Source organism: Larus michahellis, chromosome 1 (genome assembly GCF_964199755.1).
Source record: "Larus michahellis chromosome 1, bLarMic1.1, whole genome shotgun sequence".
In the NCBI taxonomy this organism is placed as follows: domain Eukaryota; kingdom Metazoa; phylum Chordata; class Aves; order Charadriiformes; family Laridae; genus Larus; species Larus michahellis.
Window position 1 is genome coordinate 189,885,475 of NC_133896.1, and position 144,179 is coordinate 190,029,653.

General features: G+C 41.5%; 1 protein-coding gene across 10 annotated transcripts; it reads right to left on the bottom strand.

Annotated features, from left to right (window-relative positions):
- Nucleotides 1-8,534: 8,534 nt before the first annotated feature.
- Nucleotides 8,535-104,854, bottom strand: TSC22D1 (TSC22 domain family member 1). 10 transcript variants are annotated; one of them, XR_012584425.1, is made up of 7 exons: nucleotides 104,317-104,853; nucleotides 100,798-103,658; nucleotides 71,853-71,959; nucleotides 68,995-69,056; nucleotides 66,088-68,669; nucleotides 64,838-65,029; nucleotides 61,411-63,848 (listed from the first exon to the last, which is right to left on the bottom strand). XR_012584425.1 is itself a non-coding variant. In XM_074565100.1 (4 exons), exons 2-4 carry the CDS (start codon nucleotides 103,623-103,625, stop codon nucleotides 9,699-9,701), a joined length of 3,138 nt encoding a protein of 1,045 aa, XP_074421201.1. In that variant the 5' UTR covers nucleotides 103,626-103,658; nucleotides 104,317-104,829; the 3' UTR covers nucleotides 8,535-9,698. The 10 variants fall into 10 exon arrangements, 5 of the variants coding, with proteins under 5 accessions (XP_074421201.1, XP_074421192.1, XP_074421241.1 ...); XR_012584426.1 differs by lacking the exon at nucleotides 68,995-69,056; XR_012584427.1 differs by lacking the exon at nucleotides 68,995-69,056 and having other exon boundaries at nucleotides 61,416-63,848; nucleotides 68,238-68,669.
- Between the last annotated feature and the right edge of the window lie 39,325 nt (nucleotides 104,855-144,179).

Sequence of the window (144,179 nt, forward strand, 5' to 3'; positions counted from 1 at the left end):
GAGCACTGTATGCAGTTCTGGAGTCCTCAGCACAAGAAGGACATGGACCTGTTGGAACGGGTCCAGAGAAGGGCCACAGAGACGGTCAGAGGGCTGGAGCACCTCTCCTGTGAGGACACACTGAGAGAGTTGGGGTTGTTCAGCCTGGAGAGGAGAAGGCTCCCGGGAAACCTTATTGCAGCCTTCCAGTACTTAAAGGGGGCTTATAAGAAAGATGGCAACAGACTTTTTAGTAGGGCCTGTAGCAATAGGACATGGGACAATGATTTTAAACTAAAAGAGGGTCGATTCAGGTTAAATGAAAGGAAAAAAATTTTACGCTGAGGGTGGTGAAGCACTGGCACAGGTTGCCCAGAGAGGTAGTAGAGGCCCCATCCCTGGAGACATTCAAGGTCAGGTTGGACGGGGCTGTGAGCAACTTCATCTAGTTGAAGATGTCCCTGATCATTGCAGGGGGGTTGGACTAGATGACCTTTAAAGGTCCCTTCCAACCCAACACATTCTATGATTCTACTTACACTGGATGGATTAAGAGTAATAGCCACTGCTAAAATACAACCGTGCTCACACTAGGAGGACCTGTGATCCAAGCAAGGGGCTTGCTGTCTAACAGAAACCCCACATTTAAGAACATAACTGAATTTTTTTGGGCAGTACTTTGGCAACGGCTTTTAAGGAACAAGCTGGTAGGCAGGGTTCCAGTATCAGGGTGCAGTAGTTTTCCACTCATGCCCTGGGTGCTGCAGCACACACTTGGGTGGGAGCTGGAATGACGACGAGCTGCCCAGCTGTGCTGGACTGGGGTTCAGAATTTCATGAGCAGAGCCACCAAAAATCACCACGTGCAGAATTGCCCTCACCTTTTGCAGAGTGTTTTTTGTTTATTTTCATTTGAATTGAGTTTGTGTTTGGTTTTTTGGTTTGGTTTTTTTTTTTTTTTTTGCATTGCTCATTCTTCTTAATTAATTCAAATGCTTACCTTAAATTTATCTTGAGAAAGGCAAAGGATGTAACCCTCCCATAAACACCAGACTGTGGACATGAGAGCTCCTCTAATGTCCTCTCCTCTCTAAATCACTAATAACCAATACCTGTATTTTCACACCCCCAAAAGGAAACTTTTTTAAAGAAAGGGGAGTTTGCCGCTGAAGCAGCTGGCTGACGATGCAGAGAGAGTTGTGGTGCGGGTTGATATTACCTCCGGGCTGACTGCGAGCATCCACACTGAGATGAAATAAAGACTGCCTTGGCCCAACCAGAGTGTTTTCCCCTGGACTATGAGCTGAAAGCCCTCATCCAATGTTGCCTGGTCTTATGGGCCCTCCACCTCCTGAAACAACAGGCTCAGCATGGATGGCCCAGAGGACCTGGGCACATAAATCTGCTTTTCCAAAACTCAGAGGTGCCAGGAGTGAGCTTAAGGACTGCAGGCGTTGAGGATGCTCCAGTAGAATATCCCCAAACCTCCTCCACTGGCAACCTTTTGAAACAGATAATGCCCCACCCTAGACTTCCCTTCTCCTGTAAGATTTCACTTCGTTTATTACAAACATATTAAGAACTTGAATATTTGGAAGGGGTGGGGGTGGGAAAAAGGGTGCTCTCTTCAAACTTTTTCAGATTTACCCTGCTCTGCATGTTGTTCATCACCAAAACAGCCCAGGGCTGGACTAAAATCACTGCCCAGCCCTGATACTTCCAATACTAATACTGGCATCCAACGGGTCACATCTGAATACGTCCTCTCCCACCGCCTCCCTCTATCCTAGATCTACCAGAGCATCCCCAGCCCCGACTTATTTCTGCCCTGTCGTTTGTTGAAGCTGCTTCAGTTTTCTCCACATGCCCTGGCATTACAGCTACTGCTGCTCCTTAGAGAGCCCGAGTGCATTTATGGCACTTAAGTAGTAAATTGGAGTAATTGCCTTCCGAGCAAACAGGCTGTCCTGGCTCAGGTTCCCTACACAAACCCATTAAATGGGGAGCTGCTGTTCGTTAAGAGCACGACTGAATTTGCTCCACCACCATTGCTCACTGGGTTTAAAGTTAAAGCTGACGGAGATGGGGAGAAGGGCTAGGGGACTTCTTCCTGCACCGCCTACAAGTTCTTACACTTCCATCCTCTTATCACCTCCCCCCGACAGACCTGAAGTGCTTTTACTGTCACTGTTGGGGTGGGCCCCTTGTGAACGGCAGGTGGAGAAAGCCCATGGCTGCAGGGCGCTTACCAAGGCTGTGCTGAATTCTACACTCAGGAGGTTCGGACAGGTAAAGCACCCCGACCCTTTGGGGCTATACTCGGCCCCCCGAAGGCAGGAAAGCTTACAGTGAGCGGCAAACCACATCCACTCCCCACGCTCACCTTCGCTCTTCACTTCTCTTGGGGCTTGAGGTTTTTGTCAACTGCATCTTTCCTACAAAGAAGCCCACACAAACCTCCCTTCTGGCTGCTTTCACTTGTGATTTCACAAGCCTTTATAATTGGTTCTTCGAAATGCTTTAAGCAAGATCACTAAAGCAGTTCGTAACATCCTCCTGGAGCGTTTTTAAACAAGGTTGTAGTACGTGTCAGGGACCAGCCTGACATCACTTGGAGGTCACCTTTACCTCTAAGGTCATGGAATTATTTCCAAAGAGCTGTTTCTCACAGAGGCTCGGTCATCTGGCCTGCCCAGAAGATGTTTTGACTTTGCCTTGGTCGCCTCATAGAATTGCCTAGGTTGGAAGGGACTTTTCAGATCATTGAGTCCAACCATCAACTTAACACTGACAAAAACCATCACTAAACCATGTCACTAAGCACCATGTCTATCCGTCTTTTAAATACCTCCAGGGACGGTGATTCCACCACTTGCCTGGGCAGCCTGTTCTAATGTTTGATAACGCTTTCAGTGTAGAAATTTTTCCTAATACCCTAATAACCTAAACCTCCCCTGGTGCAACTTGAGGCCATTTCACTGCAAGCAAGAATGGTGGCCCTGGAAGTGGCGGGCACCAGGGGATATGCATTTACAGCCCTGGAGACTGCAAAGTCTGTGATAATAAAGAAGTTAGACTTCTTTTAGTATGGACATTGCCATCGATTCATCATGCTTTCATGCCTATGCAAAAGATGCAATAATTTACCTCCGGAGCACCTTTGGAGCTTCTTCATCCTACCTCCCAAGGCAGAAAGATGCTACTCTTAAGCGTGGCCAGCAGGTCGAGAGAGGTGATTCTGCCCCTCTACTCCATCCTGGTGAGACCCCACCTGGAGTACTGCGTCCAGCTCTGGAGTCCCCAACATAAGAAGGACACGGACCTGTTGGAAAAGGTCCACAGGAGGGCCATGAAAATGAGCAGAGGGCTGGAGCACCTCTCCTGTGAAGACAGGCTGAGGGAGTTGGGGTTGTTCAGCCTGGAGAAGAGAAGGCTCCAGGGAGACCTTATTGTGGCCTTCCAGTACCTAAATGGGGCCTGCAGAGAGAGGTGGGGAGGGACTTTTTATCAGAGAGTGTAGTGATAGGATGAGGAGTAAGGATTTTAAACTGGAAGAGGGGAGATTTAGATTAGCTATTAGGAAGAAATTCTTTACTGTGAGGGTGGTGAGACACTGGAACAGGTTGCCCAGAGAAGTGGATGCCCCATCCCTGGAAGTGTTCAAGGCCAGGCTGGATGGGGCTTTGAGCAACCTAGTCCAATGGGAGGTGTCCCTGCCCATGGCACGGGGGTTGGAACTAGATGATGATCTTTAAGGTCCCTTCCAATCCAAACCATCCTATGATTCTACGACACTCTGCAGCAACTGCTTTCTGCATGTTATAAAGAAGGTGCTGTGGTTGCGGAAGCAGTGCTGAGTTTCTACCTTCTCTCCTGCTTTGTAAGGAAGAAATAAGCTCCTACCAGCCTCCTATGTATTTCGAGCATCTGTAAGCTGTCGCGGAGCCACTGCAGGGGGCAGGAGGGGGACGAGTGGTGGCAGGAGGCAGAAGTTCTGGAGCAGAGAGAGCCCCACAGCCCTGGCCAGCCCACGGCGCAGAGGACACTCTGTTCTGGCAGCGGCTGGTTTCTCAGAGATCATGAGTTTAAGCACATATCTAATTGAATTGCAGATGTCTTTTCTGATGGCTATCTGGTAGCAAAGCTTTGATTAAAGCAGCAGCGGAGAGGCAGAACAGGCTGGTTCTCAGTAATAAAACTGATGGAAGGAAGAATGACCATTTACTGCAGCCTCCACAGGGAGCATAATGCAGACAGATACTTTAAACAAGATTTTGGGGGGAGATCTGAGAGTTCAGCACAGATACCCAGCTTCCTAGAGATCCTGAATGTATGTTGGACTGGAAAGCAGCTGACAGTAATTTAAATAATCCACAAATAAGCTCATCTCCCTGCCTTCCCATGCTCCCTGATGAACAACAGATCTGCTTTCCTTTCAGAAGGCCACAGAGGTTTGTTCTGCTTGACTTTGTTTTTTAAAGGCTGACAAACTTTATTCACTGCCCTATTTTCACTTCCAGGACTTAGGTGGATTTGCCCTGAACTTGCACTTGACCAGATCTCAGCCCCTTGCCATTTTACAGTGCCTTTTGAGCTCTAAAGAGGGAGAACTTCAACGGTTCTCAGTCCACCCAAACTAGAAGACTGTAAATTGGAGTGTTATGACCTTTTCTTCTTTTTTTTTTTTTGGCTAGTAGCCACTTTCTCATGACGACTTGAACCGTATCCAATATGTATTACCACATACACATCACTGAGAAGCCACCCCCACCCAACGCAGCTGAAGAATCAAAGTTAAGCTTCAAGATGACCTAAGAACCTGGCTTAGCTCAGGAACAAGGGTTTTGAGAACTGTTTTCCCTTTCTTCAGCTGGCCGTTACACTGCACCCACATTCCCGTTGTGCTACATTTTGGGGGCTTCCTGGCCATGTCCCACCCAAGCTCTTTTGCCTCTTGGCCCAGCACAACTCTCCTGGGGGCACCTCAATGAACCACCACTACCTGGGACTTAGTTTCAAGGAAAGCCATCACAGTTTTGCCCATTTTCCCTTTTGAACTGCTGCCCTTTTCCGATGTATTTACAATGTAAGGAAGTTAGTTTATTCCTGGGTTTGGCTTTTCACTTCGTTGTTGAGCTTGGCTTTGCTCCTTGTTGGAAATTGGACCCCGATGCAGGAGGGCAGTTGCCAGTGTCTGCTGGAAACTCCTTGCCACGGGATTCTCAAACGCGCCGTTTGTTGGCCTCGCTCAGCACATACCACATGCAGTCGGAAGAGTCTGCTTACTCATCGCAGGAAAAGGATAGGGCCAGTGGCAGGTGGTTGTTTGGTTTTTTTTTTCCAGAGTATCCTCAAACAAGCATTTCAAACGCCTCAGCTCCTTCCCAGGAGTTCCCTCTAGCAGCCACCCTCCGTTTCGTTTCCACACATCTGAAGTTACACTCACCAGCAACGGTTGGAATTGGGCTAATTTCCAGCTTCGGCACCGCCTTGGATTTACAGCTTGTTTCAGGTTCACCCCAGCAGAAAACTCTCCCAGAAAGTTAAAATGCATAATCCCAAAGAGAGAGGAGAAAAGCAAGAAACAATGCAACGGCTGGAAGATGTGAACTGTTACTAAAGTACTGAAGACACTTAACGAGAGGTTTTGCAAATGGCATATATTAAGCTAAACAAGTATGCCTTCAGCCAGTGCGCTCGAGTACTGCTATTTCACTCTGCGAGGAATAAATAATAATTAAAATTCTTTGTATTGAGATTAATACATTCACTGCAGCTACAGAATTCCAGGGTGGTAATTCCCAAATAGCCTCGCTGGGTTCTTTCTCCAGTTGAAAGACGGGAAGCTGCCTCCCAGGCACTGATTTGTTCCATAAGAATTAGGGAGAGGCATCTCTAAGGCACTGCATTTACTCCGCTGCTGCTGGGAGGTTTTGTCTGGGTGCTCTCCGGACAGTTTTCAGGCATGTAGTGGAAGGATATTTCTCTTCCCCAAGTATTTATGGAGCCCTCCAGAATTTGGACAATCTGGACTTGCCTTAGAATTATTTGCCAAAAATTACTGTTTTTTAAAAAAAAAAAAAAGTGCTACAGGAAGGAAAAAATAGCAACTTGGTCTCTATGATAATTTGCTTAGATCAGTTTATCATATCGCTGTTAAAAATAAAGCAAGTGTGCAGCTAAATGTCAACAAGAAGTTAAACGACAAACAGCTTGAATACAGCCTGAAGAGTTACTGAATTGGAGATATGCAGAGAAAAAAAAAAAGCCTGACATATAAGAGACAGATTGCATTTAATTTGATTCTTCAGTGTGGATGAAAACCTGAGTATTTCAGAGTTTGTACAAAGGAAAATTCTGGTGGAAAAAGACAACACTCTTGACTATTGATAACGTTTGATTTAAAGCGCTCTGAAAAATTATTTCCAAAAATCAAAACAATTCATTCCAGAAGTATTACAACACAACCGACTGAAACATCTACTCTTTGTTTGGGTCTCCAGTGCAATTTTAGTCAATTTGAATCCGTTTCATGGAGGGAGGCTGCAGTTTTGACAGAGCTATTGCTAAAATCATCTCAGCAACAAAACGTTGCTCTGCCTAACTTTAGCAATTAATAAACGGTTCCAAAACCCAGCCCCAGTTTTAAAACTATTTGGTACCTAAATGATCAGATTTGCCAACATTGAAGCACAGCGTACTAAAATTATCAACCTCTTATTCAACCAAAAACCTTCAGACTTCCAGATACTGTATTAAAGAACGGTTTAAAAAAAAAAAAGCTTGGATTTAGAATACACTCAGGGTGTTCTTCAAAGTAAAAGAAATAAACCCAGAGGTCAGTTTCTTTTTTGAACAAAAAAAAATAAATTCTTTGCAAATTTTGGTCAGTGAAGCGGGTGAAAAAGCCCATCTGCATGTTAAGATTGACTTTTTTATATACTCAATGTTATGGCCTGGAAGTGCTAAAGAGACATTCAGAATATAAAGGCAACTGTAGACAATTAAGCCATTTAAAAAGCACCAAAATTAGCATTCCTTTTGTCGGATCCAAGTAATTCAAGTGCTGTTCTGCCACAAAGGCTATCATCAATTTCTAATTTTAGCTTAATCCATGAGAAAAAAAAAACAACCAAAAAAAGCATCTCGCATTTCTCTCTGGTGTTTCCTCATTAAGAACACTCTTAAATTATATACTGAAATCTCAAGAACACAAACTACGAATTAAAGTTCAGACTCCCACAGAGACACACTCATGCGTGCACTTTGATATACTAATTCCAATAAAGGTAATTCAACTGCTTGTGCTGTGATACAGCTAAGCAGTGCCTGGGCTGCTGCATGAGGACTACCCAAAAGCAAGAATTTAGCTATACATCACACAAAAAGGTGATCTGTCCTGCCTTTGAACCCTCAGCCTTCTCGTTTCCCCTCCTACACCTGACTACTCTCCGTAACATGAAGTTTCCACAGGAATGGTATCTCCCAATTTTCATTACATGGAGGTAAACTGTCATAGAAGACCCTACAAAAAAAAAAACCTTTGTAATTAACCCTTACATTTTAAGTCAAATTAATTCCTTGTATTCACGTTTTAGGACACGGCTTTCAGGGTCAAAGTACTGTCCCACTATTTAAAACACTGACCATTATCTCTCATTAATTGTGAATACTCTAAGTATCCAAGATTCACATCCTCAACAGCAGCAAACACAATCCACTCCAAAACCGCAAATTCCTTCGCTCCCCTGGTTGCGGGCGATCCATCACACCCTATCTAGTCACTCACCTCGAAATGTGTAGATTTGGATTCAGTCAGATTTTAATCATTGTTACTAAAGAGGAATGAAATTTTTCAAACTGAAGGGAAACTTTCATCTTTGTACAGAACTGCAAATCCTTCTCAGCCATTTCAGAAGGCAGAACTGATACCACACGCCAAGCTCACGCGATTTCAACTTGCAAAATAAGCATGAAATAATTGAGATGTGAGCTGCGGGGGTGAAAGTGAGAAATTCTTGGGAGATGGAGATTTCAGCCTGGTCTCAGCGCTGGATGTTTTTGAGAGATGGTGGTGCTACAGCTGACCCGCTGGGGAAGCTGTGATGCTCCCTGCCTTTGTCACCCTCTTAAGGGTGTCGAAGCTGCTGCCAGCAAGGGACAACCCCTGCCCAGGGAAGGGTGCAGTTTGCCACTAGGGAACAACTGTTGCACGAGATTTATACATTCACGGCTGATCATACAGATATTGTGCTCCTTATCTACTACTCAACGTACAGAAGGCACCCAACAGTCCTGACTGTGCAGGGTTGGGCTAAATAAAACAAGGAGCTTTGCTTAGTCAGGCCCCCTATTCCCCCCCCTCCTTCAGCCGACTTCCCGCTCACTGTGTTTTTAAGAAACCGTGGAAAACTGGAGCTGCATTTTTAGCTGAAACTAAAGCTCTGACACCAACAGCCAGGATCTCTGCACTGCCTGACCTCAATGCTCATGTAAAACTGCATTGCAACATGCTGGAAGTGACTGGAGTTAACATTAGTACAATATACCAACAGTGATTTATCAACATTGTATGCTTTATTGAAAGTTGACAAGTGCAACAGTTAAATACATTGACGTGTTACAACTGTTTAGAGAACATGCACAAAAACATATGCATACTACTATACAGATCATATGCAAAAAATCCATACTGGGAAATCCAATTTTTTTTTTTTTTTTTTAAATTCTTTGCTAGCAGGGTTTGATAATTTTTGGAGTGGTTTTTCCTGTCTTGAACTGAACTATAATGAACAAAGATTTACTTCAAGATAATCAGCAGCCAGGGAACTTCAGAAGTTACACAAACAGCATAAATCTGCCAAATTCTGAACAGTTGCGTAGGTGCATTCTTATTTATGTAGCTTTAAAAAAAAAAAAAAAGACTTTCCAAACTTCTTCAGATCAGCCAATGAAACAACTAAACTTCAATCTGTACAACCTAAATAGTTACAGTTTTCTATTTTACAAAGTAATTACACTAAATACACAAATATACAGTAGGCAAATAACCTTCATTGTAATTATCCTATGACCCAACTGTACGTCACCTACCTGCTTTCTATATATAATACAGCTTTATGCACCTGTCCACTGCTTCAGAAAACGGTGCAAGTATTTGCACTTAAGGTTTCAGGTGACAATTAAGTGTTAAACACTGAATTTACCTTTCTCCCTCTTCCTCTTAAGATCCTATGCACCAGTCCTCATTTTGGAACCCCAGTGCACTATGGGGGATTGAGCCATCGCTTTCTACTCCAGTCTATTTCTTCACATTTCCAAGCTTGAAAAGCACTTGTATCAGTTATATCACTGGATGAGTGGAAGATTTAAAAACAAACCAAAAAAAAATATTCAGGCATGCAGCTTCGTTTCTCAGCCATTTGCAGAAGCTGCTCAAGTCCCCAGTGTACTTGTGCTAATTCTCTGGAAGAAGTTTATTTTATTCAATCAACCTAAGAACAAAGACTCCTTCAAGCCAAAGGGGGATAGGAGGGAAGAGAGAGACAGATGAGTGCGGGGGGAGAAGCCTCTCCTGACGTGTGCAGGGCATGGAGTCCTCACTCTGGCTTGCAGCGTGCACTGAAATGGATGAAGGGTGGCTGTGGCGGATTCCCGCTAGTCCTTCATGCTCTGGGCAGTCCAGAGGCCAGCGATCATGACAGCGATGACATCTTGAGCTATGCTGAAGGCCCTGACCCCTGTGACGCCGGCTGAGCAGGCTGCTGTGTTGTCCCTTGTGACTGGGAAGAGGAAGGGGGGGAACCAGTCTGCAGCTGTGCTTGGAACTGGGCAAGCTGCTCCGGGCTGGCCAGTGTTTTTAGCAGGGTGTTTTCTTGCTCCAGCTGCGAATTCTTCTCTATCAGCTCTTTGATTTGCTCTTTGAGGACCTCCACTTCCTCCCTTACCGCGTACATCAAGTGACTCTTTACCAGATCCTAAAGCACAGGGCGGGGGGGGGGGGGGAAGGAGTATATGGGTTAAGAAAGCAGCCCACCACCGAGCCCAGCATTCCCACCCAGCTCCGCCAGAGAACTCCGTGCACCCCCAGCTCTCCTCGGGCATCACAGCCAAGGGTGGCCACCTGGCTGACGGCCCAGCGACCAGCAATTCTCCCGTCGCGGTGGCCAAGGCTGCAGGCGGCATTACACGTGCGGCCGTGGGGGGCGGGGCCGAGCGGCGCGGGAGGCGGGGCCAGGAGATGAGGGCGGGGCCAATCCCGCCCCCTAGCCTGGCCCCGCCCCCCGCGCCGCTCGGCCCCGCCCCCCGCGCACCGGCTGCAGCCAGTTCTCAGCGCAGGTTGCCGCATTTCCCGCCCCTCCCGCCGGCCGCGGGTGACGTCAGAGCGCGGCGCGGCCAATGAGCGGCCGAGTTATTTATAGCCGGGAGTTAAAGGCTCGGAGTTTGCCTAGCAACAGTCGGCAGAGGCTCCCGTGAGAAACGGCTCTCTCCAGGCACCGCTCCAGTAACAAAGGGGGCGGACGGGCCCCAGGCAGGGTGGCCCGGAGCGGGATGCGCTGAGGGTGGTGGTGGTTGGAGGGTGTTAAAAAAAAAAAAAATTAAGTGAAAATAACCCAAAAATAGCCCCAGTTTTGGTGCCCCCTCCCTCCCCCCCCGCCGCACGGAGCCGGCATCAATCGTTCGGGCAGGCGAAAGCGATGCCGTCATTCCCTGCCCGGCGTCGATAGGGAAACGTGCGCATCCCTCCCCGCAGGATGCTTTTTTGGATCAATAAAAACCACCACCACCACCACAAAAAAAAAGAAAAGAAAAAAAAGCTCCCCCTCCCCCCAAAATAAAATCAAATCCTCCCATCCTCGGACCCGCTATAAAAAAAAAAAACCGCGTCCGCGCACGGGTTAACCATCGCCCGCCGCATCCCCGGTATTGTTTACCGCTTTTAAACATAAACAAGGTTTTATGCCCCGATCGGTACGTACCATCGCTTGCTCGATTTTGTTGTCGATCGCTACTACGCTTGCACCAGAGGAGCTGCGAGAGAGAGAGAAAGAAAGAAAGAAAGAAAAAAAAGACATACAACATTAGCGGCGTCTGAATTATTTAAGAGACAAGAGGCGCGGGCATTGGTAGCCAGTTGGCTGAGAAAGTCATCCTCACGCTGCCCTGCCGCCGCCGCCGCCTCACCGGGATGCTCCAATGCAGCAAAGCAACCTGTGAAGCCGCCCCGAACCCCCCGCCTGCAGCCGGGATCAGATATCCCGGCATTTCCCCCCCCCCCCCCTTCCCCGAACCACCACCACCGCCAGCCCCCCCTTCTCCCCAGCAGACCATAAAGATGGAGCTCGATGGCAGGCTCTGCGGCAGCAGGGCTCCGCGCCGGGGAGGGCAGCCCCTCCGGGGGAAGGCGAGGCGAGGCGCAGCGGGCGCCCGGTGCCGCCGCTGCGGTTCCCCCGGACAAAGGAGCCATCCCGGCGTTCACCTGCCCCCGCTGCCGCCGCAGCCCCCTCGGACACAACACTTATTTACCTACTGTCGAGCCTCAGGGACGAGTTGTCGGTACCCAGCAAGGACGATAAGAAAGAAATTGAGAAGTGTCTTAGTTGATAAACTCCTAGATCCATTGCCACCCGTCTACAACATTGGGCATTCATGCAACCGCGGCCAGAAACGCTCCCCGGAGAAATCAGCTCTCCCTCCTCCTCCTCGTCCTTCCCTCTTCTCTGGGCTCTGCGTGCGGGGCGGCGAGGCAGCTCCGCCGGGCGGCGGCGGGGGCGGCAGGACGCTGCGGGGCGCGGGGCTGCGCTCGGCCAGCTCCGAGGTCAGCGCTCCGCCGCGCCGCACAAAACCTGGCCATCCCGGCCCCCCCCATAATTTATGCGCCGGCGCCGCCGCTCATTGGCTACCACGCTAACCGGGCCCCGCCTCCATCGCATCTCATTAGGAGCGCCCCCCACCCCCCCCGCTCCCCGGGGCCGGCAGCGCCCACGCGGGACGGGGGAGACTCTGCTCCCTCTACCCCCCCCCTCCCACCCGTGACACCACGACACGCGGCTCACCGTGCCGGTTTCCACCCGTAAGAGTGGAGGAGGAATTAAAAATAATAAAAACAACAAATTAAAGGCGCTGGGGAGCGGCGGGGAAGCCCAGCGCGGCCCGGCCACCCCCCCACACACACACCCCCCCTCCGGCGGCGGGAGCGCGGCCGCCCGTTGCCGCGCCGACAGCGCCACCTGTCGGCGCACGGTAGCGCCGCCCCGGTCCGGTCCGGTCCCCGCCGCAGCCGCGGGTCGGTCCCGCCAAGCCAGGCCGGTCTCCGCCGGGTTAACGGCTGCTCCCGGGCCGTGCCACCGCCTAGGCACGGAGATCCGCGCTCCGCCCCCGGCCCGGTAAATTTTAGTCCCCGGAGAAGGCAACCGATACCCGGCAGCTCTGCCCGCTTCGCCCGGCAGTAAAAATACACACACGGAGTGATGCACACTGCAGGTAAAACCGTCCCAGACTCCTACAGATCTGCTCAAGCAGCAGCCGTCCCTCTCCATCCCTAAAAGTCCGTAAAACCATTTATTTTTAAAAAAAAAAAAAAAAAATATTCAGCCATCAGGTCATCCACAAAAAGCACGCACAGCACAAACCTGCAGGTTTTTAGCAAGCCAGTTGATAATTTTCTACAATAACCTTCTACAATTAGAGGGAAAATGCCTATTCGCTCATTTTTTAGATTGCACCACGCAGTACTTAGCGGTCTTAAAAGTTGCAGCACGTGTATTTAATAATGTAGGAAAAATTCTTCCCCCACCTAACCGTGGTGTATTTCTCAACACATGTTACGCTCTCGTGTGTCACAGAACACGGTCACTGCAGTCACAGCCACTCCAAGTGACCCTCTCTACCAGTAACAGTTCGGAAGGAGATACAAGGCGGAATCAGACTATCACAAAATGCTGCCACAAGAAACAGACGACCTGGAAAACCACTGTTTTCTACACCTGCACTTTCATCAGGCGCTATGTGACTTAAAGGCACAAAAATAAAGCCAAAAGCCTCTTCAATTCTCCGCAGCAAACTTCTCCAAGTCACATATATGTCACAGGTGCTGATGCCAGAGAAGCAGGAAAGCCAGGAGGCACGGAATAATCATCTTAAAGCTAAATTTAGCATTTGCGTAGCTGCATCATCCTTCTTAGTTTATTTATGTTGCCCTAGTCTACTATTCTTTCATTCAATAATGCCAGCAGAGTAGTACACACTAATCCTATTCATGAGAGAGGTCACATTAAAGAATAAGAGCTCCTCAGCACCGCTTTCCCGGTACCACATACGCTGCACATCCCGCAAGGGCACAGCTCCCATTGCGCCCTTCACGCACCTGGGGAAAGTTGGACAGAATAGCACCTAACAGGCTGAAAGTTAAAGGAATTAAAAAAAAAAACACCCAACCACAAGCAACCCAAAAAAAAAAACCCAACAAACAAAAAACCCCTACCTTACCTGTATTGACTTGTAAATTTAATAGCGAGTAAATGAGAAGCAACTCATTAAAACATAAGCATCAGGCTCCAGCTTCCCACCTTCTGATGGACAAACACCAGCAGCCATACAGTGTATGTACGCTTCAATTAACCACTATTTTTTGCAGAGGTCACTTACTACACATGATGGTACTCACCATGTTCAGTGATCAAGCGAGCTATTTAATAAACAGTTAAACACAGCCCCAAAAGCACACAGTCTGTACCGGAATCTGCATCAACTCCTGTCCTAGACTTCATCTAAATTAATGTTTTATGAAGGGTTGGACTTGAAAAAAAACCAAAGAACCAGTAATGTCTCAAATGACTCCTCATCATGGCAGTTACTAGGGACACTACAATTAACGGAATTGCAGTTGGACGCAAGCTCAGGGGCAATCTCTGTCCCCTGGAGCTCCTAATCAGAAAAGGGCAGATTAGGTGTAAAAAGGGAGGAGTCCTAGCCCTGCTAATTAGGTCCTCATAAAATAACTCATTTAAGATAGCGAACTCACATGCCAGAACAGGCATACTCTTGAAATGCCTGCTTTGCTGTTGCAGGACTGACAGCAGACATTTGTATGTATTTTCATTTGTACACGTTAAAATTAAGTCATGTATGCATTCCAGGATGACTGTTGTTGCTGCCGTAACGATTGAAAGTTATTAAAAACCATAATTCCACTCATGACAGAAAAATTATATCATTCTCAGACTAAATTAACTATAAATAACAGTCCCCTCTTTAATATATATTAATGTGTCTTCATGAAGAAGAGATGCAGATATGGCCCGTTAACCACCTTCCATTAACTTCAGTGGGCTTTTAGCAAATTCCTTCATTTATTTTTAGATGCCTACAAGTGGAGTTGTGATTCAACAGAAAGCTGTCAGCTGCGCAAGTAGGACTGCATATTGATATGCATATTCTGCTTTGCCCACCCTATTAAAAAAAAAAAGCAAAGCAAATTGTAAGTGTCCCTTTACAGCTGAGAAAGCTCAGAGCTCTCAGATCATCTAGGAAATAAAAAACACGATGTACTACTTTCATCCCTAAATTAGGGGAGGTTCTCACACCAACACCCCGTCATCTGCCTGGCAAGGACAGAGACTGAATTCCATATTTAAAGGTTGGAGTTTTGCTATTGCTTTTTTTTTTTTAAATACATGCATCATCTATGAAATAAAACAATCTACGGAAGTTCTAAGGAAAAGAATGCTCCAAACCTTCTTTTCCCTTGTTTGCTCATTGCTTTGTCTCCTCCAACATGACATTCAACACACACTTCACTCAGATTGTGTTGTTTTGATTCACTCACCCTCCCTTACAGCACTAGAAGGGAGGCAAAATGACCACTGTGTTACTCAAAACCTTCTAACCATCTCTCTTAACACCTCTTTAACAGATACTTCAGGATATTAGCCTCCTGCAAAAACTTACAATTTTACATGCCTGGGAACAGGAGGGGGAAAAGGCTGCAGAATTCCTCATTTATGTAAAGCCACTCTGGTTTCTGCACTGTGGCAGATCAGTTGGCGTCCCTTTCAGCCCCAGATAGGCGACAAGGGACACTTGTTATGAGTTCCCCTCGCAGGGGGGATCACACACTTTGGAAGCCTGCATGTCTATGGAGCACCCCAGGTGTTCACAAACTGCTTAAAGTAATAGAAAAAGACTCAAAACGGGCTACTGAGAAACGAGCAGGGCAGAACACAATATGCTGCTAAACAAGTAGCTCACCAGCATCTTTGATCCTCAAATAAATTAACTGCTTAAGCTGAAATACATACGGTAGTGAAAGACTTTTTAGCACGCTTCACCTTTTGTAGTGTTTCAGTTCTTAAACACTGTTTCTCCCACTAAATAATTTCCTCTTGTCTCCATTTAATCATGCTAAGCACTTGAAAAAAGTGCTTTTCAAAAAAGTGCTTTTCATCTTAAGCACATAATGAGGTAAACTGCACCACGGAATCGTTTTGTCTCTATGCAAGTCTGGTTTGGCATATTTCTGTGTGCGGATTAAAAAATTCTTTCACTTAAAAAAAAATTTCTCTTTCAAGGACCTTGTCAATGTAGGCTCCCTTTAGATGCCAACATTAAAAGTGGGAGACGCGCATCTCCTGAAATTGAAATAAATCTCGTCTCTTGACTATGTTGCAAGGAGACCACACCAGAAACGGTATTAGAAAACAGCAATTTCTATCACAGCACACTTTCATCTTACACTACAGGCAGCCTCAGATCCTGTGGACTTCAACTAGCATTTTCAACTACAGAATGAAAGGACTGAAGAGGTTAAAAAAAAATAAAATATCTGTTAATTACTCAAGAAAAGACTACAGTAATTAGATTCTACATGACATCTGACTTTACATTTCACTTGGCATCTACAAATGGACAATGAATGGCAAGGTACTGTTCTGCCTTTAAAATTAATGAATTCAAAACTGCGTATTGACAGCAGCCCACCTCCCCCCCGCCCCGTATCAAAATTAAGCAGAATTGCTCCAAGCTAATAACCTAAAGAAGAAACTCTGGCTGAAGTTGACATCAAGGACTGAAGAATTATTTATTTCAACAGACCATGATTTTTTTCATCATCTCAGTAAAGGTACAAGATAGGCTGGAGAGGCTGCCCAATTAATTTTTTCCCCCACAGTAAGTCATAATTATTTTTTTAACAGACTAAGGACACCCCTCATCCCCCAGAAAAAGAAAACTCACATTCAGATAGTCTAAGATCACAGAATCTCAGCCAACTTCCTTTTCCAGACACAAACTTGTAGCTAGGATCTTGACTTAAAGAAACCAAGCCACTGAGAACTTACTGCTCACCTCCAAAGGCTGAAGTGTATTTTATTTCTAGGTTGAATTCTGCAGATTTCGATTTACATACCTCTCCTAAATTGAAGAACCTCTTCATACCAGATATTACTCTATCAGTTTTCCTAAACGTGTGCTTTTCCTCCCCCTCAGTAAAGTTATTTGCATCTATAACTTGGTTTGTTAGAAATTGGGTTTTAGTTCCATGAAAAACAGATAAAAGGGAAAGCTATGCAAGATGCTAGTGAAATGAAGTACTATATTTGTAAATTTTTTATTTTTTTTCCCAGATGTGCAAGCATAACTAAATAAATATTCAGCGGAAAGAATACATACACCCTACTGGGGTTCTGGAAATAACCTGACAGTATCTCTAATCGCAATGCATACACAGAAGCATCACGCTGTGCGCTCTGCTCAGGAGACAGAAGGCTGCATTTAAAAGCAAGAAGATAACCATGTAAGATCAAAAGACAAACATGGAGCGGTTCTCACTGGCTCCTCTGAGGATATCCTCCTCCTCTTTTCCAGGCAACTAATTGCTAAGTCAACCCCAGTTGTTTTTAATGAGAATTATAATGATTCTACCCATTTTAATGCTGACAAAATAAAACATAAGGTCTGTGTCAAGTACCCAGATGTAGACAAACACAGAGATAATCCACTCTTTACTGGTCAGAGATAATTCTGCAAGGAAACATGAGCCATCTTAAAGCAATTTTAATGCTTGGAGAGGGATGGCATCCCCTTTCCTGAGGTTATCCATACATGACCATCTAGCAACGCGGTTGGGATGAAGGACCCTGAAGCACATTCCATTGAGTTTCAAAGTCTCCTCACAGAGTTAAGTGACATCTATCATAACTGAAAACCTGAACCTGCATCCAGATGCTATGCCACTTAAATTTAAGAATTACACATTTGCAGTAACATCAAGCTTAGGAATAACAGGCTTTCTTAATTTCATATCCAAGCTTCAAATGAGTAAGTACAAAATATTAAAAGTTGAAAGCCCTCCTCAGTATCCCATAAACTGCCCTTGACCAAGGGCTGCAAGCGGGAAAAGATCCACCAACCGTGTTAGCATCCTCAAAGTTTTAAGTGAGACATCTGAGCCAGGAATTGATTTTCTTTCCTCCAGAAAGTTGCACATAGCGTCACTCTGCATGCTGTCACTGTCCCCGGGATGGAAGGGGGGAAAAAAAACACATTTAGTGCCATAAAACAGCATATGTAGAAAAGTGATAAAATGTTACAATCTTTTAAGTTTCACTACCTGAAGCACAGAGATGAAATTCATTTTTCCTTTATGTGAAATTTGGTTTAAATAATTTTAGATTTAACACATAAAAAGAGCGTTCAATTCCCTGGTCTTATGCATAGCTTTCATGTGCAATGCTTTTCGCAAAGCCAAGAAGAACACCTCGAAGTAAAACCCACTCACACTAGTATTTAATCCCACTTGTTCTAGATGTACAGCAACAGATTTTTTCAACCATGTACTCCAAAATTACATGAAGAGGGGAGGAAAGAGTCACTAGAGCATTTCAAGTTACACCTAACATAACAAATGAAACACAGCAAGTATAGGAAGCGGTTTGGCACAGTGACACGACAAGCATTTGGAAAGCTGAAATTCTCTATATTAAACAGCATCTCTGACCCAGGGGGCCAACAAGCCCAGGAGGGACACCGGGACAGTGGCTGACACCCACCCACCCCACCCTGCCTTGATAGCACACAATGGGATTTAGTCATCAAATTAAAAAGCATCCAATTTAACCCTTCACTAAAAAATAATAAAAGATGACCTTTCTCAAAGTCTTAATACCTTCTATTTCCTTAAGGCTGTGGACAAGTCATACCGAGTCACACGAAATGGGAATACTATGTCTTAAAGACTAGTGCTAATTGTGGAAGGAGGGGATGGAGCACCTTGCCCCCAGCCCCCTGTAAAGCCTACACCCTTTGCACCTTTTTTTTTTTTTAAAACCGTTTAATCCCTTTCTTCCTCTTTTCCTACCTCCTCCTTTTTCTAATTGTTCCCCTTGAAACTATATTGAAAATCTTGGATCAGCTAATAATTCAGTCACACTTGTTAAGAAATTATTTATATGGCATAACAGCTGGCCTACACTTCTCATTGAATATCATCTTCCCTTTGATGGCCGCTTTTTGATTCAACACTTGAAATTAAGCCTGTATTTCCCACAAAAGAATATCACACTAGAAGCCAACTCAAAGTTGCTAGGAACAAAGCCAAATCCCTTACAATTAGCCAGCGTCATCTTGTGGTCTTCAGGAAGTTTGCAATGAAGTTCCCTACTCCACCTTCTACGGAAATTATTAAAAACAGTCAATGATGATTGACTGACTACTTAAAGGGGGCCTACAGGAAAGCTGGGGAGGGACTCTTTATCAGGGAGTGGAGGATAGGAGGAGGGGTGATGATTTTAAACTGAAAGAGGGGAGATTTAGATTAGATAACAGGAAGAAATTTTTTAGTGTGAAGCGGTGAGGCACTGGAACAGGTTGCCCAGGGAAGTTGTGGATGCTCCGTCCCTGGAAGTGTTCAAGGCCAGGCTGGATGGGGCTTTGAGCGGCCTGGTCTAGTGGGAGGTGTCCCTGCCCATGGCAGGGGGGTTGGAACTAGATGATCTTTAAGGTCCCTTCCAAACCAAGGCGTGATATGATTCTGTGATCAAAGGAGAGAAGTACGGAAACAGAACATAAGGGAAGATGCAGTGTGGGAATGGAACATCCAGGAGGAGGAATTCAATCTGCCGTGAATGAGGGTGAATGTCCGACAACTGCTCGGCTTTTGACATGGCAGATCACTCATTATCACCCTGTTGTGCAGAACCATTTTTAAGGCCATTCTGTTAAATAATAATAAACCCCCAACACTGCAACTGGGTTAAACATGTAGTAGAATAAAGACAATAAGGTGAGAGTTCAATGCCACTTTTCTTCCTGTAAGAAGACAGACCTCTATCCAGTTGTACATTTACACTCCTACAATTTCAGTCTCTTTGCAATCACCGGCAAATTCCTTCAAAGGTATTGTCAGTATCAATGAACAAGTAGGTGAGTGACTTTCAGATTTACTCCCCTGGCTCTAATGCGTGTATATTACACAAATCTCTAATAACCCATTTCCTAATTTCTGAGGGGTCAAAACACTCCAGTTGTGCTTCAGCCCACAGTTTATTTTTTGATGACTTCCTGAAAAAATTAAATTCAAGACCTGCTGTTCCACCCAAGCAGAAGTGCACTTTAAAGCTTGAATTCACTCTGATTTATTTAAAGGTGTTTTTATACCGGAATGGAAACTTTCATTTATAGAAATCAAACCCCATGTACCTCCACCCAATTCAGAAAGCGCTGGGGGGAACTCCCAGAAACACGTACGAGCATGATCTGATTTACCAGATGTATTGCACAGTGCAGTTTATCCCAAAGCCTCGCTCCTCTTTATCAACCACCAAGTCGGGCATTTGCTGGATGATTTCCTGCCCAGACTGTGCTCCCCCTCTCTCCCTTTCCTGTGGAAATGAGGATATGAGAGGAATCTGATGTACGCCCATGCTTCAGCTCAGTATGCTGCTGAGAAGCGGGTACAGCTAGACCCTGGAGCAGGAAAGTACTCCCAGGCCTCTTAATCCAGGCACAGCTTCAGTGATTTAAGAGACACAAATCCTGCTGACTCACAATCACAGAAATCCCAACAGAATCTCTCCATGTAAAAAAAATGTAAAAAAAAAAAACACCCAAACATTTATGCTCTCCTCACTGAAGGAAGAAATTGTAAAGCAATACTGATTTGAAACAGAACGCAAGATACATGGGAAAATACATAAGACTAGGAAATGAGGCGTGCTTAAAAATGACTTAAAAATTACCTAAAGACAGATAAATAAATATTTTAATCTGACCGGACCATGCCTTATGGCTTTAGAGATGTATTACCCACTTCAGCACAACACTTCATTTCTGTAATCCTGCCACACTGCAAACCAAAGATAACAGTCAAAACAGATGTGCCGACTCAGCATACTTTGAACATGTCCCTGGAGCACCTTCTAGGCCAGAGACTGCAAACAGCCAGCATAGGTCCACATCATCTACAGAAGGCCTGTATATCCTGAAGTCCTGGTTTCCTCTAAGTGGAATTCAGCATTCCTCAGTACCCTACTCCTCCTCTAAAGGAATCTCAGGCAGTAGAAAGCCCCAATTTTCCACAGGACTGCATCTTCTAGCTTACGAACAGTAAATACCTTGAGACTGTCAGATCCACGGTGGCCACGTGGAGAGGACACCACTGACATTTAGCCACCCTTGAGCCAGACATTCTGCAAACAGCACAAGATATACTCTTAATCTTTTAATACACAACTTGCGAAGGAAAGATTACAGCATATTATTTCATCCCCATTCAATATCTGGGTAATCACATTTATGCGGAGTTAGCTAAATTTATGAGTGGTATCCTGCGTATGAAGCAGTCCTGTCCACTCTCTAATACTGCTGATGCCTGTCTTCTGGTGGATATCCACCCAAAATATGTTTCATTAGCTGTTCCAAGAGTCTTTTGTACAAAACAAGGTTTGAGCTCATGTACATACTGTGTCAGGCACCCAACGCTTCTTGAAAACAATTACCTCATCCTCCAGAAACCGCTGTCATTAAGATGACACCTTGAACCTTTGTGGCTTAGAAAAAAAGCTCAAAACAAAACAAAACCCCTACAAAAACAAAACCCAACCAACTCCAGTATCAGAAGTCTGAGATGAGTAACCCACTTAGTAATGCATGGGAGTCCAAAACAGCTCCCAGGTGCAGTTCCTCATTCTCACACAGGGTGTTAGCCCAGATGCCCAGTGGCCACTCTTCTACAGCATCAGTGCGGTGAGCTGCCACACTGCTCTCAAGCTGTAGTAAAGAGAGAAAAGCCCTGCTGCGAGACAGGATTTAAAGCCCCCCTCCCGCCGCCTTCCAGCTTCACCAGTGAAGCCAGGAAACCACTGCTACAGTGTCCCACCAAGCACAGAGGACAAGTCACCTCCTACAGAAACAACCCCTGGCAGCCTCCCATCTGGGAAGGCACTGCCTGCTCCCACAAAAGGTACAGAACAGGGGAATTCCTCTCTGACTCTTCCTGGCCACTACTAATTGCTAGAGGCCCTGGGCAGGTAGACAGTAACATCAATCAGCAGTTCAAGTACAAGCAATCATGACAGCTATAAACAAAAACATTTGTAAGCGAACAAACGTTGAACGAACGTTTGAGTCACAGGGTAACATTGGTGCAACTGAGATAGGCTCCTGCCTTGAATTCGTTTGCCCAAACCTGTTTTTCAGCCCCATTTCTGAAGAACTCAGCATTTTAAAACAAGCTGTTGATAAACTGGTAGAAAAGAACCATTGAACTTATTCAGAGATTGGGGGAATTTACTTATGCTGATAGACTGAAAGATATCAAGATACTTGAAAGGATCCTTGAAAGGACTGAGATGTGATCTGAGGGAAAAAATAGCTTTAAATAGAGAAAATAGGCTTCAGGGGCTGTCAGATTTTTGTTTTAATTTTTCATATTAGAATGCATCTATTTAACATTTGTCTAATGATGAATTAAAGTCTGCCTTTTAGAAAAAGTAAGAAGGACTAGCTCATAGATTAGTGGGTTTTCTATCCCTTGATATCATCAGGTAGAGACTGTGTGCCTTTCACTAAAGCATCCTTTAGACAAACTGAAGTTACTGAAGTTCAGACAGGGATGACCTAAATGTAATAGCACAAGAGTTTTAGACAGAAGATTTTTTTTAGATGAGAGTTTTAGACAGAAGACAGAAGTTTTTGTCCCTGCCTTCAGTATCGTTCATGTATTTTAACCAACTACAGCCCACCTTAACCATCCCAAGGGTTGGCAGGTGCACCCAGCACTCCCTTCTTCCAGCTGATGCCATAAACAGAGGTTGAAGTATCTTCTGACTTTTTTTATTCCTGCGCTCTGCCCCCCCACCCCATGCTCCCATCTTCTACATTTCCAACCAAGTTTCAAAAAGAAATATGGAGGATGCCACAACACTGTTCATTCAGTACAAATATTTATATTCCATTTCCATGCTGCCTAGTTCTAAACAGCTCCCCAGTAGCACACTGACATCAGGGTTCACTTTTCCAAAGTACTTTGGCGGAGCTCCAGAGCCTAAACTCTAGATCTTGGACTTCATTCTGGCAGCCAAACTTAAAATGAAAAAGTACGAGGTATTTAATTTTATTAAGAGTAAAAGCCCTTCTCAGCATGCTGTACACTGTCCTTGACCAAGGACTGCAAGTGGGAAAAAGATCCTCCAACTGTGTCAGTATCCTGAAAGTTCTAAATGAGATGCCTGATCAGGGAATCTCTCTTTCCTCCAGAGATACTTAACTTGGAGAAAGCCAAATGCTTCTTTCGATTTGGCCCATGCATTCAGTGGGGTCAATTTTGAAAAGAAAACATACCCGTATGCAACATAAGCCAAGAGCAGCTGCAATAGAGGTTAAAGGTTCTTCTTCATTTGCAATTTATGGTGACGTGACAGTCAACCAGCCTTAATTGACAGAAAAACAACTAGAGCAAAACCAGCACCTCTGCAAGAGAAACCAGAGGAAACAAAAGCAAATGAGAAGTAAACAGGAGGTAGCTTGCTGAATAAAAATACAGGAGAAATCATCCAAATTTTCTGTATAACGTTAACAGATGCAGATTTTGGTTTGTGACTGGAGGCGCTACATCATGCTGCTACGTGTGTCAGTAAAAATCAGTTACAGCAAAACCTCTTAATAATGCAGAAAGGTTAAAGAAAATCACACATCTACTCCATCACACTTTTTTCATTATACATTTTGCAGAATAGATTGGTTTGTGGCAGGAAACAATCTTCTCAATACTACCTTTCTTGTTCAGCAATATATAATGCCACAGGTCATTGCTGTATACACACACTGCTCATGCATAACATACCCGCTATCATCATATTTCAATTGCTATTATAAAAGATTTCCATTACACTGGTTCCTTAGGCGTTCAGATGAATTAATTTAGTATAATTTTTAACATTCATTTGAAAGTTCATGCGTGTTTTCAGAAACTGTCAATCGCTGAAGAAATAAAAAAAAGGTTTAAAAAAAGTTTCCCGTGGTATAAATTTATATTCTTTAAAGAGACACCACTCACAGAGAAAAGCTATTCTCCACAGGCAGTACAGTACCACAAACATAACATGACAGGAATATCAAGTGAAATGCATTAATTGGTATTTGTCGAAATGTACATAAGAGCACGGTTTTTGGATTTTAACGGTGCGCCATAACAAAAGCACCAGTTCAGAGCTCAGAAGTTATGAAAAACACTTTCTGTGCTCCCTCCCACAGAAGGGTATTTGCCTTCTGTACACAGAACAACAACTCTGCAACATGAAGAGTCAGGGCATTTTTTACCCCCCACTGTCATATATTTTTAACTTGGTAACATAATTCTTCCCATTCACCGAGTTACTTAGTATTTCTTTTAAACACTAGAACGGAAAGAGATCAAAAACATGCATTGCATATTTCACTGTTTATATGGAAAAGGAAGTTAATAAATGTAACTTGCAGATGACTAAGCTGAATTTCAATGCCTCTCCAAACATTTAACAAGACCGATTAACTAAACTTTTCTTTAAAATGTGACAAGACAGAAGATATTATGTATGAAAAATATTTGAATGAATATGAACTTGTTTGGTAATAAGTTTCAAATCATGTTAAAATTTTCATTTTTGATTTAGCATTACGTCATTTAATATTTGGAATAATTGGATAACTTTTTCTGAAAAGAGGAAAGAGAAGTACGGTAATGGTGAACATTTTATAATATGGATTATCTTAAATATTACTGTAAAGATATTTCAAGATACATAGGTTTTCCATGAATAAGGAAACGTCTCTGTGCGACACAGTACTCTCAACCAGTGTGACACTTCTAGCTTGAAAGAATGTGAAATAGTTTTAACGACTACCAAGCACCTTGGTTTAGGAAAAGTATTGTTTAAGTACTTGCTCAAACAAAATAGTTTAAGAAAACATTAAAAAAAAAAGCAGAAGTAACTCAAGCATCTAAAAATTAAAAACTTCATAAATACCTCTTGAGATGCTGTTCCAGTTCCAAGAATAACACTTTCATGGTTATTTGGTCAGAGCCTTGTTTCTGGAGAAGTGTCACTTTCATTGATGTATCTATTTAGTACCTGCCGATTAGCTTCCCCCAGATGGAGGGTCGGAAGAAATACCTCTCGGTCCTTGGCAGCCTTAAGATTAGCATTAGCATTCCACTATTAACCACGGGTCTTGAACTCCACAGCACTTTCAAGAATCACAATGCCTTGCCCGTTAAAGATTATCCACTCGCTTCTATTCAAAGTTTGCAGAGTTTAATAGTGGTTGGTCACGATCAACAAAAACAAGAAGGGTGAATGGTGATGACACTACAGATCCTGAGATCACATGGTGTTCTGTTACATAAAGCATCAAGAGAGATTAAAATCTTCACGATTAGGTTTTCAAGTGCATCTTCTTTCAGCAGTGCCAAATTCACCAATTCTCAAGCTGATTCAGCCTGCTCCCACTTTTTGTAAAGCACATGTTAATCGCTACAGGTAGCTAATTCTGCTTAGAGAAAGGCAGTTGAATTGCACCGTTTCGCAAATCAAAGCTGTAGTGCTTAATGGCAACTGTAATTAGACACAGAACTGACAGTACCCGGCTTGCTAAAAAATATTTTACACAGGCAAATCCTATCCCTGACAGCTATTATAACAAGAACCTGTGACAAAAGTTACAGGTATGCATCTGGTTAGAGTCCTCTGCAGACCAAATAAAGATAAAAAACTCATTATATATCAATCTATAATTCAACCAAAGATTGTATATTCTTCCTCATAAGAAATACAGATCACTATACGGAATTTTGGGTACATTGCAGTACATCTACACCACGTAACTACGAGCCTACTTGCACAGGTACCATTATCCCACATTGCTCCAATGTAAACACATTCCTTCCTCTATCACGGTGAATGCTTTTCAGTGCAAACAAAAGTCGACTGCTCACAGTACGTTGTAGAGAACTGAACAAGATTCACCTTCCTCGTCTACACACGAGCTGGAGAGCCGGAGATAACCCCTCATCACGGAAATAGCTGTCTACTTGCAGCTCAAGTGAGGGAACCCCCATCACACAAGAGAGCAGGGGCAGCGATATGACACTTTGCTATGTAAGTCAGACCAAGACCACAAAAATGCGGAGACAAAACCAGAAATCAAACCTAGCAAATGTTACTTAGGCTTACCGCTGACTGCTAAAGTGATGTCAGATGTATTTCCTCACGCAGATTTGCATTGTAGGATTATATAGGAAAGAAATGAAATGAAAGGGCCAAACAAGTTGGCTCAGAGCATGGCCATCTACTATTTAGCTGCATCTCTGCTGTACCTTGCCAAGGCACTGAAGAGGTGACTGATGGCAAGAGAAGCAGGCATTACATGATAAAAAGAAAATCTAGTTTGGAGGAGGGAAGGGTAAAACCAATCCTACTTATTAGAACCAACAAGCTTACCATCATGGAAGGGGAGTATTTTGGTTAGGAGGTAGAAATGTAGCAAACAAATAGAAATAAAACAATATTATTATTTTTTTCCTGGGGTGAGGGGTACAGTTGCTTCAGTTCCCCATTCCCAAAGCCAAGAGGGAATTCAGATAATTTAAACTGGGCTTCAAAGCTACTAACAGTGAAGCAGTGCAGAATATTTCTAAAAGGTCTTCCCAGAGCCTGGGACGCCTGGCTTGGAAGGACAGAGCATCATGTTCCTTCTAAAGCACACCAGGGAGATTGAAGCTGACAAGTTACGCTTTACAATAAATGCTTCTCTCGTTACATTAAGTCCATCTCCCTCAGTGCAGCATGGAAACGAGGAAGAGTCATGGCTCATTTGAGTTTTCTCTCACTCCCACCAAAAAGCCATGGCGGTGGGACCACTTGGATGTCCAAGCAGTCTTACTCCAGGATCCTGGTCCTTGGAGAAGCAGCAGACAGGTATAACGGCCCTATGAGAGGGACACTTACTCTGAAAGCTACTCTTGAAAGCTTCAAGTGGAAACTAACATGGTACAACTGCATACAAAAAGAAAAGGGGGGGATGATTTGTAGAAGGAAGTGGACTTTCAGCAGGTATTCAAGGAACAATCAGCTAGGAACAAAGGGAACAATTATAGCAATCAACAACTATTAAGATGAGAAAGTTTGACCTAGTATTATTGAATAACTTCAATACTCAAGATGAAATATTACTTAGAACAAGGAGCCTTATTTTAAAGAGTCAAAGCATCAAGCTGACTAGAGAAATGCTCAAAACCAATTCCAAAAAGCTGAACCAAGACAGAAATTATAATTTGAGTGGCATCCTTGCATATCCTTTCATAGTCAGGGACGCAGTACAATAATAATCCCCAATGAATCCTACTGGTTACATTATCTTTATATATATCACATATCCTACAGCCTCCCTTGGCCACTCTATAAAGTACACAGCCAACCCGTGGAGTCAGGCTCAGCGGAGCCTGTATCCCACAGAACTGCGCCAACAGAGCTGCTGGCTTTGGATTTTAAATTGCCCTTTTCTTATAACCCTCTTCAACATCCTTCTTGCTGTCTCTGTTGCCTGTATTCCCCTCTGTAAAGCTGCATGGTTGACATCAACTAGGAAGACAATCTTTCTCCATAACTGTTGTGCATACAGTACATGCACTGGTCACAGGGGTTTTCCAGGATGCCTAAAATAACGAATCACAGAATCACACAGAATCCACACTAAAGTATGCCGGAGTGGGAAAGGGACAAAAGCAATGACCTTAGCCTTTCTCATGTAGTCTTTACTTTCTGCTTTCCTATTCCAAGATGCCCTCCTAACAGGAGCTCTATCACGCAAGAGGCTACGTCAAGACAGTTAAAAACAAGATCCTGCAAGTTGTGCATATCTAACCAATACATTGCTCAGCTCCAACGCTACTCGCACTCAAATCTGGGTTACCTTTACAGCCGGAAGGATCACTAAATGTTAGATTACATGGGGCGGGGGGGAGATATATCAGTTTCTTAAGAGATACAAATCCAAGCACTGAACAGAATTTATGAAAGATAAATAACTGTACTATCAACTCATGCCCACACACAAGTAAAAAGATACAGTAAAAACAGGTATCTCCAGCATCCTCCTCATGAGCTTATGCTAAAATCCTTGCAGTTTGTTCTGCTTATTAAAAGAAGTCATGTTGGAGTCAGTTTAAAAGTGAAAGGCAAATATATATATATAAAATATATAAATATATATATACGGATGTATGATGCAGGACTACTGAATATATTCATATATATATTTTATATAAATATATGTTCACATATATTTTATATAATATATATTCTCGTATATTATATATATATATATATATATATATATATATATATATATATATATATATGAGATGATGGACTACTGAATATATTCAGCTGCTTCACTCTGCAGAGCAGCAAGCATGCTGCTGGGCCCACAAAGAAAAAGTCAAAGGTAGCTCCATCTCTGGTAACACCAATCGCCTTTCCTCATGCTTCAGCCCCAATTCTGGTGATGACTTTACAGTACAGCAACACTCACAGGTTTCATTTGATGCTAATTCTCCAGTTATGCCAAGTAAAATGGTTTCTACACCACTGATCAAAAAGCACGTAATTCCAACTCATCACCTTTTTATTTGGGTTTTTTTTTGCCCCAAAGGAATCTCATTGGTTTCATTTATCACCTTCATGAAAAACAGCACAGGATTTGCTTTGTCAGTTACCAGACTGAAATCAAGTTGAAACATAAGCACTGCAGAGGCAGGTATTCCAACAACCACATGATTTTTCTCATAAGCATTCCCATAAATTTGCCAGTTCTGGTTACAATGCAGTCAAGTAATTAGAAGTACCACTCAGTTATGTGTAGGTCAACAACTTACAGGTAACAGAAACCACAAAAAAATTGTAAGTCAACTGGATTAACTAAGCAATGGAACGTTTTTACTGCTTTGAAAAATAGCCTCTAGCTGCAACCGAAAAATGCCTGAAGTACAAGGATCTTCTTTCTTCTCCTGTCACATTCAAGAATTCAGCACCAAGCTATGCTTTCTTTCCTTTGTCCTGAACCATTCTGGCTGTTATATAAAGTGACAGATTGCGCACAGATGAATTATCACTGTGGGTACAGTAGGATGTCAGATACGGGTAAGTTTTAGCATTTAATGAAACAAAAAACAACAAGATCTCATGCATGATAGCATCAGGGTACCTAGATCCGCCCCCCCAACGCCACCCATAGCTCTTATGCCCAAAGGGAAGGAGGAAGCATATTTCAAGATATTTAACTTGTGGTACTCCTTGACAGTTTTGCTTTTTTTTTAAAAAAAAAATAATAAATACATCAGCCCATGTTTAGATTTAACCTGGTAAGTGAACAAATCTGGCATTCGGCCAACAGAATTTACTGTTTATGTCAGTCTGAATGAAGTGCAGCACTTGAGCACGAATTCCTGAGTGCGTCACACATCACTGAGCTGCCATACCTTCATGGGGTAAACATTCAGCAGGTTCATTTTCCATGTACTATAGAAGACTTCAGAAACAGCTTCAATAATCCAGATTTTACCATTGCAAAAACCAGAAAATAAAGTGCAAGCCAACCTTTAGACTACAGACATAAAAAGCCCTATGGTAACAATGTCAATTTTGATGTGATGCAACAAGCTAAGAATGAATTTAAAATTCTGATGTGCATACCAGTACTTGACAAAGCAGAAAATATACTAGACAAACGCTCAGGCTCTTATGGAAGCCTTAAAGTTAAAAGCATGCAATCCTTGAAATATTTAAGGGTTAAAAAATTACTAAAATAGTGATCCGAGATTAAGCCACTCAGGATCTCCAAAGATGGTTTTGTAATTACAGCAGTGTCCAAGACTACTACTTTAGGGGTTCAAAAAGAACAAACAAACATTTATATAAAGTTTCAGTGCTTACTGTTATGGGAGATACCCCAGTACCATTTGCATCATAACTTATGGTTTTTTTGAATGCTTTGCTTGCCCCTCCACCCCCATCTTAAATCCATCTTTATAGAGTACTTTGGCACAAAGTGTTTGGCGAGGCTGCTAGTCATCAGCCGCAGCACACAAAACCCAAATCTGACTTCAGAAAATATTCATTAGAACTCATCAGTGAAGAAAGGAATGCTGGATTATCAAAGGAAATAAAACTGACAATGAGAAAAAACAAAAAGCACAAAAAGCTGTACAAAACATCTGCACCATAATGAAAACCAAAGCACTGAAACCCATGAATGCCAAGTTGGGAAGTATCTCATTCCCAAATGCTAGCGGCAGAAATCACTGCTGTACCTTTGCTAATCCTCATATTTTGAGCAGATGTAACAACGTGCAGTTAGAGAAGATGGCTTTATTTCACTCCGTCATTAAGCAATTAAAAAAAAAGTCTCTTTAGCTATTAACATCCCAATTAAGCGTCTGAGGAATATTCTTATACATTCTTTATAGTCATCAGCAAGTGATACAAAGGTAAGGCTTTCGGTTACACAAAGATAAGCATTACAATCGCACAGAATTAGCCTGTTGTTTTACATTTAATTTTTATTTTCATCTTGGTACCACTACACATACTGCCAAACAGCAAATCCTCCCTGTGTGAAAGATCAAGAAACACGTACAGGAAAAGCTGTACTGGGTCTGAAGCACCCATCTTAGCCTGGGAGCCACCTCTAGGCACGGCCAGAGGCAGAAGTCTGGCGGAGAACCCAAAAAGGCAGGCAGATAAATGCAGCTTTTCTACAGCATCCTCCTACCTGTCAGCAACCAGCAGCTTGAGAAGTTCCTGCACAAGGAGGAATAACTCAGTGTTTAATAACTCAAGAGAATTTTCTTACAAGAACTGGTCCGGTTGTTTTCCTTCAAAGAAATTACTCACATCACATAGTTCTGAGACTTTGTAAAACTCTGGTTGGTTAATTCTGAGTTAATTACTTCAGGAAGAAACAGTTTTCAAACTACAAAATATGAAGCATCAACCACTCTGGCTGCTGAAGAGATAGGAATTCCAATCTTTAGAGCAGACCTGATTTAGGAACACGTTAGCAACACTTGGAAGCCACCATAAGCACGAAGGCACAGCTACAGGGAGAGGCTTCTCCAAGAACCACAGTGAGCCATCTACAAGAGAATGTTTTACATTCCACTAACTGGAAGTCACTGAACTTTTAGCATTTAATCATACAGAAGAACAAATGTCCTCAAAGCACATTCAAGCTGGGGAACTATGTTAGTATCAGGACAAAGAAACACGTTAAAAAAAAACTGAGTAAAATAACCTGGGGGGGGAAACAGTAATTAAAACTACTGGTACTGAATATGTATTGCCAATTAGAATATTTATTGATTACTGCTTTTTATATCATGGAGTTCAGCAAAATCAGCTGAAGCCTACAGGAGACAAGCCTTGTATCTCTTCTACTTCTACAGGTAAGGTGTCTCTTTAACCCTGGTTATGCTGCATTATCCTAGTCTAAAGTGAGCGCTCCTTTCCTTCACTGTAGCACCTGTGAAATCCAAGCCAGCAGAATTTCTGATTAACAAGAAGCCTGATTAACATGGACTGACATAGCACAATAACAGCAGCTCAGCATTTTTTGCTGCAAGGGATTGTCCATTTATTTTGCATGTTACATCAGTTGAATACAAAATTAGTAATGAAGGATTTATGGACATTCATCTAGACTGGAGGGAAGGAACCCTTCCCCCAAAAAAGGTGTGTTTGGTTGTATTGTTGTTTTTTTTTTTTAACATATGAATGCAAGAGAAATCTTGAGAGTACTATGAAGTTGCCAGTCATATAATTCATGCAATGGAGCCTCACAATTAAGGGTAAATTAATTTCAACAGACAACTACAGCACAAAGAGGGACTCGCAAACCTTCTTATTGAAAAGGGCCATTCAAAACCTTCACAGAACAATTCCAAAACAAATCTGCATCCTGCCCAAGCCTCCAAACTGAGACTCATCATTAGGTTTGGGCTAACAGTTACCAGTTACAGCTATTCCTGGATACCAGAAACTCCACAGTAATACAGTAAGTTTATGAGACTAAATTACAGCTGACATTCCTTGGGCATTTGGTGACATCCATATTAAATAAGCAAGTTAAAGATTTACAACAATATAGTTCTAACCATTATCAAGATAGGAAGAATTTTTAACTCTACAGCTCTCCTCCCCCAAATGTTTTCTTTCTTTCTTTCTTTCAGATTCCGGAGAGCAGCCTGTATTCCAGCAAAAGTTCAGGCCCAAAAAGCTCTGGGCTCTGTGAGACTAACCTCTTATTTTTAAGAAGCCAAAGAAGGCTTCTTAAGAAGTCTCTTTCAAAAAGGAGGCAAGTAGAAGAACGATGCAGCATCACCTCTGAGACACTACACAAGCACCAATCCATATAGGAGTAACCAACCCCTTTTGGTATCACAAGCGCAGCAGTTGTAACATGCCTTTCAATGCTCTAAAGCAAGCTGTGGAGACCAGAGAGACCGGGTTTCTCTGCCTTGCCCAACATTTTCCTATGGAGGGAGCAACGCTTTGCCATCCTGATTCTCTTCTTCAATTAGGCCAGACACACTGTGAGGCGAGATCTAGCTAAAACGTGATTCTCTGGTGTTTAAAGCAGAATAAAGCCCTCCAGGAACCCATTGCTACCAATGGGAAGGCCCCTCCACCAGGCCCAAGCATTCGTTCAGCTCCTGGACCACCAGGAGAGGAGATGCCGCAGCAGGAATTTTCACCAGCGGCACAACACAGGCACTGCACGTGCAGAAGGAACAAGGGTGTAACTCGCTGCTGAAACTGAAACTTCAGGGTCCGACAAGTTTTCTGTGCATAATCTGTTCTCATACAAATAACTTCCACAGTGCTGTGAAACCTACTCAAATACACTGATTTCTACACAGTACATACAAGTACTTAAAGGAAAAGAGCAGCAACAAAATAGCACCGCAAGTAGCAAGCTAAATACTTTGCCATTTTGAGCCACTGATATTACAAGGTTTTTTTCCTGTAATGAATCCCAAGAGCAGCCCACCACGAATGATTAAGCCACGTTAGTTCAAGTGTCAACAATACCCTAATATTAAGCGTCAGTTCCTTTAGCAGGCACTGGAAGACAGCACTAATCCTATACTTGATTATTTTTACTGTGAACATTTAACTCTTGCACAGCTCTTACCCTGTATCTATTTTGGTATTCTAAATTGAATGTGTTTGGCAATGTTTATTTCTGAAAAGACTGAAAGTCACAACCTTCAATTTTCTTATCTGGGTGTGTAACAACAGCAAGCAATTCTGAAATTAGCTGCTTCTGACAAAGCATTTTCTTCAGAGACCTTCTGACCATATTTTCATTTCTTCCCTTATCAGTAAGGAGCACAGAATATGACAACATTGCAGATGTGCTGAAATGCCCCTCTTTCAAATCAGAAATTGGGACTTCAGTTCCTTAACCAGTAATTATCAGTGATTGTCTTCTTGAAATTAATTGCTCTCATCAGGTAAGTAAAAGCTATGGAGGTTATTTGGGGGACCAAAATAAAGGTGTGAAAGAGTATTACTGTGTCTCACAGAGGAAGAGAAATTATTTTTATATACGCTATTATTGATGAGACTGAGAAATGTATTTAACGTGGAATTAAATATTAAACAACAGAATCATAGGAAAATCATCTAGCTACAGATTTGGAAACTAGAAAAACACATCACTGAACTAAAAGATACAATAATGAGAAGAAAAAAATAGAACTAAAAAGGCAAGCAGGGAAGGAACAGAGAGAAAAATAGAGAAAACAGCAAGGAGAGCATGGCATTAGAGGGAGAAGGGTCAGGAACCACATGAGGGAGTGAAGAGGATAAAGGAATTATGGGCTAAAAATACCCAAAAGAAAGGTAATAGCAGATGTTATTTTTTTGGTACATTTAATACAACATCTGAATAACAGAGAGAGCATTTCTGGAAATGCCAGATTTCTCTGGAAAAAGAGAAATATAGGAAGGGAAGGATTAAGAAATTAAATCTACGGCGAGCAGCTGCCAAAGCCCTGCAATTACCCTTGGCAGACCAGCACTTCGATTCATAACCCAATGCCATGACATCACTGTCTCATGATGACAGCTTTCGGAAAAGAGAGGAATAAAGGGAGAAGATAAATGAGACGTTTCAGGCTCTCAATCTCCCTTCTGTGCGTACGTGAGCAAAAACATCCAGCCTATGACGACTCTCTCCTTAGTTCATGCTCCAAATACAGTGTACTAGAGAAATACTTTAACCTAAGGTTCCAGAACTAAAACAGTTACGTTAGCCAAGATCTTTACATGGCTCAGCTTACCCCACTGGAAAGGGCCAATGCTAGGGTAGCTCATTGCAAAACCACCCATACAGTCCTAAATTGTGCCGTCCTGCATTTTATAGCCATGCACAAAAGCCTCTCCACCACGCAAATTCTCCTGCCAGGAGCACTGCGGTTCAGTATAGCACCAGCAGCCCTTGGTTTAACCACTATGGCAGCTGCCTTTCAGCAGAGGTGGGTTAAACAGTGCAGCAATTAAAAGCTAAAAGTCAGCCTACACCCCTCTTTCCACAATCACAACTGATTTGGTCACTGCAAGCATGAGGATTTTTTAAGAGAGCAGCACTGTGTGAGCTCCGAACAATACAGTGCTATTTTCACTCCAGAGCACAGGGAGGAAGAGAGAGAGAGAGAGCAGGCATTTGAGTGGGGAGGACAGATGGATGATGGACACAAAGCTAGTTTATTGATCTATCTGCATTTCAGCTGTAGTTAATAATGGCTAACACTTTGTATTATTCACCAAAAAATGCACGAGAAGCAGTAAGGATGATAGGTTCTAAGTATATTCCAAAAATTTTCTGTACTTCTTGCTTCTGATTATCAATTTATCAAGTTATAAGAACTGAGAGTTCTTGTTTCCAAGGTGTCTGAAAAAAAAAATCAAAGTTTATTACTTTCTCCTTCAGCGAACAGTTCAATATCCCATTAAACACTTGCAGTGATCCCTATTGGTACATACATACTGATCTAAGTCCAAAGATGTAAGTAATCTGCTCAGGCATTCACGGCAACAGGCTTTCCATTGACAAAGGCTGAACTTTCCATGTTTTAATAAAAGGCACGAACACAGCTAACAAGACAAGTTAAATAACATTCTTTTCCTCTCACTCCATTACACATATTCCACTATTGTATTTCACAATGGGCTCCAACTAATGGCTATGAAAGGTTCTCCTGCTTCATCCAGCCCACATGTTCTTGCCTTCTCCTTTCCGCTGGATCTGAGAGAGAACCGAAAATTATTACCTCCCATACCATGTCAACAATATAGAAGTGAGGGCACAAGTGAGTGACTGGCAGAGGAGGGAGGAGAGTGTTTTCCCCTGTTTTCCCCTTCCTTACACAGGCACAAACACCAACTCCACTATCAGCATACGGGCTTCCAGGAAACACCAGGCAGGAAGCGGTACCACCAAAAAGCAAACATGATTTTTTTTTTTTGTTGCTATTGTCTATCTGGATGTTTTGTTGTGGTTGTTTTTAAAGTGGGGGAAGGAATAAAAAAAGCAGATAAAGAAAAAATATTACGGCCATTTTCCTGGCTAATCATCTTTCCTAGTGACACCCATCATGTCAGTAGGATTTCCCTTTCCCAGTTTAGAGCTACGTGTGTGGCACATCTGACTCAAGAGTCATTGCACACTGCCAAGTAGAGGGCACACTCAGTAAATACATATACAAACAGACTGGTATTTACCTGTGTCAGAAGTTTATCAGAATAGTTGAAGAACCACATTCCAAAGAAGATAAGCAGGCAGGCAGAAAGGACAGCAGAAAAGAGAAACAAAACTAAATTATAATTAAAGCTATCATGTTAAGAGACATACAACAGCAAGTACAATTAACATTAAGCCTGTTACACCAAGGTTACTTGAAAAGCGACTGAATCATTTGTGCCTAGGAGCGAAGAGCTATTGACACAGATACAGCATTATCCAGTTAGTTTATTCAAAAAAATATGGTTAAGCCATGGATTTGTCACCTGTGACATTGTTTGGTCCGTTCAAAGGAACCCTTCAAGATAAACACATGGTTAAAACTAAAAAAGTCTGCTTGCAAGCCTACTGAAAGTAATTCACACATTGGATATCAAGAGGTATCTCACTTTAGCATAGGCAAGGTTAGATGTCTAGAAGATAGTATCCAGCCTAAGGCCCACTGTCCCTGCCTTTCTCTCCACTAATCACAGAAGCAGCCCAAAACAATGAATCTCCTGCAATAAGCCTTTATAAATCTCTTCCCCTCTTATAAAGCAGTTTTTCCAGTGGCCAGCATAAGCCAAACTCTGAAAGGAAAGCTCATAAAACAAACACACACAAAAGAAACCCAACCAAAAAAAAAAATATAAAAATCAATTCAGTGGACTAAGAGAATTCTGGTAGCTAAAAGCCATTCAGCACCCTGACACGCTTCACAAGGTTACTCAAGCTAAGGCCCTTGCAGTGAAGGAGCTTAGTAGCACCTTTTCTCTTCTTGTGTTTCATTCTCTTGGCTTCTAAGCCCTTCCACTTCTCTTTCCCCACCTCCCCCATATTCTTTTCTCTGTTCTTTCTGGTACTTTTCCCTTTGGTTTAATACACTGGCACACAGTAAACCTTACAGGTGTTTCCCTCCCCCAGAAGACACAGTTGGCAACCAAGTTCCAAGTATGAGGGTAGTATAAGGAGACGGACAGAGGGTGAGGGCAATGGATATCAAGCATGCATAATTCAGCTGAGCTACAGCTGTCTCTGAAAGAATGGAGAAAAACCGTTTCTTTTACAATACCACACTAAGGAAAGCTGAGATCCACAGCGCACACACACACAAAAAAAAAAAAATCAGTCTGGCACCTTTAACAAAGCCAAAGATAACAGGGGGGAAAAAAACCCACAGTAAAAAATCATCATATATTATCCTAAACTGCACAGAGTAAGCCCTAAAACCATTTTAGGTTCTGATATTTTTACATTTAGCTCAACAGCTCCAAAGTAGTGCTCAAAATCTAGCAACTCCCATTGCCCTCAAGAAGAGTAGCTGGATTATGATTTTTAAAGATCTGAACCTTTGTTCAATTGCACGGCAAAAAGTATCTGAAGAAACTGGAACATTATCGTCTTAATTCTGTTTTATCATTTGTCTCAATTACTTTCTTGCCAAGATGAATTAAGAAAAAATTAGACGGTTTTCAGTCTCAAATTGCTGCTCGTGCATAAAAAAGTTTTCACTAGAATTAAAGAGGTATTCCAGATAGCACATTTTGGTTTTTAAAGAAAGTGGTTATTCATGCTGGCTTGAGACTCCCTTCATTCACCAGTTAGGTGGCTGCTTTTTTCTTCAAAGCCCCTATTGTACAACAGCTCACCTGCCTATAACACACTAATGTGTCTCCATACAACAAACATGAAAGACAAATTATCTGGTTTTGCTACAAACACACCTCTAAATGCACAAACCCCACTTTTTCTGTTTTTATTTACTTCTGCACCAGTTTAATTTTATAGCAAGATGAAAGCACCACTGTTATCAGCAGTAGAAATAGGCACCTAAAATAGCAACGCAGCTTATAAAAAAAAAAAAAAAAAAAAGAACACCACCAAAAAACCCCTACCCTTTGACCATGTACATAATGTTTGAGGAAAACCAAAGAGGTTGTTCATATTTTTAAATTTCCCATACAGCACACTGCACACAAAAATAGGAATCAGAAGTGCACAATACTTGTATAATCTTAAAGTCCCCAGTGTCACTGCAGGAAGGCTAAACATTATCCACACCAGCCCCGCCCCCAGAGAGCTCCTTATATGTGGAATTAACTTTTACAGTCACACTAAGATGGAAAAGCCTCCCTGTTGACAACTGGGAACTTGAACAAGAAAGATATAAAGTGTAAGTACAGGTATAGACCACTCATTATTCTTCTCCGAAGCATCATGGGATTATATGATTAATGATTCTATAATCATACAATTTGGGAGTTATTCACCCCCTACAATAATTAAGGATGCGTTGAGAGAACTCTGCTCCAATACACTCACACCACAGCCTCAGATGAACGTAACACAGCCCTGGCAGCTTTGAAGCTTTTTCTGCTTTTTTCCTTCCTTTGATGCTTCCCTCCTGTTGGGGTCTGGGGGCTTGGAGAGGCAGCCACTCCTCTAGTCAGAGATACACAGCTGCCTAGCAGAGGGCAGGCAAGCCCCTAATGATGACTTCTTCCCAGAAGATGTTTAGAGCTAGACTTCTAAGTTAAAAGCTGAACAGAAATGAAATTTAAATAGGAAACCCCAAACCAGGACTCTGCAGAATCAGTCTATAAGACGGTGCAATAATCACCATTGTACAAAAGTGCAAACTAGCCAGATTTGGTGTTGGAAAAAACAACCTTAATGCTATTAGCTACTTCCATCAACCCCCACAAAAGCACATATATAAGGTCAGGATAACGCCCCCCCCCCCCCCCCCAACTTACTGTCAGTAACATTTAATGAATGTCATAAGCCAGCACAGTCCACAACCTTGTAAATGACAGTGGAGCATCATTGCTTCTTTCCTCGACCCACTCCCCACTGAAATTAACTGCTCTTGGTTTGGTCAGATGTGGATAGAGCTGTGTTTGACTACTAGCACCTGCAGACACAAGTTATTTTTGACCACAGCCGTTCTGGTTTTTACTGGCTATCAAGTGGTCTTCAGACTGAATTCTGCTTCTAGTGAAACAAGCTACTTAATGTTCTGAACTCACTGATTTGGGTTTTACTCTTAACATCTTGTGGGACAGATCAAGACCTGAAGTCATGCGAATTCCTCATATTCTGCTCATTTTGTTTATTCTGTTTTCAGGGAAATGAGGACTTGACCTTCTTCCCTTTTGCAAGACCTTTCCACTGGGACTGCATTCGGTGTAGCTGCACTCCTGAGAGCAAAATTCCACTGAGGAAAAAACTCAAGTCACCGACAGCTTCTCGCGATTCCCCGGGACGCTGCTTCCGCACCAGCGCCGCTCCTGTTCAACGGGGTTATTTACCCTGTTCGCATTAACTCGACCAAATTTAAGAGAAACGAAGTCCCAAGGCCAAAACGCGCCTTCGCTGCTAAAACCGTTTATTGAATGGCAGCAAGGAGCGGGGAGGGAGGCAGCGGCGACTCAACCCCGACACCTGCTGGCGGCTGCCGGGGGAAGCCGCGCTCCCCGCCGCCGGTGGGACCGGGAGGCCACTGCCACCCGCGCCTCCTCCCTCCCCCATACTGTCCTGGGGGGGGGGTGGGGGGTGTGTCTCCTCCTACCCATTACGGATTTTGGGGTGGGAGGGGTGTGTGGGGGGAAGTAACCCTCCCGGAGGCGCCGAGCTGCCGGGAGAGCCCGCCCCGCCGCGGCCGCCAGGGGGCGCTGTGGGCCCGGCCGCCGCGCAGGGCGCCGCATGGCGGCGAAGCCGGACGCCGCCTCCCACGGGCCCCGGGGACCGCCGCAGTCCCCGTCGCACACCCAGGCCCCGGTACACCCCCGCAGTGCCCCCCTCCCCGGGACCAGGCAGCCCACACCGCCTACCGTGAGCCCCTCCGCAGGGATCTCTGGGCTGGGAACCGCTCTTACTGCCACTGTAAAACTTGCTATGAAGATAAAAATAATAACAAATCACGAGATACCCAAATAAAATGTGATGCGGCAGTTCAAGCTCTCCTCCGTTCCTTCAGCAAACTGTTTTATCTCCTGAGAACAGTCTGAAAACAGACACAACAGACCATTTTTGCCAGCATTTACACAGATATCAGCTAAAAGGGCACGGAAGTATCTCTTTTTTATACAGAGGCCAGGTGTATAAATAAGGGCATCCGAGCCCCAGCAACAGCGCTCGGAGGTGCTGCAGACAAAACCCGACCCACAGCGAGAAGTGGGTTGTCGGATGCTGTGGGAGCACACCCTAGAGATGGGGAACTGGGATCTGCCGGGCACATCCATCCCCAGCTGCTGTACATCCCCCCAGACCTGGGCCACGCACCTCCAACCGCTTTTTACACCCTCCCCTAGTTATTTTCTGTACAACACAGAATGTGCTGAGGGGAAACTCCCAGGGACAGAGACCTAGAGAAAACCCGAGCAAGTAAGTAAATCTTTGCCCTGGGCCAATTTCCCATCAGCATCTCCAAGGAAGGGGACGTAGGACCAACCCCACCAGTCGGCCCCTTCCCCAGGGCACCCATCCCAGCCACTCACTACCCTTTCAGGTCTAACAAGAGCTCAGGGCCAAAACCTGCGTTGGTTTTTTCCCCTCCTCTGAGTAAATATTTAAGGCCGTGTGCATGCAGGAGAAGCCCAGATAAGTCTTCCCTGCACAGGAAGCCAGCGCAGCTTTGATTGCAGGAGCCTGCTTGTGAATGGGGGCAGAAAGAGACAAGTGATCTGAACCAGACATGGAACACACTGTGTTTTTCTTGGGTGGATTAACCTCCAAAACGCCACAGCAGATAGGCTAGAGTACACCGCACTTGCCAAGTCAAGTCAAGCTAAAATAAGGCCCTCCCTTCCCTCAGTCCTCTGACCAGCAACAAAGCCACAGACATGGGTAGCAAGTTACTGGTGTCACACCAGAACATCCAACACTTGATGAAAAATAAAATTTAAAAAAGACATTTCACATTATGCCTCCATAAATTGAGACTTTTTTTCCCCTCCCTTTCAAAACACTGAAGCAACACTATGTTTAAAAATCCGTCTCCTTTGCCAACTGTCCCAACTGCCACTTCTCAGATTAAGGTAATCCTTACATTAATTGGATTACTAGATTCCCTCCAGCATCTTCCTGAAAGCTCCCCTAAATTTACTACTTTCCATTGCCAGGAGGTCATTAGCTTACCCACAGCAAACACATGCCCACCACATTGCGGCTTTATTGAGAAATGAACCTTATCCCTCGCGCCAGCCTCAGTCTACCCTGTCATCCCCTGGTATGACAGGAAACAGAAAAATCCAAAAAAGTTGTTTTAAATCGAAGATACCAAAGGGTCATTGCACTCTCCCCCCCAGCCCAATCCAACTTTGCTTGCTGCCAGTGACCTTTGAGCAAACATTAAAGCAGCAAGATGCTATGCACTTGAATCCTGCCACTATTCCCAGGGAAACTACGAGGAAAAAACCAAGTCCTTGCTAAACCCAGCTTAACAGAATACACACAAGTACATGTGAACTGGTGTGTCAGAACACACAGATTTTAGACAGACTTAATTTCCAAGACTTTTTACTGCTAGAATATACTTTTTAAAATCAGATTTTATGGGGTTTTTTGAAAATGTTTCTTTACAAAATACGGGAAGCTTAAAAAAATATATATACACAGTACTCCACCATGCAACCATATTCAGTGCTGCTGAATATGTAATTCAGTGTTTTTCCTTTTTATGAACACCCAAACACTTGAAGGTATTGTTTTTTGTGTTTTACTTCTTCCTTGTTTTTGCTGTTTGTTTGTTTTAACAGAGCATCAGCCAACATGGCAAAGACTCATTCTTCAACTGCCAAAAGCATCACTAGTATAAAAGTGATGTCAGCACGGTTTTGTTAGTAAAGTTGGCCTTCTCTCTGAAGAGGCAGAACGTACACATTGCCAGGTCAAGCATTAATGGAAACTATTGTTAGTTTACTTAGGCCAGCAGCGTGAAAGCTCGTAAGACAAGACAACGTCAAAAAAGACCTGGGATCACCTCAAACCCTCACTCCAACTCACTTCTTCTGAAGATCTATACACTCAGAAATCCAAGCGATGAAGACACAGCAGACGTAATCACAAAAAAAGGATTAAGCCTTGGCTTTTTTGCCCTCCTCCACCTCACCTTCCCCCTCGCTGAGTTACCTACACATGCACTGGAACACCATATTCTGCAGAAAAAGATGTGCCTGCAAGATTGTGAACTCAATGAAAAACAGGCATTTTGCACAGTCTACCCTTCCAAATTTAGTCATGAATCAACTGTCATAACAGAATTTGACACAAGAATCTGAATCTTTTGTTACTGTGCCAAGCCAGAGTTTTGTCTACTACTGTAGTTTCAATACTGCACGTAGACTCCACGAGTTATCTGATCAAACCCGTATTTATACTTTTAATTATCAAAGCAATATTTTATCCAATTATCTCAGTGAATTGGTTTAGTTTTCCTGCTTACTTTCTCAAGTAGCTGCATTCTTCCTACTGTCTACTTCATTTGAAATCATGAGAAAACTCTCTGAAAATGGATCTTGACCAGGGTACACAGAAAGAACAATACTGAAGGGCAAGTATCCTTAGTTGATCAAATGTCTTTTGTTATAGGTTCTACAAGTTACAGAAGTGAAGTTTATACCTTCAAAGTATGGGAGCAAGTAATGACACGGTAGGTCCAATTAAAAAAAAAAAAAGCAATCAAGAAGAGTAGCTAAAATGAAAGCCTTGGAAACCACTTAGTGGGTGCTACCAGCCACTGAATAATAGAAAAATTTAGATTGGAAGGGTTCTTTGGAGTTCACCTAGACCAACCACCTGCTCAAATAAGGGCTAACTTCAAAATTACCTCAGGTTGCCTTCTGAAGCAATTGAACAAGAATAGACAGAGCTCAAAATTCACGAGCACTACTACCCTGACTACAACCACAAGTTGGAAGGTGCCACCTGAAAGGCTCAGCCTTAGGAAAGCTGAAGAGCAGTGAACAAAAATGGTGCAGACTTCATATAGACCTCACAAATCAGATCAAAGGCCACGTGTTTCTGATCCCCCACCCCCAACTAGAACAGCACGAGTTATTTTCTAGAACAGCAGATAGGAGAAGAACAGAGCATCAGAAGAACTAGCAATCGCTTCCCAAAATATTACAGCTCTAAGATATGAGAGAACCAGGAGGAATTGTATGGCCCATCAAGAGCACAGTTACAAAAGTACAGCAGGCAATTCTTCAGAACATACCTTATATTACGCTGTATTTTAAAAATTACTTTGGCTCCAATAGCAGTAGCCTTTAGTATGTTGTACACTTTTTCTTGCAAGAGTTTAAGCTAAGAAGATCAGACTAGCCTGAAAAATAAAAAGTATAACTAATTCTTCTCCCTCCTGGATGGTTTTAACAAAGTCACATTCCCTCAAGTTTTCCACTGCCGAGGGTAAACAAGGCAGCAGCTGAAGAGAACAAGAAACTCAGTACATGAAACCTTTTCAGAGGTGCCCAAATTAAATTTGAACTGCGGGACGGAGGATCAGAGTGAAAAGTGACCGTAAAAAGCGGACCAAATGCATCAGTCACACGGAAGGCAGCTGGTTCTATATTACTGTCCCAGATGACACCCGGCTTGCTTGCCTTGCAAATGTAAATACGACTAAGTTCTAGCTCCAAACCACCCAGAAACTTCAAGAACTCAAGACAGTGTAGCTGTACCACCAGCTCATGCTAATGAGACCAAATTAGGTTTTTAAAAACAATGGTCACAAACAATTATATTTGTATGATGGTATTAGGTATGGTTGTATAAGGTATTACGTGTGATATCATGATCCGGGGTGCAGACAGCATTGAAAGAAGGCTATATCCAAACTGCCAAGAGAGATCCTATCTAAAAAAAAAACAACCCCAAGAGACTGATCCAAAACATTAATGCTCTCAGAACTGCAGACTTATGACTAAGTAGAATCCATTTAAAAAAAATGCCAAGTCTGTTTAACAGGCAGCTACAGGTAATATTAAGAAAAGGCAGGCAAAAATTAGAATACTTTGGTCTTAACTTGATGTTAAAAACCTGCCTGTGAATCTGCATCAGTTTTATATGCTCTGGTGCTGTTCTGTAACACTCAAATTACCACTTTTACGAAGTCCAACACCTGCATATCTTGGGACTATTTCCTTCGTAACTATCACTTGATAAACCACTGTTTCAGTCCAAATGTTTAGTTGAAGGCTGCCTGAATTAAACCACCAGTAATAAAGTGCAGAGATATATATTTGATGAATAACTCAGTGGGCACTGGTCTCTACAGTCACTTCCAGAACTCAAAAGCAAAATAAAGCAGAAAAGGTGAACAGAAACATTGAGATTAAGAGATGTAGAAATAAATTTAAGAGATGCATAAATGAACATTGCCAATGTCTATAGTTCAGAAAAAGTCATAGAAGAAAGTGTTAAGACTATATAATGAATTGGAGACATCTCTTAACCTTGTATCATCCCATTCAACATTATTCTCAAAACATCTGTGTTACACAACTACAATTTTAAGTATTTTTCAGTCTATTAAGAGCCAGTTACTTTTTGAATCCCAAGTACTCTTGCCTGCACTGACTGCCAATAGTAACCACACGCTTAACCGAATGTCTTTCTATAGCTTCTGTGAGTTAAACATTGACATTTCTACTGTTTCAATAACTTGATGGTCACAAAGTTATGAAGAAATTTTCCTTTTTTTTTTTTTTTTCAAATGCTAGTTGTTGTTAGAGCTCAGTCTGGAGTACAACACGGTTAGAGACATGCTAGAAATGTTTGCAATACATGTTTGCTGAGGTTAAGAATAGCCCAAAGATAAGCAGTTGCCTAAACTTGGCAGTTATGAACTGGGACTCTACACGGGCACAAAACATTCTTCTGATGCTCAGACTCATTTGTTCTCAAACACTGACTGTCCCGGCTCCAAAGCCATACAAAAGTTTAATGAAGTGACAATCCCCTGCTGTCACAAAGTTTTGAGAGATTCAGGTCACAGAAAAAAAAAAAAAAAACAAACAACAAAAAAACAACAAAAACACACCACATGGGTAATTTGACACAACAGGAACTCACTGAAGAGAATTAGATAACAGGTGCTGGGAGTTGGGTTTTTCCTATCATCAAGATAAAAAAAAAATCCTATTTTTTCCCAACATTAAAAGAGAAGGCTCACACTTGGTATCAGCAAATATATGTATATTTGATCCTTGAATCTTGGGAAGGATTTAAAGAAAACGTCTCAAACTCATTGTTTTCAGGGGAGTCACCATTCACAATCATTTCTTCCCCAAAGCCCTCAGAAGCTTGAAACATCTTAAGACAGTCTTACCTTTATATGCATCCATATTAAACCTAAACTTGGAGGGGTAGGTTAGCAGGGAAAGGAGGGGAGTAGCAACACATACAACGTTGTCCATGGTGATTGAGTAACTCTGCCTTTCATCAGCAAGGGTGGCATATTGAATCTATCTTCTATTAACAATGCAGAATTTCCCATTGCATTTGTGGGAAATAGCAGTTTTGCAAATTTAGCATTATTTGATCTCACATGCCATCTATACCATTTCTCCTGAAGCTACCATAATCTTGTAGGTACTGGAAAAACAACTTAAAGTCATTGCAGCAATAAAAGAATTCCCTCAGCTCATAAAACACACCCCTTTTGTTTACAATAAAACACATTTTTTTATTTTACATTTCACTTTCAAAAATAAAGTATACTTAAGGCCTTGTATGTATCAGGAGAGCTCAGACTCACTCTGTTTAAAACTTGATGTAAGAACGTTCATAAACACCACTAACAGTAATTTAAGTAAGAGTAATTGTACCTGTCTGCTCTGCTTTAATTTTATTTATCACCAGTTAGCATAACATGTAAAGGTCCATTAAGTTCAAATGCTTCCATATTAGAAGGCTGTACTGAATCATTTTTCAACTAATTGTAATTAAACAGGACTTTTCCCTAGAATTGGTGATAAATTTCTGAAAGCAGATCATGCAGAAGGGGACAGATTCTCACAGTTAGTCAGTCATTAAAATTCTTTCATCTTCTTCCCTTTTTTCCATAGATTCTTACTGGGAAGTACCTATGCGCCCATTCATTTTAAAAGCAAAACCAGAAACGATTGCCTTTTGGTCTCTGAAAATGTAAGAGGGTTCTATTTTCAGTAAAGTAGCACTGCTTCACAACAGTACGCAAGACCATTACACTGTCATTACACTTCACAATCATTAAGAAAATGGAACTTCCAGATTAACAAAGGGCAGACAACGATCTGGATATTTCCTCATCACATGTAATGGACAAAAATTAAATGATCACAATTTTAGACTCAAGCTTTACCTCAGTAAGTGTCTCCCTGTCTGCACACAGAAGATATCGAAGACTTTTCATTCGTCTCTAAAATAGCTGCATCTCAGAATTAACTTTCAATGGAAAGTTACTCTGGCTAATGATGGATACTACCACTATAAATAGTTACTGGAAATAAAGTGTTGAATAAATCGTTAAGCTAAAGGGAAGACTTGTTTTCTTTCTCAAATTGACTCTCAAACACACTAGCCATAATTAACAGCGTGATGCACAAATATTAGCTAATAAAAATGCGAAGAGCAAACAACAGAATTAAGAAAAAACTTAGGAGTTGGAAAGGCAGAGCTGTAACTATTCAACGTATACCAAAATACAGGAAAGAATCATCAACACAAACCAGTAAAAGTTATATATACAGTATAAAGAACCTCACAGATTTTTATTCACTTCTTACCCTAAAGAGCATAGCAAAGAGTGAGAATCTCACACAGCTTCTCTGCCCCCATATCATGGGATACAAGTTCCATGTTTTCATCTAGGTAATTACTACTTTTGTCTGTTGTGAATTACAGTGTTGCCCATTTCCAACTGAAACCAACGCATTTATTAACTTAAGCAAGAAGTATTTGGGCTTCAAGTCATTAAGTATTTCAGAAATATAGGTTAGCCTATCTATAATTAGCATTCTTGATGATTTAAACATGGTTTGATGATTACTAAATTCATCATCTTTAAATAAACACTTATGACTCAGCATCAGCAGAATAGAGACATTTTCATCAACTAATTTAGCTTAAGACTTTTTGGCAAGCACGAATAGGAAAGAACTGATAGCTTTTATAAGATCAGTGAAGGCAGGAATAGGCATGCAAGCATGTTAACAAGTAAAAGGGAAAATATTATCATGAAACTGAACCCAGAATCATTGCAGACAATCGTTCCCATACTCCAGTGTTTTGCATTTTAAAGTGAGTAATCAGTAAGCAGACACTACATAGACAAAAAAAAGTCCTTATCTAAGTATCCAGGTAAGGGACCTACCCTTTTCTTATTACGATTAAAAACTAACATGCTTTAGAAGTCGAGTTGTATCTTGTAGAAGCTAACAGAATATAAAATGCAAAACATTTATTTCAGTACTTAGTGGTCAAAGAGGATGAAGCTAAGGACTTCTGAATCAAAGCTTTAATCCTACAATGGAGCCACAGTGCTCAATGGCCAGTGATGAGCAGGAGTCATCTCAGCAAGTCACCTGCTAAGCAAGCCAGGAAACAATGCAAAAATAAAATGCGCTGTGTATCCACAGTGGAAGAACATACAAAGACTGAAAGGACGCATGCCTGCCAAGATCCTCAGTGAACAAATAAAACCCAAAATCAGGTACTGGAATTATTTCATCAGCTCATTGTTGTCCAGAATTGAGACTTTCCCACAGCTCTCAAAAATCTGACCCGTATTTAAAGGCCAGATCCAGAACTTTACAGGTCATCTGAACTACAAAGTTCTGTTTCCAATACACTGGTGTCACACTAGGCTGACTGTCAGTCTTTCTAAACACTCAAAATTATTTTTTCCAAAGATTCATATAATCCTGTACATTAGTTTATTGATAATGCATACACACCCCAATAATTGCACTAGAACACAAGTCATTTTGCATATCAAGTCTTAAAGTCTGTTTTGTCTACAGACTCCTTGGAAACTTGGTTTGCATAACACATTCTTTCCAAAAGACTCCTCTGCTGAAATTAAGATATGGGGTTTTTTTCTTTTATTAAAGATGAGGCAGTTCTCTTCTAGTTTCAAAAACTCAATCTAATTTTTTTTTATCTTAAGTTCAGAGAGGACCCTTTCCTCCATCTTCATGAGGCAAACACACCTTTCCACCCTACAGATCTTAACTGAAATCAGTTCTTTCCAGATTTAGTAACCCCCTCACAGCTTTTATATATTGCATTGACTTATTTATTCCACATTGCACATTAAGATATCAGAGACCTTTAACGCTCTTTTCTAGTGTGTTACATCAGTCTTCAGCTGAATATTGCATACCGTTCCTCAAATAGCACAAGCCATTCCCCATTTTCCCCCTACATCAGTTGCTGTAAAATAGATGAGACCTTAGAATGATGCCGAGTGTCCAATGTGAGCTTCTCCAGAGGCCTGACCATATTTCAAAAATAAAAATAATAAAAAAAGGTGACAAGTGTATCTGTACTGGGTACAAGAAGATGGCTGAATACAATAGCATCCTATTTATACAATGCCTGTGACATTTTGAAACAGCCTTGCAGCAAAATATCTGAGGCTCCATAGAGCACAACAGCATCAAACATTTACTCACATGCTTGCTGCAAGTAGCTTTCCACTCTTCCTGGATTTTTTTTTTTTTTTTTGCTTTGGGGGTTTTTTTTGGTGATTATTTCCTCCACTCAAATAGGTGACTGAGGGAATTCATCAAAGCAAAATATTTTTTAAAAGCTGTCAACTTACATAAGATTAAACAATATTACTAAACAACAGTTTAAGTATCTAGAAGGTTTTATGAATGATGGCTTTTGTTCAGATTAAGTTTTTTACGTCATTAAGGAGAAACTTATTATAGGTTTAATATGATTTGCAACCTCCACTAAATCAAAATAGAGGACTATCCCAGGAACTGGAGACACTTAATTACATGCTGCTTGTCTGGATTTTTCTTTAGAGGATGCATTCAGGGAGAAGGCTTCAAGGTCAGATTTAGCACCCTGAATTTTGCTTAAGTATTCTAAAAATGAAGTGTAACAATAGTAAATAAAAGACAATATGCTATCCAAGAGATTTCATTAACAGTCTGAAAATCGACTTACTAGAAGTCTAGCAGGGGAACAATGCTGTCAAACACAGTATGCCCACTTAAAGTTGTATTTTAAACCAAATTTTATCTTCCAAATTATATATATTGAATGTTAGTATAATCTCAGACCTCAGACTTTCTGCAAGCTACAGCATCTGTAAACCTTTACAGATTTCTCCATTATTCCATTCTACTACTAAGTTTCTTATGCTTTTCATCAGCACAATACATTTGAAAACCAGAGTCAGTACGTCCTGAAGTAAATGATCTCAGATGTTCACTTTGAGCTTTAATAAGGAGAGATTTTTCAAAGAGCCTCAGCAGCTCTTCTCAGAGGAGACAACCCTTTGTTAGTAGCTGCTGAATCCATCAGCCCAAGAGGGGTGACACAGCCCCAGCTCCCCACCCCAGGGTCCAGCCCAGTATCGAGACTGAGCACAGGTCGCGCATAGGGGCACACACGAAAACACTAGCACAGCACACACGTACACGGCTGGTCACACGGGCCAACGCAAACTGAGCACGTCGGTAAACACAAGCAGCACCAACAGCCGCCTCCTGCTCCTCTCTGATCAGGGTGAAAGTCCATTAGGAGAACATATACATACGTGCACACACAGAGAATATGGATACCGCTGTAACTGGCCTTGGGCTTGCTCTCAGGCTCCCTAGCAGCTGTCCCCAGACCTTTGGTCTCCCTAGCTGCCAGCACGTGGCACGCAAGCCCCCTCGCAAACACACCGACACATTCCCTACAGATCCTTCTAGGATCTGGCCTTGGACTCTCTGTCTAGCCAGCAGCTGGCCCCCAGAGCCTCCTGCCTCTGGTTACTTCACGCACAGACAAACAGGGGTCTCACCAGAGCCCCACTCTCCCCAACGGTTGGCCTGGACACCCAGGTCCTCCAGACACACACATTTTGCCCGGACTTCACAGCCACTCAAGTCTCTTCTCCTACTCCCTGGCCAGTCCTGTATCATAGTCCCTGGCCATCACACACCGACATGTGCACCGTCACTCACCCCAGCCATGGGGCCCATCAGCCATGGTCTGACTCCAGCTGCTGGCACCTAGTTCCCCATAGGCGCACACAGTAGGGCAGCCCCTTACCCAGAGTTTAATGAGGAGACAGGACAGACTGCATTGATCAGGGCAGGGCATGGCCAGACAAATATGTTGTCCAGCCACCCGCTTATAACCAACCAGGTCATTTTATCCCTTTGTCCCTTTATTTTCCCTGTGGTTGTTCCTTCCCCCAACCTTGGTCCCTTCTCCTAAGCATCCCATGATGAGTTGTGTACAATCCCAAAAGGTTCTTCCCTATGTCCCACAGTAAATCCTACCATGACGCTATCCCCTCTTTCCCAATCTGCCAGCTGACCCCACAGAGCCTCGCCATTTACTCATGAAGTGTCTGTCACCCAGGTCCTCAGGGCTGACGATCTCCAGCCCTGCCACAAGCCAGCTCAGCAGGCTCATTTCTCTGATAAGGTTACGGGGGTTCCCCTGCCTGCCATTGTGCCTCAGGGCTTCTCTGTGTGCACAGAGACAAGCCTTTTAATCACACAACCTATCGCCTGTAATATTTCCAGACGGAACATCCAAAGCCATTCCAAGAGTATTTATCAGAGCCATGAAAATAACATTTCAAAGTTCAAAGCTAATGTGTTTGGAAAATCATCATGTTCACCACTTGTTTTAAGTTGTGGGGTTTTAGATTAAAAAACACAAGCACATCATTTATCAGGTTTAACTTACTCAAGCTGTTGCTCTTAAGTGTCAGGTGCTTGCTCATGTGTAATCCTAATAAACGTTTTCCAACAGTTATCAGGACACTTAAGTAATACAAAAAGCACCACATACCTTGTTGACCGTATCATATTATATTTGCTTTATAAACACTCATGACTGTTAATGTTATTGCTAAGCAACTGGACTATCCACCATACAGTATTTGCATAGCACTGTCTATTGGCAAACAAATGATTTTGAACTCTTTTAGTTCACAGTTCAGAATTACTCACATAAGTAACACTGAATAGATTATTTTTTTTAAAACTTTTGATATATTATCCAAATCATCAGATGACAAAAACCTCATTCACCACTAGCATTTAAAAGATCGGAACTGTAAAGAGATTAAAAAGTATGGGAGGTTTGGTTGTATGGGACTTGACAGGAAAGCTGAAGTTTTAATCATACAGCAGCTCCGCAAGCTAGAGGAAGCAAAACTAAAGACATTATCTGGAATTTGTCAAGTACCATTTTATGCCTAGAAAGTGAGGGAACTCATCTCTCCTTACTAGCTGTTACAGCAGCTGTAAAGATGCAAATCTGTTCATGCACAGAAGAAAAAGGAAGAGGAACAGACAAAGAGGAACCAGGGCTGTTTCTTATGTTCCAACTGAAAAGCTGCTCTCTTCCATCGCCTCCCACATATTGGCTTTGCCAGTAACCCTAATTCTGCCCCTTCTCTACCAATACGTGGTGCGATAGCTCTTTCCGATCCCTCATCATTTCCATTTTCTCTGAAAAGCAGAGGCTTATTTTTATTTGAATTAAAACCTCAGCATTTCCAAATTTTTTGATCCCAATGACATAATTTACAATATGGCAAAACAGCTACTATCACTGAATTACACTGTAATGCCCCCTCCCTGAGTTTCACTGATGTTAAATGACGCATTCACTTGTGCGAGAAATCATACAACAATTCATATTCCGAGAGCAATGAGCTTGGGTCAGGCTGGGCAACCCCACTAAGGGCAAGCAAACCAGGTTCTTGCAGGGTTTATACAGGGAGCGACATTTTAACAGCTGTATTTCAGTGAGGGGCTCGGAGCATCTCACGTGACAAACAAGTCGTGCTCTCATCACCGCAACGATGAGTTGAAACCCTGTCAGTCACAGGTACAGAAAGGTCAAATATACGGTAAGAGTCAGCGTAGCATTTTAAATGCCCCATTCTTCCATGCAGAAGCATCATCTCTGCTGAGCGGTGTAAGCAGCCCGTACACTGGCAGAACAGCAGCAGGAGGAGCTCACATATTCCTGTTACTGTCAGGTCAAAACAGTGGGTTATTTTAGAACTACTCCACAAGAGACACGTTTAAAATAGACAGGTGAATGATGTGAATTTGGAGTGGTGGGTGAGACTGCAAAAATTCTGATTACCAAGTGTCTGGAATTGAATGCTCCACTAGCTAGAGATTAACCCAAATATTAGTTAGGCAGGTTTTCTACGCACAGAGCTTCAGAAAGTCTACGGCCGCCCACACAACCATATGTTTAGGTTATACCAGACATTGCCAACATAAATCACCTTATTTTTTGGTCTGATCCTTCCCTCATCATTATTGATTTCTTACCTGTACTATTATCAGGGAAGCTATGGAATCAGTGTTAACTGCCTACAGCTCAGCATGGACATAAGTGCAAAGAATCACACAGAAGAGGATATACAAAGATCACACAAGAGAATCTACAACAGATTTAAGTCGCCTTTGCACAAACACTGACCTGTTAGCACTGTTTGTGAAGTTCTAGGACAGAGAATATCTTTTCTGTCTTGAACATGAGAGAGTTTGCTTATAGAAGTCCACATTACAACAGCTGGGGTAGAGGGAGCAAGAAGTGGCAAGAAGGATGTCATACCCACCAAGTGGAAGTGGGTAGCCAAAACGGAAGAATATTGCTACCCTTTTATAAAGGAAAAAAAAACAAACCTTCCAAGGTGACACTGTCAAAATTTTAAAGCATACAGCTAACAGCAAGAAATAGAAGTAGACAGAATAAGGCTGAGGACAAAAGACACAACTCCCTACCTCTCCAGCCTTACAATGTCTAATTAACATGCACTGCATTAGTAAAAACAAGTTCCTAGTACAAGAATTAATTTAAATAATCACTTCCTCAGGTTAGATAGTTTTATGAAACAATACATATTTAATATTTCTGCAATGACAATACCTGGCATCATACAGGCCTGAAGTCTCTGTGGATAATGCACTAGACATCAACTCTGTTTTCATGTTAAAACGTAAAGTATTCTGGAGACTACATCTCAATTTTTTGAGGGAGAGTCGGGGAATACAGGAGGAAGTGGTACAAGACAGATCCTTTAAAACACATTACATATGCTTACTCAGATCAACAGCCACAGGTTTTTAAGTTCTATCATAAAACCACATTACTTTTCAATATAACAATAAAAGAACAGAAACAAAAAGCATGCATCATCAGTGTCGATGGGGAACTACTCACATCCTGATATACTGGGATAATTTTAGGATTAGAATGCAATAGTGTCAAATTTGTACTCATTTAATTCCATTACCAAAAATAACAAGTTAGACCAAATTTAACACTATGTCCTGGCACATCCAGATTACGCTAGAACTTGGGATATCACAGTGGTAACATGAAGGCATGAAAAGGACCGTTTCAAGAAGGCATCTTTAGATACACATAACAGTCACACATGGCCTAAAATTCTCAGAAGGAAATATTACAGAAAGAATTAAGAGAATTTCATCAATTTCAATGTTGTGGATCAGAGAACCACGAATTTAAAGATCCCTAGTCCAACTGGTATGGTTTCACCACTCAGGTTACAGAGGAAATGACTAACATTACATCAACAAGCATCTGTTATACTTACATCAACATTATTTTAACTATTCTTTGTGCTGATTCTCCTTCCATGTAAAATGACAAGCGCAGTACTTAGTTCAAAGTATACATATGAGGGAACGAAAACAAAATTTTTATGGCTCAGCAAAGACCATTTCCTATTCTCACTTACACTTTCAGTCCTATTTTAAAAGGCAGTCAAAAAGACTTCAATAAATTACTTCACTAAATTGTGGTTCCTTTATTTTAACAACTAATCTGCTAAGAAGAACTTTTATTTGGTCTACATAACATCAAAATAAGCTCTAAAAAAGGACTGGTAGAAAACAAGAACTCCCGCCGCAGATTTGTGTTAGCACAATTAAAGAGTTATGACCAAGCTGTACAAGATGTTAAGTCATGTATCTGTACAAGCAGAAAACACGTATTTCTGCATGTGAAGCACCATCTGCAAGCAATAAGCTTCTCTATCTTATTCTGGCCTCCAAAACATGAATAATGGCCTTTCACACAAAAGAAACACAGCTGGAGGAGGTGCCAAGATAAACCTGGAGTACTTGTGTTTACTGTACCAAGTCTCCTACACAATCATCCAGAGTTCCCAGGAATAGCCTCTCCTGGAAGCCTGTATCTGCTTCTCCCTACACATGCCCCAAACTACACCACCTATTCTGATATGCTATAACGAATAGGTTTAGTATAACCCAAAAGCTCTTAATACACCCCAGGAAGAGAGACGTCCAGTTGAGACATTAGAACAGACCCTCTTAACAGCACTGGCAGGACTGCTTAACACCGCATTTAGGGAAAAAGCACTGCCCTACGCACTGTCAACCTTCCAAGCAACAGTGATGCCAAAAAAGCACGTGTTTAGAGTCAGAAGATACCCCATAATTTGCAAGACAAATACAACAGGCAACTATGTCTACCAGAAATACTGACATGCCCTTCAAGGGCACACCAGCTCACAGAGCATAAATTGAGACAAAGATTCCTAAAAAGGTAAGACACCATGAGTTGGTAACAGTGTTAGATAGCACCTGTCTACCCATGAGGACCATAACGTCTCTATGAAAATTCAGTAGCTACCTCTCGGGGAGACTGCACTGCAGTAACAGGTCCTCTGTTAACGCTATATAGAGTTCTTATGCCCTCCCCAAAAATGGGAAATTAAAGTGGTATTAATGAATCCTCTTGAGTCCTTAGATGAATGAAAGGTCTTTTTACAAAAAAATCTTTTTATAGATAGCCTCATTACTCAAAAGCATCTCCTCAAAATAGAAATCTTGAGTTGACACTCTTGTAAATAAAACACAGAAGCAGGAGTGCCGCCTCAACGTCTGAATGAACTTCTAAAGAAAAACAATTTCAATAATTTCTTCCTTCCAGTGGGACCTTTGGTCTTAGTCTTACATACTGCTATGGTTGTGACTGAGAAATACTCAGGTCCACCGTATCTTAAGTTTAGAAAGTACTGAAAAATTAAGTTGCAGGTCATGTTACGTCATTACCATTTCTAGAGGACATGATTCCACCTTCATCAAGCCCTAGCTTGACTTTATTCCAAGTTTCACTGAGCTAGCTCACACAGGTACTAAGCCATAGGAGTGGAAAAGCCACCTCTTGATAAGTACATCTAGTGTTGTTTTGTAACACAAGGAAATCCCTTTTAAAAAAAATAAAAACACATTTACAAATACTTGTTCTGACCCAGGCTTGCACATCTTTAAACAAGTTAGTAACGTATCTATTCTTCATCACTGCAATAGCTACCACAAACAAGCAGATTCAGCAACTTATTTCTTTAAACTTCACAATTTAAGATCAAGAAATAAAACCACCAAACACCACAAATGGTTTAAAAATCCATACTGCTTATATAAGCTCTCTCTTTTACTTAAAATACAAATCAGTGACCACCAAAACCACGTTAATGCTTTATTTTAAAATGAAAGAATTAACTGACTTAATGCCTTGTTAATCAGTCTGTGCTCAGCATTTAAACCTCACCGCCCTTACAGGGCAAGAGCATTCGGGTCAAGTCATAAAAGCAGCACAGAGGAATAACAGATGGCAAAAAAAGCTTCCTACAGCCCTGTTTAGTGACAGAGGAGAACCACCGCTGCAATGACTGATCACCCCTCCTTGTGGGGACCAAACCACATTAGTGCAGAATCATCACGAACGTAGCATAAAACTACTGTTTTGAAAAGCTGGGGGAAAAGTTATTTTGAAAGCCCTTATCTATTTAATAATTAGATGCTTGGTTTGATGGACTTCAAAAACAAGAAATTGAAGTTTGAGTCCCCAAAGCTGTTTAGAAAAGTGATATTCTGCACCAATACACTATATATTTACCTATATATATTTACCTATAGAAATATATAGGTATATCTATATATCTATTTATATAGAGGTAGATGCACATATCTCACTTGCACAGAAGAACACACCTGATGCTCCAACATGCTCTTACAGGCTGAAGGAGTTTGGAGTTGATATAAATTCATGCTTTTAACTTACCAAGCACTTAAGAAGATACCAAAAGTAATGGTTTTGAAGCTGTAGAAAACAATATCCTCTCTTGCTGAATGTTCTCACTTTAAAAATAGTTATCTGCATCCTTAACTCGACCTCCTTAAAACCAGAAGGAATAGCTTCCCCTGGAATCCTCACAGAACTTGTTACCTTAGTCTGCTTTCTGCAGGCAATCACATTAGTTGCTTTAGTTTGAGCTTATTTTGGTTTTAGCTTTCATTTTAAAGGTCAGTATGAGTGACTAGTGCTATGAGGCAGCTTTTTAAACACATTTAAGACATCAGAATTAAATTTACCACTTTTCTTTCACCCTTCAATATAAATGTCACACAATATACAGTATAATCTTCAAAACCCCCACAATCTACTGTTATTCAACTACAGATCCCTTTGTTACCTGACAGATACATACTTGTGTATATATATATGCACACCCCCACACATATAATGCTCACGGGTTGGAAAGATATATTTTGATTTCTTCTATATACAGGAGCATAACATTTGATATAAACCACTAAAAATATATGTTTAGTTCCCTTACCTGTAAGAAGGCCTTAATTTAGTAGAAGTCTAACAAACACACAGCTAAAGCTGTCATAGCACAGTAGAGAAAAAAAAACTTTTAAATATTTAACTAAAAAAAAAAAGAATCTTTCTACTACCTTTACAGGAGCAAGACACTACTACAAACCCAGTCAAAAAAAAATAAGGTCAGTGTGCTAAATAAGACAGGAACTAGGCAAAAAGGACAGAGAGCTTATTAAAAGTAGATGGTCTTCACCAGCAAAGCCTTACACTACTCCTAAGTACAAATTATTCCATTTAAAAAAACCCTCAAGCTGTGAGGAAGAAAACAGGGTAAGCCCCCCAGTCTCTGAAGATAATTATTTTTGTGTCTTGTTAAAAAGAAACATAGTATCATACATTATACTATAGCTCTCAAACTCCACCTTAGTGGGATTTCCGTCTTAATGAAATCCTTGTATGTCAGCCTATGCTTAAGTCTGAATTTCAAGGGAACAATTTTCAACTTTGGGTGCAAATGAGGAAGCTCCAGTTCATTTGGGGTGTAGATAAAAATCCCTGCATTATAAACCAAATTAATTAATACTTGTACTGAAATACCATCCATGGGTCTTATTAAATAAGCAAAGTCTCCTTCTTGGCATTGGGGGGGACGACCTTGTTACAGGTCAAGGCTTGCTTTTTTTTTAAAGTATCAAGGTTAGTGTATTTAATAAATTTGGAAAATTCATTGTTTTTAATATGATCCATAACCTAATTTATCTAACCTGCAGGAATTCTCTGATGGGTGGGGGGAGTTTGCTAAGTAAATAAAATCTCCTCATTGTGCCAGAAATTAAAGAGGAAACACAGGGGCAAAGAAGAGGGAAAGAAATACGGGACTCTGGCAGTTTTATTATATTTGCTTTTAGCTAGAACAGGAAAAAAAAAAACACCTCCTTTAGGCAACAAGGACACCCTCCTTGCAGAAAGCCAGTCACTATGTGATTTACTCCAGTGCAGTCCAACAAAGTTTTCCAAGGAGGAGTGTCCTGAGAAAAACCGAATATCACATGCCAATCAAACTGGTGAGACTATTCACCGAACCAAGGCCTTACACGACGTGGTTCTCAAATATCTCCACTCTAAAATTCTGCGCTCTGCACAGAGAAACAAATACGAACAGCTAGTCAAGTCATAACATCTTGCATGTACTTCAGTATTTACATAAAGGCAGAAAGGGGAGTTTCTTTATAAAGTACACTGAAACAGAGCAAGCCAGATTTTGAAACAGTAGGCACTCCAAGAAGGACATAAAACAGATGGTAGTTCAAGGTGACAAAATGTGACAATATAAACCATTCACTGCTTAAGAGTAAAGGCAAGTGAAAAACCTCGATTTATCTCATCCATTCATATATGGTGTTCAAGCCATTAAAAAAAATATTTAACTTACAAGGTCAGAAGGAATGGGCAAGGAGCAAAGCCCTTTCTATCACTATTATATTGCCACCAAGATTATAGTTTTAAAAAGTCTTTGAAGGAGGCAGAAAATTAATCTGAAACAATAACTTAAATTCAACTACAAGCAGGAATTTGGGTGTTAAGATTACCTGGAGAGACAAGCAAAATGCCCTGCAGCTGAAGCACTGCCACACTGGAAGCACTAGTTTGACTGCTAGCCATGGAGATACGCTCCAGTCTTCCAAGGAATATGCATTTTTGGAGAACAATATGAGGACTAGTCCAGGAATAAAAGCTTCCTTGATTTTTCTTAAGTATTTATTCTCTGAACAAATGTAGTATTACTGTTCATCTTTCCCATTTGCAAAGCTGCTTTATTAAAAAAACAGTGCAGAGCTAGTTAAAAAGGAAGTATTACAGAGACCTGACCAGCATACTCTTTCAACAGGGATAGATGGGAAAAGTTTCAAAAATGGATGCAAATACAGGGAAGAACATCTAAAAAAAATTTTATAAAATTTAGCACTAAGACAAGGGAACAGATACTTAAAAGATATCACCAGTACAAGTACAAAATGTCAATACAAAAATCACTTCTTTGAACACCCCTCAGCATAATACATAACAGAAGAAAGCATTATTGTTCCCTAAAATACCCAAAGAAAATAGTTTCATCTGGTGCTTTCTAAATACTGTTTAAAAAAGTTCAGAGATCAATTAAGCAACGTATTAAAAATATTAGTTGCATTCTAGGATACTAGACAGGTAAAACTAAGAAGAGATTAACACATGAAAAGCTAAAAAGTTTGTTATAGCCCATTCTCATTTTTACTACTACTCTTAATTTATTAGGAAAGGAATTAATGTAAGTTCTTACTGTAAATGTCCCTATTCTTATGTCCCCATCAATTTTTTTTTTCATCTGTTTTTAACTTCAAACAGATCCAACAGAGGGTTAACAGCTTCCGAAGATATACAAGCTCCTAAAAAGTTACATAAGGCTAAATGGACAAGTCCAGGAGCTCTTCTTACTTGTCCTTACTTTCCCCTTAAAAAAACAACCACCAAACTGCACCATTAACTCAACTGTTTTAGACACTATTAGGTGATAAACATAACCAGTGCCCAAGTCATAATAAAGCTTCAAATAGCCCCTTATGCTTTATCAGACAGCAGAGAACCTAACTACACAAGCTACAAAGCAATAGGAGTCCAGACTTCACTAGTGTCATTGCTTACGGGGGAAAGCTTAGCTGTTGCAAGTGATTTTCTGTCAAGTCTACAGCCTGTTAAGGGAGAGTTGCTACGTTAGCTGGCTGCTTGTTACTCTGCTTCCTGGGCTGTTCCAGTACCCGACTCAGCTTCAATTTCTCTGCAGTCCTGAAGTCATCCAGGAACATCCCATCTGTACACAGCAACTGTGCTGAAGTCAGCTGTTCCTCATTTACTCTTACGTGCTCTGGTCTGATTTCAGCTCTCCATGATTTATACACGTTCTCAAAAATGACTTTGCAAATTAATTTTTCATGCTTTCCTCATCTAATGCATGGTACTACCAGAGATCAGGAAAACATTTTAAAAGGTATTTCAAATTTTACTATTCTGAAAAGTTGCAAACTCATGTCAGCAGCAGGTGTGTGAAAATTCCCCTCAATGTAACAAATGAGAACAGAATTAAACTTCTACCTTAAGGAGCTGAGATTTCCTGATTTTATGACCTAAGCTTTCTCCCAGCCACAGGGAACCAAGCTTTGGAAAAACTTGTAAGAATCTGTTATTTATCCGTAATTTCTGCAAAATGACACGTCCAAACAGCCCTTCCATTCTTTCTGTAGCCCCACGCAAAGAGTACAGAACAGTGTCGTCTAACTTGTGTTTTGAACAAAGGTTTCCTACCAACAAGCAGCAGAAAGTTTGCAAGCTTATACTGCCTAGACAGTTAAACCAATGTTAATCAAGGTAACATCCTGAGAAAAGTGCATAAGCTGAATCCCATCATATTTTTACTAGTATTAAAACTATGAAAATACACTGATCCACCATATAATCTACAGCTTCTCCATAGCATTGTTTGACAAGTCTTTTGATTTTTCACCAAAAGGCTAAAACCAAAGACAGAGACGGGTAATTTCCTTATATGCCATGCCAATAATTCTGAAGATTACTTCAAATGGTATTACTTTCTGAAGAGTGTCTTTTCTGAATAGTAGTTTACATTTGCTGGCGATCTTTCTGCATTAATGTTATTTAATTTAGAGCCCACATTAAAATCACAATAATTCCATCCAATGAATAAACCTCAGTTCAAGTCAGCACAAACCGAAGTTTGGGGAAAATCTATTTAAATCACATTTGAATCTTCAGAAGTCAGTTACAATTACATTAAATACATTTACAATCATAAAAGTTTCATTATTTGTTCAAATGCTACTTACTTCGGAATTACAGATGATATCTTTATTTGAATTTGGCAAGAGGGGGTCAGATAGTGACCCCTCTCTGCAATCTCTTATAACCATCCATCAGGATTAATTATTTTGCCCCCATAAAAGTGATACCCATTTGCGTCTTCACTTACTGTACTGTCACAGAAGCCTAAATCCCACAGATTTTCCCAACCTCCACTTGATCAGTATATAGAAAAAGCAAGAAACATCAGTTTCCAGCAGGGAGAGAGAAAAGGAAAGCCACTCGTGTGACAGCGGATCAAGGAAATTAAACAGTATAGGACAATTCATTAGAATAGGAATTTTATATTCTTTAAAAAAGAATCAGCAAGTGATCAGGGAAGCATCACTATCATCAGTAAAAGAAACACAAACTTAATACGGTCTTCAAAACCATTTTTTAAATAATTGGTAATGCCTTCCATGCCATTTAGACAACCCAGCTTCTTAAGTAGCAAAACCCAACAATTCCTGAAACAACCCACCAACTCACCTCATGTTGCTGATACCAATTTATGGACCTGGCTTAGGAACTGTGCAGCCGCCAATTCTTCATAAAGTCCATGCAAGAAACAAAACTGGAAGGGTTCAACCGTTTGTTACCGTCGCTTTCAGAGAAGGCCTTTTTCCAGTTTTCAATTAAAAACACTTTTCTAAACTAACCCTTAAATCACATTCATTCTTTGAGGGATCAGTAACAGAGGTCTGCAAACCAATGTATCAATCTATTTTCCTCAATAAAAAAAAAAAGAGATGAAAAAGGACTTTTGTCACTGCTACCTTCTCAAATCCCAATGCCCTGCAAATAGGGCTGGCAAAGTGAAATCCAACTTAGAGCACACCCCTGCTGATGGAACTAGTCTGGCTTTCAGAAGTTCATAGAAAACTGTTGATCTTTTGTTACCCATCTCCCTCACTTTAAAGCAAGGGAATGTAAACACCCCAGAACCTACACTCTTTATTCTCATTTTCTTGTTTATAAAATCAATAACATTATCTGGTTTACAAAAGGAACACATTTTTTGATACATCTCCCTTCCTTAAACCACTCTAAACTGACAAAGCATCTCTCACACAAATGACAGGTTTAGCTCTAGCTGAAGCAGCAACATTAGCAAGATTTTCCCACAAATTTCCTCATCTTTACAGAATACTTTCTCACTCTCAAAGCATCCCGTTAACAGAGAAAGAGTTGCAACGTAAGCCACAGAGGGTGGATGGAAGGTGGAAAGAAGAAAGCCACTCTTTCAGGTTAAACAAGATAGCTCTTCTGGGACAGGAAAAAAGGAGCTGTCAACAGCCAGAATTTTATTGACTGGCTATGAAACAATTAGGAGGAGCTGGCATCTGGTCAAGAAGATGTAAAGGATTACGTAAAGTGAGTTAGGTAGCTCAAATGCTCAGGGAATCTCAAAGAGAATAGAAAGAGGAAAAACAGGAACACCACAAGTCTATCTTGCGAAATTCTATTAGTACTGGGGATTAAAAACCTCTAAACTCGTATGGTGTTTTTCCATGTTTCCTGGCATTCTGGAGTCAGTCAGAAGTGTCACTCGGTACTCATACAATTATGTTAAGTACAATATAAACAAGAAGAAAATGGTTTTAGACATCTTTATTATTAAATAACACAAAGGCAGGAGTTATTGCTCTAAAGATGTACCAAGAACCAAGGATTCCAGCTGCAAAACTCAGAGCATGATCATAATATGCTAACACAACGCTGATAGACAAGAAGTATCAAAATACTGACTGCAGAATAGCAACAGGTTTTCTGGTTTGGTTTTTTGGGTTTTTTTTTTGTTTGTTTGCTTGGGGGCTTTTTTTGTTGTTTTGGTTGTTTTTTTTTTCCCCTAATTGTGACTATGAAGAGGAGGGGGAAGTAAAGTAATTGTAGTAACTGAGACAATAACATTAGAAACAGTTCTCAGTGCCCCTGTTATTTTACTCTAAGTATTGAGCGTTCGTAAGTATTTAATGGTCATAAGTTTACTTTATACTACAGGACAAAACGACCAAAAACTGTGGCTGAGACGAATATACCTATTAAGGCACAAAAGATACCAAACCTTAAACGGGCTAGAAGTTAGAACAACAGGTATTTTCAACTAAAAGCACTGCTGGCACAGAACTCTTGCCACAGATGTTAGTATTTATTTCTGAGACTCAACAGATCTTCAGCTTATAACTTCTAGATTACTCCTGTTCAGCACACAATTCATGTCTGTACCTATAATAACTACTCAATTTTAAGGTCACCACATACATATTTCCACATATTGAATTTGATACATTAAAGTGCTTTCTCTTTAAATTTCAAAGTTCACAAGTGTTACTGTGGTTGCTTAGTTTAACACATGGATCTGACTATCAGTTTTCTAAAAATACCAGGTTATAAATTTAGCATTTTACTCAATAACCCCAGAAGCAGCAAGACAAAGTTTGATATTCACAGCAAAAAAAGGCTATTAAAAAGCCATCCAACAGATAGCCAAATTTCAGGAAGTCCAGTGAAAATGGCTCACTACATAAGTATGTACTTAAATAGCACCATCTGAACAATTATTTTTAGAATGTACTAACACTGCAACGCATTCCAGCATAGTAAGAAGTCTCAACTGCCATGAAGCAGTAGCCTCAGGGCTATGTTAAGACTGTTCAACAATTTAAATACACTGGTGAATTTAATGAGAGATCTAGGCATTAGTTAGAAAACAATGTTTTGTGGTAACTGATTTAAGAAATTAATTGGATTCAAGCACAAGCATCTGACTAGTTTACTCCAACTGCCTGAAGCAGAAAACAGGAAAATAAAACTGCTCTTCACCTACTGCCAGAGGGTCCAGTTCACCCTCCTGCCACCCCTTTTCACGCTCAGCTTCAGAACAAAGCTTTCCCGTTTCCTAATCTGAACATTAAAAGTAAGTCCTGTTCTTTAAAACTAATTTCCTATAGCAAAAAGAAAAGAGTACACGGGCTTGCGCGTGTGTTGTTCACTACTGCCAAACATAAGGTTTTTATTTGAGATCTCGCAAGATATTTAATTAAGTTTGACTATAGAAATCCCTTAGGGGGTAAACAATTAAAGCTTTCTGCTTTCTAACAAATAACTTTTCACTCTTAAAGAAAAATCTAAGATTTTCCACTTTCATAGCTCTCAAACACTTCCAATGTACCTTTTCTCAACACAAAACCACAGGAAACCTCAAAAGATGCAGTAACTTCCCGTATTGCCCTTGCAACATTTTTGGCTCAAATTTATTTTTAAGTAAACTTGGAGAGGCAGAAGCCTAATTAAAGACCATTTTCACAAGAAGCTTTATTATTTCTCATCATTTAAATGGACTATAAGTAGAAAAGGCTTTACAAATATAACAGTCTGAACCACAGCAGAACCCTCTCACAGATTCACGTGGCATCTCCTATGCAGGGGACAGCAAGATCCGATCACATTATTAGACCTGTAAACTCTTAAACTTGGTTTTATCGACTTGATCTTCAGATAGGAAGATGCCAGGTTTAGGTTTTATAAAAGACATCTTTATGACATTGTAACAAAAGAACCATGGGAAGCCAAACAAATTTCCTAAAGAATGATGCATTTAGAAGTAATTTTCTGCCTAGGCCTTCATTTCTAGGGTGGCTCTCTGTGATGGAAAAAGGAGTCATTTCTTTCCCAATCCCATTTTTGTCAGGAGATCCTGCTTAAGGAAGGCCAAGATCCAAACCCAGTCATCTTCCAGCAACATAAATGGCTCTCAAGATCTTCTGCTGAAGGCTTGTGATGCAGTATAAAGGTTAGAAGGTGTCCTGAAGCAATTTGGAGGGAATGAAGAGGGAGAGAAGAGTCACAAGATGCACCAAAGTAATAATGCATGTAACATAGTTCCAAATGACTTCAACTCAGCACGAAAGAGGAGCTGGTAAAATCTCCTTAAAATTTCATTGCCCGTTTTCAAGTGATTCCTTTTGCTAAAAATCAAAAGGAAATTTAAAATAAACTTCCTGTGCCAGCAATGACATAGCTGGAAAAAGAAAGGTCTGACTGTGGGCTACCGATGTTTGCAAGGAAGAGGCTGTTGCTCTGCACAGCGTGAAGCGAGGAAGGCAGAATTTACCTGAGCTGATTCTACTGATTCCCCATCTCCGGGCCTGAGGGACTGCCGATCTTGTGGGTTAGTAGCACACTCCCCTAAATCAGGGCATCCCAGTCTATTTCCTTCACATGGACAAAGAAACAGGACTTAAACCCAGCAGCCACAGGCTCCTCTGAAGGAAGAATGTATTTACATGTTTAGAACTGGGGAACTTTTTCAGTGCTGGGAACCAAGTTGGATTTCAATCCCATTTGGCGGCCTCCACCTTATTGCACATTCAAACCTAGCACTGGTGTAAAGAGACAGGGAGGAGATGAAAAGTTGCGTGGCTATGGCTGATATACAAACACTGGCCATACCTTGGCCCCAGCCACAAGTTTTTGCTCTTGACTTAGTTTCCTGTCTAGAAAAGGGTCAGACAAAGAATGTCACTAGTGCTTCAAAGAACTGAAGTACAAATATGACCCATGGACAGGAAGCTTAAACAGAGGCATAAAAACATACTTTCCAAGTGCCCAGGATATTTTTTTTCTCCTCTCTCTCTCCCCCACATTTTTTTTTTTTCTTTAAACTGCTCACACTCTTTCCCTCTCTCGGCCTAGAGAAGTGGAAGACAACATCAACAAAAAAAAGCATAGAGAAACAGCATAAAGTCCATCCTTCACACCTGAGCGGATGGCAGTTCAAAGGGGCCCTACCTACCTGCAACCCTGTTGTTTGCTTCAAGAACTGTGTTTGCCCAAGGAAAAAGAGACGAGCAAATCCTGGAAGCAGATCCTTCCCCAAAGGAAGTTTCTTTCTGAGTCTGCAACCTGGAGCTTTTGCTTGAGACTCAGTCCTCTGAGCGGATTCTTTCTTCAAACTCTCACACTGGTTCTTTACTTTTGTGGGCAGCTGGAAAAAGAATGAAGCCGTAGGCTGAGGCAGGGACTCCATACTTCCAGGATAGGGAGGCAGAAAGACTGGAGGGGAAGGAAAAGTGCTAGTTGGTAACTTCTTGAATAATGATCTGCATTCCCTCATTTTCTGCCACACAGAGACATACACATAGTCACTGCAATAGGGGAGGATGACAAGAGATGAGTACTAGACATGCAGTTTTCTCATGCTCTGATGCCAAAAAAAACCCCAAAGTGTTGAGCTTTGAACTTTCAAGACTTTTAAGACATCTACCAATAGATGAGATCAATCATAAGATGTTTTGTCCAGAAAGTTCTCTCAGTTTGTTACAAGTAGATGTAGGTGGAGGGGGGAAAAAAAAAAAACTAAAAACATTTAAGTGCTCGTTTCTTGGAAAAAAAAAATAATCCAAATCTCTCTTCTGTTCACTTTCTCTCAAGTGAATTAAAAATAGCATCTATTGCAATGCAGTGAACGTCTCCCCATAATCTCTTTAAGAAGAACAGTCATACTTACCTGACTGTTTCCCTCACCAATGACTTCCTAACCCCACCCCCAACTCTTCTGTAAAGGACTCAAATCTTCTACTCTACTCGCAAAATCAGATTAGTCAAACACTGACAGCAGTTTAATGCTCTTGTGACAACCTCTGACTTGGCCCAGGCACATTATGATTGCTGTGGAACCTAAGAACCTACCCAAGTTTCTGGATTTATAGAATATTCCTCTTTTCCCTGAAAACCTCGATGTCCTAGGAGTTAACTGTCATTACTTGAACAGCAAAAATATAACACATAAGAGCACTGAAATTTTCTCCTTCGCAAATCATGAAAGCTGATAGACTCCTGTGAAATTTTACCAGCAGCACGGAGCCAACATGCAACAAAATACAACTAAGTCATTGGACTTAAAACACAATTATATGCGTAGCTGCTTGTGTATGCATTTCCTGGTTATTCTCCATTGCAATACCTGTTGCGCAACAGCGCCTGGTATTTGCATGTAGGGTAGCCGCTGAGCTGCGCGCCTGAGATGAGGCACTATCATTTTACCTGCAGTAAAATGCTCTTCATTGCTCTCAAGACACCAGGTAGAGTATGATCCAATAGTTAACCAAGAAGGTATGTCACTCATTATGTTTGATGCAATTTCACTTAATTCATTTTGGGGCAATTTTGGTGGTGTTTCTTCATCCTCTCCTTTAGAGCCCACACCTAAACAAAACACCTTTATACAGTTAGGTATCTCATGCGTCTTTTAATAATAAGCTTTCCTCTCCACAAAGCAGCTTTCCTTCATTGTGCTCCATGTAATACACGGAGAAGTTAGAAAAAAAGCTAGGTTTTGTCATTAAAACCACAGCAGCAATAGTGTATATTTTAAAAGGCATCTTTAATTTTTGCAGTTAGTAGTGGACAGGAAAATTTCCCTTTTTTTCTTTTTTTTTTTTTTAAGAGGTAAAAGATAAAGCCATCAAGGAAAGAACCTGATATCCTACAGTAATTAAAACAGAAAAATCAGCAACTTTCTTCCATAGAAACTGCTTGGGCATGCAGAAAGATATTATGCTTCTTGGTTCCTCTGAGGACACTGAATATGGTGATGGTATCTCAATTTAAGGTAAGAGCTTTTGCTCTAAATAGCAAGACTATTTCATAGGAAAAAAAAATAGGATTAATTGTCTTTTAGTGGAATTTCATGATTTTTCAACAACATGAGACCAAGATGTGTTCCTGTACCTTTCAATTTGACAAAACATTGCTTTTTTGATTATTTCAGATCAGCTTTCAAAGGTTAGAGAGTCAGGTTCAGTCTTTTCATCCCACATGTATGTTTTTGTGAAATAAAATCTTCCTGTTTGGAAAGAATAACTGACCAACACACACATAAATGTACTTGGCCAACAGATGTCTCCAGGATGACATTTACATTCTCCTCTTCCAGTAAGGTAGAAGATACAAGATAAAAATAAAAGAAGAGAAAATATAATAAATAGAGCACATTCAACACAAATTTTTACTGCTCTGTGCTTCCCAAGAAACTATCATAAAAGGACAGTATAACTGAAAGCACATTTCTTCCTAAGATGCCCTCGTGAATAGAAGGGTCTTTTTTATCAGGTAACTTGCAATACCTTGAATGTCAGCAACTTTTCAAGTTGCTAATACTTGTTACCTACAATTCATAACTACAGTGCCATATACAGCATTATAAGACTTAATTTCAGTGATGCGTTGAAGCCTACAAACACTACTAACACTTCTGAAGCCAATATTCTTTTCCAGCTCAAGGTAACAGAAGGTATCAGAGCAGATCAAGCAAGAGGAAGCAGCCTGACCCGGCTTATTGCAGGTTCCTTTCAAACAGGAATCCGCCTAGGGCCTTTGAAGTATCAAAATAAGGCTGACTTTGAGAAATCCTTTTTCTCCAGGGAAAGATCCTATTCACTGAAAAAAGACTCCAGATCACCTTTAATACACTGCACAATATGAAATCACCTTTTGAAGTTTCAGAGTTGTAGAAGAGTGTATTACCTGGTCTTATTCTATTGATGTAGCATTTCAGTAGAAGAGACAAAGAAACAATGTAAAATTGAAGGGGGAAAAAAGCATTTATGAGGACTTTGTTCATTAATGTTTTCCTCATGGAAAGATCTGAGCAACAAAACGATTTCTGGATGATCAGTCTTAAACATGCTGTTAGGAATAATTTGTTTTTAAATTCCTTTACTCGCATCAAGGTCATAGTACTCTTTTCCAAGAAAGGGAGAACCCCTTACGTCTAATTTTTATCCTTTCATACATCTTTCTTCCATTGAACAGACTTGTCTTGAACTCTAAATAATAAACGAGTTTGGTAATTTTTGTGTCCTATCACAAATACTAGCCTGATTTGATTCCTATATTCAGATACGTATTTCAGGCTGAAACAACTCCATCTTTCTGCATTTTGACATGAGAAATGCTAATAAATACTCCTTCGCTCTTCTGAAGATTTAGAAGAATGGAAAAGAGGTCTAGAATAAACCATTCAAAGCACCCGAATCCCTCTTATGGGAATTTTGGAGAGAGGTTTTTTTTGTTGCCTCATATCAATCATCAGAAGTGATTCATGCTACTGAGATGAGATGTTAAGACAGCTTAAGGAGTCGAATATACAACAGCTCTTCTCAGTCATTGTACCGTAGAGTTTGATGATTTACCTCAAGTGCAGGTTGTGATGGGATCCTTCTAGTTGAAGCAGGAAGAAATTATGGCTGTGATGACACAAGAACAACTTATGTTGATGATCTTCAGATATGGATGAAGTCAGGAAAGGCACTTGTAGTTCTGGTTCGTGAGCATATAGAAGAAGGTAAGGAATCCTATAATCAATGTTCTCATCTCCTTTGGGCAAAGGATAGAATCTCTGCAATGTTTTTCCATAGTGACCTGACTGCCGATAGATATTCTGGGAGGAAAACTCCCTTTAGTGCTTTCCTTCACCTTCCTTCTCTACATAGGAGGTTTCATAGCTACTCACTAATTCAAGAGCCAGTGAAGAGTGATCCCCGTTTTTGTGCATCAGTGTGGTTCTGCTCGATAGCCAGTAAAAAAAGTTTAAACAATTGTGAGTAAATTCTACAGAACACCACCTGCAAAATAAGCAAAAAACTGAATCTATGTATTTGGTAAGTGGTATAGAATATAAGCAACAATACTTTTTTTATTTCTAATACTGCAACTCCAACAACTGCAAGATCCCAGTGAAAGAACATGGAAACAAAACGCAAACTGCAACATCCGATTCAAGTTACCTGCAGCTAGACCAACTATTTCTCAAGCCTCAAACTGAAATTTTAAAGCACCATGCAATTATTTTATATTTAAAGTGCAACTAGCCATATGGAGTATTTGCAGTTCCCAAAATGAAAACTGTTCTAGGTTAAGTAGTTGTTGCCCTGCTGCTGTTAGTCATACCTCTAGAAATGTGTGCAGGCTGCAAACCCACTGCAGGATCTATGCACCAGCATCCAGTTGAACTGTTATTCAAAATAAACATTACAAGAACAACAAATTTTAGCAAAGCATCGTTCTCCTGGAAACTAGCACCAACATGACATGCATATTAAAGTATCAACAGGAGTGATGTAAGGCTGATGGTTTAAATTCCAAGCTACTGACACTAGGAAAAAATGCTAGTTTCCCAAAACTTCCTGGTTTTGTTTTTTTGGGTGGGAAGGGGAGGAGGTGAATTGATAGGAGAGAAGGGAAGAAGTCATTAAGCATTACAACAGCTATACCAGATAAAGTTATCAAGTGCCAAGATGGAGAAAAGGCAGCAAAACAATTGATCAATGTGTTGATTTTAAAAGATTAAGTGTCATACAACCCATCATTAAAAGCTAAACTTGCATAGAAATAGAATGGCAGGAATCCTGACTCTGAATTTCAGCATTTGTTTTAAAGCATTTAGCCTCTCTCCAGAACTGGTTTGTGCTCAACTTCTTTAAAGGCCTACTAAAAACCAGAGAGGGCCACAGGATTGTCTAGATTATCAGCCAAGGCGTCTGACAATATCTACTTGAGACTGGTGTAGGTACCAGTCCCTGAAACACCCTTCCTATTGCCAGTTTAGGACTGGTAAAAAGCTATGGCTTTTCTGAATTCAGCGTGACAGAGAACTCCAAAATTTTATATAGCTGTCACAGCAACACACATCTGAGAAACACAGCCAGTATTTCTTGCTGCATATGTAACAGTAGGAAAGCACTAGGGGTATAAAATTGAGTAATTGGTCGATTATAGAAAATACCACCTTGTAAAAATAATTCCGATTAATAGATGCATCAATTTTATAAAATTAAAGAAATGGGCATTTGTTAAACAACATTACAATTATTTTCTTCATTTTTAAAACTGTTTTGCAAGAATATTTTTAAATATCTTTATTAACATGCTTTTTGTTTCTTGTCAACTTTGTATGCCAAGTACAGTTGAGAGCAACCCCTTTTTTTTTTGGCGTAACTAAACCACATTTTAAATGAGATTAATAGACTTTACTGGCACTAATACACATTTCTGTCAAAGACACACCTTCATTCAGCCTTAGGGAAATTCTATGCTTCTGGGCAGAGTACATGAGCTGATATTTCAAAAAAAAAAAAAAAAAAATCAGTGTTTTTAAGGCATCATATGATGCCAGGTTGTTCACTTCTTTCTTCCTTAAGAAAGCCACCAAAGGTTATAGTATTTATGTATACCTTGAATTTATTTGAAGAAACTGCACAAGATCTGTGTTTCTTAATATTAGCAGTGTCTTTGTACTTTCATTTTTAGCTCTTAATACATGGCTTGCTTTACATAAATTTCTTACACTTTTTTTTTTTTTTTTAAAAGCATCATTTTTCTTACTGAGTTCTCAATCTTTACATAATTCCTACACTTCTCTGGTCAGGGCCTTTCAGTGAATCTGCAGAACCTGGAAGCTGAAATACTACATGTAAGCAATGTTGAGCAGAGTGATTCCAGTACTGCTCAACAGCCACACCAGACTGGATGCCCATGATTATTTTGTTGTTGTTTTGGGGCAGGGCAGGGTGAGATTCAAACAGAATTTTTAGGTGAGAATAGCTCAATGTTTTTCTCTGTAGGTTTTGACCCTTGATCATCTCCTCCATGACTTTCTTCTGGTGTCTAGGATCTCTGAACAACTCAAATACAGCAAAAACACCCCTTTCATGCAATAATTACATAAATGTATATATTTAATAGATTAATGCTAGTGAAGGTCAACATGGATGCACTGGAAAATAAAAGCTTAGCAAATGAATTGCTTCTTTAAAAGTTGTTTTTTAAGAAGTTCTGCTTTGTAAAGTACTCAAAATACACATTTCAGAATTGAGCAGTTAAGTTACTTTCTGTATCAAATACTAATTTCTACATCTTTCATGTTAAAAGAACTTCCTGACTCTAGAACTTAGAGATTTATCATGCAATCTGACCAACACGTTTAAGCCTTTCCTCATATTCAGTAGCAGCAAGAACTCTACAGCCAAAACTGGCCTGAGTTTTCCAGTGACTGTTACTGCTGAGACACAGACTGATGTCAAATGCTATTGTAAGCTGTGCGAGTTCTCCACCACTAAGAAGCGTGTGACGTAACTAAGGCTTACTTTTGTCTAACACGAGCTGGTAACAGTGGAGGCAGAAACCAATTTAGAGTCATGACTTGCAAATGCCGTGCAAGCACACCATGACATCTCTGCAATATATAGTCTGACTCTTCACAGAATCATACAATGGTTTGGATTGGAAGGGACCTTAAAGATCATCTTGTTCCAACCCCTCTCCCATGGGCAGGGGCATCTTCTACTAGAAGGAAGTGGGTTAATCTTAGGTTCAACACTCAAGTTTAAGAAGTCTCATGTGCAGTCAGTTATGTTTTAGAGTAGAATTATATTACGGTTTTTATTTTTACCTAGTAGGTGTTAACAGTACATTAAATATGCATTCTAGATTATAGTGTACTGCCACCACCACAAAAAACATGCTGTCTTTAATTAGCTAATTAAATGTTTTTTGAAGATTTGCTGACCTAGCTTTCCTTATTGGACTAGTGCCTCAAATTCACCCGTATTTTAGCATCACATTAAAATTGTGTAATTCTCTCAAATATGACTTGGAATAAGACCACCGCAAGCTTTATTAAAAAAAATATTCATAAAGCAGCTGAGGTAAAGGCCAGTTGAAATGTATCATTTGGCTGTGCATAAGTAAAACCGTTTGCATTGAGTTGCCCCTGTAACTTCTCTTCATGCAAGCGCCTTCACACCTACCTGCTGCGATCAGCCAGAACTCCCAGCTTTTGCACTAGACACAATAAACTTTGGCAGTGCCTCTTCACAGGCATACCAGTGTGCAATGTTTGACTCTCACTCTGTATCTGTTGAAATATTAGCACTTGGTTTAGGTTGTGTGCAAGAAGAAAAAAAAATAAAATAACACAACAGTATCAAGTCACAGGTAACAAAAGAATACATATGAAAACACAAAGATCTATTTCTAGCCTAGGCTTACTGCTTTCACAAAATTATTCAGAGCAAGGAAAAAGACAGACATCAAACAACTATACCGAAATAGAAACTTACCGCACTGACTGATCTGGCTTGCAGAGTGTTTAACCATACCCTGAATCTCACAGGACCCACTCTCCTTGGTTTGAGTCAAGACTTCATTGACAAAAATAAACACAATCCAGGGCAGATAAAAAAAGAGCTTCCCATGCACTCGGGCAAACATGCAAGACACTATGAGCCCTCTTGGATAAAAAAAAAACAAAACACCATTTGAATCATTACTGAACATTTCTGTATATGATTATCATATACAACATGCATAGTTTATTTTGAAGCAAGTTTGACAACAACATACACCAGAGATACTCCTGACTTGACTCCCTTTCAGCATGAAATCAGTTGCCCGATCTCCAACTTCTACGCCAAAATGTAAAGGCCAGTGTTTCCTCAAACAGTTGTTTTATTTACGAAAATGCTTCTGCCTGTAAGTTCCTAAGATCAGCTCTCCTATCAAAGACCAACAAGGCTCCTTTCCTTCCATCACATTTTCTTTTTAAGGCAAGATTCTAAAATTAGTTTGCAGCAGGACTGAGAGAGATCTGCATTAAAGTTCTCAGGTTTTAGCTGTACGTTATATGCAAACTATTGTATTTTCTATTTAATGGCTTTCTAGCTAACAAAAAAAAGGTAAAAAAAAAAATCTCACAAGCATTCCATGCTACCATTACTTCTATGTGCAAAAAAAGTTCGTATTAAAGAACTATCTTTCACACTCTTAAATTAAGTCAAACTCCATCTTCTAGTTTACTAAAACGTACAAAAAGGAAAGCACAGTGCATTGACAAAGTTTGACACGGCCAACGTAAAGAAAACTGCAACACAAATGCCTAATAAAGTAAAAGTCCTTCATTGTTGGCACGTGCTCAAAATTCCTTCTCTAGAGGCTGCAGAGTTAAGCATTACATTACATAGAATTCAGCTGTGAATGAGTCCGTATTTTAAGTGTAGTTACTGTTCCAAATAGCTATTTCCCCAGCTTTTAAATTATTCTTAATTCATAGTTTAATATCTGCATAACTGAAATCCCCATAAGCATTTTGCAAACTAGACCAGAGTTTAAAATTACGTAACTGTTTTTTTTCTTCCTCCTTTTTTTGCTGGACAATCATTATATGATTACTTCATGTATATAATTTTACATGTGGACATCGGGTACTCTTATTTCTTAACTATTTTTATTGTAGAATTCAGTCCAACAGAAAAATTCTTCAAACAGAACTGCCAACTTCATACTTCAAGATGTGACTTACTGTAACAGTCTGCTATTCCTGGCCTTGGCAATCTTTTAATGTCCTTTGTTCAAGTCATCAGCCATTTACCAGTCAAGTCCTTTCATTCTATTTTACAAAATAAAGCATGCAAATATATTTATGCAGCCTGCATGACAGAAGAATTGCATATGGTACCCAATAAAACGCATTCCAATGGTACTTGCATAGGCAACTGCACAACTTTGTTAGAGAGAAGCTATAGGAAGTACTGGGGTGAGCACTAAATGCCACACTACAATACAGCATTAAAACATATTTTTTTTTCACATTAATTGAATACAGGTTTCAGAAATATGGCATATTCAAGCCTATGCTAATCAAAAGTTCGCTTTTCCAGCAATGTATCATAATGTGTCAATTATTGATATTATGACTCAACATTTTCATTCATTATGTTTTTTGTCTTGTACAATTAACATACATTGGCAGAAAAAAGGGGTGCAGAAGAAAAACCAAAAGCACTAACAAAATATTGATAGTCTCATTACCATAATGAAGTAATAATTTGTTTTCATACTTACTGCAGTTCATTACAAAAACATGCATAAAACCATATATTCTGAATTCAACAAAACTATTCAAGACGATTCCCATCTCCAAAGTGGGGGCAGAGAGGATTGAGGGGGGAGGAGGACATGGGGAAGGGTACACTCCCCGACTCCAGTGCAATCACTTGAACACCAGTTAGCACTGGCAGACCCTTCTCGAAGAGCCAATCATTTAACCATGATAACCTTGGCCTTTAAGGAAATGAATCATTAACTGGACCATGCAGATTTTTGAGCTCCACAGTATCTAGAGTTCTTTAACTGTAGCAAAATACTCCTGAGTATAGACTAAAAAAGTATGCAAACATATGATTAATCTTTAACTGCAACTTAATAAACAGCGGTAAAAGACATTATTGAGAAAGTATGAGTATTTTAAAAGGAAAGTAGAGACAAAATGTAAATCTTAACAGCCAACCACTTCATGTCTTCTTTCTCCACCCATTCCCCAGCATGCATTAACACAACACATATTCCTTCCCACTTCTTTATCACTTAAATCAGATCAAATGGTTATTTTGAGCAGTGTCCTAACTATTCATGTAAAAAAAAAAAGTCTATTTAACAGCTAGCAATCAGAGAAGTTAGCATCATCCAACTACCCTGTTTTTCATCTATCATAAAGCTAATTTAAACTACTACTACACGCTCATTTTGAGCGTGATTATATAGTGTAAACAAAGTTAATTTGAGGTAAAAACATGACACTATGGACAAAGACGTCAGTAATCCATCTCCACATGACCTACTCATAAAGTACACAATTTAACAGGAGGAACCAGAGTTACTGCGAGGAAGCCAAATTCACACAAGCTTAACAACCCATTTCAGAGTTGCAGCTAACATTAAACACAAAAGAACTACAAGTTATAGGTAAAGAGGGCTGAGAGCTATCATAACAATAAACTCATCTCCATATTTTATTAGCATTAGTCACTTTGTTTAGTGAACGACTCAAATTTACTAGAAATTTACTTACTTTACACACACAGTTTAAAATTCCATAAACGTGCAAATTTCTAGTTACTATGCTTATTCGGTTTGCAAAGACAAACCACGCAGACTTTGCAAGATTAGTGCCCGCTACACACAGTTCTATCTCAATTTTGACTGGGTCTTCAAAACAAAAAAAAAAAAAAAAAAAACAAAAAAAAATCAAAAGAACATGACAAACTAAGAATTTCTGCTTTGTGTCCCTATAAAACAACTTTTGAAGCCACTGTTCAATTTTAATCCAGTTTGACTCCTCAAGGAGTGTGGATCAGTACAGCCCTATTTCTGCCCCCCCAAGGCAAGGGATGGTGAGAGGCATCCCCAACGTTACTCATTCTGATGGACAATGACCAGCTATCCGCATAGCACATCCCAAGCTGAGACAGCAGCAGCCCCAGCCTGTTTTTTTTTCCAGGCAGACAGCAAGCCAAAAGGCACAAAGCAAAAAGGAAACTGCAGTGGGAAAGGCAGAGGAAAAATGCGAGAAGAAACTTAAATTACTGGGGGGAAGAGCAGCATGGCAATAAGAAAGGGATAACTGCAGTGCCACAGTCAAGGAGACTTCTGATAGAAATCCCTAGAAGCCCTACACACAGCAGGTTCCACCCCCCCTCCCCCAGTTTTATTTATTTTTTAAAAAAACTCCAGTACTCAAGGAACTACTACTTTGTTTCTCAAATAATAAACAAAAACACCTGGAGGCGAGCGACAGAGGGGGATGGATGACAAGTGAAATCTTTTAAAGTTGGTTCCTACATCCTACACTCCCTCTGTAGCAGAACCACTGAGTGGAGTGAACTCCACCAACTTGAACGCTCTTGCAGCATTAACTTTCTTCATTTATGAAGCCAGTGGCAGGACAGGAGCCAAAGTTATGGGTATAATACTTCGGCTTCAACATTAGCCTGGCTATTGCATCAGCCATGCTATTTTTAAGTACAATTCAGCTTTTCTTTCATGATCTGATGCAAGCCTTTATGTTGGTTGGTTTTTTTTGTTTTAAACACTGTTCAAGTGTAGTTTGTTCAATACCACCTTATTTGCCAAATATTTAAGAGCCATTCTAATTTCATACAACAATGTCTACCGGTGAGAACATTTATTAAAAGCAGTGATTACTATGCTTGACAAGAGAGCTGCTAATATTAAAATCTGTCCTTCTAAATAATATGCAAATCTGGCAAAACACTTTTCGTTATTACTTCCATTTTACTACTTTAGGCTGTATGAAGGACAGTATCAGAATGTTTGGCATCACTGTGCAAAAAATGTTAAAAGGCATAACAGGCACTAAACTCTGAAACCAAAACTTTTCTAACAGAGATGAACACACTAAAATAAAAACCATGACAATTTACAATCGAAACTTTGAAAAATCAGATTATCAAGGTTTAAACAAGCAAAAGTGGAGGGCTTCTCAGAAAGACAACTTTCAGTCTTCAAAACTTGTAGCCAATACACATTCTTATTTGTACTGTATTTCAAAGAGCTTGTTCAGTTGAATTTATAGCTCCAAATTTTAATGTAATTTTAACTTGAAATTTGTACGTGCACTTTTTCTGGATGATCAGTGCACACATTAACACTTACCAGAGCTGGCAATCAAGGATTTAGAAGAAATTAGGCCCTGTTAAGAGTATTTTGCAATAGATATAATTGTTCTTCCCCACATTTCTTTTAATTGCCTGTATTGGGGATGAACAACATTAAGTTCCCAGGTTTTAAGTACCCAACATTTTAGAAATCCCTTCCTCTTTAACCAGTCAAAGCACGGACAAGTGTTTCGAAAGTGTTCTTCAATTGCAAATAGTTTTGAGTGGCCAGTTTGAAGTATCTTTGGCTCAGTTTCAGGAGCATTCTTCCTTTGAGACCACCAATACAAATGAGTTTTAGAAAAATATGAAGTGAGACTAGTCTGTACTAGAATAAATACCATCCAAGAGACGGCATGAAATAAAGAAAAAACTAAAACCAAAGAGGTTTTATTATAACATGAAGCTGCAACATAATGGAATGCAACAGATGAGTCAAAAGGATCGGGAACTACAGTGGAAAACAAGGTTCCTTCCAGTCCCCTGGGGTTGGGGAGGAACAGATGCCCTTCACTATATATTACTTTATTTTTGATTTACCTAACACAAAATAGAGTTCAAAATACTTCCAGAGAAGCAAAATCATATTCGTGGAATATTTATGAAAGGTAGTGCATACTGTCTTAGAATCCAACATTAAAAAAGCTTAGCTAAAGGCTAGCTGGAAAGAAGAATTTGGGACTTCTCAACCTAAGACTGCAGCAGAAATGCAACAGAATTCTTTATGTGGTTTTGCTGAGCTTTCCCCAGTTCCTATGCTGTGCATCAAAAAAAGAACCTTCCTACAGTTTTCAGATAGCCTACAACCTCAGGAAAAAATATAGCATCTGATTTGTCAGGCAATTTAACTCAATGAGGAGGCTACAATCACTGGTTTGTTTCTCACACTGACTTTATCCTTAGACTTGCTCTCATTTTCATTGAGGTACATTCAGGATGATATTTGAAATATTGGCAATTTCTCAGCCGTAACACTAATATATCTTAAAAACACACCATGGGAAGCCAGGATTATGATTTGTGAAACTCCTGTTGCCATGGTGATATAATCAGAACCCAAAATACAGGATCTGGCAAAGGGAAGACAGACTTACAGATATCTGCTCTCTCCTGCTTCTTTTAATACTGAACATCCCAGATTTTTTCAAAAAATTACACAGAAGTTCATGAAAAGGTAATCATTAGGCTCAAAACAGGGTGTTTGAAGAGGGACATGCAGTTGGCAATTCCTCTACCCTTGTTTTGCCTGGAGTTATCTACCAAAGCCACTTAGCAATTCAACAAGCAGGAAAAAAAAATAGTTTGAATAAATCTGAATAAGGATACAAAAGCATATTCTGTTTCCTTGGCTCCAATACACCCACTCTGGTCTGCTCACCGGCCAAAGTAAAACCACAAAAAAAAACCTAACAAGTTCTGAATTACTAGTATAACGAAAGTCTGAGCATGTTATTTTCACTAAATCATGCATTTATGCCACATTCTCTGCTAGTTCAGAAGACACAAAATGAGGAAAGGAAAGTGACGAACAAAAAACAAAAAAACTTTCCAATGCCAGAATATCTGGAAACAATAGGTCTAAAACACCTTATTGGACCTAGTGATCCCTTGATACTTTCTGAGATGCATACACCAATGGATATGCCTTTCCGCTTGTGTGATGATCTACACCTCCCGAGCTGCTGCCTCCTCTGGAAGGAGTTTCACAGAGCCTGCAGAGGTTGACAACTCTCCAGAAGTTTGTAGGCTGCCGCCCAAAGCAATGGGGCAACAGCATAGCATGAGAAGTAGAAGAGTTGACAAACAGACAACAAAGGGCAGGTCAGCAGGTTCTTCTGTGATACTGTCAAACTTTAGAGTTCTTCAAGCTCCTCCAGAAGCGCCAGTGAAAAGGAATTGAGAACAAAAGAACAAAAGCAAGACTTTTTCTTTCCTTAGAGATGTCCCCAAAAATACGCATAACAGAATCAAAAATCCCTCAATCCCAAAGGGTTGAGCTCAAGACAGCTTTGCTGATTGCATTGTGGATTCCAAGACTGAAGGAGCCAGGAAAGAGAACACGATATGGCTATAAGGGCAACAAAGGGTGAAATGGGCAACCATTAGTTATAGATCTCAGAACAAACAGTAGTTTTCCTTATGGTGCTTCTAGAAATTTTACTTTACAGAAAGCTAGGCATTCTCTCTCTCAAAGTACAGCATTCATTAAAAGTAAATATTCACCATAGTACCACTTAAGATATAAAACCATACATAAATTCTATAGCTTGTTAAAACTTGCTACTTTTAAGTCAAACTGACAATCATATAATGTATTAAAATAAACTAAATACGGACAATAAACAGTGCCAGAGCTGTTGGCTTAACAGAGATAAAATACTATGGTGAATTCACCACACCTCCTTTCCTTTTCCCTTCCCAAAACATCACACCTGAAGCCTTCAAATAAAGCAAACTAACAGATCAGGGGGGAAAGTAGAGATACAGTCAGCAAACGAAGAAAGTAAAGGGACCTTAGGAAGGAAGCAAGCTGTTTGAAACCAGCCAGTCACTGGAATTTACAGCAGCATCTACATCAAGTTTCTTGAAAAATGTTTCTAGGGGAAAAAAAAAAATAAATAAAATGCAGGTGTGCGTCAGGAATAAGTTAAAGGGGTTCTAGAGAAACAGGAATTAATTGCAAGCTTAAGAGCACTAATATAAGTCAGGCTTGCAGTCTACACATCAGCCTCAGATATTTAACTTTTTCAGCTTCAGTTCTGTGATGGAGGAAGAATGTTATCTCTGTTCAGTGAAGCACTGCCTTCAGTTCCTGTTTTACCACATAGGTCCCAATTTTTATGTTTATTTACAAAAAAAAAAATAGACTCACCAAACAAGTAATCATGCTTCCTTGCTGCATAACTAATGTAATTTAAAAGAACAATTTACAAAAGTGAATTGAATTTCTCACAGGATCACCGACTAGTTGACTTTGGAAGGGATCTCTGGAGATCACCTAAGTCCAACCCCACTGCTCAAAGCAGAGTCAGATAGCAGAAATGAGTAAGAAGCTACTAACGGAATAATAAACTGCAAGATGTTTACTTGGTACACTGGTACAACCAGTGTACCAACTTCTGAGACTTGGAAGCAAGCAAGGCTAGCAACTAACACACCACCTTCCCCTCTTTCTGCCCATTTTTTTAAAAGGTGGGTAGCAATGGTACTTGTACTTCATCATGGGAAACAGAAGCTGCCTGCAAGAGACCTGTATACTAATTTTTTGGAAAAGCAGGCTTTTTCTTTACAGGAACTATTGCACATTCAGTGAAGCACAGTGTGCCACAAGGCCATTAAATAACTATATTTAACATATCATTCTGACACTTCATTATCTAATCGGTAAACTTTCCTGTTTACACATGTGTCACAATTTGATATTTCCCAATTTAGGGGAAGTTTTTCTCTATTTGTCAAGAACCTTTTCCAGGCAGTATACCACACCTTCACTGACGGGAACAGTCTATTATTGATTCTTAACTAAAAATCTACACACAGCAAAACTAGGGCATCACATAAAAAGCTTGCATCTTAAAGTTTTAGTTTCAAGAGTGTAAAACATTTAGTGAAGATGGTAAATCTTCTCCAACTGATACAATCTTGGATCTGTGCAATAACTATTTTTTCATTTATAACTACTTGGTTTGAAACTGAAGAGCCAAGAGGCAGCTACAGGAAAAGTGAGAGTTTTCTTTTATCTGTATGACTTAACACAAGAAACACCAAAAGACATGAAAAAAAACAAAGCATGAACAGAAACAGAAGCTTCAAAGGGCCAGTTCCAAAAAGTGCAAAGATGGCAACTAATATTCAGGGACACTATCTGTTATTGACATCAAGAGATTTTCATAAAGATGCTTTGGGACATGTTGCGTGTCTAGACTAGACACTTGCATGTCAAGACTACTAAATAAACCAAAAGAGTAAGAAAGCAAAATAATGTAACCCCTCTTGAAGCATGAATATCAGCATGAGCTTTTTTGGTTGGTTACAGGCTTTTTGTTCGGTGGGTTTTGTGGGGCTTCTTAAGTGTTGAGATGTATTAACTCAAATCCGTAAGCAGAATTAAGGAGACTAAATTGCTCCTCTCTAGTTGTCAAGTATACGCTTGCAGTCACTTGGGACCCTTTAAAGACAGTGAATTATTTAAACTGGGCCAAAGACTTTGAAATTATCATGGGCATTTCATGTAACATTTATATATTATGTATAATTTGGAGATTTTTAAAGCTATGACATCTGTTCTAGTTTTTATAAACTAATAGCCACGTTAATGATAAAGAAAACACTATACTGCAAACACAGTAGAAGAGATATAACATGACTCAGGAATAATCCCACCAGCTTCAATAAAAACTCTTTAAGTACATGTATGTTCTCAGCTAAAGCTACATTGTTAAAAACTCTAAGGATATAAAAAGTTTCAGGAACTATACAAAAGTCACAGTTGTGAAAAATCAAAATCCTCAAGGGGAAGACATCGAGATTCCTATTTTGGGGGTTCACTGGTGCAAGAGATAGATGAGAGGTTCAAATATGTAACTAACCCTGTGTCAAACCATGGCAGTTCACATTTCCCTCCCTCTTGCTAATATTCCCTTAGAGAGCCATTCAGACAAAAGAAAAAAAAAAAGAAGAAACATAAATAAGCAGTTGCAGTACAAAATCTCAATGAATTTTTAGATGGCTATGAGTAAATTTCAATAGAAAATTCTTTCCTGGCTACACCACTATCATTTTTCCTTCAGGGAAAAATGGGTTCCAAATATCTAGAAATAATAAGCATTTGTCAAAGGCTTTGAAATTAAACCTGCCTAGATACAGCATAGAAATAACTATCCCATCATAAATGCTGAATATCTTAAGAATTCTTTTCCTAGATCTATGCAGAATTGCAAGAATGATCAAGTATCAATTACAAAGTTAAGGAAAAGATTTGTTGTCCATCTCCCTTCACAGCTGGGACTTCCGTGGTTGGGATTTTTTTTAATTAAGTAGACTTTCTGTTAGACAGCTAATTATTTGCACTGATTATATTAACCTTTACAGAACAAAAACTATTAGTACAAACAAAAGAATTTAACAGCTTGTTTTGATACTGGAATGCAATGTAAGGTTCTTTGTGCAGCAACTGAAAAGCTTAAATAACATGGGGGATCAGATCATCCAAACCAAAACAGAAAAACAGCGTTACACAAGCATCTGAATTGGGTTCCACAGTCCTTAGAACAGTTTGTGTTGTCCGTATGAATTTCAAACAATGCAAAAATATTTCCATTTCAGTCTCACTGCAATGAATAATGCATTTATTAGTAAATATAATCACTGAAATTCTACTTCTTTTCCACCTGGTATCTCCTAAAGCTTCTGAATTTGAGCAGTTTACATTTTAAAATAAGTCACATACTAATAAGAGTAACAAGTTTTTCAGTGGAGATCTACACAATATGCAAGTGTTTCTATTCCCCTTTGCATTTTTTAAGGGCACCGACATCAGGAGTCACCGATTTCAAAGCAATTTACATAGTACATACAAACTATGCACCGAGCTGTTTTGGCTTCCTTATTTTTTCCTCTGAGCTTCGTCTTTTTCCTCACTCCATTTACACGATTTTTTTAATTTATTTTTTTTTTCCTTACTTAAGAGAGTTGGGTACCATTTTGGTATACAGTTTAAAAAAGTATTTAAGCCCCATCAATTAATCCAACCAAAATATCTAAACACTCAGCAATACTAGAAACTCAGCAATCCCTTTCATAATTTTCTTCCATTACTCTCAAACCCCTAATTACAAAAGCATGATCATTTCCAAAACCAGAACAGCAGCGACAGTGCTTTTCAAAGGCAAAACAGAGGCAACACTTAGCCTTCTTTTTAATTAGTTAGAACTAAGAAGTGTATCAGGAGCACCCTACCTTAAGTTCTCATCCAGCAGAAATAACATTCTATCCATCCCCACAGCCTATTAACCAATACTGCATACTTCAAACACTTCTGCTGAAATCATAACCGATTGCATAATAGCAGTTTGTGCAAAGGCACCTATTAAAATTATTGGCACTAAGTTGTTAGACTAATTTGGTTTATGAACTTATCCAACCCAGCAGCCAGTGTGTTACAGAATTGCTTGGCATGTTGAAAGCAGTTTAGCCCCTTATACTGTTGGACTGTTCATCACAGGCATATCTTGTTGTATGCGGGAAGCAGCACATACAATTCTTACATGCACATCTTAAAAAAAAAAAGGTATGTTTCCACAGTACTATAAATATGGAAAAGGCACGATTAACACTCGTGAGATCAGAAAAAAGCCCTACTCAATGACAGTGTGGAAAATCCTTCTGAAAAAGGAGTTAGTCTAATTAGATATACCCAAACATACTGTAAGTATGACAGCTTAAAATAAAGGGCTAAAACAACACATACTGTTACAGAATATTATCTGGAGGAGGAGGAGGATATATTTACAGTAAATGGTCTTGGCTTTGTCTTCCTACCTGCCCCTCCTCACCCACCAGTGTTTATAAACATTCCACACCAGAAAGATTTCTTCTATAAGAACATGCTCCTTTTAGTCTTGATTGTCAGCACCCCTCTTTGTCCTGTATTTTGGCTAGTTAACCACCTTCGTGAGCATAGTTTTCCTCTGCAGGCAAGCTTCTACTCCTGATCTTTAAAGGCCCTGCTCTCCTGCATTGCTCAGCAATATACAAATTGCTGTCTTTTTCATGATATAGATCAAGCCCAAAAAACACAGACCAATAAAGTCACCAACTTCTTCAGACCCCTTTCTCCTAGGATGTTTTACAGAGATATCAACAAAGTTATATTGGAGGTGGTCAGATACATTTTCTTAAGAGCAAAGCTACACATAAGTAGTTTATACACATGGTTGCATCCCCCTCCCCAATCTTCAGCACACAGTTTATCTTCCAAGGACATAAGATGGTCATGTTTGTCCCTCTTCCAGCAGATGTGAGCAAGATGTGGCAGATGGTAAGCACTAACACAATAAAAATTACAGTTGTTATTTCTTTATGGGTATTTTATTCCACTTCCAACAACTCTGTACCCATTTCCTGAGAAGTTTAAGATCCTCAAATCTAACTGAACAATTAATTCATCACCTTAGTGTTCCCATAAACACAGCACTTTACAATATCACCTAGAATATAATATGATGCAAATTTCAAACATAGACTATCCAGCACAAGCAAAGCGTAAGTAGAGCACTTGGCTAATCCTACTTTAGTTCGTGTTACACAGTACTTTCTACTCTCATATTCAAGACGCTTCACTAAGGCAATGGAAAGATAGTCTAGATGAACTTATGACATAAAAAAGATTATAGAAAAAAAGCAATAAGTATAGAAATTCATGCCAAGACACTAACACTAGATAAAACCACATTTGATAACTGGTCTTATACATTAGTTATATGACTTGGGAGTGTATTACCTTGTTTTTTGAATTTTGTATTTTAAGCCAAACATAGTAATTTCCTTCAATACTACCTGATGTTGCAGCCAACAGGGAACATTTGACACCATTTGTATCTGACATCTAGAAAGTGCTATGGTAACTAATTTGCTTTAGTAACTGCGATTCATTTAAAAAAAAAAAAACTAAGTTTTGCCAAACTTTTTATATCTAAAACAAGATAAACAAGCTTCCTGCGTTTCTAAATTCATTGCTCATTTTACTGCTAACTTGCAACATAATTGTACTATTTACGTATAATCCACATCACACTCTGCTTTAAAAATCTAATCAAACATTGTCTCCAAACACCAAGTACAACCCCTGAAAAGTCTGCAGACTCCTCCAGCTTCTGCAGTAGAATTCCTGGAACCGGCGCTGTAGATCAAATACAATACTAATATTAAGACAATAGTCACATAATAAGGAGAGAAACAGGCAGATACAGTATCTGGGGCTTGTCTTAACCCAGGTTTTGACTTAGGTCCTTCCCACAATGGTCCTGTTTTAGGGATCTTATTCAGGTCTTGTCCAAGCACCAACTCATTAAGCAAAACACTCATTTCCACAGACTGGACAAGATATACACATTCTACTCTGTGTAAGTATTCTGCTGTTGGATGGATTAAAATAGAAATACAACACAATTAAAAGAATGCTACTTTCAATATATTACAAACTAGAAGTACTAAATAAAGTCAGAAAAAAAACCCCTAAGTAGATTACTTGTCTCCTTTAGGGTTTAGTGACCTCTGACGTGCTTTCTGATCTGCAGGGCATCTGATACGCCAGCAACTCTAGAAATCCGGAAGACCTGAAAAATGCGCTCCAGAATTTATTAGTAGCCTAAAGTCAAATTCCTCCTCAATGCTACTTACTTAAAGCATTTGAAAAAGCAGTACTGTGATGTGATGAGGGAGTGTTTTGAAGAAGTTGTGCCACATCTCAGAGTCTTGGTAACACTCTTTAAAATGACTATTAGTGCCTTGGTTGCAAATGGGACCACACAGGCATGAATCAAGCTGAACTGTTCTGTTTGACACATCCCCCCCCCCTTTTTTTTTTTTTTTTTAAGTGAACGCAGTTTAGAGCAACTTAGGTAACAGCTTTTACCTGACAGAACTGGAAGACGAAGCGCAGGAAGCACTTCACGTCTTTTATTCTGATTCCTTTGCAGGGAGGAGTAAAATTGAGAACCTTGTAATTTTAAATGCTTGCTACTTGCTTATTTATTCATTAGCAAGAGCTAATGGAGTTATCCACAGACACCCTTAGAGGGGTTATCACAACAGAAGGCCTTAAGGCAGGATGTAGCTACCAAGGATGACTTGGGGAGGAGCAGGGAAGGAGGCTGCTAGAGACCATCCCTCCTCCTGGTACCTGCAGCATCCTGCAAAAGGACAAACACGCTTCAATTCCATCACATAACCACTAAATATATTTTCATGTTTATAAAGAAGAACTAGCCTAGAAAGGCCTACAGTGTATCCTGACATACAGCCAAGCATTTGAAATATACACATGCAGGGAGAACAGAAAAATCCAACTGCTGAAGTTTATTTTCACCTCGCTGGTGCTGCTATCACTGTACTCTGGTACAACTTCAGTAATTCTTCGCAGCTAGCTACCCTGCACGCACTCCTGTAACAGACCTAATTATTTTGTGTTGCCAGTAAGAATTGTTTTTATCAAGTGACTCTTTACAGGATTTTAAGCTCACTCTCAAATATTTTGTTAAATAAACAAATAATTTTAAAATTTTAGAAAATTTAAATGTCAGAGGCTGCCTTCTGAAGCTTTAACATTTAAAGCATTTTTCTTTTTGTACAGGCCTCCTGGATTTTTGCCAATGGGGCTCTAATGCCAGTGCTATAGCATCCAAAATGCTATTTTAAGCCATTGCTGTGCTGACCATTGCATTTTTCAAGCACAAGAACGGCTTCCTGAAAAATAATGATTGTGAATAATTGGTTTTGTTGTTAATGAAACCACAAATATCTTGCTTCTGCTTCCATGACATCTTAATTTCTGACCTATGCTTTGAAAGACTGTGCCAATTGTTACACCTTTCCCTACTTTAAAGATGCAACCACCTCTAAAAACTTTTGCTACTCCATGAAGTCCGTAACACATCATTGCACCCCAGCTAGCTTTTAGCAGCCATGGGATCAATTGTGATCATTCACATTTCTATAAACAACAGTCAAGGGTACAGCCTTTTGTATGTTTGTTTTTCCATGCTACTCTATTAGTTTCCTCTCCTGCACTCATGCTTCTATTTTCAATAGTGTACATTAAAAAAGAATTATTTTTTTTTGAGTTGTAGCTTATTTCCAGGTTGGAATAAGAAGGTATGGAGCAGTATCCCACCTTCAATAATTGCCAGCACCAAGTACTTCGGAAGCCACTGAAAAATGTGCGAGAGATAGCTACAGCAAATCTGTCTCAAAAAGATGTACTTGCTTACCCTGGATTAGCTAGAAATAGTCCTAGAAGCAGAAGCCAAGTCATTTACTCTTCCATGTACTATTTATAAGCATACATAATATACATGTACTTGTGTATTTTTTTCTTTAAGTGCTCCTAACTTCTCAGCCTCCTCAGTATTTTGTGTCAATGAGCTCCACAGACAAGAACCTTTCTTGAAATTAGCCAAGGCAATTTTACCTGTGTCCTCTTGTTCCTGAATTATCTGAGGGCGCATAAGGTCCAGATCATGTTCTAAACTAGTTCTCATTTATAATTTAAAATACAAAAAAGTGGATATGTTATCATAGCTCTAGGCTCCTTATGAGTCACTGTCTCAATCAGAAGACTGATGTAGGTTTACCAGTAGCTTTAGAGATTTGTTTCTTGGTTTAGGTATTACTTTGCCATTTCATTTTGAATTCTGTCTAATCCCTGCATATCATCTTTAGTCATTTAAAAAAATACACTACCACAATTGAATTCTGAAATGTTGTGGGACAAGCTCCAGCAACACAGCAGGCCGTAACTCATTAGCTTTTTGTTTTCAAAGGCTCAAGTTAAGTACTCACTTGATTTACAAGATGGGACATTCTGGGCTTTGTATCTGTCCACACCAAAACCAAACGACCATTTTGGCACATTTCGCCAACAGATCTGGAACTCTTAAACATAGTAATTCACCACAGTAATAGCGGGTAAGAGTGGTAGATCCTTAGGAAGGCAAGAGTGACCAGTTAAGACACTCCACTGTACTTGGAAAAAGTATGCCTGAAGTAAAAGAAAAGCCACTGGCCCTAACAGCAGCTCCACTTCCTGCTGGCACCCAACGTTAGGAGCAAACCAGCCTAGCCTACAAGGACCATACAAAGGGCTCCTGGTTAAGTAAAAGTGATTCTCTAGGAAAAGAGAGAAGGGAAAATAATGCAAAAGGAGGTCTTCGCACAGTCTGACAAGAAGAATTAGCAGCACGCAAACTTATCATTTAGTTAATCACTCTTACCATCCTTTTTCTTACCCCCTTTCATTGCTTCTGCTGTAAAGACTCAACAAGAGACATCCTCGTTTTCCTGAACCAAAGTATTTACCATTCATCATCATGAGTGATCAAGCAAAGAACAGCAGATGCTGAACCAAAGCGGAAAAATGGAAAAAGCACAGGACACAGTGCTAAAGCAGAAGAACTGTAAGACAACATTCCAGGCTTCGAAACAGGATATATGAGTTCAAGCAGCATAACCTAGCTCTGCAAGTGTTCCATTTCACCAACATTATTAGGAAAGGAGCAGAACAAAGTTTTGAAGCCTGTACTTAGGTATGTAAGCAGAGAATACAATGAAGCTACAATACAAACAGTTCACATCAAGAAAAGCAAATGCACTAAGAAGTCTTAAAATGCAATTTGCAAGCTAACCTGGTAAATCTACAATTAATATCAACCAATTGCTTCTGTTACTTTTAATTCTGGAAGGTGCTGGCCTCGACACTTAAGAATCAATTAGAACAGTCACCTCCAGGAATATACGGCATCCCCACAACACTTGGTCATACTAGCCAGACTCTACAAAACCCACTCCAGCTGACTGAAAGCTTCTCCACTAGCCGTTCTTCCTATGGCAGCGGGCCTCTGGCCATAGGCCATCAAGAGGGAGAAGAGAGAAACTCTTCCATCCCTTCCCAAGAAACTATGTTGAAGGTAAGAAAAGCACGTATGTTTCTAGATGCCTTTCTTGTAGAAGGCTAAAGGTTCAGAGTCTCCATTGCAAACTGCTCCAAAATGCAAACCTCAATTCAGGATTTTCAAGCTCTCCACTTCACAGGGCTCTACTCGGCTTCCTGCTTCAGCAGCACTTTCTTCTATTACTGTTATCAATTACTTGATCAGATGAATTAACACAAGTATGTCCTTCAAGCCAAGTCAACAGCAGCCATCCTGGCATTTTAGGTGTTCATTGCCATGTTTCAAACACAATTTTTGTTTATTTTTAGTTTTTAGAAAAGCCGGAACTGAAGAGAGAGTCTTAATTTTCGGGTCTCATGTCTGTGCAATCCTAATTCAACCCACTAACATCAATATACTTACAGAGAGAAAAAACTGTTTACTTCACTAGAAAAAGAAAATCACAAATCTCTTTTCAGACACTGCATTTCAAACCATTTCTTACCAGTTTGAGATTACAAACAACCTTTGTTTACCACTTAAGCACAATCTCACAGAAACTGGTCACATTCACTGACAGACACTATAATTAAATAGTATTCAGACATGGTTGCATCTTCTTTCATAAAGAAAAAAGCCTGCTTTTCCCAGCAATTGTGTTTGGTACATTTCTTTTGTGGTCACTTTAGGCAGATTAGACTACCAGTGGTAGTTACTTCTTTTAACTCTTATTTCTGAAGCAAAATGTAGGTCTTTCCAGCAACCTCATGATTTCTGAAAGGGCTTTGTTTCTAAATCTTGCCTCTTCATTAGAGGCAGACAACATAAATCAGTGGCTGAAAACATGAAACTGACGAGCAAAAATTAAAACATCCAGTGTTCACTCGTCATGCTCTAAGTATTTTGCACAGAGACAAATAATAACTTCGTTATAAATTTATACCTTAGAGTATGTATTTAATATGTAAAATGCTACAGAAGATACTCATTTCATACTATATGATTTTTCATATTAAAATTATATTTTTAAGAATGGTGCCCAAGAAAGTTGAAGTGTTTAGTAGAAAAGGCATTGTTTGAGAAGTTCTAGCATATGATTTATAGAAGGTCTCCAAATACATATTGCAATTTACTACAGAAAACTAAAACTTACATTTGAACATTTCTGAACACAGACCTCACAGTGCCAAGTTGCCTATGCCAAACTGTGCAAAGCTACACGGCAATATCATTTGATGAATGCAATCTGCATGACTGTTCTAGTGATCCCAGTAACAAAACCATGGGAAGATTTGTCTGCATACACAAAGGCTACAGACTTAATCCACAAGCTATCAACTTTCCCCTTAAATCACATACGGCACATCTAGTGCCTATCAAAGTACCTGTGTTCCAGAGCTATCTGACAGCAACTTTTAGAAAGCAATTCTAAAGAATACCTATAAATTCACTGAATTATAGGATTTTTAAAAGTCAAAGTAGAAGAAAGAAATAAAAGGCATTTGGGATTTTGCATTACCGCATGGATCTTACATTGATCTGACTTGACTTTCCATCTAATATAATACGCAAACTCCATCATTTACAAAAAGTTATCCCAATGTTTTGGTTTTTTTTTTCTTGTTGTTGAAATATAAAAATGAATAAAACACTTTAGATATTTGTAAAGTGTACATGTTCCTGAAACATTAAGAATGGTTTAGTCTATTATGTTCAGAGGTTGGGTAGGAAGGAACTCCTTTTAAAAATAAAACTTTATAAAGCAAGCTTCTTTAAACATCTGTCCAATTAAAAAGTATTAAGAGGGAGGGTTGCATGGCTTTCTTAAACACTTTTTTGGTCATTAAATACCAAGACAATCTTCTATTTGAGAATATTTATGAACACTTAATTTCCAATGTCCTTTACAGAATTCTTTGGAGGATTGTTTGTGATGCCTTCAGAGAAAACACTTTAATCCAATAGCTTCACAGGCACTAAAAAAGTATGTTCCAAATAGGGTACATCTTTACAGAATATACAAATTACTATCCTGCTTTGATGGACTGTTTTTTTCATAAACTGATAAAAATAATTAAGATTTTGCCTGCATGACCGTCTTATAATCAGTTCAGAAGTTATACAGACATCAGACAGTAAGTCCTTCAGGATCATCTTTTCTGCTTTTTGTTATAAAGCAGCCAGCAACGCAGAGCCCCAGTTCACAACTAGGCCTTTTAGCTACTACCCCATAAATAAGAGGCTGTATTGCCAACAACTGCCTATACTTGGCTCTAACACACACATACCTGATACTGTTTCAAAAACTAAAATCCCTTTCCCCACTAGAAAAAGAAAGTCAAAACCACTGTCATAAACATTTCACACCTTCTTTCCTCCCTCCTCTGTCTCCAATCAAATACGTGCTCGGGAACTCCTCTCTTTCACAGGCAATTACGGAATTGGAAAGAGCCTCACAAACTTGGAAAGAAAAAAAAAAAAAGAACACGAAGGCACATGCACGTCCTGCACCATTCCGTGAACATTTATGAGTAACTTGCCATTTCACCCAATTTAGGATATTAGGCCTACTAAAGAAACACTTGGAAGTGCAATATCCTGATCCATTCTTAACATAATAACCTCATTCAATAGATTAAAGAGGTGCATTTATACCTTGAATTCATTTGAGTGCTACAGTAAATTATTTAACAAGTTCTTAAAATATGTAGTCATTAACTCATGGTTCCTTTTATTTTATTTTCACTTGTTCTTATTTTGTAAGAATGCAAGAAATGAAACCATAAGAACAGCAATTGCACCTTCTCTCACCAGCAGATTTGTTTAGGGTTTGGGTTTTAAAAAAAAATAATTAAGCTTTATATGTTCTCGTATACAGATATGCAGTATTCAGAATATTAGACCAAAGAATGAAAAAAAATAAATTAATCAAGATGTTTAGCAGACATTTCAAGTTAAGGCCAGGTCAAGATTTCCACTAAAAAGCTTATAACATAAACAAACCATAATACTGAATATAAACTAATTGTTACTACAAAATCTTTCCTTGCCGTATTTCAGAGATGTTCAGAGTTTGAGTACCCTGTACTGCAAATGACATCAAGGGACAATTACAATTAATACTGTGCACAACTTTCCACACACACACCAAATCATGAAAGATCCTGAGCTGTTCTGCTTCCCCTTACGTGCGTTTCTATAGGGCAGCACTGCTGCATGAACCCTCAAAAATCCCAGAGGAAATGAAAGCATTCCACTTCTGGCAAGCTCAACCTGGAAGTAAGAATTAAAATACTGTTTATAGTCCACAGACAGACTTCCTCAGAGAAATACGGAAACTTTTCAGATGGTAGAAAAACAGATTATAATACTTTGACAAATATACATTCATCCAGTAAAATTACCAAACTGAAAATAATCTCCCATGAAATCTATAGAAGTTGGGTTGTTTTTTTCCTATGCTTATCCCAACTCAGAGGTAATATATGCCAAACAAGTCAGTCACAATTCAGATTCTGCCTGAGAGGTTTTCCCTTGCTCTTCTTTAAAGATGATAAATATTTCAAAATTGCAGTCACAATAGAACTCAAAGCAATCATACATGAGTTACTGTGTCAATTTGTAATCACAATCTTAGTTACCAGCTATAACAGCACTAAATATTTAGAAACACAAATTTAGTATGGTTACATTTTGAATTCTTTGATTTCTACCTTTTCTTATATGTAAGTTATGACTGCCAGTCATCATCTCCCCCCCATCTATACACAACTGTGACAGAGTTGGGTGAAGTGAAGGTCAGAGGAAGCTTAAGAGGCATTTGAGTTTTCTCTCATCTTGACAGGGATTTCATTCCTCTACATTGCACAGAGAGTCCAAAGTTACTGGAAAAAACATTAGAGGGTATTTCTATATCACACATTTGTTAACAATAATTCAAAGGAAAATACCATTTCTAAACCAAGCATGAACAATTCACAACAGATACTAAGTTCAGAAACTTAACACTTTATGCAATTAGAAGGACTGCTGACCAGATACGTAAGCACTGAAGATTAACAGCCGGTTACCAATAACTAGGACTGTTACTGACCCACGAGGCAATGGATTACAAATAAAAGATCAACAATGTCTACCAAAAGATGGTGTAATTTACATTTGATTTGCACCTTCTTATCTTACAGGAATGAACCAAGTGTAATGCTGATGATACTGAAATAAGCACACACTAATAGCACTGCGTGCTGAAATCACCTTATCTGCATAATTCATCTTTAAGAGCTGGAGGACAGTATTAAAAAAAAAAACATTACTAAATGCAGTAAGACACTGAGACTATTGTTGAATGCGTATCCACATTTTCAGCAGCTTTCAGTACTGTCCCTAATACTTTGATACTGTTGCTTAAGCAACTGCCGGAGAAGTTCAAATCTTCACACAGAGGAAGAGGTCAGAGCCCTGAAAAGTTCCTGCTGGATAGCCATGCTAATTAAAAGAACCAAAAAAAACCCAATCCAAAAGACATACAAACAGAAGGTTGGACAAGTACTTAAGTCCCACACAAGCTCAAATAATTTGCTTGGCCAAGTGGTTTAGCACACTTAAGCAGTAGGTTATAAAACACCCTACAAACAACTTCCAGTTGCTATCACATCTATACCTTACTAGAAATACTGTCTACATTTTTTAACAGACTGTACACCCATCCATATCTTTCTGTTAGGCTTAAATTTATGGAAGATCTTCTGCTGCCTGTTAAAGCAATTTATAAAACCATACTCCTCCACTACACTCAAAAGAATGGGTTATTCAAAAGTATATAAACAGATGATCAAGATACCCAAGTTTTATTAAAATAAATACAAAGAACAGCTTTCTGAAAGTTTCCTTGAGAAAAAACAAACATCAGTGGTACCTGCATTTGTTCCTCTACAAGGATTACAGTCAGCTTCAAAAAAGCATTAAACTTCTAACCCTGAATGACAGAAAACCCTCAAACTGCTTTACCTTCCTACTCTATTATTCTAATGTACTTCCAAAATTCTGCACCCATTTCAGCTTGTATGCTACCTACAATCTCCAGGAAGAAAGGCTAATAATAAAGGGTAGTTTGTTTAGGTAGCAGTTCTCTGCTGAACAAAAAGTTCACTGACTCTCCCAGACCATCGCTTGCACTGCAAAAAGAAATATGACCTGGGACAAGAGCTTCAAGCTTGAATGCCTACAGTACTTAAATATATGTCGTCATTGTCAAAGGTACTCAATATATGAAGCTTCACCAACACTACATACTTCATGGAAGCAGTATAATAAACACTTAAACACAAAGGAAAAAAAAAACATTTAAAAAACACGTGACAACAACGCATTGGCCTAAGTGCCCAAACACAGACATACCTACACGTGAATTTTTCATGCTTAGCACAGTGGCGAAAGCTTGACCTCATATATACATATGTAGAAACACGTAAGATCCAAACATATTCCTACGTTTATACAGACCAGTTAAAATGTTTTTTAATAATTCATATAGCCCTTTTTTTTAAACTCACAGTAGTAATATTTAGGCTCAATGTACACTTTCTCTAATTTTAAATATTGTGATAAAAGACTAGTGAAAATCTGGAAAATTACTAACTGAATTTAAAAAAAAAGAAAATATTAAACCACCAACAGCATTGATACAACTTAGATGATGTCAAGACCAGTAAGTGTACACTAAGATTGTGGAGTAGAAAAAAAAAATATTCAGGAGTCATTTCAGAAGCACAAAAAATAATGCCAAAATAATTTAAAGAAAGTGTAATAACAAATTAATTGCTTGCTCAAAGAAAAAACGGTGAACAAATTTGCTGTGACTTTTCTACTGTATTAAAACAAGTGTTCAAGATTCTACTTTGCAAGTGTAAAAAATTTCATAAAATTGAACAAGTTCAGTTCAATTCAGTTATTAAAGCACAAGGTTGTATCTGAAGTGTGATTATTACTCTAATTTCTGTATGGCACCACAGTCAGAAATCTCCATTTATTAGGTACTAGGCAAGTCATTTAGTCCATAAGGTAACCATCAATGATAAAATACCTGAATTATCACAGGCAATACTCTCTAGCATTTGCATGTATGGGGTCATTACAATCCCTGCCTGACAAACATTTATAACCTCGAAATCTCTCTCTCAGGAAAGTCTATCCAGCTTCAGTGGAAGATGGAGACTTTTTGCATATAACTGCAACCACAAACCAACTCCTGCTTCAAACACTGATAATGCATAATAGGTGTTTGGGGGCTTGCACAAAATGAGCTGATAAGGTTTTCTACACCACAACTGACTGTAGCACAATTATTGTCTTTGTTAGCAAATTCCAAAGACAGACCAAGAGTTAAAGTGTTGCAAGACATTAAGCCAGAAGGATGATCAGGTGCTCCAATGTGATACCATAATTACGCTGCACTTCCATCACACAATTGTAACTCTGTGAATGCTTTAGAACAGGCTAAAATAAATAAAGTGGTATCTCCAGTCACTCAAGCGCTCTTTCCATCTTAGCTTTAGGCTATGGTTTCTTGTATGATCACACTGAGTATAAACTAGTTCCTTATTTATGGTGATCATTACCATGAAATAATTTACTGAATAATCTTACCCTTAGTCCCTGCTTAGTATGCTGTTAAAGCATGCTTTTGCTTAATAGCACTGCCTTTGGTGGTCTAAATGCAGTAAGTGAAAGAAAGGTATAGGCCCACTTTTAAAAAAAGTTTTCAGTCATTTGCTGAAGTATAATATGTATTACACACAGCGCATTTTAGTCTCATAAATTAATCAAGAACAGAAGAAGAACCAGTACACTAAATCAATGAGAACAAAGACACTCTATTCTTTTCTATTCTTGTTTGTGTCTCACCTACACCAAAATGCAAACCCAGATCACACATTATTCCCAAAAAGGTCACAACAAGAATACGCTTGCTTTTATTACACTGATATTCAGGTGTGCATAGTTTCTTCTTCTAAAAGACTACACTAGCAACACTACTGTTTACAACTTGATCTACTTCCTAAGCTGTTAGGTCTGAAAAGGCTTATTTACTTTATTATCCTCTTAAAGCAAACAGCATTATTAAAGGGGGTTTTTTTGTAGCATAGGCATGCTACCCCTATGTCTTTTTACCTATGCTAAAGCAAGACACATTAACGTTTGGGGGGGTTGTTTGTTTTTGGTACTATTACTATTATTATTATTTTCCCCTCCCATACTCATAACTTTGCTAGCCTACCATTGACCATTACAGCCATTACTCTGTTGTGGTGTCATCTAGATCACAGTAACTTGTAAAGGGTGAATGAAACACTTCACTACCAATACACAGTACGAGAAACGGATAATTCTAATTTCCAGATTAGCCTGTAACATAAAGAATGCAATTCCTGAGATGGTCACAAAGATTGCTTTTCAACACAAAATATTTTAAAACCTTTTTTTTGTTTGTTTTTATGTACCCACACATACATGACTTAGTTTATATATACACACTGATGATTTCCAATGAGCAGCCAAAACTACAGTGCTAAGGAACATTTCCTGGACATGACATTATCAGTTGGAAAGGTAGTTTCTCAGCATCTCCAATAATCTGCCTTATCTTAAGTGCTAAATTACTGCTTTTACAACCCCCTGAAATATGTTGGTTCTTCCTGTCTTTAAAGACAATACAATACCAAGCACTGTAGCAATCCTTAGTTCAAAGCATATCATGGCATGCAGAAAACGCATCTATAGAAGATGCGTCCAAACAGGCATTGCCACCTACAGCTGGCCAGCAGACATACGAAGTGCAGACCCCAAATTCCTCATTGTTCTTTACTTAGAGCAGAGAGCTAACAAAGTCAGTTCTGCAGACGGTAGGTATTTTATTTCATCAGATGAAGCGAGAAGCTGGACTTGTCAGCATGACACAACAGAAACCACATTTTCTTCGCCAAAGCACTCTCTTTTTACTCATGTGACTTGCCAATTAAATAGCCAAATTGAAGCTATGAAGAGATTTTTTTTTAAAAGTCAATCTCCTAGAGCTCAAGTTATGCAATTTTCAAATTGGTGGCAAGACTCTGAAGCAAGTTTAAAGTCTGGAAAATGGAAAATAACAACACAGCCACTAAGATGTGACTAAAACAAAATACCACCATATATCTATGCTAAGCCACCATAAATCCTTTGTTGTGCAGTATCTTCTCCTTTTTTCATCAAATACACAGCAGCAAAACTTAGAGCAAATAAGAGAGCCTATATAAACTCTAAACCAGCTTAGAAAATAAAAATAAGTATGTGAAATAATTACCACATCAAAAATAATGTTTAACCTAAACTTCCAGTTCTATCTCAGTATGTTCGTTCACTACTGGTTACTAACATCTTCAACAAGTATTCAATTACATCTGTAAAAATCTCATTTGAACCTGATGAGCCTTCCTACTACATACTTGCATACTTGATGAAAATTCATCCAATGTTCTGACTGCACGCTTGCTTTACAAGCTAGTACTAGTTACTACTACTAGAGATTCTCAAAGGCTGTTCACAAGTCTTTCAATTCTCACATTCAGTCTTCCAATTTCTCCACAGAATAACAAGCCAAAACATACATACTATACAGAAAACATTTCCTCGACTTTTTTTTCCCCCTTCTGTCCAGCTGAAAAAAGATCTTTTAATAAAAATTTCTCTTCAAGAAGAAAATTATGATAGTCAGATAATAAAGAATACTTAAGTCTCTGTCAGTTTTATCTCTTTATCTTCACCTTTTCCTCCTTTCTCTTTTGCTTCATTTTTGGATGAAATGCAGAAACAGGTGAAAACAACTTGCATCAGACTAAAGAATGAAAGCAACTCTAGAGGAAAACGTTGTCAAGGACAGGGAGACAGTTATTAGTTCTCTTATCCTTCATTCACAAAATATGCTTTTAAGTAATGGTAAACAACTTTTCAGATTAAGCTATTTTTAAATTCACTTACAGCAGCCTCTATAAATGCTGTAAAATACGTTGATTTTTTAAGTTTTCACTTTACAAGTAATTTAAGAATTACACAAGTCTGTACAAAATCTTATTGCAAGCACCTATAGCACAATAAAGCATTGTCTAGGAAGATGTAAAACTGATTTTGCAACACTAAGTATAAATACACAAAAGAATTCACTCACATATAAACAAGTATTTTTCCATACTTAAGTTTCAAAAGTATAAAAGAAATCCTCTTCTATAGTTCTAGAGATTAAATACTAAGCTCAAAAGACCACGTCTAAAATTGACCGGATTTAATAACTGAGCTGAATAAATTGAGGTAAATTCTGCAAATCCAAGAAACTATATGAGAATCATGCACTAAAACGAGTCCATACCATGATTCAAGCTAAGAAAAAAAGATACTTAACATCCAAACAACTGGCCTGCATTTTTGTAGATTGAAATATTAGAAGAGATGATGAATCTACCAACATACAAACATCTATGGCATACTCAACAGGCTGAAGAAAGACTAATCAGAAGAACTAGGCGTAGGGTGGGGGGGTTTTGTTTGGTTGGTTTGTTTTTTAATACAAAAACTATAGCAGTATTATTTGTATCCTCTCATTAACAAATAAAGTCTGTAAAATAGTTTTCCATATAGCATTCTGCTAAGCAGCTCATTTTTAGTATCTCTTATTTCAACTCATAGTGAAGATGAAAAAAAAAATCATTCATACTGGGGAAATAAAAATTACAGTTTTCAAAGCACATACACTTCATGCTGTCTATATTTAAAAGGCCATGCCCTGATAACAGGCATAGAAAGAGCTGCAAAAGTTGTTCTAAAAACTGAGCAGGGCTAAAGACTTAAAGATACTGGCGTGTCTTTAAATGCAATTATATACAGGTTTAACGAAAGCTGGGAGTTAATCTAAACAAGGTATTACGTGGGTCAGATGTTTTTTCAAAGGCACGCTAAATGGAATTTTACAGCTTCTTCACTGGCCCAATTATGTCACCACTTACTTCTTTCTCCTACCTTTTCCCTTGTCAGGTTTAGAATCACTTGGGATGTATCGATATAAATCGTCAGTGATATGTATGTGCATGTGTACATGGGAAAGTGAAATGGGGAGTTTATACACATATATTTACAGTGTACCTGCTTCTTAAATGTTTATATACTTCTACAATACACTACCCTTTGCCTCCTGTAAAAGAGGGAATAGTCTAACAAGCAGGCAAAAAACTCTCAAGAGAACTCTAACTAGAGACAGTTGATGGCCAGAGAAGCGAGAAGCCAAGCAGAGTAACAGCGTATCTTGCACTACCTTTAGTAAGTGATGAGGTCTAAGCTCCAGACCAAAAGAAATTCCAGTCAAGATGACAACACAAATAATACCTTGCCCTGAGATCCCCTGGAAGCGGAAGCAGAAGCAATCTCACTAAGGTTTTAATGTTACAGGCAGATATACAAGGAGAAGTGCTGCTGTAAATTATCTAATTGTACAAAAAAGTGACCTAACCATGCAAAAAAACCCACAATTATTTTTGGTCTCCATTTAATAGAGTCGTATCCTGCTCTGCAAAGAATCTAAATGATTTTCCAACTGCAGCTAAACAAAAGTGTAGCCTACCTGGAGATGACAGATTGAACAAAGACGCAACGTGCGTGGGAGAAGAAAGGATATGATCTTTGGCTAGCCAAATAACAGAGGAAGAAGGTATTTCTGGCTATTGTTACCCTGAGGGATTTAAACACTCTGGAAAAACTACCAATCATGACAAACAGCTAACATATGCTCTTAAAATCAGGGTACAATCACGTGCTAGATGTCATTTTCCAAAACACGTAGTATCAATGAGTTTATGATTCTCTTACTCAGGCAGGATCCCCTGAAAGCTTAGGGCATTTTTTTGGTCAGTTAAAAAAAAAAAAAAAAAAACAAAACCCAAACACCACAAAAAAACCTCACCACCAACCCTCACCACAAAACACAATGAGACCCATGAAGAGAAGGATCAGTGTCCTGGTTTAGAAAGATTGAAGGAAGGAAAAACAAAACACGTTTCTGAGAAAAGTGACTGCTAGTAACATAATGGTGACACTGTGGGCTTTAACACCTCAGCCTGTCTTCTACCACCTTCATGTATTTATTGACTAAAAAACATAATCAGAATGAAACTGTGTTGGAACTTGTCTTCTAGCACTCCTGGAAGACAAGCTGCTACTCATTATAGCTCTCTGGCATCTTAGAAAGATGTGATGAAAGCCACTAAGGCAGTCAACACCTTATGATCAACATAATCAGAGACTGCTGATAGAGTTAGTATTTTCAATATTAAGAAAAGAATCCAGCCTCTCCCAGCAACCCTTTTTTTTTTTTTAATAAAGTTTGGGCACTGATATTACTCCTAATTTAAGTTATGGTACCAAGAAGATATTTAAGAAGTATTTCATCTCCTATTGCTACAGCATTTTTCCCACCTTGTTTCCTCACCTGAGCCTCAGTTTTTCTTTTCTAGTGTTCTTTTCTGTCCTCTCCCACATTCTCAAGGCAGGTTATTTATCTTAAAGTTACTTCTCCCATTAATGTAGCATATCCTTAGACAAGAAGTTCTTTGGGAAAACCACCACAGTCTTCCTGTCCATTTGTAAAGATGTATCATAATGGGTCATCAATACACTGAGGAATTTCCACGCATAATTAATATCCAACAATTGCACTTTAAAACTGCTGTTGGGATCACTTCATCCTGCACATGCAAGGGCCTTTCACAACCAACACAGGCTTCTCCTCACATACTGGCAAATAAATGAGAATATTCACATCCACATGGTCATTTGTTTGAAAAGGTGAAGGTGGGAGAACATGTGCAGTTTATTCCTCTGAGTGCACAGAACTGGTGCACCAGACTCAAAGGCTCACCACCCCTCCGCAGGCCTGAGCAGCTCTCACAATGGATTAATGCTTTGAAGCAAAACCACCAAGACCAGAAGTGCCCCAAGTTCAATTTAAAGAGCCACAACGGTGTTGCTGAACCTCCCTTTTCCCACCGAACTCATTTGCCTAACGCATCTCTTGGCTGTCAGAGAGCAAGCTTCTCCATACACCACAGAATCGCAACTGGTTCAACCTGAGTAAAGTCAGTACTTGAAAAAGAGAAGCTGAGGCAGGATGAAGTCTAGGCTTGCGAAAAAAAAAAATCTACCTAAGAATAAATATTAATTATTTCAGTGTAATAAATAATCTAAACTACAATCACCACTAGTATACCCACATTCCACAGTATTCTTTTGTCTTCCTCTATACAATGGGAATATACACACTGTCACAGATTGTTAAAACACAGTTTACCCACGCAGTAGTTTCAGAGCATAATCAATACAACCCACCTCCTCAAGAGAAAAACAAGTATTTCAATATAATACCTACGTGCGCTGGGACCTGAGAAAACAATATTTCTAATTAGGCAAAAACATCACACCGCTTTGTTTCACAGAATGGCTGTTAACGAGACCTGCAAGTTAGTGCAAATCAAACTATCAGACAGTCTATCTTTTAATAAAGTTACCACCAGTCTTACCTCTCATCCTCACCATCTACGAGAGGCGTTGTTAACGGCAGCACCTTCAGCGGAAAGAGGGATGCAGAGGATGGCATGTTGCTGCTACCACCATCTGAAACGGCTGATGCTCCAACACCACTCTCACCACTGGCAGCTTGAGGTAAACCCACCAAGGAAGGTTCTGCAGGGCGCCTGCCATCTTCGATTTGGCTTACAATTGACTGAGCTAGTGATTGTGCGGGGAACTGGGCAGAGCTGAGCGGTATCTGCTGTGGCACACTCTGTGCCACTGGCATACCTATACTTGTTGATATCAAGGGAGGCTGACTAACACTTTGAGCCAAATTCCCATTCTGCACAGACGAAGCTTGTGCTATATTCTGTGGCTGTCCCAAACCTATAGAAGCAGAAGGTATGCCAGGAGGCACAGCTGAACCAGCTTGACTTGGTGCAGGAACAGTACTAGCAGAAGGTATAGGGCTAACCGCAGGCAGCTGCTGCCCAGTCATCCCTTGGACTACAGATTCCACTCCTTGTGCCTGCGGCTGTACAGGTAACAAGGTGTTTTGCTGAGCAATGACCATTTGCTGAGGAAGGCCCGAAGCGCCGGCCTGTAATCCCTGCTGCATTATTCCTGTCTGCACAGGCTGCACAACTTGTGAAGATGGAGGAGCAGCTGTTGACGGCATCACTGGAGGTGGAATTTGGTTTGCAGCAGATGGTGGTTGCACCACAGCGGCTACGCTTCCTTGCTGCCCAACGTTCAGCATTTGACCACTGGTACCTACACCTGGTATGGCTGCTGGAGCATGGGCAACAGGCTGAGACGGGGCAGCGGCTGGATGTGCTTGTACCGAAGGCTGCATGCTCTGTGCCTGGGCAACAGGAACTGGCTGCCCTGCTCCTACTCCTGTAGAGCTGGGCTGCATGGCAGGGGCTGGAGTCTGGAGGATCTGCTGATGTTGAATGTAGTCTGGCATAGCCCCCGTAACAGAGTTTTGGTTCACCGGCTTAACATGACCTGTGGCCATCTGCGTAGGAACTGTCTGTTGCTGCTGCTGTTGCCCATATTGCAACTGCTGCTGCTGCACAACTGGCAAAGTCTGCACAGGCTGCGCCGGCTGAGAATACGGTAGCTGCTGTTGAGCCATACTTTGAATGGCAGGCTGCTGGTGGCCCAGAGACGGGGATACACCTAGTATATTAACTGGGGCTGGCTGAACCCCAGTAACAGTGGTTAGACTGGCCTGTGCAGGAGGTTGGACCCCTGGCTTCTGCTGCGGATAGTTTACTTCTTGAGAATGCAGCTGGACTTGTGCAAGCTGTGATTGAGAAACACTCTGTGGTATACTAGATGCTGGAATTGCCGGAGGAGCAGCGCTGCTAAAATCCATCTGCTGCGGACCCACACCTTGAAACGCTTGCTGCTGTACCACAGTAGGTGCTCCCATTTCTCCGCTTCCCACACTTTCTGTATAGTGACTCAGTGTGCTTACATTGCTGCTAACAGAACTCCCACTGGTGCTCTCCCTTTCAGAAGTCACTTCAAGCGGGTTTTGTTTTATCGTCTCTACTGCTTTGTTTACGGCTACTCCTTCTGAAACTGCAACAGTGTTTTCTTTATCATAGAATTCAGTGCATGTCCATCTACCTTTTTTGAAAGGTTCAGAACTAGAATCTAATTTTACAACCCTAAACCTTGACGTGCCAGATGCAGGCTGCTGCTGGCTTGATCCCACTGCCATTCCTGCAGTTGGATTAGTAACATTGTTAATGACACTAGAGGAAGCACTCGTACCATTGCCAACACCACTCAAGATATTCACATTAACATTGCCGCTAGTTCCAGACAAAGCATTTACATTACCAGTACTCGTGATGTTGCTTAAATTTATAGTACCAAGCACGCTGCTTGCCACACTAGAACTACCGCCACCCATATTATTTAAGGTACTAGTTCCAGCAGCAGGACTTACACCTAAATTGCCAGGAGTACTCGTAGTGCGGATATTAGACACGACTGATGCCGGGGAACCAGTGGATGATGCAGCAGAAACTGGTGCAGTTGATATAACATTGTCAGAGCTTCCAGTTGTTGATAGTTTTCTAAATGAGGGACTGGGCGGTGGTCCTCCAGAAATCTGGGCACTGCCCACCCCAGGATGCGATGGATGATGGTGTCCATGATGGTGGTGGTGAAGATGGTGGTGGTGATGAACATGATGAGGGTGAACACTTCCATTGATCACAACACTCTGCTGTGGGTGATGAGGCAGAGGAGCATGCTGCTGAGGAAGATGAGGCTGGTTTGGAGAAACAGCCCCAGGAGTCTCTGCCTCTTGGAAGTTATTTAAAGTCTCTTCAGAGGAGCTCCTCTCAGGTTCTCCCAAGTCAGTGGCCCTGGATAAAGAAACATCCAAGATTTCTGAAGACGACAGGTCTTCAGTGTGGGACTCATCCAGGTCATCGTAGCTTTCTGTATCCTCAGCTATGCTGTTATTAGAGCTCATACTAGCTGATATTTGAGCGGGGGTCACACTGGTAATTTGGAAGCCACTTTTCTTTTTCATTTGAGCTCCAGTCTGCGCGAGAGGCTGTGGCTGGAGCTGAGACTGTGAGAGGAGGTTCAGGCTTTGTGGAGGAGGGGGTGTCGGCTGTGGACCCACCGATGAAGATGTTGCAGGAGACGGAGGCGGCGGCGGCTGGACCAGCAAAGGCGGCTGATAATCCTCGGCGGAGAGGGCAGCGCTCCCAACGCCGGTACCTGGTGCAGTGGGAGCAGTAACGCAGCTGCTGCCGCTGCTACTGCTGCTGCCCCTTCTAGGAAACATTGCCGGGTGCGCCATCTTCCTAGCACTAATGTCTGCGGCTGAGTCAGGCTGGTGCATTGTATCGGGTGTATTTTAAGAGTGCAATTCCCCCGGCATGGAGAGAGACAGACACATACACGCACACACAGTTAGCTTTGCGCTCACGGCAGGGCAGAGAGACACCGCGCACAACCGCCCGCCCCCCCCCCCCTCCGGCTCCCGCAGAGCACGGGGCTGAGGCGCCTCGGCACCGCCGCTAACCACCACCACCCCCCTCCCCTCCTCCTCCCCTCCGAGACAGGGAGGGGGCGAGCACCGGTCCTCCGCCGCCTCTAGATTAGCGCCTCTGAATGTGACACTTTCAATCCTCCGCCATTCACTTTCTTCCTCCCTTTTTTTCCCCCCACCCCCACCCACCCCCTTTGGATTTCCACCACCCTCCTCCTCGGCCGCCCCCCCCTCCAACCACCACCACGACTGCGCCTCTCCCCGGAGGAAATGCCCGCGGTAGCCGGCCGGCCCCAGGGGCGAGCCCCTTCCTCCCCGCGGCTCGCCGGCAAGAACCGCCCTCCCCAGGGCGGCCGCCCGCCGCCGCCGCTACCGGGCCGCCGCCTCCTCGCCGGGGCGAGGGCAGCTCGGCAGGGCCCTCAGGGCAGCCCGGCCGGGCGGCCGGCGCCCCTCGCCATCGCCACTGTAGTAGTAGTAGGAGAAGAGCGCAGATACGTACAGGACTGGCGCACAGCAGGGCGGCAGCGGCAGGCTGAGCCGGGCAGGGACATCCCCGTCAGTGGCAGCCATGGAGCTGAATCATTTTGGGTATGAAAGAGACGGAATAAGGAGGGAAGAAAAGCAGCAGCAGCCCGACAAGAGAGTCCATAAAAAGGAGGGAGGGAGGGGAGGGAGAAAGGGGGAGCCAGCCGGGCAGCCTCTCTCTCCTCCCTCTGTGTCTGGCTGTCTCTGGAGGAGGCTCCGCTCGCTCTTCCTTCCCCCTCCGCCTCCTCCCCCTTTATAACAGGCGGCACCCGCTCTTCCTCCGCAGAACCGCGCCTGGGATCTGTCTTCCTCCTCCCGCCGCCTGCCCCGTCCTTTCTTCCCTCAGGGTCTCTCCCGGCTTCCCTGCCGCCGCCGCGGGTCTCTCCCCCCGCCCGGCCCCGTCTCCTCACGGAGCGCTGGAGGAGGGCGCTGCGCCGGGCTGCAGGGGGGAGGAGAGGAAAGAGAGGGAGGGGGGAAAGCTCGCCAAAGGGGAGGGCAGGCGAGAGACAACGTAAGATGGCGGCCACCGCCGCGCATGCGCGCCCGCCCGGCAGACATAAAGCCCGTCTGGTCCCAGCCGGCGGAAATCGGCTCGGCTCGCGTGGCGGAAATTGCCGAGCGGTGCCGAGCCCGTGGAGGGGGAAGGGCAGGGCGGGGGCTGTCCCTTCATGGCGGCCCTCCGGGCTGGGGAGGGGGTAAAGCTAGGTCTATGGCGGGCGGGCAGACATCCCCCCTCCCCTCTCCGGCCGCCTCGTCCCCTCAGGTGCCCCTCTCCGCCTCTTCCCCCGGCCCGCAGCATGACTGTGCCTCACATGACCCGCCGCCTCCCTCCCCCTCTCCTCGGCTCCGTTGCGGATTTATTCAAGTTATTCATCCCCCTTCTCCTTCCTCCCCTCCCTCGGTCCAGAATATTCCTGCCCATTCCTTCCCCCCTCCTCCTGCGCATGGGGGAAGCGGAGGATCGGGGGCCGCCTTCCCCTTTGTGCCCACCCTCCCCCGGGCGGGGGTCGCCATGGGTGACTCCCCTCGCCCCCGAAATGGCGGCTGCGCCCGGGGGCTCTCCCCACTCGGTCGGTCGGGGCGGGAGCACGGTGTCAGCGGGAGGTGACTGAAGGCCCCCGGGTGCTGCCACCCGGGCGGGTGGAGGTCGAGCCCGGTGCCGGCAGACGGTGTGGGGGCCGGCGGGGGGACACGGAGGCCGCCGGTGCTGAGGGGGAACGAGGCCCAGAGGCGGCCAGGGCAGGTGAAATCGTTCATCCGCATTCACAAGCGACATGGGTGTGAGTGTGGAGGAGCATCTGGTGAGAGCTCGAGAGGAAATGCCAAAGGTATTTTTAAGTCACTAAACGGAACTGAGGTGTAAATCCACCAACCTTCCCTTGGTGACTGCGTGGCTCTCCTCAGCGCCGAGTGGAGAAGCTCGACGCGCCCATCATGGCTGTATTCCTCCAGCGCTTCCCCCATCCCAAACTGAGCTTCTCCTTATCGTGGAGCCACAACCATCTGACCTGTGAAGATGCTCAATGCACACATATCCGCCGGGAGATTCCCCTTAACGTCCTTGGGGCTGTTAGTGTACACGGAGCTGTGAGTGCCCAGCACGTAGGCAGGTATCTCATGGCCATCGGCAGATAAATTTTGGCATCCCGCTTTCCTACGGAGAAGGGGATGGGATCACACCCTCTCCCCGTTTCTCCAGCAGCCCAGTGGTAGGGTGTGCACCCATACCTGGAGAGCTGCTGCTGATGCCCCATCCCTGGAGGCGTTCAAGGCCAGGCTGGATGGGGCTTTGAGTCACCTGGTCTAGTGGAAGGTGTCCCTGCCCATGGCAGGGGGTTGGAACTAGGTGATCTTTAAGGTCCTTTCCAACCCGAACCATTCTGTGTTTCCCATCTGCTGTCAGCACATCCTTGTCTCCAAACACAGGCGCCCGTGAGCTGGTATAGGTGTCTCAAGACGCTGCTTTGAAATTGGTCCAGTTTGCATGGAATAATAAAATGTTCAGAGGACTTGACTGGCTTAGGCTAATTCTGTAACTTGACTATGAAACCCGTTGGTTAGGACAGTCAGCGGGGCACAGGGGGGAAAAAACAGGGCTTGGCGTTTGCTGCAGTGAATATTTAAGCACACGAAGAGTAGTAGAGCTTTAATAGCAGAGAAGTTGTGAGAGTCCGAGGTGTTATATCATATAGCTGAGTCATTAGAGAGTTCTTGTGGGAGATGTAAATGTTAGTTCCTTCAGGCAGAGAGGAGATTTGAGTCTCTCATGTTCGGTGCATGGTGTTTAATCACTGAGGTACTAAAAAAGCTGTTTTTCTAGCTCCATTTTGTGAAAAGGGTGAGGATTCAAGGTCACACACACAGCGGGAGCTTTTACAGCCTGTTCCTGAATTTCACCCTTCCATCTTGCCTCTCCCTGTTAACCCAGCTTATCTAGCTGTCATTCAGTGTGGGGACAGGGGTGGCTTTGAGAAAATCCTGCCTTTTGCAGCCTAATTCCTTTTATGTCTGGAATGCAGACATTCAGCTCAGGTCTCCGGGTACCTGAAAGGTAGACTTGCAACCTTTGTGCCTTCCGTGGCTCTAGGACACTGCCTGTATACAGACAGTGCCGAACCCTACAAAGTGATTGACGTGCAATTAAATAAGATTCTGCCTTTTCTGAGAGCAAGACGGTATTATTCTTTAAAATTGATAATCAGAACAGCTTGAAGACCATACTACCAGAACGTGAGCTCCCTATGGAAAGGAGCCTTCATGTAGCCCTCACAGACTTCAGGAAAGCGTTACAAAGGTGCCCACAATCTGTCTACATCTTGATGCAACTCTGAAGCCTTATATGTGTCTTTAATGAGACACTCACATGTGTAAACATTTTTGAGATGAGAGCCCGAGGTTGCAAGCCAACTTCCATTATAAATTCCTGTTCTGTCTGCTTATAACTTTCCCAGAACAATTTCCTTGAGGAATTAAGTCTTCTATGATTAGTCCCAGCTCAAAGATGATTTTTTGAATGTTTGAACAAAGTCCAACTACTTTTAAGGCACATAGGCTATGAATACAGATGAATCTTTCTGAACCTTAAAAAAATGTGCAAAAGTCACTCAAAAAGGATTGAGCTATAAAGTTTGTGTGTACCCAATAGACATTAACAAGCCTAAAGAAGTAAAACAGTAGTATTTTGTAATTGGTTAAATGTTTGGTTTTGCACATGCTAACTTAATAACTTAAACTCATTTTGAAAAGTCAGTAGTCTTTGGGGCTATAAACTTCTCAGTACAGCACGCGAAACAGGTCTTTAAATCGACTCCACATCATTCTCTTCTTATACAAGAAAAACTGAAGAAAGAAGTGAAATTTAGATAACAGTGTTAACTTATGTGCATAATGTGGTCACTGGTCAGTTAACAATTCAAATGATGGTCTAGACTAGACAAAGCACATCTGAAGTAGCATGTTTGGAATTAATTTTGTAATGCGGTTAGTAAATATGAATGTCATGCTACACATTTTTTTCTTTGCTTACCCATTTTCATTATGTATATGCTTACATTCATTTTTTGTAAGACTTAATCTAAGCATGAAAATGGGATTCTCAAATTAAAGATTTTAATTCTTTTTCATATCCATCAAGGTTATGAGATTAAAATTAAACCATTGACATTGATAATTTAATTGCTATTAATTGTTTGATTTAGTTGTTGTTGAAAGCGGGAAAAGAAATTTCATCATATACCTCATTTACAAAACACCAAATATTTCAAAATGCAGCCACAACAGAATTGACCACTTTCATGCATGGACACTAAGTGAAATTACTCCATAGTTATTCCAAACAAGTCCCCCTGCTTTTTTTTAATAAACTGTGTCAATCGACTAGTTGGGACCAGAGTGCTTTTGTCATCACTGGCTGGATCCAGCACGTTGTTCACCGTGGTCACTGCTCACGACTACAGGGCAGATGGTCCTGCAATCCTGTTGTTACCTCAGCTGGGGACTGAAGACTGCTGGAGGGTTGCCTGTAGGAGGAATCCCCTTGGATTGCATCTCCTACATCCATGCTTCCCGAATGGGCTTGATGCAGCAGCCCTTGCTGCCAGGCAGGGAGGGTGAGTGTCTGGAAGAACTCTTATTTCAATCTTAAAATCTTATCATGCAGGTTAGGGCAAGAGAATAAGATCTTCACGGTGCAAATATTTAGAGATCTGTCTCCCATATACATAATATTTCTTCACACAAGCCTTGTTGCCACCACAGATTCTCTAGGGACACCAGAAGAAGCAGTATTTTAATATTTTCTTTCTTTGACTTCTTTACTACGTGACACAGCTGTCACCCTAGTTTATGTCTTTCTACAGAGTAATTATAAAGTCAACAAACAGGAATACTATGGGGTTTTTAGTCAAGACAGTCAGAATCATGGCAAATCAGTCTGGTGTGTGTTTTAAATCCCATGTGACTGCTTCATAAATAATTTTTTAAAAACTTTAATGAAAAGAATTTTTTATGATATGAAGCTGACACTTAGTTTAGACAGAAGGCTTTTCTGTGTTCATTAATATTGCTGACTGTAGTCTCTAAGTTGATTTGCAAAGGTGTATGCAGTTTTTTTCTTCCTTCTTAGAGAAGTACTCCAGAAAATTCTCACCTTTCAGCTCTGAAAAAGTTGTAATTCTGCTTCTGCGTTTTCTTAGAAAATTCAAGTCAAGTCTTGATCTTCCTTTCTTGTTTTGTTTTTAGTTGGCTGGCTAGTTGGTTGATTGGGTTTACTGACTGATTCCAAAACGCCTACTGAGACATTTTTCAGTCCTTATTTTAATTCTTGTGAAATAATGTTGAACTTTTTGGAAAGGGAAGTTTTCGCACATGTTTTTATTAAATAAATGCTTGCAGAAATTGACAATTCTAGCAATCTTTAAAGAAAAATCAGTCAGGTCTACTCCAATGCCAATATACTTGAAATTGTATCTTTCTAGATCATCTGGAAAAGTTGTTTTACATTATTCATTATACCTGCACTTGGGGAATGTGGCCAAGTATGTAGTCTTTTTTTTTTTTTTTTTTAGTGGGGATTGCATTCAAATTCAGATTTTATGAAAGATCTCTAGAAGCTCTTATCGTCATTTTGAACTGTGTAGACTATAGGCATATAGACTATGTGCATTGTATTGTAGGAGCGAGGATTAAAAGTAAATCCTCCACCAGCCTGTGACTGATGCATTACCAGCCAAAACGCCACCATGATTTTATCACTGTTGTCATCTTGCTCTCCTTTACTTCTCCATTTTCACTTGTGTTTGTAGTCAACTGATGAAATTCCATCTTGTAGAAGTGGCAAGTTCTGGAAAGTATTTCTCGGATACAGCTGTAATGGATTCAGTTCCATTGTAGTCTGAGATCATTTATTTAATTAAGTGTTTGTAGAGTACAGGTCTTGGATTGTTAACTGTTTGATCTTTAATTAGTCAGCCAAGTGGTATATATAATTAAGCTGAAGATCAAATGAAATAGATGATCAAGTCATTGAAAAATGGTCCAGTTGTTAAAGAGACCCTCCCTTTTTTACCTCTGGAAAATCTGTGAGCAAAGTAGCAAGTCAACCAGTTTTTTAGATCAGTTTTAGTTTTTATGAATTAATCATAAACATTTGCACAGGACTATTTAGTAGTGTTGGAAATCTGAGCTCTTAGTTTACGGTTCTCAGTCGCAAAGATTGTGTGGAATTGTTTTCTTTTGACCGATCCTAACCCTGATAGAGGAAAGCACTTAGGAAAATGCTTTGTTAAAGAACGCACTTTGTGTCTCCTGACTACACTAGGGGACATCACATTCTGTGATGTCTAAAAGTTCTGCAATTTATGTGTGATTTTCTTGAATGATCAAGGGTGAGTGTGCCTGTTGTGATGAGGCACAAATCTTTAAAATCTCAGGCTCAGAATAAATAGAGAGATTTTTGAATTTCTGCGCCCCCCTGAACCACCAGGCTTGTTCAGTACAGATTTGGAAAAGCAGAATGTGTAGTAAATTAGTGTTTATCACAGTGACGTAATTTTTTCATTTTATTATTACATAGTAACTTGAGGCAAATAGGCTGTCGTAGTTGTGAGGGGTACAAAGAAATCCTTCTTGAATTCATTTAATTGTCTGAATCTTGTGTGTCTAATTTTATTCATCTCCCTTTCAACTGTGTCAACAGTATTTCTTCCCATCTAAAACATATTCTGGGGAAGCAAATATTTGTTTGCACAAATACAGAATTTTCTATTGGACAGTACTTGAGCAAACTTAAACTTTGGTTTTTATATGCTTTAGTCGTAGTGTAACTGAACTGCTTACTGAAAGCAAGCACAGACTGGTCATGAGCACAGCAGAAGTAAACACAATTTTTATGAGTAGTCACTTGGTATGTTTTTCTGTAACTCTAATAATGAAAATCACCTATACCGTATTATTTCTCTGCTAAAGGACACAGAAACTTATTCACAGTAATAGTAAATTTAATTCCTCCACTTCTGCGAGGTCTTTGGTTTGTTTCCCTACTTTATAATTTTTCAGGCGTCTTCTCTTTGATTATCTCAGCATTTTAAATTACTGTATGTGACACTTTTGCTTCTGCACGCATATGCTGACAAGCCCTGAATAGTCAAATTAAATGTCCTTGTGACAAATTTCAGTGGGAAACAGGTTTAGGATTTGCAACTGAAGCACCAGAAAAAAAAAAAAGCCTTTATCAATTTTGGTTGAACAAAAGATGTGCAAAGTCCTGACAGTTCAAACACACAGTCAGAGGCTTAACTTCAGTCATGTGAATAGTCCTTTTGACTATTAACTTTTGGTCACTAAACCCCTAAAAACTTAACATTAAACGTGTAAATATTTGTCGTCTCAGAAGACAAAAAGATGAGGTATGTGCTAGGGTGTGGTCTTGTGGAGCCCTAGGATTATGTTGACCTTTAGTTGGTAAGACTGTTTAGTCCTTATCAAGAAGAAAGTTACTCCATATGCAGCCAGACCAGGTATCCTCCAATATATTTTGAAAAATGCTAACTTTTTGTCTGATAGGAGCTTTGTGTCTTAGCTTAAAAGCCAGCCCTGCAATATTTCACTGCTTTAGGATCAAGCCATATTACCACGTTTCCAGTTTTACCGCTCATCAAGGCATTTTAATTGTTGTTAGTAAGAGACTAGAAAATTGCCTATTTTGAATCGGGCATCAAACAAAAAAAACACGTTTCTATTGATTAGAAAGCACTTTATTTCTGCTCAGCCTTAATAACCTTTATTAGTAGTTCAGCATGGAAGCACTGATGAGAGTTTAAAACCCATCGGGGTTACTTGCCACACCTTGCTGCTGAGTGAATTTTTAGATAATAGATGAGGAAAGGCAGAAATGGTGTCAAAACACGCCTCAGACTGTGCTGATCAAGGTGCCTGACCTACTTGAATAAGGGGCAGTGTGTCAGTGTGTCTTTCCTGTGAGACAAAACACAGCGACGCCATAAACAAGGGAATTGCTTCCCAACACCCCCTGCCCGGGGTCCCCCCAGTGGCTCCATCGTCTCTTTTAAACCATCTGTAGGAAGCAAGAGACAAATAGTGGTCAACGTGCATCGCTAAATCTAGCTCAGAAACATCCAGAGCATTTGCTCTCGGATTGACAGGTGTCTTCTCAGTAGCTAGCGGGGATAGTCAATGGGGAGTCCTTGGTGAGAGGACTTCTAGAAACTCCCTGTTGGCGTGGGCTGCAGGAGACGGTACTTTTTTATTTCACGCGTAGAGGAAGAAGTTAATAGGGTACAAATGAAATTCACAGACATGAAGATGAGAGGTGGCGTGGAAACCAGACAGGTCCAGGAAATAACACGTGGACTTCATATTTCAAGAAAAAGTACCTTTGCTTAGTTCACACACTTAGTAAATGCAAAATTAGATACGATTTTGGAATACAAAATGCATGCAAAGTAACATTTTTAATGTTTGTTGACATTTGTAAAGATGCTGTTGCTTGTATACCCTAGGAATTGTAATAATTTAAGGACACTGTGGTACCAGAGGTATATTGGAGAACTGGAAATAGTCCAGAGAAATGCAACAAAAGTGACGTTGGAAAAAGCTGGAGTTTCAGTCATAATGTGCATTTATTTTGCAAGTGTCTGCAGGTTGAGGCATTAAATCACAAGATAATAATCTCCAACTGTTTAAAGGAAGGGGATGATATTTCAGACCCAGATTCAGCTCACCCTCAGTGAGGTACCTGAATTGGAAGTATTGCTGTGGAACTTCTCGTAGAGAGCAGGAACCTTCACCTACAACCTCTGCATCTGCTCATTCCTCTCCATTGGCTGTTAGGAGAGCCCAGTGTAATCAGATGTCTAGCATGTGTCTCTCAGTAGGGACCTAGAGTAAAGAGGAAGGTATGTGAGCCAACAGCATAAGAAAAAGAATAATTACACTGCACATCAGAACAAACAGTTTTGGTGGTACATTGGACACCAACAGTGAAATACAGACCATGAGAAAGTGATAGAAAATCAATGTCAGGGACACTCGAATTTATCCAGAATAAAATACCTGTAGAGAGTGATCCTGTGTTGATCAAGAGAGGGCTCATATGATCTGTAAGATTATTCCTACCATTAATATATACAATGCTCTTATCTGTCAAAGGACAATAATCTATAATTTAAGGCTCTTACCTGATACCAGGATTAATGTGACAGGTGATTAGCCAGTGCAGGAACGAATGTGATTTTATTCCTCAACATTATGCTGGGTAATAAAATCACACTTTTTCTATAGATAAATATATGTATGTATATAAAGATATATGTGTAAATATTTATATATGTGGGTTATATGTGATTATATATATGTCGTATTACATATATATACATACATATATATATATATGTTTTGGGTGTGGTTTTTTTTCCTAACTGAAGCTTGGTGGTGCTTTCAGTGTCTGCTAATTGACACTGCTGCATCCCTCTGCTGTCAGATACCATTAGCTGAGGGTGCTCTGAGCCAGGTTCTGCCCGACCTGGGCAGCCGAGAGCTCCTTCCCATGTTTCTTCTCTTCCTTCACACAAAACTGGACAGCTTGCTACGGTCCACATCAACATGACTTCCCAAACCAAACACTGGCAGGTAGATGAAACCAGATTTGTGGGTTCAGCCCTGGTTTTATGTTGCAGACCTTGCCTGCTCTTCTTTGCTCTGGCATCTGCTGTATTTGGAGGTGATGATGCTTCATGTTGATTTAAAAAGTGTTTAAGACAACCAAATCTGTATTTTACGATTTTCTTCACTGTTCAGCTTCTATCGAGTCTCCTAGCATACGTTTAACCTGTCATTTAAATTATAGACTGTGTTCCTCAGCACACTGGAATGCATTTGTTGCTGTGCTGATTCGGGGGGGGGGGGGTTCTTCATTTGTCTTCTCTCCTACTTTTCACTTCTCCTTTTCTTTAACTCTTTTCTGATGCATAGATTATTTTCTTTCTCTGTAAAACTTCCCCTTAGCTTAGATCAGCTCTAGCACATCTATGCATAGCTGCCACCACTTTCAAAATGCTGCTTTCAGACTTCCAGTTAGACCAGCTTCTTCTCGGGTAGGGTCACAGAAAGGTTATGCTGCTTCTCAGCTAATCCTCTGAGGCCTAGAAACAGGTTTTTCAAGCAGAATAAATAACTCTGCTGAGCCATTACGCTCATTACAAAGTGTTAAATAGCTGATTTCAGTGTTTTTGTAGACAATGATGAGTGAATACTGCATTTTGTTTCTTTTTTTAGCCTGCTTTCCTAAGGAAACAAAGCTTACACAACTGTTCTGCCTGGCTGTCCGTCTGCTTGTCTGTCAGCTTCTCTTTAATAACTTTGAACCTGTTGGTTGATTTCAGGCTGGGATAGAGATTGCAAAGGTATGCTGGCCCCAAAGTTCATGTATTTCTCCAGCTTGGGAGAGGACAAAGTCCTACCTCACCACTCTCCTGGGACAACAGGCATCCCCATGGCCATTCTGGGTGGCAGTGGCCACGGCATTGCAGTCTAGCCTGCGAGCTCTGGCCAGCCACAGCGCCTCCATCCCTGGGGGCAAAGAGCTTGAAGAGGGGAGATGTTCTGGTGAGGACAAAAGCTGGTTTGGTGAAGTGGGAAGGATGGAAGCCTGCTCTGTATGGGGGACAAAGGTCTGTAGGCAACTGAGTTTCATTATTGCTGTTGTTTGTGGAACAAGTGTATTTATGACAAAGAAGAAAGCACGCAAAGAGAGTTTGCTTCACAGGAGGGAGTCTTTCTGTCCTCGTAAAGAGTGTATGCACATCATAGACTCACAGTGCATGTGTATTCATTTTTCACTTGCATGGCTCAGTCTTGGATTTGGGTCACTAGGTGCCACTGAAATACAAACAGGAGATGTTAATAATATTGCAGCAGGAATGTTAGATTTTGTTCTTTGGTACCCAAGAGCTGGAGCCTACGGCTTTCAGTTTTCACAGTCCTCCTGGGCATTCAGGTTTCCAGCTCCTCAGAGTCTTAATCTTCTTCTCAGCATTGCTACAATTTTCAGCTGTTTATTCTTGCAGGAGGCTGATCTCCAGATATTCAGTATCCAGATACCCAGTATTTGTCCTCTGTCTCTCTTTGTGCTGTGGAAGATGAGACTTCGCAGCTGCTGGTTAACGAACTTCATACTCTAAGATTTTAACATCTTCATGCTTTAGCTCTGGAGGTCATGATGTGAACCACTAATAGCAAATAAGGTAAATCATCTGATTCATGTGTTAAGCAAAAAGGTGCACATAATTACAGTGTCTCAAAAACCCAATCACAGTGGCAGCTAATACAAACAAACTAAAGAACAAAATATGAACAGCTAAATGAACGCTAAAAAAAACAACTTGTACATCTGGCATCCAGGGCTGAGAGTTGCTATATCATATCTGAAATGGGTTGCTGGTGGGAGTGAATTCTAAATAAGGTGCCATCAGCTAAACAAGTCATTCTGTCAGCAACAGATTTAATGGGGCCTATTTCCTGGGGGTTTGCACTTCGTACTTGGATTCTCCATTGTCTAATATGGTACCGACCTTGATCCAAGCTTTTCTTATGAATGGGGCACTCCTAACCCCTTTCCTGTGGAGTTTGTCTGCACGTGGCTATACTAAATCAAACACTCACGAGGAACATTTCTGGCCGTTCAGTTTGATCCTCTGTACTGTCAACTTGTCCAAATGGTGCTTGGAACGGTGCCGGCCTGTGCCCACTAGCAGTCTCCCAGATGGCTCCTGAACACAGTTTGGGAGCAAGCTTAGGTGTCCTGCTTTGAGGCCATTTCCAGCAGGTAGCTTGCATTTGGCCACTTTGTTTTGGAGGGTAAGAGCGTTTAGTGGTACATAGCATGGGCAGTTTACTGCCTGCTGCCCTTCATGACAGAAAATGGTCCTGGAAAATTTAATGTAGGAGCGTAGACATAGTTTCAGGTATCCAACAGGGCTTAGACTTTTTCCTCTGGACTACTGATACACTAATAGAGCTTTTATCCATTAACTAACTGCCTATTTATACAGACCCCGAGGAAATAAGCATGTTAGAAATCTCTGCTCTGCTGTCAGATTTGGCTGGAAGTGTCTGAGAGCTTCAGAGTTATTAGTAGGTGATGGACAGTGATGGGAAGGGGAATTCATAGAGATGCAAATTTACGCAGACATTTGTGCATGTACGTGTGCCTGCATACAGGCTGCTATCACAAACCTTTCCTAAGGAAATCAGGCTAAAAATAGGGTGGACAAACACAAACTGGTCAAACCTGGCAGGGTGTGCTCTGCCACCAGTCTCATCTGTTTTGATGGCCTTTAAGGTGAGCTGTAATTTCACAGGCAACCCGGCCCTTTGGAGCTCTACGTTTGGTCAGGCCACTTGAATTATTTTAATTGGACTGAATTTTAAGCCAAAGAAAGGCCACTGAGAACTAACGCATGCTTTTTGAACACATGTGCCCACATTGTGTAGCAAGTAATCTACAACTGTGGGTGTGCACAGATGTACGTGAGCTACCATTAAACCAGCTTGGGGACTCTTAGCAGTGTGGTAATTTGAAAGTCGACACAGATAGTTGAAGCCACTTGAGTGATGGAGTAAATTCTTGATTGGTGAGTCTGTCCTGAGCTCAGGCTAATGCATATGTTAGCATATGCAAGGTGGTTCACACAAGGTTAGGTCACGGATATCGCAGTATGTCAGAATGGCCAGCACCCAAACAGGGCCAGCACTGCACATTCTAGAGCTTCTGCTCTTGTTGCTGTCCATTTCCAGCCTGAAGTACCCTCCTGCCCTTTGAAGTTGCAAAGAAAACCTTGAAAATGTGACCTGCCATAAACTTAGGCAGCAAATCTTCCTGAGTCTGCAGGTGACTGAATCAAAGGTTTCAGGCAGCGAGAAAATAGCATGTACTTTCTGTAGCGTGAAGTCTTCAAGAGGAGACTTTAAGAGGTCAAAAATGTTAGCTGGTTCACATCTGATCTCTTTAGTAGATATAGTTTATGTTCACAGTCTGAACCTGCTTCTCATGCTTCCCCCAGCATACCATCCTTTCCTTCATCCCACTCTCCCAATGCCTGAACATGGAATTGTTGATATGCTACCAGCTGTATCTGCTTTATTTATCATGCACAAGGTGAAGAAAGAACACGTGAACATTGGTTTTCACCTGAACTCTGAGCGATTTCCAAACAATCTCCTCTGAAAAGGAAAAAATTCCTCGTGAATTTCCATGAGGACTCATGAAAGTCCAGATTCCTCATGATTGGGATGGTGATTATGGTTTAAAAAAAAAAAAACAAAAAAAACCCAAACACAAAAAACCAACCCACCTCTATCAGGAAACAGGAGAAGATCAAAGTGGCAGCCTTAAAGATAGGATGGTACAACTAGCAAGGGTACAAGACATTTCCATCTGTCAAGATGGTATTGTTCAGGGCTGTCAAAATTAAAGACAATGTATGCATTGTAATGGCAGGCTAAAATCAAGGCCTTGCAACTACAGAAGAACCTAAACATTATAGTAGTCTAGCTGCTAGAAATATCTCATTGACTGAATGTTAATGCATCTGTGGGATTTTCAGGAGTGCACGTTGAGGGCAGCGGAAAATGGAATGGAGTTTAATCTGGAAGGAGACAAGAAAATGATGTCTTTCTCTCTTAGAATCAAAGCCAAGGAGAATTTGGACGCTTTCCATTACTTAGGACTGACTCAGCCTCTTTTTTGAATTTAGTGTACTGTCTATTGCAGAGATGCCAACAAAGCTATCCATCGGAATGCTGGGAGGAAAAAGCACAGGTGCTCTCCTGCCCCAGCTATTTTTAGGAAAGGCTTGCAATCACATGTGATACAAATGCCCTGGTTGAGTTTTTACATTCCAGAGCCCTAAATCCAGCTCTTTGGCTGAAAACAGAGCTCAAAAATTCTAATTGGCTATAAGTTGTAGCTGTTTAGCAAAGCTGGAAAACCAGGAATTAAATTAAGCTACAGAAGATTGGGAAAGGAGACGTAAATTTGGGAATCTTTGTAGAAAACATACTGGCTTGAGAGAAAGATATGGCATTAAGGAATTTGCATGGTATGTTAGTATAAGTATAATAAGATTTTATCAAAACTTTTACATCTAGTCATATGCATATTTAGGATGCAGAAAATGCTATAGCTCCTAGATACAGACGAGGATTTGGATTGGCACGTCTTTCACTAAACTTCCCAGAAATTTTCTATTTGTTCTCCTGCTGCTTGAGGAAATCCCAGGTAAACTAATTTTTTCTATGATGATGAATGTTGCTGTGGGCTTTTGAAAGTTCTCATAATTTGTTAATTCTTAAGGCTAAAAATTATAATAACTGTGAGAAATGTCTGGGATTAAATCAGAAATGTTTGCAACCTACTGAAGGAATCATTTAGAGCTTTGCATAATCATATGAACATGTTGCTTCTCTTCTCAACATGACTGCTATTGTCTCAGTTGCCATAATAATTGTTTCGGTATATATTTAGCCACTTCTTTAAATAAGTCCAAGCAGATTGCAAAGACAGCAACAAATAAAGCAATTTCAGATTTTTACCTGTCTCAGGAATCTTCCAGCAGTTCTGCTAAAACTGATGTGCAAATGCATTGACCTACTTTGGCAGAGATCTCCACAAGAGTCTAACAGGATTTAGAGTCTCTCTGCTCTGTTGTTATTTCTTTGTATATTCTTTGAGACAGTGATTTGTTAGAAAGCCACATGACAGGCTGTTAAATTGCTGGTGCACAAAAAAGTGCACATTTAGCGAAAAACAAGTGCCTGTTCTGTACAGAGTGAGGGATTCTGCTTGTTCAAAGGCAGCAGATTATGCAGGCTACCAGCTCACCTGAGAAGTTAGTGGAAAAGGCAGCATAAACAAAGGGTGTGGGCAACAAATCCCAGGATATTCAGTTTTGTGGGAATACTAGACATCTTAGAAACTCTTCCTCAGCTGATCTGAAGAAATCACATCCCAGCAGTAATCTGTTCTGTCTTGTGCAAAACCCCATCTTTCAGAAAGGCACTTGAATAGCTTCAGGGAGCTAATAAGGTGGCTACGGCTATACCCAAATTTTGGTGGCAACAGTGTTTAATCCCATGCCTTTTGTTTCCAGTGTGCACTGTAACTAGAAACATTACTGTAGGGATTCATTACTGATGAAGATTGGCTTCCTACTGATGAAAGGCTTTTTCTACAGAGCACAAGTGCCCCTGCCAGCAAGGAGCCCAGCAGCACTGTCCTAGCACTGCGTCTATAAATAAAGTTCTGTCACCATTTTACTCCTATTGTTCAGCCGTATAGTAGAAAGTGAAAGCCCTACATCTAATGTATTACTTTTTTTTAACCTAGTTTCCCAAAGATTTGAAACTTGGATAGCTATCTTATGTGAGTGCATATTTTTCACATTTTTTTCTCTAAACCTCAGCAATTTGGGCAACGAAACTGGTGAAGGCTTGGAAGAAGAAGTATATGAGGAGCGGCTGAGGGAGCTGGGGTTGTTCAACCTGGAGAAAAGGAGGCTGAGGGGAGACCTTCTCGCTCTCTACAGCTACCTGAAAGGAGGTTGTAGCAAGGCGGGGGTCAGTCTCTCGGTCTCTTCTCCCAAGTAACAGGCGATAGGACAAGATGAAATGGCCTCAAGTTGCGCCAGGGGAGGCTTAGATTAGATATTAGGAAAAATTTTTACACTGAAAGGATTATCAAGCATTGGAACAGGCTGCCCAGGGAAGTGGTGGAATCGCCATCCCTGGAGGTATTTAAAAGACGGGTAGGTGTGGGGCTTAGGGACACGGTTTAGTGATGGTTTTTGTCAGTGTTAGGTTGATGGTTGGACTAGATGATCTGAAAGGTCCCTTCCAACCTAGGCAATTCTATGATTTTAATTATTTCTGAATGATATGCGATTTCTACCATATGACAAAAAGATAGAGATCCCAAAAGCCTTTAGTTTGTACAAGCTTAGTGCAAGTAGGTGAGAAAGGTTATCATGTAACTTTCATTCCTGATATAACGTGAGGATGGAGAGAAGAGTATAAGAGAAAGAGAGAGAGAAACTAAGGATATTGCATAGAAACCCTGTAGTTGTAGCTCTCCTGAATTTCACAGATGCAGCTGGGAGACAAGCAGCTGCAGGGAGCCAGGCTCTCCTAGCCCTGCTGCAGACCGGCTTGCAGCCCTGCGCTGCAGCAGCCATTGGAGGGTGGTTGTATTGCCATTACTAATATAATAGCATATGTGATGATGACTTTATAATACTGACGTAAGGTAGGTGGGGAGGTGACACACCAAGCCCCACACCTATCATAACGTCTGTACGGAAAGCCAGCACTGGTTTCCCGCAAATCCAGAGGCTGTCAAAATGCTCTGCATGTAATTCTCTGTGTGATAAGCAATGTGTACATTGCTGTGACGCTATCAAAAGTTCTCCGTGCAAGTCATGCCATCTGGGAAGGGCAGTTTCACTCTGGAGCAGGAAGGTAAGCCAGGCACGGGCTGTACATCCCATGTCCAGCCCACTTCGAAAGCATACATAAAGGCTTGCAAAAATAGTGCAGGGTTCCTCAGTAGAAGAAAGGATCCTGTGAACTCTAAGGTTCATTGGCACAGAGTGAAAGCCTGATACTGTTGGGTGCAATGGCCATCTGGGAAGACTGAGGTACCAAACAAAACAGGACCTCAGAAACCAGCTGCTCACCAGTTCTGGCTTAGACTCCTGTGGTTAACATCATACATCAGAGAAGGTTTAAGTGACAGCTTGGGCATAGGCAGCTATCAAACATGGTTTAAGTTCCTGGGTGGTTTGTTGTTGGTTTTTTTTAATGCTTTGCTTCCATGGCAATGTTTCTAACTCATAATCAAAGGTGCAAACCTTTGCTCAGCTGTAATAAAACTAGCTGCTTTCATTTGGAGAGTGTCCAAGGTGTCCGAAACGGATATGAGTGAATCTGGTGGGGTGGGGCACAATCTTTTTTTCTCTGGTGGAACCGAGCCAAGCAAAGAGGCATTTGCAGGCAGAGCCTGTGGGTACCTTCAAGTCCTGAGCAGCTCGGCAGTCCCAAGGCACATCTCCTATCAGAAAAGTCAGTGTAAGAGCTGATCTTGCTTTACGCTGGGAGAGGTGCGTGAAAATCCTTTGCCTGGCTTCTCTAGTGTGTCTCTGGTGAGAAGCAAGCAGTAAAAAAAAAAAAGGATGAAGTGCAAGGTCTTCCGTTTGGGTCGGAGCAATCCCAAGCACCAATATAGGCTGGGCAGTGACTGGCTTGAGAGCAGCCCTGAAGAAAAGGACTTGGGGGTGCTGGTGGACGAGAGGCTCAACATGAGCCGTCACTGTGCACTAGCAGCCCAGAAAGCCAATCGTATCCTGGGCTGCATGAGGAGACGCGTGGCCAGCAGGTCGAGGGAGGTGATTCTCCCCCTCTACTCCACTCTCGTGAGACCCCACCTGGAGTACTGCGTCCAATTCTGGAGCCCCTATTACAGGAGGGATATGGACGTGCTGGAACGTGTCCAGAGAAGGGCCACGAGGATGATCAGAGGGCTGGAGCACCTCTCCTATGAGGACAGACTGAGAGAGTTGGGGTTGTTCAGTCTGGAGAAAAGAAGGCTCCGAGGAGACCTTATAGTGGCCTACCAGTATTTTAAGGGGGCCTACGAGAAAGCTGGTGAGGGATTTTTTAGGATGTCAGGTAATGGCAGGACTAGAGGGAATGGATTAAAACTAGAGATGGGTCGATTCAGACTGGACGTTAGGAAGAAGTTCTTCACCGTGAGGGTGGTGAGATGCTGGAACAGGTTGCCCAGAGTGGTGGTGGAAGCCCCGTCCCTGGAAGTTTTTGAGGCCAGGCTGGATGGGGCTTGAGCAACCTGATCTAGTGGGAGGTGTCCCTGCCCACGGCAGGGGGGTTGGAACTAGATGATCTTTAAGGTCCCTTCCAACCCTAACAATTCTATGATTCTAAATGACATCCCATAGCTCTGAGAAATATATATCATCACACCGTATGTTCACAGTGTTTATGATGAGTTACTTGAAATATGAAGACCAAGAAATGCATGATTTTGAAAAAAAACCAACCTAGTATTGCTGAAATAGCACAAGATAAGCTTATCAAATGAAAGCCTAGCTCCACTGAAATCAGTAGGAGTTTTGTTTGTGACTTCAAAAAAATGGTAATTTCACTGTAAACGAGTTTATAGCTTTCCCTAGGTAGAGACTACAAAGTGAAACCACATCCCTGTACAGTAGACAGGTAGTTGCCAACTGGATTTGGTCTGGGATTAGAAAGAAATAAAATTTGCTCTGTTCTTTCCTTTCAGTCCTCTAATTAATTTCTGCTTAGTTCCGCGCTGCCTTCTTTTGCCGCAAAGAACAGACATTGAATTGGGATTGTATGTGTTGACAGTCCCGGCTTGAGCCTTCCCGCGGGTTGGCTGAGATTTAACAATACATTTTTTCCCATGGCATTTTCTGTCACATATTTTTTTAAACAAACACTGTTCTGTCAGCTACAGAGAGCACGAAGAAAGATGCCCTGTAAAACAGCAAACAAAAGGCGATTTCAGGTTTAGCATTTGCAAGATTATATAAATATATTGGCAACTCTCCTATAATCTCTTTATGAAAAGTATATTCTATTTACTGTGCTATTCAGAGGAATAAAGGCAATTAAGGAACATTTCATTAGAAAGAATGACTGAATTTACCTTTGGCCACAGAAGCATAAGCTTTACCGACGTTTTACAGAGTCACTGCCAACAGATCTGGACTTTGGCTTCAATCTAGAGGAAATGGACACCTGAAAATGAGCCCAGCTGTGCATCTACTCCCTGCCACGCTAGCTGTGAAAACTCTGAGGAAACATTCAGAGCCATATGATGTCACACGGCAAACATTTGGTGCCATCACACATACCGTGGTACTTCGTGGTCAGAAGTAACCTCATAAGGTAGCCCATTTTTCCAGGAGACTAGCCTTATGGTGCGATTGCTATTGACACCGTTGGTCTGAGCTTGTTCCCTTTGAAACCAGTGATAAAATTCTTGTTGTCTTGAACAGGAGCAGTACAGGGCCAGGAAGCCATTGAGCTAAAACACTGCACACTGCTTTGAAAGTTAAGGAAGCGTTAAGGTCAGAATAATAACTTTCATTAAGTATGACAAAAATCAGTGCAATTTGCACTGTCCAGCTATTCAGCTTGTTGTACATGCAGATTATCTGCATCTGGTTATCACACTTCATAATCCCTGCCTGGCACTGACTGAAAAAGTGCTTTACAAAACATACAGCCCAGGGCAGGAGACTCCATAAAGTCAATGTTTTTATTGCTTTTCTTATTGATGTAACAACCCTCTCGTTGGGTAGTTTTTCTTTTCTTTCTTCTTTTTTTTTTTTTCTAAAGGGAGGGAAAAAAATAGATGATACAAGATGATAACTTAATGCAATGATTGCTGGTTGTCCATGGAGAAGCATAAACTTGACCCAGGATTTGGAATACAGACAAGAAAACTGCTGAGAAGACGGATCCTTGGTATCACATGTTGCAGGTCATCGTGGGACCCATTGCAGAGCCCGTCTGTGCGCTCCAGCTCCATCTCTGCAGGCACCAGTGTCTCCCTGTATAGGAACCACTGTGTTGGACACTGGGAATTAGTACTGACAGCTCTTCAGGTGGGAGAAAGGTACTTGCAATTAAAAACTGCAGGTATGGTGGATGTTACAAAATAAAAAAGAGATGGGGCAGAGGACAGAGGAACCATCCTAAAAGAAGCACTTGGATTCCTGCCACCTCAAAGAGCTACCTGGAACAAAAAAATTGGAGAATAGAGATAGAGCTGGATCAAGTCCTACTCCAAAAGGTCTCTCTGTTAAGATAGTGGCAGTGCATCTCTTGCTGCTAGTCCGTTAGCTTACACACTGCTCTGATCGCTGATGCCATCAACATTTAGTTTGGGATGGTGTGCGTGCGTGAAGGAGGGAGGGGTGATTTTGCTTGCTGCAGCTTGCAGGAATACTCTGGGTGCTCGTATTCCTGTAGTGCGATCCATTACTTCCAGAAGAAACATAGTGTGGGCTTATTCACAGGCATTTGCCCATAGGCTTGCAGGTTGAAGATGGCTTGAAGACTGAAGAGAGCTTACAGGTCCCTTCCTCCTGGCCTGACGCTTAAAAGGAAAGCAGCACAGTGCCTGATGTAGACTGACAACATGGACTGGACTGATGGAGCTGACACTGGGATGTGGAGGACAACCTGGCCAGGGTGGAGCTGGCCCTTCCAGCAGCAGCAGTTGTCCCTGCAGCTTCCATTTCTGCTTCCATGGCAGCAACCACTATCTCACTTCATCTTCCTCCTCCCCACCTGCAGCATCCCAGACCCGACCCCTGGGGCTGAAGGGGAGGAGGTGAGGGCTTGCTGGGGATGAGGGGGGACAAGGCCAAGCAGCTCCAGGTGTGGATCAAGGAGGAAGGGGGTGCGTTGCAGAGTGGGGATGAGCAACCCCAAATCCCAGATCAAGCTGGTTTGGCTTCTGAGGTTGGACTCCTTCCTGGACAGGAAGGTCAGCGCTGCACAGCAATCTTCAAACTACGTTGACAGAAAACCTAGTTAAATGCAAGTGATGAGAAAAGCCTGGTGGGACTGGGTCAGAAGGAGGAACAAACTTCTACAACGTATTGGGCAAAGCCTGACTGGCAGCTTCCCTGCTTGGCCCGCTGCAAGGGAAAATGTGCAGTATGTGCGTCTGAACTCTCCTTCCAGAGGTCATGTACTGAAATAGTCTGCTGAGAGGATTTACACAAGCTAAATGGCCATATTTTATTTTGCTAATAACACCAGTATTTGTAACCAACTGCCATAAAACCTGTAGTATAAAATACCGTGGCATGCTACTCAGGATTCATCATAGCAGTGGGTCCGTGGAAGCTGGTTACGTTTTTATGTGCTAGGAGCCTGCTCGCTGTAGGAGGTATTAAGTTACAGCGAACATAATGAAATGCTGTAACGTATGAGCCTGGATGGACGGGGCATTTCCAAGCAGACATCCCATCAGCAGCAGGATCCAGGCTGCTAAGAGGCGTTGTGACACTGGGCCTTTTTGCTCTCCTAAGCTCTTAGATAAATTAGCTTGTTATTGCTTCTTCCCCAGGCACAGCAGAAAGTTCTTACTGCATATGCCTCTTAGCTGAATTAGGTTGGTACTTGGCCAGCCTTGGTCGCAGAATTTTATTGAAGAAAGCTCATGCTGTTGGCTTCAATAAGTGCCTCATAAGTGGGTGATCATTATCGAAATATATTAAATAATAGAGAAGTTGTCGTTCAAACACTGTACTCAATAAAGATAACTGAACAAGCATGGCTATAACATTGGTGTAAATATAGAAACATATCTCTTGCAAGTTTCTCTTTTTCTGTCTAGTGTCATGAAATATGAGATGGAGCATGACGTTTATTTTACATACCGTAAGAAAAATAGCTTAAATCGTAGTATTTATTATTCAAAACCCACCTATTTTTCATTCATTGTAAAAAAAACCCAAACTATCTGTTATTTATGGTCCCACCAGCATTATGTACTATCTGACCACACAGTATAGCTTGTCTCTGACAGCTTGCTTGTAAGAGGACTTTCTTAGGAGGTGGAAAATGTTTTTTACCTCAATCTAGAGGAGTCCAAATACAGTGTCCACATCCCAGGGGACAGCTGTAGCTCTGGTAGGTGGTGCAGCCTCTGTTCTTGCTGAATATAAACCAGTGTGCAGCACAGGTTCATGGAAGCAAGATGGTAGGACAGGCTGGAAGATAGCTTTGAAGGCTCAGGGTTTAGGAACAGAGGATCTTAGGACTGGTTTTGTGTTTTACCCAACGTTAAATTCAGATCCTGCCTCAGGATCAAGGACCTGAACCTCAGGCTCTCCTTTCCTATCAAGTTCTTTGCTCACTGGTGTTGTTAAGAGCATACCTCCATGGATTATGCCATTTCATCAGCAGAAACCAACTATCTTCCCAAGGTCTTACAGCAGAGCCCAAATATCCAATATTCTTTTGGAGGGGATGTGCTCGTTTAAGTTAGAAGTAGTATTTATTGAATTATACCTCTCCTAATTCTGGCACCTAGGAAATGAACATTCAGTTCTCAATTTGAGGAAATCAACAACTTTGTATCCTAAATCCAGGCCAGAGGTTTATCCATGATGTTGGCCAGAGTATTTTCCATTTGTATTGGTATAAACCCCGAACTACTCAGTTAAGATACAATGATTAATAGTAGAGCTGATTTACATAGTTTTAATTAATATCTGTCTTCATCCCAGTATTTCACACTTCTGAATGCATGTTATAGAAACTGTTCTGCAGGAGGCTGGATATCCTCCCTTCCCGCTCAGGGTCCAGCCTGCAGCTCGCTGCAGTCTCTGGGAAGTTTTCCATGGCTTCAGGACGCACTGGAGCTGGCTCACAGTCTATTCCTTTAAAGCAGCAAACTGGTTTAGCTAGCACAACCAGCGCTTTGCAGACAACTCAGCAATTACGGGATCATATAACTACAGTAAGAGGCTGAGCTGCAAATTACTGTAATTATGAATATTTCTGTTGCAAGGCAAGTTTACAGCCAGATATGTCATGTCAAAATTATTTTATTTTGTGGGTAATTCTAATTTTGCAATACATTTCTAGAACTTCATTTTCCTGTTAAACAGCATTTTAATTTGAAGAGTCTATTACAGTGGTTGTGGTGGATTATTGTTAGAATTCAGAGGCAGATTATGAAATGCAAACATGCTCCATCACAGGCTAAATCCTGATCCCAGACAGAATAGCACAGTTGGGAATGGCGATTAATGTCATTATAAGGGTATCGGACAGTCTCTCAGGAGAGGGTCAGTTGTCTCCAGTTCCTCCCGTATACCCAGATAAGGCTCCCTCTGCCATACAAGGGGAGAGGGAAGCACCTCCAGAGATGTTCATGTCAGAAAACGGAATGCTGGAGAAGAAGGAAGAGAAGGAATAGAAGGAAGGGTGAGACGGCTCCCAACATGTGTACCTGGCTTGAATGCCAAAAGCAAGGCAGTGGGTCTTTTGTATGACTTTCAGTAAGTCACTTTTTATCTCCGAATGCCCTTTTTTAAGTTCTTCGCCTGGACAGGGAGCAATACAGACATGTTTTGGGAGGATGTATTCACTGACAGCATTTAGGTTCCCAGAAACTTTGGTAAAATGGTCTTGCTCATTAATAAGTGGCAATTTCCCAGTCATTTGTTTATCGGCAAAACATCAGGTAATCTACATCACTGCTAACACCACCTTAGCTCCAGGATTTTGAAAGCGGTACAGACTGCAAAGCGGTGATTTCCACAGGTTGAAGTCTTGCAGAGCACACCTGGATCCCAGCTATGGTACCGTTTTTTAAGTAGACCTCCCTATTTCCAAAACGTCAGCTTCTCCAAACTCTTCCCAAAGTGTCAGGCACTACCTGAGTGTTACTGAAGGTGATGTGCAGCACAGCCTGGCTTTGGGGGCCGGCGTGAATGAGCATGTCGCCTTTCCCTGTCCTGTCCCTGATTGACATCAGGCAAGTGCAGCGGTGTCACCCGGCTCCCCGGTCGGTCGGCCAAGCAGTGACCCAGCACTGGTGGAAAGAGCTGCCACCCAGGGCTGACGAAAGCAGGAATGACCTTGTCACCTTTGTCTTTGTATCTGGTTACCTTGTGCTCCCTCTCAGGAGGAAGCCAAAAAACAATGCCCATCCCTTGCCAGTTTGCTCATTAGCAGTTAATGGGTTAGGCTTGACCCTCATTTCCCCCCACAGCCACTTCCAGTGTTGATTGCAGGGGGCTTGAGGCATGCATGGCATCCTGTCCAGTCCCAAGTGGAGCTGGTGACCTGGGATGGTTTTTCTGGGGGGAAGAGCTGCAGGCTGGTGCCATAGCTGGGAGCTGGCTGCATTCAAAGGGCTTGCACCCCTGAGATGAGAGGAAGAGGTACTGTGTGCTTTCAGCCCCCTGACCTGGTGATGGAGGGCGCTTTTACCCTCTATTCCTAGGAAGTTTGGTCTCAGCAGTCATCACAGTGATACTCAGGAGCTCCCAACCTGTCCCTGAGAAATTAAAACTTGGTTTTGTCGCCTTTTTCTGATCCAGAGGTAGCCGATAAAGACAGGAGGCTGCAGATTTACTGGGCTCTGTTTTCCTGCTGGCTTGGGTGTCCGGCAGAGTCTCTCGTCTAAATTTCAGGTGCCTGCAGATAGACCCAGAGCATGGGTGTGAAGACTCAGACCGAGATATGCAGCCGCTTTGTAGACCACCCTCACTCACTGCCTTACTGGTGACGGTTCCCAGCCGTTCCCTGCAGTTTGTGCTGTACTCACAGATTGTTTTCACATACCTTGTCTAGGCTCCAAGTCAAGCAGCGAGGCACTGACCCTGGACAAACAGTTTGCCATGGGAATTTGTCTTGGTGAAGTGTTTGCCCACAAGCTAACACAAATGAAGCCTCTGTGATACGGCATTTTCCTGCACAATGGCTGTACAGCCAGTCTTCCCCTCCAGAGACATGACCTTACCTACAAACCAGTCAGTGCCACTGAACCCATCCATTTGCAGGATCCTACCCCTTAGAAGCCTTTATTTTTTAAAAAGAATTTCAGTCTTTTCACTCCCAAACACTGTTAACATCCAAGAAGCTTCACAGTGGAACTGGAGATGGTGTTTGCTGGGTCTGTGTCTTGCCTGCACAAGCACTTCCTGGAGAGCTGCTTTGTTCCAGCAGAAAAATCAGGAGACCCTCTTCAGTGACCAAGGTTTGTAACCAGGCTGCTTGGGACAGAGGACTCTGCCAAGCACAGCAGCAACTGGGAAAAAATTATTTTTTCAGACACTGAAAGGGTTTAATGAAGAGCAGAGGGTAAAATGGTATAACAAAATATTGACATGTCGTTAGTTTCTGCATTATGACATAGGCAAATCACTTAGCATCAGAATTGCATATGGTCTGGCCTTGCAAACATCCCCTCCAATGAGGCTAATTCCCATCAACCTGATGGCTGAGACCTGGCGGTCCCCTTCAGGAGGTATCAATTATTTATTCTGTGCACTCCAAAAGTCAGTGGGTCCTTTTGGTATGCAAGACGACTGTTAAATTAGCTGCTGAAGGACTACTGCTGCTTTTCAAGCTCCAGCCTCAGCAAGGGACATTCCCATCTCATCGCTCCTTAGCTCACTCGTTTCCGCCTGCAGCAAAGCTGATTTAAGTGATTTCTGCCCCGGCTGCTCATTCCCACCTCCACGCCACAGTTGTGCTGGTGCGATCATTTGTGGGGTCAAGCAGTAAAATCGGGTCACTGAAATGTCAGTGCTCCTCCATGGGATAATTTCATCCAGGATCTGTGCAAGAAGCTGGTTGTCCCAGCATTTCCTTCTGATGTTCTTCTGCACAGGCAACTTCTCAGAGGCATCCTTCCACTGCCAGGGAGGTCCACTCAAACCACCAGGCAGGGCACTGTGTAACTGTCATCCTTCTTTCTCATATATGGCAAAGTAGATTAAATTCCTCATGAAATTCAGTAGCAATTAAACTCATAATGAATGTAAATAGCCAATTTAAAATACACCCAAGAGGAGATATTTAAATACACACTTACTGGTCATTTATATTCTATTACATTACATTAGGCTAGGAGATCCATCTGTTATTAAGCTTGCCCAAGACTTCTCATTAAATAAAATTGTAACAGTTGTTATAATGCAGAATGTTTTCATGCTGGTTATCTGCCCCAAGTGAAATAGCTACATATTTTACTAACCCATAAGAGTAAAGAGAGAAAAAATATACATGTTCTCTTGTGAAATGGATGTTCCATCTATTTCCTTTGAAAATGTGACGTGAAAACCTATGCATTTTTCAAATTTAAGAAGTGTAAATGAGATGGAGATTCATGTTTTTGTCTCAGACCTCGCATTTGCACTGGGCTCCTCAGACTGAGGGACGCGTATCATGGTGGCTATTTTAGGTGTATAAAAGTTATTCATCTAAGGATGTGTCTACAACAGAGTTTTCGTTTGCACTGGGAGAGTGCTTCTGAAATGCATCCCCCAGGCATCCCCACTTTCCGTGCTGTGGTTCTCATCACGGAGTGGTCTCAGAGGAGTCAGCTGGATCCCTTGCTGATGAAACTAAACCAAAAGATGTGCCCTAGGGACACATCTGGTGTGCTAATGGGATGAGAGTAGAGTAAGACCAGTGTGTATAGTGTAAATGTCAAGTTTTTAGCACCGCTTCTCCCTCTCTCAATCTGCTCGTAGTACACCGCGCTACTTGCTTAAATGCACATGGTCTAAGTCAATGCTAATCATAGAATCATAGAATCGTAGAATCATTTAGGTTGGAAAAGACCCTTGGGATCATCGAGTCCAACCATCAACTCTACAAAGTTCTGCCTTACACTATATCCCTTAACACCACATCTAAACGACTCTTAAACACATCCAGGGATGGTGACTCCACCACCTCCCTGGGCAGCCTATTCCAGTGTCTGACCACTCTTTCTATGAAGAATTTTTTCCTAATGTCCAGCCTAAACCTACCCTGCTGCAGCTTGAACCCATTCCCTCTTGTTCTATCGCTAATTACCTGTGAGAAGAGACCAGCACCAGCCTCTACAATGTCCTTTCAAGTAGTTGTAGAGAGTGATGAGGTCTCCCCTCAGCCTCCTCTTCCTCAAACTAAACAGTCCCAGCTCCTTCAATCGCTCCTCATAAGATTTATTCTCCAGGCCCTTCACCAGCTTCGTTGCCCTCCTCTGCACTCGCTCCAGCACCTCGATATCTCTCCCATATTGAGGTGCCGAGAACTGGACACAATACTCAAGGTGTGGCCTCACCAGTGCTGAGTACAGGGGGACAATCACCTCCCTCTTTCTGCTGGTCACACTATTTCTAATACAGGCCAGGATGACGTTGGCTTTCTTGGCCACCTGGGCACACTGCTGGCTCATGTTCGGCCACTTGTCAATTAGAACCCCCAAGTCCTTTTCTGCCAGAAAGCTCTCCAGCCACACTGCCCCAAGCCTGTAGCGATGCATGGGGTTGTTGTGGCCCAAGTGCAGGACCTGGCACTTGGCCTTGTTGAAGCTCATTCCATTAGCATTGGCCCATTGGTCCAATCTATCCAAGTCTCTCTGTAGAACCTCCCTATCCTCATGTAGATCAACACTCCCACTTCGCTTCGTGTCATCTGCAAACTTGCTGATGATACACTCTATGTCCTTATCAAGGTCATCAATAAAGATGTTAAACAGAAATGGTCCCAACACTGAGCCCTGAGGGACACCACTTGTGACCGGCCACCAGCTAGATTTAACTCCATTGACCACCACTCTTTGGGACCGCCCATCCAGCCAGTGCTTGATCCAGCAGATCGTATGGTCATCCAGGCCATGAGCCGCCAGTTTTTCCATCAGAATTCTATGGGGGACAGTGTCAAATGCTTTTCAAAAGTCTAGGAAGACAATGTCCACAGCCTTTCCCTCATCCAATAATCGGGCCATCTTGTCATAGAAGGAGATCAGGTTCGTCAGGCAGGACCTGCCTTTCATAAACCCATGCTGACTAGGCCTGATCCCCTGCTTGTCCATTATATGACTTGTAATGGCACTCAAGATGATCTGCTCCATGACCTTCCCTGCTACTCAGGTCAGACTGACAGGCCTATAGTTTCCTGGATCCTCCTTTCTGCCTTTTTTGTAGATGGGCGCTAGCTTTGCTACCCTCCAGTCCATTGGGACCTCCCCAGTTAGCCATGACTTCAGGTATATAATGGAAAGTGGCTTGGCGAGCACGTCTGCCAACTCTTTCAGCACTCTTGGATGTAACCCATCCGGTCCCATAGACTTGTGCGCATCCAAGCGGTGTAGCAGGTCACTGATCACTTCCTCTTTAATTGTGATGACCTCGTCCAGCTTCCCCTCCCTGTCTCCCAGCTCATGAGGCTGGGTGCCCAGGGAGCAGCTAGTTCTACTGCTAAAGACTGAGGCAAAGTGGGCATTGAGCACCTCAGCCTTTTCCTCATCCTTTGTGACTATGTTTCCCTCTGCATCCAATAAGGGAGGGAGATTTTCCCTAATCCTCCTTTTGTTGTTAATGAATTTATAGAAACATTTTTTGTTATCCCTAACAGCTGTAGCTAGGTTGAGCTCCAGCTGCACTTTGGCTCTCCTAATTTTCTCCCTGCATAGCTTCACTACATCTTTATAGTCTTCATGAGACCTGCCCCCTCTTCCAAAGGTCATAGACACTCCTTTTGTTCTTGAGGTCCAGCCAAAGGTCCCTATTTAGCCAGGCCGGTCTCCTTCCCCGCCTACTTGTTTTTTGGCACACGGGGACAGCCTCCTCCTGTGCCTTTAAGACTTCTCTGTTGAAGTATGTCCAGCCTTCCTGGGCTCCTATATCCTTCAGGGCAGCCTCCCAAGGGATTTTGTCCAGCAGTCTTCTGAACAGGTCAAAGTTTGCCCTCCGGAAGTCTAAGGTGGCAGTTTTACTAACCCCTCTCCTTGTTTCTCCAAGAATCAAAAACTCAATCATCTCATGATCACTGTGCCCTAGACGGCCACCAACCTTTACTTCCCCCACAAGTTCTTCCCTGTTCACGAGAAGCAGGTCCAGGAGGGCACCTTCCCTTGTCGGCTCACTTACCAGCTGTGTGAGGAAGTTACCTTCCACACATTCCAGGAACCTCCTGGATTGTTCCCTCTCTGCTGTGTTGTATTCCCAGCAGATATCCGGGAGGTTAAAGTCCCCCACAAGAACAACGGCAAGTGACCGTGAGATTTCCCCCAGCTGCTTACAGAAAGCTTTATCCACCTCACTGCTTTGGTTGGGAGGTCTATAGCAGACTCCCACAGCAATATCAGCTTTATCGTCCCTTAACCTAATCCAAACACTCTCCACCCCATCATCAGTATACTTGATTTCCAAGCTCTCCTAGCACTCTCTAACATACAGGGCCACTCCACCGCCTCTCCTTTCCTGTCTGTCCCTCCTGAAGAGCTTGTAGCCATTGACTGTGGCACTCCAGTCATGTGAGGCATCCCACCACGTTTCTGTGATAGCCACTATGTTGTGGTTTTCCTGGTGCATCATGGCTTCAAGCTCCCCCTGTTTGTTGCTCATACTGCATGCATTGGTATAGACGCACTTCAGATGTGCTAACGATTCCAACACCTTTTTGTGAGTATGGGCCCCATTTCCTACCAGACCCTTCTCAGGTGCTTCCATGATTTCTAAACGTCTGTCCCTTCTCTCAAATGAAGTGGCAGAGTGAGAGTCCTCCCTAGTCAACCATCCTTCAAGCCCTGGCATGCCTCCCTTGGGTTTATTCCTGACAGGCCCAGTTATCTCCCCTTCCCCCCTCACATCTAGTTTAAAGCCCTGTCAATGAGCCTTGCTAACTCCTGCCCCAAAATTCTTTTCCCCTTCTGGGACAGGTGCATCCCACCTGCCACCAGCAGGCCAGGTGTCTCATATAGCAGCCTGTGATCAAAAAACCCAAAGCCCTGCCAATAACACCAGTCCTGGAGCCACAAGTTGACCTGTTGCCTCTTCCTGTTAATTTTGTCATTCATGATTGCCACTGAAGGGATAGAGGAGAATACAACTTGCGTTCCTGATCCCTTAAGCCGCCGCCCCAAGGCTCTAAAATCTCTTTTAATCGATTTTGGTTTCCTTCTACCCACTTCATCACTACTCACCTGAAATACTAAGAGGGGGTAATAGTCAGAGGAGTTTACTAGGGCAGGAAGTTTGTCCAACACATCCCTGACCCGTGCCCCAGGGAGGCGGCAGACTTCCCTGTGAAGTGGGTCAGGACGGCATATTGGTCCCTCTGCCCCCCTCAGTAGAGAGTCACCCACAACAATGACCCGTCCACTTTTCCCTTTGGAGTCAGTGGTGATGCTGGGTCCATGGCGACCCAGATAATCATCAAAGCTCACACGCCATTGTGGAGATCATAGAATCGTAGAATCATAAAATGGTTTAAGTTGGAAGGGACCTTAAAGATCATCCAGTTCCAACCCCCCTGCCATGGGCAGGGACACCTCCCACTAGACCAGGCTGCTCAAAGCCCCATCCAGCCTGGTCTTTAATACTTCCAGGGGTGGGGCCTGCACAGCTTTCCTGGGCAACCTCTTCTGGTGTCTCACCACCCTCATAGTGAAAAATTTCTTCCCAGTGATGTCTGGATACAGTCTAGCTAACTAACTTAGAAAACTCACTTCTTTGCAGTTCAGGTTAGAGAAGATGACTCCACTACAGGCAGGCAGGCAGGCAGGCATGCATGCATCTATCTATCTATCTATCTATCTATCTATCTACCTACCTACCTACCTACCTACCTACCTACCTACCTACCTACCTACCTACCTACTTACCATTTAGGACCATGCCGGCGGAGACAGCTTAACCTACTTTCAGACTCCAAAAAGTGCTTTCGCACATCATATATGTGCAAGTAAAAATCTCTGCTCTGAAAAGTGGAGTTGCAGCTCCCGAGTCCTGTCCCTCCTGCATCCTGGGAATGCCCAGAAACCTGCTTCCTGGCACGGCACAGCGTGTTGTGTAGGCACAAAAAGTAACTAGGAGTCAGGACTCGAGCAGAAACACTTCCTAATGAAGTTGTGTGCACTGGGAAGTAATTTCTGGAACCCAAACTATGTAAATAAAGTCTTCTACTGACCTCTTCTCTCCTCTCAATTCCCAACCTTATAAATAACTCTTACTTCCACCTTCAGAATTTTTCCAGAGCTCTGCTGAGGCTTTTGGTCTGCCTATTTTTAGCTTTGCATTTATTGACAGTGGTTTCCTCCTTCTCTGCCTATTCAGGCTGCAGAAAACACAAAGGTTATTTGATTCCCAAATTGGCTTTCCATGGGCAGTTTCTGAAGACGAAAAGAGGGGTCATAATTTCTTTCCATCACGGCTGGCATCACTCTGAGAGTCACCAGGGGAGCCACATACTGGCTGCCTTCAAAAACATTCCGAGACCTGGGAACGTGCTCTCTGATACCCAGGTACAATCAGTCATCTCTGGGGAAGCCAGCAATGATGACTCTAATGCACATAACAAGGAGCAGGAGGGCAAGATGCATTTTAGATAGCTCTAGTCAAAAAATATTATCACTAAATGCATAGGAAAACTGCTAGATTTTAATAATACAGATAATTTTCCCCGTTTCTCAGCAGACAGCATTGAATCGCTAGCCTTGAACTATGCATGTGAACTAGATATAAAACCATCGGGCACATTTTTTACCATGTCGTTGGATGTAGTGCATGATAGGCTGGGTGGGATCATGCCAATTTGGTATACTTGAAAAGTGCAAACAAACTTATGAAGCTATATGGTATGTCCATACAGCTTATGGAGCTTCAGAGAAGACAAAGAGGTAAATAGATCCCATAAAATGTGGCTTTTTCTGGTGTCTAGCTTTATTCCCATTAATCATCAGGAGGCTAAAAACCAGCAGATTCTTTTTTACAGCAGTGGTAGTCATGTCTTGTGGGGTAATAATTCAGAAAAATGGAAAATAATGATGGTGTCACTTTAATCCATAAAAAAATAACTGTTTTACAAACATCATAATTTATATGAACGTTTACGTTTGCTTGATGTTCTCCTTAAGGCACAGAATTTCAGACAAATCCAGTAAGAGAGCCAGAATGACAGAAAAAGCTGCAAATTGCTACAAAAATTGATTTTTTTTCAGAGATACGTGACATAAGGCCTGATTTTCAGACATGCTTAAAGTGGGACACACGATTGAAGAACTTGCTGAATCAGAGATTTTGTGTACAAAAGACCAGTTATGCAGCTAACGGGCTGTGCAAATAGACTCTGTGATTTCCTCACGCAGTTGTAACTGCATACAGGGGAGCTACGCGTTCATCGCTGCTACAACTTCGGTGAAGGCTACCTGGGAAAATGCGACACTTAGTATGGCAGTAGCTCAGAAGATTTTCTACTGTAAATTGAATTTTAGCTTCTACCTTGTCTCCATAGGTAAGATCTGCCTTGAAAAGCCAATAGGTTAGATGTGGTCTGTGGTAGATTGATCCTCCAAGACTGGAAGTGTCTCTTGTGACACTTGATCTGAGGGAGTAATTGATAGCAGTGATAGGTTGCTATCCTATCCTTGGACCAGCAAGAAGATGAGGATGATAGCACAGTTTGTGGGTGAGTTTCATGGCTGTTTCTTGCCAACAGAGGAGTGCCAGGATAGGTTTTGTCCAAGACCATGGTGGAGAACATGCTCCAGCCTCTCCCAGTCTCTGCTCTGTTTCTTTTCTCTTCCCTGGCTTCTTGTCCTGGTCTCCTAAACTTTTCAGCCTTTCCTATTTTCCAGCCTCTGAGCTATTTATCCTTCACCTGGCCTGTACCCCCAGGCCTTGGTGCAGTCTCTGCAGCACCCCAGCCCACAGAGCCAGTGGCCTTACTCCAGTCACAGTCTCTGTTCCCCTCTCCCTTCCTCTCCTTGTGAGGCTCCTGGTCTCCAGATACTTTCCCCATGACCTCCCATCTTTGTGCCAGTGCTTGTTTCCTCTGCCTTTGAGGTGGGCACCTCCTTCTCCGTGCAACCTGGGTGCCAGGCAGGGCAATGTTGAAAGGCCAGGAGAGACAGATGCCATGTCCTCCATTCATGCACTGAGACCCACCATGGCCACCAGCAGCAAGACATGGTGACCGTGAGGAAAGACCTGCAGCTCTGAGCCTGATCCAGCCCACAGGGATGATGGCTCTGCAGTGTGTTTGGAATGTGGAGGGTGAGACCCTAGGAGAATTTAGCAGCCGCATTCAGGCAAGATGAAGATAAAACCACCATCTCCCCCACAAACGAGGCTATGAGAATAAATTAATTATTAAACCATAGAAATTATGAGTGGCACAGAAGGGACCATGAGGAAAGGAACAAATCTATCTCTGAGAAAGGATTGGATAACGTGTGGTCAATGGGGCGTTGGGCTATGCAGTGAATAACGATGAAAAACAAAACACTGAACAAGCTGCTCACTTGCTGGGCACCGTCCTTTCTGTGTAAGGGAAGAGACAAGGGCTTGCAACGGGTGGGGACACACCATATTCGCAGTGACTGGGGGACATCACAGCAATCTGGCTTGAAGGCAATTCAGAGGAAGATGCTAGAAATCTAGTTGGTGGGGAGAGGTTGTGCCCATGTAGCCTAAGGTGGGAGGTGTGGATACTCCTTTATCATACAGTTAACGAAGTCCAGAGGCTTCTTGCAAAGCCTCTAAACTAGAAATTTCACAGTCCGCTTTCGCGTTCATACTGGTGTTTCCCAGGTGGACACCACTTTGCAGCCGAATGCTCCTTTAGCATAGTTTTGTGCACAGCATTGTATAGATGCGAAGCAACACCTCCCACCACACCCACAAATGAATAGCCGGGACAGACGATAAGGCAGATGTGTAAGACATTTGCCGTATGAAATGCTACTGAATAAGCAAGCAGCTGTATACTGATCTAGCTTCTTTTTCCAGATGGTCGCAGCGAGCAGCATCCTGCAGGGAGCATTATAATGATCAAGTCCTGAGCTGACAAAGGCTGAGTAAGTGTAATAATATCTGCGACTTGAAAGAAAGGATCGTACAATTCCTGCCAAGGACAGATGGCAAGATAGTGTTCTTAGCCACAACTGATATCGACCTACCAACAGGAACCACAGATCTTTATTGCAAACATATCTTATGACAATTGATGCAATCCCTTAATCAAAGAGCCTTGACTGTTCCTCTAGTTAATTCCCCCATCCAGTTGACGTTATGGGGCAGTGTCTGGTATAAGGCTTAGCCACATAAGCAACTCCTAGATTCCTATCTCGTGAAGATGCTGGCTCATATCGTGCATTACATCAGCCTGGTCAGATTAGATAGAGAAAGGGGCTTTATTCAAACTGGCTATCAGCAGTGCCTCACGTAGGTGCTGTGACTCTTAAAGCCTCAAAGAACTGATGAGTGATCCAAATCCCAGACCTTGTGTCATCAAGAGGCATACTTGTGGCACGAAAATTAGTCAGATCCTCTACTCCTACCTGCAGTGCCTACCAGGGCCACAGGAACTACTTGTCTTACACGTCTTAACATAAACTGTGGCTCAGATTTTCCATGAGGGTCCCCTTTGGGAAGTCACGTGAGTTCAATGTCTTGATGTGCTAAGAGTAGGCACTCAACCAGTGCTGCAGATCAGCTGATGAGGGGCAACTTGATCAGCTACTACAACTGCTTGCAGGCGTGGACCTGTGCCCTTAATCTAGACAAGGAAAACTATTTTAGCACAGATTAGCCAGCTAGAGCAAAGTTAGCTCCTCGTTAGCCTTTGCTTCGTTCTGAGCCGTACCTTTAAATATATGATAATACATTAAAATTAAAAATATTCTTTAATATGAATGTTAAGAGGTAGCAGTTAGAACATGCTAGCTAATGTATTTTTCAATAATACCTTTTGTCTTACACTAAACAAGTGCTCACCAGCCGCAAGGAAATCACCCCCCGTGTTTTATTTTTTGTTCATCCTAGCTTTCCTTTTTGCTATATGTGCACTCTCCTTTCTTTTCCCACGAGACCATCCATATTTGTACTTGCTTCGGAAAGCTGTTGCTCTCCAGCCTACCATACATAATACCAAGCCTGTGAAATCGAGTTTGCCCTTGACTGTTCACCCTAAAGCCAGCAAAGAAATGGGAAAGGTGAGGAGAGAAGGGAAGAAGGAATATTTTTTTAAAGAGATACACCAGTCCTGATTTAAAAAACACCCTTTACCCAAGGTTTGTAATGGCTAAGGGACAGTCAGGTCATACAGATGCACATTGAATTGGGGTTGGGGAAAACAGCCTTCTCCATGGGGAAAAGAGAATTCTTGTGTGGAGGGAATGCTGTCTCAGCATTCAGAAGACTGAATGAATGAAGTCTGCTTCTCAGACTCAGAAGACCCTGAAGTATGGACAGACAAGGTAATTGGGGGGGCAGTCTGAACCTGCCCCTATAAATATGCCCCAGCCAACCTCCAAGCATCCCCCCCCAAATCCCAGCACATGCTAGAAGAATCCTGGTGGCCTCAGAGAGAGCCCAGGGCTCAAGTCTGGTTTAAAGGTCAGCTCTGGGTGCCTGGAGCAATGCCAGGCTGAGCGTCTACCTCCTTCAGGCAGCGCTTGTTCCTCGCTCGGCTCCTCTGCACACCACCAAACCTGCCCACTCAGCACAAGTCATCTTTTGTAATGTCAACTAAACGCGCATTCATTTCCAAAACCCACAGATTAAAAGCAAAAGCAGCCTCTGAAATGCCTATTGCACTTTTAAGAGGGATGGTTTTCCCTCTTCCATCTGTATCGCTTTTCATCTTTACTGACGTACATTTATAAAAACCATCAGGGTTGGGGGGATGGGAGTGGGGTTACTGTCGCTGCTGTTTTCTTTTCAAACAGATGAAAACTTTATCCTTGCAGATCAGGCATCAGCTCAAACGCCCTCTGTGCCACCACAGTCTGAATCCATCTCCAGGGCTGCGGGCAGGGCGTTTGCCTTCCCCTTTCGTTAGTTCAGCGGTTCCTAAAAAACCAAGTGCTTGTCTTTGATAGTCTGCACTCTGGTTTATTAAGAGTCACAGACAATCCTATTGCAAACACCAGTGGGGACAGAAAGAGTCTGCACCCACCAGCTGAAAAATAACGAAGTGACATTCACTCAGAAAATGAAACATAATACATCTAGGGAAAAACCAGCTGAAACGCAGATGTTCAAGGGGACGGGAAACCTAGAAAGTCAGAGCTCTGGAGGAGAGCGGGGGCAGACAGAAAGCGAAGGATGCTCTTTGCTGGGTGACGTGAAAGCAAACGCTCAGGGTGATTTTGTCCTGATGTTCCGTGAGCCCACGGGCAGACAGGGCCACGTCAGTGGTACTCCCACTCGCTCATGCGGGATGCAGGATGCCAGGATGCAGGATGCTGGACCATAAAGCTGAAGGCACAGTGGGGTGAGGCATCCCCGTGCCGGAGCCAGGCTGCAGTTTGCTTTCCCCTGAAGCTTTTCGGCTTTATACATCTACACTCCAGCAATCTAAGTAATCCCGTCTTCACCCAGGTGTCTTCCCACCTGCCCATCGCTGCTGTGCCACACCATGACTAAGTTCTCTCCTGACACCGACAGCAGCAGAAGTGCTTTGACTGGACCAGTCCTTGAACCGGCCAGGTCTGCAGGAGCTCCTTTGAGCCTTGCATTGCGACAAGAGAAATTCACTCAAGCAATAAATCAGGAGGTGGAATTTCTAAATGCTGGTGTGCTGCAACACGGTTGTAGGCGTCAAAAGGAATTTACCCATCTATACAGCTGCTGATGGAAAGATCAAAAAGTTTAAAATTTAGAGCTTATAGTGCCATTACCTTAGGTTAACCTTTCAGTATCTCCCTTGTGCTTTTTGGAAATGTAGGAAAGTACGCTTCAAAGGGGCATTGATTTCAGTGGGACTCAAAGCAAAGCTCAGGAGGTGGGCTGAGGCAGGACCTATAATGTCTTGTTTGAACAGTAGGTCTGGGATGTTGTATTTCAAGTGTATTTTGGATGCAAACACACTTGCCATTCCCTAGGATCTGTTCTGCACTGAAACACATTCCCTTCATCCTTCTCAAATGGTGCAAAGAGAACTTTGCTGGTCAAAAATGATTGGGGAAGCATAGCCCCCATGCAAGCAGATGTCTTCCTGTTGCCTCATTCTCTCTCCTACCCAACAAAGAAACCCAAACTGTGTGCATGAGGTCTGCAGAGAAGCTCTAACACACTCCCTATGGATAATCTAACACACCTGAATCTTCTAGTGAAATCAGGCCACTGACGAACCTCTGTGACAGCTGTAGAAGTCAGAAAACTCCAGTGAATCCGAGCTTCAAGGAGCTACTGGCAGGTCACCTTTGCTTCGTTCCATGCATCTGGACTCCACACAGGAGGTAAGGACCCATATTTCCCAGGCTTACCTTATCTCATTAAATAAGAGTATTATTGTGACATGACAGAAAAGAAACAAAAAGGAAAAGCCATACTAAGATAAGTCAAAAGCATACTCTGCCTCTCTCTTGTACCCAAAATGTAATATAAAAGGAATAAGAGATTTTACACTGAGATTCTTTTCCTTTCTCTTTGCCAGAAGCTCAGCTTAAGTCTCCTTTTCCTCGGTCTGCCCTTACCGGTTCTCTCTATTCATGGCTGAGGTTCTTGTGTGACACAAGCAACTCCCTGTGTCCAGATGTCTGGATGTCTGGACATCTTCCCAAACATCTTTAACTTGCAAGGGCTTTACAACGGCTTCTCTTACAGCCCTTCATCTGCATCTGAACCTCTTTCTGTGAATTTCCTCATCCTCATGTTGGTATTCCTAAAGCCACGTCCCTGTTCAGAGGGCTCTTGCTCATTTCGAAGAAGTTTTTGAATCATTTCCAATCCTAATCTACTTTTAAAAGCAGAACACATGGAAAATGTTATATATAAACACGGTTTAAGGCAGTTGGTGTAGCTACCTTTGATCTCATATCTTTTCATACTTTCCTAGAAGAGTCTGGATGATGATGTTTTTCTGGTGGATGTGTTCTGAGATTTTTCATTTTTTTTGTTACATGATTATTATTTTTCTGGATAAAGGCGGGATCCGTGATTTTTTTCCAAATTATTTTGATTTGCAGACATCTATCCTGTAACACTGAAATAAAAAGTTCAAGCCTACCAAAGTGTCGTTAGTCTTCACTGCTTTTTATGATCTCCTTCGGAGTTCCAGTAAAGCCCTGGGTTTGACCGTGTTTTGAAAAAAATTCTGAAGATGGCTCCGTGTTGATAAACATTCAGGCCCAAGACATTTGAAGAAACAATGTCCTCTTTCTCATTCCCACCGTGGTGAGCCTATGTCCGGCTGTGCGGGGCTCTGAGCATCCCATGGCCCAGATTCCTTTCCTGACTTGCAATTGTTTTGCTGTGTGACCTATCTTCGTCATCGCTCCCCATAGCCCTGATTGCTGTTGCCCTCCAGTCCTGGGAAAGGCACTTAACCTCTCCGAGGTTCAGTCGTGACCTCTGCAAAAGGAATTGCTTCAGAGCCTGACACGAGGAGCACTCTGGAAGCTGGAAACAAGCTGCTTTTGCTCGTTAACTGGAGTTCAATGGAGTTAAAATGGAGGAAGAAATAGCGTATGGTCTCGATAATCCTTCCTGTTGTCTGGATCGTGCCAGTCTGCCAAGAAGTGGTGCCCTGCTACCTGGCATGCTTGTTTTCTGTCCCTTAACGAAGAGTCTGGCAGAGTCACCCATCTCCCCACCCCTCGGCGGCTGGCAGGGTCCCAAACGATGGGCAGCTGCTCACAAGGCATTTCAGCTTTTTGCCCTGTGCTCTCTAACACCCAAATGTTGGTGGGGGAAAATATCAAACATTTTCATATGTTTTCATTTGTCCCGAGGCTTCGCTGGACAAGCCAAGTTCTTCCCAACCCTCCTGGTGGAAAACAGGGCTCTGCTGAAGAGCCCACCTTCTGGTGGGCTGTTTTCATCGCGTGGATTAAACCCCAGTTGCCTGCTCTTAAAATTTCAGAATTCCTGCATGAAATCCTTCCCTGCCACAAAGCCAGTTGTCTCTTTTGTTTAAGGACTATGGCACACTGCTGCAGGTTTCATGTTAAAATGTCTCTTTCCTCCAAGTAACCCTTCGCGTTCTCCAAGACTTGTCTCTTGACCCACGCAAGGAAGGCAGATTTACGTGTCATGGTTTTGAACGTTTGGTTAATAACTTGTCTGTCTCCAAGGAGCAGACTAAATGCAAACAGCAATTACCCTAAAATAATTTTCTATCAATAGTCTCAATTTCTGCATTTCATTGCATCATGTACAGATGTGCTTCTGCTTCCCTGTTGAAGATGGAGGTGAATCGGCTGAGGGAGGGGAAGCACGTGTTTAATTTTATCTCTTTAGTATATTTTGGAACTAAACACAAATGCTTTTATTGTGATTCCTCGTGTACAGGCTATTACTATTTATTCATTGTACAGGAAGTCTTCCATAATGTGAATATAGTGATACCTGATATAGACACGATATTTCTTGAAAATCAATCCATTACAATTTGTTAATACCATCACACTCTTCTCTTAACATCCTCATTTTTAAGAATTTATCAATTATGCCATCAAGAAACTATCAATTTCTTCCTAATGACCATTTATGGTAACAGGACGATGATTTATATTTTTCTGGATGCCAAAATAAATATAGAAAATAACTCAGCTTTACTCGCCTCCTTTCTGCATGTGCTCACTGCACAATATCCTAAAAAATATTTTCTGGTAATTCCACTTCTGGAACTGTAAGTGAATGAGACCACTGAATCTGTGAGAGTGCCAGCCCATTTTTGCTATACGAGCAAAAAGAAAAATAACAGTAATTATTTTAAGTGTCCATTGAGCCACAAAACATCAAAATGAGAGTGAAATCTCAACCAGAGAAACAGTTTCGGGGGGACATAATGACACCGCTGCTAGACAAGTAATTGTCACGTATATGCAAGACTTTTCTATTTCTATTGTCTTTCTCTTACTCTTTCCTACTTTGTTATCCAGCTTGAAATGAATATGAAGGAAGCAGTCAGCCCCATCACGAATGCTAGTATTGTACTAGATGAAAGGTACCCACAAAGATGCAACATCCATGGAAAAAATACTATGAAAAATAAAATCCCACAACAAATAGATTTTCTTCCCGCTTGAAATACAATGAAAGTGTTGCATTAGCAAATAATCCAGTGGCTTGTAAAAATGTGCCTCTTAGCATTAAGAGGCAGAAGAAAAATGCAGTATAAAACAACTCGAGGTCAATAAAGTATTACATTGCAGCTTAAGGATGAAATTAAATCTCAGGTCCACAGTTTTTAAATTATGGTGCTGCCAATAAAAGTTACTGTTGGGTTTTTTTGAACTTACATTGCCTATTATATTTCAAAGGAGGAAAGACTCAACTTTCAGAGCATCTCATTTCAGCTTGCAATCTGTGTATTCTGGTGCTTTTCCATTTTCCTCCTGATTTTCCATAGCGCCTTTGAAAAGATAATTAAAAGATATGAATTAGCCGAGGGTGAGCATTATGACCAGCAAGCTCGCCAAGAGGAAGGTCTTTAAAACCGCAAGACAGATGAGAAACGGTCCGTACGCATGATAGCATTATTATTCTTTCCATTAGGCCATTTACTGCTCTTGATCTGTGACAG

Excerpts from the sequence above, each read along its gene's own strand:
- TSC22D1 (XM_074565091.1), bottom strand. The coding sequence starts at position 103,667 with ATGCACCAGCCTGACTCAGCCGCAGACATTAGTGCTAGGAAGATGGCG. Across the intron at positions 11,011-100,797 it reads GTAGATGGTGAGGATGAGAG|CTCCTCTGGTGCAAGCGTAG; the intron begins GTAAGACTGGTG and ends TCTCTCTCGCAG. Across the intron at positions 9,957-10,958 it reads ACAAAATCGAGCAAGCGATG|GATCTGGTAAAGAGTCACTT; the intron begins GTACGTACCGAT and ends CCTGTGCTTTAG.